This window comes from Phragmites australis, chromosome 10 (assembly GCF_958298935.1).
Source record: "Phragmites australis chromosome 10, lpPhrAust1.1, whole genome shotgun sequence".
NCBI classification, from domain to species: Eukaryota; Viridiplantae; Streptophyta; class Magnoliopsida; order Poales; family Poaceae; genus Phragmites; species Phragmites australis.
Window position 1 is genome coordinate 28,878,530 of NC_084930.1, and position 114,822 is coordinate 28,993,351.

The 114,822-nt window shown below is 43.8% G+C and overlaps 7 protein-coding genes and 1 pseudogene across 10 annotated transcripts; 6 read left to right on the forward strand and 2 right to left on the reverse strand.

The window, feature by feature from the left end:
• Positions 1-5,093: 5,093 nt before the first annotated feature.
• LOC133931232 (uncharacterized protein At3g28850-like) lies at positions 5,094-7,426 on the reverse strand. Its single transcript, XM_062378070.1, has one exon. The coding sequence runs from the start codon at positions 7,016-7,018 to the stop codon at positions 5,816-5,818; it is 1,203 nt and encodes a 400-aa protein (XP_062234054.1). The 5' UTR covers positions 7,019-7,426; the 3' UTR covers positions 5,094-5,815.
• A 13,210-nt stretch (positions 7,427-20,636) lies between these two features.
• LOC133930592 (pentatricopeptide repeat-containing protein OGR1, mitochondrial-like) lies at positions 20,637-23,134 on the forward strand (annotated as a pseudogene).
• A 2,527-nt stretch (positions 23,135-25,661) lies between these two features.
• On the forward strand, positions 25,662-40,056 carry LOC133930593 (uncharacterized). Of its 2 annotated transcripts, XM_062377265.1 has the most exons (24): positions 25,662-26,296; positions 26,395-26,519; positions 26,615-26,709; positions 26,783-26,965; positions 27,345-27,435; positions 28,079-28,130; positions 28,921-28,986; positions 29,629-29,783; positions 29,872-29,942; positions 30,132-30,332; positions 30,425-30,466; positions 31,536-31,643; positions 31,797-31,886; positions 32,022-32,097; positions 32,488-32,584; positions 32,661-32,730; positions 32,851-33,027; positions 37,769-37,891; positions 38,456-38,539; positions 38,684-38,868; positions 38,972-39,110; positions 39,226-39,285; positions 39,398-39,469; positions 39,555-40,056. In XM_062377265.1, exons 1-24 carry the CDS (start codon positions 25,830-25,832, stop codon positions 39,666-39,668), a joined length of 2,943 nt encoding a protein of 980 aa, XP_062233249.1. In that variant the 5' UTR covers positions 25,662-25,829; the 3' UTR covers positions 39,669-40,056. The 2 variants fall into 2 exon arrangements, with proteins under 2 accessions (XP_062233249.1, XP_062233250.1); XM_062377266.1 differs by lacking the exon at positions 30,425-30,466.
• Positions 40,057-41,796: 1,740 nt separating this feature from the next.
• On the forward strand, positions 41,797-49,717 carry LOC133930594 (shikimate kinase 2, chloroplastic-like). Its single transcript, XM_062377267.1, has 9 exons — positions 41,797-42,112; positions 42,956-43,002; positions 43,109-43,163; positions 43,254-43,414; positions 48,451-48,533; positions 48,618-48,747; positions 49,008-49,086; positions 49,254-49,318; positions 49,417-49,717. Exons 1-9 carry the CDS (start codon positions 41,908-41,910, stop codon positions 49,519-49,521), a joined length of 930 nt encoding a protein of 309 aa, XP_062233251.1. The 5' UTR covers positions 41,797-41,907; the 3' UTR covers positions 49,522-49,717.
• A 3,611-nt stretch (positions 49,718-53,328) lies between these two features.
• On the forward strand, positions 53,329-58,945 carry LOC133930213 (uncharacterized). The gene is made up of 4 exons (XM_062376879.1): positions 53,329-54,809; positions 56,802-56,919; positions 57,017-57,029; positions 57,428-58,945. The coding sequence occupies exons 1-4, from the start codon at positions 53,636-53,638 to the stop codon at positions 58,586-58,588; spliced, it is 2,466 nt and encodes an 821-aa protein (XP_062232863.1). The 5' UTR covers positions 53,329-53,635; the 3' UTR covers positions 58,589-58,945.
• A 4,272-nt stretch (positions 58,946-63,217) lies between these two features.
• LOC133930595 (transcription termination factor MTERF9, chloroplastic-like) lies at positions 63,218-65,038 on the forward strand. Its single transcript, XM_062377268.1, has one exon. The coding sequence runs from the start codon at positions 63,661-63,663 to the stop codon at positions 64,846-64,848; it is 1,188 nt and encodes a 395-aa protein (XP_062233252.1). The 5' UTR covers positions 63,218-63,660; the 3' UTR covers positions 64,849-65,038.
• Positions 65,039-73,527: 8,489 nt separating this feature from the next.
• Positions 73,528-78,065, reverse strand: LOC133930597 (membrane-anchored ubiquitin-fold protein 3-like). The gene is made up of 3 exons (XM_062377269.1): positions 77,666-78,065; positions 76,073-76,240; positions 73,528-74,006 (listed from the first exon to the last, which is right to left on the reverse strand). Exons 1-3 carry the CDS (start codon positions 77,796-77,798, stop codon positions 73,951-73,953), a joined length of 357 nt encoding a protein of 118 aa, XP_062233253.1. The 5' UTR covers positions 77,799-78,065; the 3' UTR covers positions 73,528-73,950.
• A 1,365-nt stretch (positions 78,066-79,430) lies between these two features.
• LOC133930598 (uncharacterized) lies at positions 79,431-81,336 on the forward strand. 3 transcript variants are annotated; one of them, XR_009911784.1, is made up of 2 exons: positions 79,431-79,711; positions 79,816-80,327. XR_009911784.1 is itself a non-coding variant. In XM_062377270.1 (2 exons), exons 1-2 carry the CDS (start codon positions 79,507-79,509, stop codon positions 81,036-81,038), a joined length of 393 nt encoding a protein of 130 aa, XP_062233254.1. In that variant the 5' UTR covers positions 79,431-79,506; the 3' UTR covers positions 81,039-81,336. The 3 variants fall into 3 exon arrangements, 2 of the variants coding, with proteins under 2 accessions (XP_062233254.1, XP_062233255.1); XM_062377270.1 differs by lacking the exon at positions 79,816-80,327 and adding an exon at positions 80,893-81,336 and having other exon boundaries at positions 79,431-79,753; XM_062377271.1 differs by lacking the exon at positions 79,816-80,327 and adding an exon at positions 80,893-81,336.
• Positions 81,337-114,822: the final 33,486 nt, after the last annotated feature.

The window sequence follows — 114,822 nt, forward strand, 5'->3', positions numbered from 1 at the left end:
TCTCAATTGAGCAATTCGGCCTATCGAGCTTTCATCTTATTTAATATAATAGGAAGCTCTCCTGGCGTTTCATTTAAAAACTTTGATTGGATCATGGCTTTGTTCACAGTTAATGCAATGAAACAAGATCCAATATTGACGTATTTTGATTTTTTAAAATAATAACAATTCAAACATACTATTTTAACTATTCATGCTCCCGAAAATTGTTGAAATAGATCTCACGGCATGTTGAATTAGGTGCCTCACAAATTGTGTAGTTTTCCAAAATGCTGAATTAAGTCTTTACAATTGTTGAATTGAGTCTTTTAAATTGGTGGGAATGTGTGAGATCCACAATTGACGACCCATCGATCCATCGTGACCAGTTCACATCTTTGAACTTTGCGATGTCGTCTTTTGAAGTCATGAACTGTTCTTTTGGAACACTTTTGGGCCCAACTTTGTGTATGTACTAGTAAGTAGTAGATTTTTTTTATTTTTTTATTTTTTTGATTAAAAATTTAAATAAATAGATTCCCTGCAGGAGAAATTGCAAAACTAGACGCCTACAGCCCTCTCAGGGGGCTGCAGCTCTCTGAGAGGGCAGTTAGGCAACCTAACCGCCCCCTGAGAGGGCAGCAGGCCTAACCGTCCCCTCAGAGGGCGGCAAGGGGGCTAACCGCCCTCTCAGGGGGCGGGTAGGCCCGGAGAGGGCGGTTAGCCCCCTTGCCGCCGTCTGAGGGGCAGTTAGGGCCTTTTTCCCCTAAAAATGTAATTTTTTGTGTAATTCAAGAAATAAAAAAGGGCTTTAAAAAAATTTGGAGTTTAAATTTGGAGTAGGTTATGTAATAGTCGGAGAATAAAAAATCAGTAATTAGCACTCGCCGTCGATCGGGCCTCGACCAGCCAGCAAAGCGGTAGGAGTCCCGCCACTGCCAACCTACAAGCATTGCAGTATATCAATAATATGGAATTACATCAGTGATATGGCAATTTTGTATGAAATTATCGAAGTACATGTGCTTCCATCGCTCGTCTATCGTGAGCAGCTCTCTAGGGCCTCGTGGTCAAAACACTCCTAGCTCCGTCTGGTGCTCGGCGGATAAGAAGTTGCGATGCTTCTTGTCCACAGCAGGGTCTAGAAGCTCAGGGGTCGCAGGGTCTGCCATATCTGCATTTGAAAGACAAGTACATTAATGCATTGTTAGATATAGACAATAACAATATACTTTGAATGCAAATTAACTATATCACTATATGCAACATTAACGAAGATTAAAATGGTACAAAACGAGCACAACACACCATAAAACTCACCTAGACAACAGGTGCATCACCAGGTGCATTTTTGGGACAATACTTGTACGTGTGACTTATTTCATTGCACTGACTGCATCGCTTGACCCTAGAGCCAGCCTCGAATTCATCCATATCGTTGCGAATCCGACGAGTTTGTCTTCGGCCAGGTGTGTTCTTCATCTTTTCCAAATCAGGCACATATATTCTTGTAGGCCCTGAATTACTTGTAAAAGTGTCAACAATGTCGTAACCATACAGCTCATGATTCCAGGTGTTGAGTATTTGATCTTTCATAAAATACTTTGAAACATATTGCCTGGGAAGCATATGATGCTCCGCACACGCAGCTATGACATGTGTACAAGGTTTGTGGAGTAATTCTGGCTTCTGGCAACTACAGATGAATGTCCCACTCCTTAGCACACACTCTTGAACATACCGCTCACGTCTGCCCCCCCCCCCTCCGACCCTTATCCCGGCACAGGACACTGAACCTGTGCTCCGCAGTCCCCTCTTGATTTGCGTGATACGTGTGGACCTTCTTATTGGCCTTCTCCATGTACTCACATAGCATCCGTCCGTAAAGCATACGATTGTCCTCCATTACAATCTTAGCAGCTGCATACCGATCAATAAAGTACTTACAAGTCCCATGCAAAATGCCTTCTACAATTCCAACTAGTGGTAGGGACCTCATTCCTCGCATGACCCAGTTATAAACCTCTGCAAGATTTGTAGTCATTAATCCATACCTTGCACCACTACTGTCGTACAACAGAGCCCATTTTTCATTTGGCTCATTACGTATCAACTGTGAGAAGCTCCGAATAGATGAGCCTGATCTCCTTACAATCTGCGGAGTATCGGTTGGAAGAGGTCCGAGAGCTATTGCTTGATCACCGTTAGGTGCAGCCTCTGCAGTTTGTTTTAGAGTCAGTTCATCAAGTCTTGGCCATAGTACATTGAACTTCTGTTGCTGGTTTTAACTGCACAACTTTTTGAAAAGCTTCATCAACTTTTTATTTTTAAACTGTCTGTAGAAGTTCGAACCTCATCTCAATAGCCTTTTGTTTCGCTCTCTATGCCTTTGCATAGTTTATTGTATACTGGAACCTTTCCTCAATAGCACGGATTATTGATCGTGGCTCATACCTTATGTTGTCCACAATCTCCCCGTACATAACATTTGCAATGAAGGCAGATGACACGTTCCGGTGGGTGAACTCTATTTCCTCAATGTGACAATTATGTTCCTTAACTATTGAGCACTGCCAGTAGTCTATCCATTTCCCTCTGAATGCGTGCACCCGCCAAGGACATTACGGCACCAAACACTTCACAGCGTACTCCCTTTTACTGGATTTAACAATCCTTGAATTGCCTCCGAAGAGACAACGACCAGAATTTCACTGCATCAATAACTGCCTCCTTTGTAGGGTACATAGCACCCTGTGACACCTCGTTCTCATGGTACTACCATGGTGTCCGGTCAGCCTCGCTAACCACCAGCTTTGAAAATTCATGATCCCTCCACTCTGCAGGAACTGGAGCATTACCCTCCTCGTTAGACGAATTCTCATCGGCAAGGTCTTCCTCCAACTCTTCATCCTCCAAATCCATATCTTCAATGATGCTAGGGATGTGCTCCCCTTCATCAGCTACACCCATCGGTTGCAGCTCTGGAATATCACTAACATTCTCCCTGGACCCGACATTAGCCGCCTATGATTCATCTTCCACTGTCTCACTTGGTCCTGCTGCTGCTTCCGCAGAGTTCACCTCAGTTTGATCTTTCAGGTACACCTCAGCTAACAAAATCAGCGGTAGGCCACGTTCACAACATATATCTATATACTGCCTCCAAGTTGATGTGGCTTCGATGGGAACAAGCTCACCAAAGTATCGATGACTAGCACAGCTGAGGACAGCTTTCAACTTCAGCTCATGTTGCTACGGATCCAGTTGGAAAAACCGCATGAGCCATTTGCACACACCCACAATGGTCTTCTTATTAACTTTACTAAGACCTTTCATGACATGACGAAATTCAGACAGATCTACATCGTTAGGACCGTACCTAATTTCACCCTCACTATAATATATCTGAAAAAATAATTTATCTGTCATCCCTGAAAACACCCGCAAACATAACCAATGTTAAGACAATAAACTATATTTCTAATTATAGGATAAAATAATTTCTAAATGCTATATCCTAAGTTCGCAAATTATCATATACTGCTACCTCCTACATCGCACATTACAACCTAATATAGTAAAAATAATATACTAAAAATAATATTCTACATTTCACTGCTATCATACAATTTTCTAAGTAAATTTGACAATTTTTTAAACCCTAGGTCATACATGTTTAAAACCTATGTCATATACTACTACTGCACTAATTAACAACAATAAAAGGAAAAAAAGACTTACCGAAAATAATCTTCAAATCCGCGGCTCAAATGCAGCAGGGCTCCGCCGGGCTCTCTTCATCCCCTCTCCTCTCCTCTCTTATCCTCCCTCTTCTCAACTTTTTCTTTTTTTCTGAATAAAATAACATTTTGGACTAATTTTAGCCCCTTTTATAGGAGAGGCCGGGTGGGAGGGCAGCCGAGTGCGGCGGGCGGGAAGGCCTGAGAGGGCGGTAAGGGAGACGGCTCGGGGGGGCAGGCCGTACATGCCCTCTGAGGGGGCGGTTAGGCCTCCCGCCCTCTCAGGGGGCGGTTAGGTGACCTAACTACCCTCTTAGAGGGCTGCAGCCCTTTGTATGCTTTTAGTTTTGCAATTTCTCCTGCGAGGAATCTATTTATTTAAATTTTTAATAAAAAAATAAAAAAATAAAATAAAAAAAAAAAACTCGTAAGTAGTACATGCATGTTTCTGTTTTGAAAAAGGACATGTCGGGTCCAATATCCAACCAACTCTTTTGGGAGTCTCTTTTGTCGGTCGGCGACGCAGGGACTGGACCGTCGACTGGCCTCCATTTGCCAAGGCCCCATTACATTGTACTGCCCAATGCGAAGTTGCCCCACTCAACGGCCCATCACCAAGAGTTACTCCGATTAGTCTGCCGGTGGAGAGGACCTGCGTAGATTTTCGACCACAATATATGTGTTTAATTGCCCAAATCTCTCTTAATCTGGTTTAGGGATACATATAATCTTAATCGGAAATATGTTTAGTTATTCGTATCTATTGTTCTAGCATGATCTGATAGATGCGAATATACAATATCATCTTAGCTTGATTCAAACTTCATTTCGCAGCCTGACAGATATAGATTTTGCATCTGTCTATACATGTGGACCCACTTATCAGTGTTATAAAGTCATCTTCGTACGAGTAACAGAAAATCAAATTAAACTGTCCAAACAAATGTAATCAAACAACCTCTTCTTTTTAATAAATATGATTTCACTCAACTTACTCATCTCAACCTTATACGATACAATCTATAAAATCTCATACGGGACCAAACATACCAAATGTATCCTCTGAATTCCTCCGGGCCGCACGAACAAATCGGCATCCACAGTATCACAGTGTGGCCTACTACATTTATTCATTTCACGATCGTCGGATAAAAAGGAGAGTACGTGATCGATCGCCTACGGTGCGTCGCAATTCATTTCGCCACGATGCATGCGTCCATGGACCGCATGACACGGTTGGTACCAAGGTTTGGCGATTGCCAGCGCCCAGCGGCAACTTGCCAACCTCTTGTCTCCGTCGGTATACCACCGTAGGTACCATCGCCATTTATTTCCCTGCGTACGGATGCATGCACAGGATCTACAGGTGCACAACGTGTGGGCAACTCGTAGGACTTTTTGGCCGTGTTCTTTGAGATGAACAGCTGCGTATCGATGGAACGAGGTTTACCATTTCTGGCGGTGCGAATGTCAGGTGGTGCTGACGGGGCTGCCATATGTCGCTTATAGGGACAGTGAGCTTTGATTCTCACACCCCTTACTGCTCGTCACCGCCGCTCACCAGCGCTCGCAGCATCTCCAGCCCTCACTCTGCAACTGCAAATCATACTGTTGAAGTATAGAATCAAATGTCCCAAACACAAGAACCAAAAATTAATCACAAGAACCAATTGTCCAAGTACAAAAAGAACTGTTCAGGGGCACACGCAACAAGTAAAATTCAATCTAAATTTAGGTCTAAGCCGTGGGCCGAAGCCCAGGCTACCATGCGCCTGGCTCCGCCCTTGATTATCAGTCACGTGTCATGAACTCATGATACCACTTATCGAACACTTGATGAGCTAGTCCTTGGACACATGGGTTCACATCGGCATGGGAGTAATTTACAAGCTGGTGGTCAGAAGGCAGAACTTTTGTTCTTTTACACTGAAATTATCAGGTTATAAAGAAATGTGTCATCGGCTCACCGCAATCCAAAGATAGCAGATTTGTGTAATTCTCTTGATCCGTACGAGTAGTCTTGGAACAATTCATGGAACACCTCGAGAAAAGGCATACAAAAATTCCACACAAACTCGAATGTTTTCACAACTCCGCTAGCAAACGGGACATCTCACTAGCCCGTTCTCATTGCACTCAGGGCACCTCCTGAACGCGCCGGCGCCGGCGCCGGCGCTCTCGTCCACAACGAACACCTTGCAGCTGCCGGAGCAAGCGTCGCACGGCACGAACCGCGCGCCGCCACAGCCGCCGCACGCCTCCCGCGCGGCGTCTCCCTTGGCGCGCGGTGCCATCTCGCAGGTCTCGAGGACACTTGCCAGTTCCCCTGTCTCGTGCATGCGGCGGATCTCCTCGGCGCCGCCCAGGAGCCGGCCGTCGGCGAACACCTGCGGGAGCGCATAGTGGGCGCCTCCGCCTAGCGCAGCGCGGAGCTCCTCCTTGTACCCGGCGTGCATGGACAGGTCGCGCTCGTCGACGTGCACGCCGTAGCCGCGCAGAATGGCGCTCGTGGACCAGCAGTCCTCGTATGTCTGGCGGATGCCGCGGAGACTTGTGAGGTACACCACGACCCGTCGCGTGCTGTCCGGCGGCGGTGGCAGCGGCCGTGGCTGTGGCGGCGCCTTCTTGGCTAGCTTGGCGTTGATCTTTTCCTGGAACACGTTGACCCGCGACCGCACGATGCCCGGGAACATCTGGATTTCGACCTTCTCAACGTCTCCTCCTTTGCGTGCGACGACGTCACGAGGAGGCGAGTCAGGCGACAGCTCATCGAGCGCCTTCCGGAACGCGTCCAGGATGACCGGATCGAACACCGGCGATCCGGGCGCCGACTTCACCTGCCGCTCAACGCTGTGGCCGTCCTCTTCCGCGTCCTCATCGCCCTCCTCGTCCTCGAGCCCCTCCATGAGCTCCCACACGTTGATCTCCTCGGGCTCACGCATCGGCGTCTTGGTCGGCGTCCGCGGCGCCACCTTCAGCACCACCCGCCTCTGCCGCTTCGCCGGCGCCATCACCGGCGGCGTCCCCGGGCGCCACCCACCGAATGAACACGACGGCCCGTACTTCCCCGAGCCGCCGCCGTCGTTTCCGGCCTTGATCATCCCCTCGTCCCCTCCGCCAAAAGAAACGCCCGCCGCCGCGGCCGCGGCCGCCGCGCGGTCGAAGCTGAGAGTCCCCAGCGTGGACGACCTCAGCGCGACGGAGTGCCGCCCCACCAGGCCGGAGCAGGTCCGCGGCTCCGGCGCCCACGCCCCACCTCCTCCTCCATGCAGCGTGTGCTTCGACCCCTTGCAGCCCATCCAATCCAACCAAGAATAACCTCCCTCGCTGCCGTTCCACCAAGGAGGGGAAAAAACGGCTAAAACCTCTGCTCCGGGCTGAGGACTCGACGCGCGGGAGTCAAACGGCTAGGCAGACCTGGTCGGGGAGTGGAGGGGCAATGGCAGGGGTGAGATGTGCGGTGGGAGGGAAGCGTTCGCATAAGAAATGGCGGGCGCGGCACTGTGCGGGATCCGTGCCACTGTGCGAGCTAATTGAATCGGAGGGATCACGTCGGGTAGGGTGGGACGTACGTACCGCGTACGTGCGCCGTGGCTGTGGAATTCTCGGCCGCGTCCGGCCAGGTGGATGCTGGAATCATTTGCCCCCGCAGGCCGCAGCGCGGTACTGTACGGCGGCGCATTCCCACCCCGAGTCAGTAGCACTAGCAGTCGGCAGTCACGGCCGGGTCGGTAGCAGTTGGCGGCGGGGCGGATGATAGCCTGGACGGACGGGACACGGGGCGGTCGATATCTTTTGGTTGATCAGCCGGTCGGGCTGGAGCGCCGTTGGCTGGCTACTGGAAGTTGCTACCGGATGGACATCGATTTCGGTGTTCGTTGAACATTGGAACAAGACATCGACTTCTTCTTTCTTTTCTTGTGAAAGAACTAAGCATTGACTTGCGCGTGTTAGAGTGGTCAGATATCCAACCAACGCTGATTATTGAGCGGCAGTGTGGTATGCATGTATATTGTGGGAACATTCGCTCTGTGATGTGTACACGCTGACGGCCGCGTATTTAAATTTGAACTATCCAACGGTTAGTATTTTTGTATTTGAGCAAACCTCGAATATCGGTTTTACTGAGCATCTTTTGCTTTGTTGCTTACCATAACCCCCCTGCAGCAGAAGTTTCCGTCACTGACGGATTCAGGCATGAGCAGGAGTACAGGACACACACAGAGTGAGCTTAGGCAGTCTGTTATTCCGGCAGTAAAAGCCACAGACGGAGAAATAATATTTTATTAACTTAGGATCGGTCATAGCAATATAAATTTTAGGGTTAATTAGATTGTTGTCATTATATTTTTGTCCGATTTGAAAAATACCATTATAATTCACAAAATTGGACCTGTGCCATTGCAATTTTACTCTCATTTGAAACATATCATTTTATACAAATTTGGACAACAATACCACTATCTTCTTCTCTAGCTCACTCATCTCCTATCTCCATCTCCTTCCTCATCTTCCATGGCTGCCACCGACCCTCGGTCGAAACAGAACCCATGGCCGGTGGGCACGGCGAGCTCTCACCGGCGGCGAACGACAGTGCGTCTTGGCCATTGAACGGCGGCAAAAGTATTAGCGTGTCACCGAGGTTCCATTTAAGGCACTAGCAGTGTTGTCAGCAGTCAGCGACGAACTCAGAGGCGACCATGGCCTGTACCTCGTCACCGATGGACGGCGGCACAGCTCGGCCAGCCGAGGGCATCTAAAGCATCTACCCGTGCGTTCGAACTCTACTGTGTGCCTCTTGGCCAATGGACCTAGCCAGAACCAGGCCGCGGCGAGCACCATGGTGCGACAAAGCCCAGCTCGCGCGAACAACCTCACCGATGACGGGCCAAAGCAAAAGCGGCATGCACAAAAGGTTCAATGGGTCGCAGGGAAGCTCACCAAGGTAAGAATTTGGGAGACGGGGCAGCGTAGAGAAGGCGCGACGGTGAGCAACGGAGAAGGTTGCCCGACGTCGAGGAAGAGAGCGTCGGCGCTCCAAATCAGTGGCCACCCTGCTTCGGTGCTTCCCCAGCCGAGGCGGCACGTGCATGAGAACCGCCTCAGTGAGGGGAGGTGATCCTCTCACTGAGGGGGCTTGGAGGGAGCCCAAGGCGGGAGGCGGCGCGCGCATGATGGCGGCCTGGGCCGGAGGGGAAGGGGAAAGGGAGGGGGGGAGAGGAGGGGGTGCGGGTGGCATAGGTGTTCACCGAGGTTGTAACAGAGGGAGAGTGAAGTGTGGTCAGGGGCGCCGCGGAGGTGGTTAGGGGGTGGTCGGCGAAGTAGAGGAGGTCGTGGGTGGAGTTGGAAAAGGAAGATAGGGACAATTATGTCCAATATGTATAAAATACATGTAAAATACGTATATCAGTGGCATATTTTAAATAAGAGCGAAATTATAATGGCACATGCCCGATTTCGTGAATTATAATGACATTTTACGAATCGGACAAAAATGTAATGGCACCAATCTAATTAACCCTAAATTTTAAGACTCCTTATAACATATAAGGCCGGATCTTAAGACGATCTTCTTAGCTTTCATCTGGGTCTTAAGACCATGGTGAGAAAAGGGAGATGTTTAATTTAGGTTAGGGATACTCTATTGCGAACTCTTCAGCATGGGGATCTGTCTCAAACTTAAGATAGGAGCCCCCGTACCGAAATATTCATAGTAGAGTATTTTATACCTAAATCTACAAATAGGAATAGATATTGTAAAGCTGTTATACCAAGAGCTCTTTTGACATTCCAAGTTAAAGAGCTCCTGATACAACAATTCTTCGTCATCCATTATACATCTTGCGCTAGTTGAGTGATAATATTAAGTCTAAATGAATGGTAAAAGCACAATATTTAACACTCAAACTTAACTTGAAGCGAATATATTTTTGCCATTCGTTTAGATCTACCTATTGCCACAATCGTCTTCACACAACATTCGCATGTGCAGTGGAGATAGGGTGAGGAGATGAGGAAATGGGGAGAGGAGATGAGGAGAGAGGGAAGACGTGCGGCCATGTGTTGGCTCGAGAGATGGCAGGCTTGACGGACGGTGGGCTTGGAGAACACGAGGTGGCTACAACTCAGAGCTCGATGAACGACGGGCTCGGCGGATGCAAGGTGGCTACAGCTCAGAGGACGGCAGACAACCATAGTGGAGACGGTGAGAGGAGATGAGGAGATTGCGGGGAGAGGATGAAATATGAGGAGGCGGGGAAGGCGTGAGGCAATGCATCAGCTCGGGAGATGATGGGCTCGGCAAACGCAAGGTGGCTATAGCTCGGAGGACGCGTTGAAGCCATGCACAAGGGGTAGAGGCAACCTTAGTGGAGACAGTGATCATCGCTCCACTTCGACTGCCACTGCCCCTCGAGAGCAGCTTCTGGAGAGCGAAATGAGATGGGGACGGCTGAAGGAGACGAGTTCTATTTATAGAAGAATTATCATTATCGGATATTAAAGGCATGTCTTTTTAAGAACCGATATTCATAATTTGACAATCATTGTTGGTTCATCTTCGTCAATTATTACTTCATCGATTTGAATTATTGAACCGACAGTGATAAATATTATCACTCTGGTTTAGAATACGAACCCGTTGAGCTAAATATTACCACTAACGGTTATTAAAGATACGTATTTTTATATATGTCTTTTTAAAAACTGCCATGATAATTTTTTTATCGTTGTCGGTTCGTAAAAAGAACCGGCATTGATGAACAGTAATGATAAATAATATCACTGTTGGATCTTACTGACTCGGTTTTTTATGTGCGTCTAGAGCTTACGAACCGCTAGTGATATATTATCACTGTTGTTTATTACTGAATCGACAACAAAAGAGAGACAAGAATGACCCTTTCTATAATAGTGAAGGGATTATTTCATGTACGTTTGATGAAGGGTATACTATCAAAATTGAGTGTTAAGACTATGACAAGTCCAGGTCAAGGAACCCAATGGAATGTAACAAGCGAATGTAGGCCATATGGCCTACGACTACTTTGTACTTCTGATTGATACATCGATCTGGCCTAAACCAGGAAGTCAGCAAGTCAACATTTTTTTGTTAGATTTAGAAGATTACTAGTAGCAAGTCAACATATTTTGTGTGCATTCATGGTCGTTGAAGAGATTTCCCTCTAAGCAAATTACACGATGAACTAAGTCCTTGTTCGATTGATATGTAACAGAGTACTTTTTTCGACACATTATGGTCCAGTATTTGAGCGTGTGTTGTTTCACAATCCTTCGTTTTCCTTTCACTATCTCCATCGATTTCGTACGTCGATCTGTTCCCATGCAACATTTTTGACGGCAAGAGACCTGCCGGCCGGCAAAAGCTACGTAAAATGTAGACCATGACTGACATATATACGCAAGACTTTACCAGGAGCGGCTAGTCTAGTTGATTTAATTTGCACCTGCAAGTAGGTACACGCGACTTCTCAGCTCTGGTCGATCGATATCATGCTTAGAACTTGAAAACAGCGTTGAAGATCGACCGGCTCGATCGACGGCAGCAAGCAACTCGTGTCAAGTATATATGCTGGTCGCACACAAAAGAGAAGGGCGGGAGGTCGCAGAGCGGCGAGGCAGCGCACACGTGGTGATCCGGGCCAGAGGGGAAGGGGAAGGAGAAAAGGGAGAAGGGAGAGGAGTGCGGGTAGTGTACGTGCTCACTGGGGGCGTAATGGAGGGAGAGGTCAGCATGGTTAGGGACTTCATGGAGGTGGTTAGTGTGTGATAGGAGGTCGTGGGTGGAGTTAGAGAAGGAAGATAAGGACAATTATGTCTAATATGTGCAAAATATGTATATCAGTGATATATTTCAAATAAGAGTAAAATTGTAATGACACATGTCCAATTTTGTGAATTATAATGATATTTTACGAATCAGACAAAAATGTAATAGCACCAATCTAATTAATGTTAAATTTTAAGACTCCTCCTTGTAACGTATTAGGCTGGATCTTAAAACGATCTTCTTACCTTACATCCGGGTCTTAAGACTATGGTGAGAAAAGGATGATGTTTAATTTAGGCCGGGGATACGGAGCACTCGTCACACCCGTGGACCGTTTCAGTGAATTAAACCTCTCTCTAATCATGCCATAACTGTCGCTGAAAAGGTTTAGCCGATGACACCACGACATGATCTCGTCCGATTTCTGAACTTGCATCGAGAGTACAGGGCTTGACTACGTGGTGGTGGTACTCGCACATGTCATGACTCTTACCCTAATCCACGGTTCAGCACCTTAAATTAAAGTGCACAAAAGTGTTTTAGGTACGTGGCTGCTCCAAAACGATCCCATCCGATCCACTTGCATCCGCGAATCATGCGTCGATCTCGGCTAGAAATGTTAATGTGTATCTAATGAGTAATTGTGGATCACTATATAGTTTATTTACACTATTATTTTGCATGGGAATAAATCCAATAGCTCAAACTTAAATCCCTAATCTCGGCTTAATGCGAGGTCGGCTATCGACCTTTTGGCAGCGGCTAGTACGGTACCAAGTCGCACGAGAATAGAAAACGAGCGGACGGACAGACGATACAGATGGGGAGTAGGGCGCCGTGGAGTGGTGCCGCATGCCGGGTTGGGTTCGGTGGCTGGCACGACGTGTTTGCCGACTCTCCACGGTCCGGCCGTCTCGGCGACCGGCGCTGGTCCGCACGTCGGTTCCTCGCTTTTCTTGCGTCGGATCCTCCGAATTTGACGCCTGATGCTCACGACGGTTGCAGTGGGCTCCGTCCGTTCCAAAATCTCTGGGAAGTGGCAGTAGGCCGCTTAACGCTTATCATTCAGACTCTGAGTCCACTTAGAAATGGAAATGGGTCGTTTATTTTATTTTTTCTGAGAGGAGGATGGGCTGCTTGCTTGTGGGAGTGGACGGTTAAGGAGGACTGTGGCAATGTTTTTTTTATTTTTATATTTTTTAATTAAAAAATTAAATAAATAAACGCCTACCACCCTCGATAAGAACCGGTAAGCATTCAGTAATTCGCGATGAACAGTACTGTGAAATTCAATTTTCCCTCCTATCTTCTCTATTCAAAACAATGATGTTCTGTTGCTCCAAAAATTCTAAATTTTTTTGTACATGTTCCATAATTCATGTGCAACTCATTTTAATTGAATTCACCAAAAAATCGTGTGTAGAATTTAAACTAAAATTCTACAAAAAAGGCTACTTTTATAACTTCTAGCAATTGTTAGAGCTCAAATAAATTTTTAAAAATCTGGTAAAATTCACTAATATTCTTATTATGTGATGAGATAATTTCTAAAATTATTTTTAGTAGTAGGTTTATATATGTTTTAATTCAAATTAAGTTAAAAGAAGAATATCACATGAAATTATAAAAATACATATAAATGGTGCATTAGAAAGGAATCCATTTTTTTACCATATAATATAGGGCTGAAAACAATTTTAGAAATTATCAAATCATCCAAGAAGAATATTAGTGAATTTTACCAGATTTTTAAAAATTTATTTGAGCTCTAACAATTGCTAGAAGTTATAAAAGTAGCATTTTTGAAGAATTTTAGTTTAAATTATATACAGTATTTTTTGGTGAATTCAATTAAAATGGGTTGCACATGAATTATGGAACATGTAAAAAAAATTAGAATTTTTGGAGCAACAGAATATTATTGTTTTGAATAGAGAAGATAGGAGGGGAAATTGAATTTCACAGCACTGTTCATCACGAATTACTGTTGACGAGCTGTAGGTTCAATCAGGAGTCTATTTATTTAATTTTTTAATAAAAAAATAAAAAAAAAACTCGCATGTTTTCGGCCTAAAAATAGTATGGACTGGCTAGTGATCCAACAAGTTTTGGCAGTTGACCTAGCCCAACCCATGCTCAGGTCAGGTCCGGAACAGCACTGGAGCCCAACAAGCTTTTGAGCAGAAACTGAAAAAAGCTTACAGAATACGTACAACCCTGAGAGCTCCCAGGAAAAAGAATATGTGCAAACTTCTAATTTCTAATTAGGCAATTGTAGGATATTATTCCTAAGATCTTTTGTGCCTCATATATCAGTCTCTGAAATAAATAACTGATATATATAGTATAATAATTATAACATCACAATCAAATTCATACATAAAGTATTAAGATTACATATTACAAAAAGTTTATAACACATACCGTATATTACAGACCTGGCCTAACGGCCATCAAAAATACATCGAAAATATCTACTTAAAGTCACATGCAACTAAGGTGCAAACGTGACTACTGATCCTACTCCTCATCCGTGCCTTCGTCTCCAGCGAAGTCGGCATCTACTTCCTTATCTGAGTGATAGCAAGAGTGAGTACGAAAAGTACTCAACAATTCATATACTACTTCAAGATATTGATATATGCATAAGGGTTAAATCAAGGACAAGTATTTACAGTTTAATTATAAGCACAAATCGGTTTTATGTCTGTATCTAGTTATATCATCTGCTGTTAACTTCAAAACAGTTTGAACAAAAGAACAAGGTAACAAGTTATATCTGGAGATTTTTCATCCTGGGAGAGGCTACAACCCGCTCCACAGTCCCTAGCATTATATCTGATGTACCTATAGTACCACATAGCTCTTGACGGATTGAGCCATCAACCTTGTCACGTGGACATACAGTCCACATACACTCACTCGTCAAAGATACTCACACCCCGAGTCTAATCATTGAGGTTACTGTTTTCGTATGTCCATGACCGCTGACACAACTATTTAAATTTATTTACACTCTGTACATGTTGTACATTGTACTCACGTAATATGCTCAACCTCCATCCGTTGCAAGTGGAGGAATGAATGCCTTGTGCTAAATGTCAATTCCATTTTTAAACTCTTACCAGTCCACAAAGATTCAAATAGATGGCCAGATAGTCACTTGACTTCTCATTGCTCTCAGCCTCATAGTACGATGCCCACCATGATCGAGAGAAGAAAAGTCAATCACTGCCTATTCAGGATGTATAGTAGCACATAGTGGCTTAGCATTACGTTACAATAATTCAGTGCTTATATGACCCGGGCAGGCATCTACCGTTGGCAATGAATACCACAAAGATGACTTAAGCCCTCAGGAGTATCATCGATCAGATGACTACTCTACTTGCCCTTGCCAAAATAATTTTCACCTATTTTACACACCACCCACCATATCTCACATGACATTAAGGATTTCACAACCATCAAGAATTTATGGTATATGAGTTAAATTGATAAACAGTGAAGCGACATCTTCAAAGACATGTATACCAAAGCGACATCTCCGAAGAAGTGTATTCCATCTTAAGCATGCTAGATATCATGGTGGCGTCCGATATTAATATAGATAACGATAAGTAATCCTAGGGTTATATGTATTATTAATGGTGACATTTAAGATATGATAATTATTGATAGGATTTAACTACTGCAAATAGTTTAAAAATAGCATAATACATAGCACATGTGATAATAAGTCATGTTTTAAGTTGATCAATTAGATTATCGAAAACATGAGTTCAAAATTATCAAGGAGATAAGATTTGCCTTCTCCGAAGTCTTCCTCTGAGTCTTGGTCGTAGTCAGCATCTTTCGGGTTCTCCACGAAGTCCTTCGGTTCTGCAATACGTGATTATGTTCAATCAATGGCCTATACTAGAGAAGAATCAATTAACATCAAATGGAAAAACAAATCATCCCTAATGGATATCAACTATGATAGAAAGATAGATATCGAATTTAGATAAATTTTAGCGAAAGAATCCTCGAAATCGGAGTAAGAACGGAGAAGTTAGGACTCTCGAAAGATTTAATCTAAACTAAATCGAGAAATTATGAAATAGCATTGTTCATGGGGCTCACAAGTGGGACCCACTGAACAATACTGTGGGTCCCACTAAATAGGAACCAGGCAGGGTCCACTGCACAACACTTGAATTGGGTCAATATAGGCTTGGATTTGGGCATGGGCTTGGGCTGCACATTAGTTGGTCCACTAGAGTCAGGCCGCCTGGTGTCACGGGCTACGAAAGCTGGGCCGACCCATTGGGGCATGACTCACGGCTGTTGGGATAGCCTTGTAGGTCGGCAGCGTGTGGGCTGAACCATGACCTATTCGTCTGGGCTATGTAGGTGAAGCCAGGGCCCAGCCACGTGCGCGCGGGCTCGCCGGTGGGGCGGAGCGGTGAAGGGGGAAGCTGCAGCAAGCAAAGGCGGTGGATCTGCACCGGAGAGCTCGTTGGCATTGCGTTAGGGCCACGACTCGGGTCAAAGGTGTTGGGGCCAGTGGTCTACGCGGTTACATGGTTCCATTTTTGGAATCAGTGATGGCAAGCAGCAATCAAAGCGGGTCCAGTCGACGGCTGAAGACGGCCATGGTGGTGACGGCTCGGTCGTTGGTGGGGGAGAGGAAAGGGAAGGGAATTCGATTGGCTGAGGGCTCCTACAGGTGCGGCGTGACACGTGGAGTCTAGCCAGGGGGTTTAGGGGCCGATGGCCTAGCCGTGGCCCGACCAGCGGCGTGCGGCAGAGGCATGGTGGAGTGCGGTCACTGCGGAGAGCTATGCTAGCATCAAGCTAAAGGAAAAAGTAAAGCACGCAAAAGAAGGAGAAGGGTGAGGTGGGTGAGGGGAAGCTCACCGCGTGTTTGTCTGGCCAGAAGGGGTGCTGCTGTAGCGGCTAGACGTGCGTCTGGTTTGGGTGGTGGCCGGAGACAAGAAAGAAGGCAGCGCGAGCTCCAACTTGGTGGGGAAGATGCGCCAATTCAGTCAGGGATGCCATGCTGACTCCTTCCTCACTCCACGTAGCTTGGGGCTCAGCCGAATCGTGTTTGTGCTCGTCGAATTTTTGGTGACGGCGGTGAGTTTTGGGGGAAAAGGAGAAAGAAAGAAAAGGGTGGCCGGGCGCTCCATGGGGAGAGAGAGCAAGAGAGATGGCAAGGGAGTTGTCGACATCTTAATGGCGTCAGAATTGTCAGCGACTAGCAGGAGTGAGCGATGGGTTGTGTTGGTGGAGAGGGGAAGGAGTTGCGAGGCGGTTGTGCTGGGGTGCGCGTGTGGGCTGGCCTGAGCGAGCTAGCTAGAACAGCTATGCATCCCGCATGCGTGAGGAGAGGGAAAAGAGCATGCTGGGCTGGCAGAAGGGCTGCACTGACAGGCTGCACCGTGAGAAAAGAAAGGAGGTAGCCTGAGAGAAAAGAAATGAATTGGGATTTGGTTGGGGTAAATTCAATTAGAGTATTTGAATTTAGATTTGACTTTGGACTTGTCATTAATTCAAATAGGTATATTTGAATTATGATTTGGATTTGGGTTTTGAGATCTAGGAGAGGATTTGAATTCAAAAGACTTGAATTCAATCTAGATTTTAGCTAAAAAAACTAAGAAAATATTTGAATTTGAGAGACATTCAAATTCAAATCTCCACTCAAGGTTCATAAAAGCACATAAACAAAAATGCATATGATCAATTTAATGCAAGGATTAATTTAGAAGTAAATTCAATGCACTTTGAAATATTGTCACATCCTAAAAATAATAAGATGTAATTAAGTATCGCTTAGCCATTATCGTATGTGTTTATGAGTATTCATCTATCAAAAATAAGTTAAACGTGCTTTAAACGTCTTAGAGGTGGTTTAGAGTACCTTGGAGAATCCCTAAACACTTTGGAGAAGGAAAGGAATGGAAGGAGGACGGTGAGGGGAGACTTAGGAAAAATTTCAACAAAAGAACCTCTCTCGCGGTCTGATCGAGATCACACACGGTCTGACTGCTAGTTGGCAGTCCTGTGGGCTCGCCATGTGTGCTTGCCACGGTCTGACCGCCAGCGCACAGAGGCTCGGGTTAAGTTGGCTGATTGCCTCTCTCACTCTCACTATCTCATTTGCTCTCTCTCCTACAGTCTCCACCCAACACTAGAAGAGAGAGGGACTCCCTTATCGTCGTGTTCGAAGGCCGAAGGTCGGAGGAGGGGACTCCCACGAGCTCCCGAAGGGCTTCCCCAAGCGTCTTCCCCCACTTCTCCCTCGCCGAAGGACCGTTCTTTAACCACAAGCTCCCACGCCACCCCAGGAGCCCATCCCCGAAGCAAACCCATCCGCTAGGAAGTTTCCGTATGACATGGTGAGACACCCTCACCATTTTTTCGTTGATTCTGAGCTCGATTCGACCCTCATGACGTTTAGACCCAAGTTTAACCTAGTCTAGATCCCATCCATGGGGTACTCCAAATTTAGCTCAGTGAATGTTGTTAAAATCACTTCAGACGCACTCCACTAGTTCCATAGAACATGTTGATACCCTCCGTGGTCAAAGGCCTCACCGGAAGCCTCGCCAGCGACCCCTCCAAGATGCTGCTGGTAAGGCCTGGCGGTCTGCACAAAATTAGAAAGGAGCTAAACAAAACTTCACATTGTCTCTCAAGAAAAGCTTGGAAATTAACTAATAGATCTTTTCTTGTTTTTAGATATAATCACATCTTTTATGATCAACAATGTCCTTACTTAGAGGCATTGTATGACGTATACTGAGTTGACTTTTACATATGTACTTTATCTTGTGTTTGAATAAAATCCGCTATTTATAAAAAAAGGATCGAGGCATGGAGAAGCTATGATGCCAACGAGACAAGCTGTTAGTTTTATGGGCGCGAGACACGGCCTTCAACTTGTGGCAGCTAGATGCAATTTAGATGGCACATTCTATGCAGATGAAACCAATGGAGCTGCTGGGATGGTTCTGCGTGATGACAACGCCACATTCCATCTGGTGTGATCATTCCCGAATGGAGGCTTTCTACGTGACGCTTTCAATGGAGGTTCTCGCATGTAGGGATGGGCTGCAGTTTGCACTTCAACAAGGAGCTTGTCAGTTGATGAATTTTTTATTTTTTATTTTTCAATATTTACAAAAGTACATTTTAAATACTGTACATCTATATTACCATATCCTGTTGGTTAGGTGACAGTAAAGTGTTGCCATCAGTTGATGAATCTTTTTTATTTTTATTTCTAATATTTGCAAAAGTACATATCTATTATAAAATATTGCACATCTATCAGGCAATATCAAGGTATGTACATACAACGAGTGACACCTTTTAAAAAATAAATAATAAATAAAAAACACTAGTTCTATTGCTCTCAAATTCAAAATACTATCAAAATAGTTATAAAAAATTCTAAAAAATATATACTGTAGAGTATACTATGATCTAGCTCTCACAAAAATAACAAAAAAAATATAATTTGTACAATGAGAAAAAAAAATACAAATTTCATTGTACACAATAAATTTGTCTTTTTTTCTTTCTCATTGTAAAAGTATCAGTTTGAGTTGAAAAGTTTTGAAGAGATAGATTATAGCATCCTCTATGACATGTTTTTTTTCAAAAAAAAAAATTCATAACTATTTCGATAGTGTTTGAATTTTGAGAGCAATGAAACACAATATTTTTTATTTTTAAAGTCATCATTTATTGTAAAGGGTGACATTTTTATTTTTGTTAAAGGTGTCACCTGTTGGAAAGGCAACACCTTCCTGTGATCCTGTCGTTTTTTCAATGAAAAATTATAGGCTAGATGTGCAATATTTTGAAATGACATGTACTTTTGCAAATGTTAAAAAACAAAAAAATCATCAATTGATCATGGAACACATATAGCCAAGTGTTTGGTGGGCCTATGAACACCGAAGGATCCGAGATTTCTCAAGTTCTCGCGGAAATAGAGGAGCTTAATTAACAGGAATTGTGTCAAGTTTAAACTTTGTTTTGTTCATCGTTCTTGTAATACGGTAGCGCATGCTTTGGCACGAGACATGTCTCTTGTACTAGGATAGAGTGACCGGCTCTCTAAAGCACCCTATCCGGTACTTAGATCCGATTTGTTTTTTTTATTCTTAGTATGATTATAACCTAAAAGTAAAATAAATCAATAGCTAAAATTTAAAATTTGATTCTCACAACCTATAATCCACGTTGTACTATAAAATTTTACAAATCATAATATAGTGGGAAAAGTATTACAACCCACAACAAAAATAAACAAGGCCTTAAACACATGAAGCTCGATTGTAACCCTGCTTCTCATTAACTAATGAAGCTCCTGGTCTAAAAAAATAAAAAGTAGACCCGGGCTCAATTGACCCAACAAGTTTTGATAGGTGGCCTAGATCAGCCCATGCTGACTTTCCAATAAAAAATAAAAAAAATCAGCCATTCTCAGGTCCCCAACAGCATTGGAGCAAAACTGAAAATCCCCTAAAAAGAGAAAATTTGAATAATGCGGGTAATGGAAATGACGCTTTCTAAAAACTTACAGAGCCTGTACAAACCTCATCAGCAAATCCCTGAGAGTGACTATTTATAACAAGACCAAATATCTACGGTATAAAATACAAATTAGTTCACATATCATTTCTTCTCGTACTCTTTATCCACTTAATAAAAACCTTTAAAATTCAAATAATTTATCTATTTTTACTATTCATCATCATCGTCTAGCCTTCCGCTATTACCGCCTATAAATATAAGACATATTTTATTAATATAAATAAATAAAGAAATTAAGACAAAAATAAGCGGATAATCTCTTACTACTTTTTGATCCTACATGAAATTTAACTACGACATCGCTCCTGATGTATCTGTTTAATTACGCTCTAATAATATATCCACGTCTCCATATATTTGTACTTCATACTATCACATTTAATATTTATATTTTTTAAATACACGGCTAGATAGCTAGTGGCGACTGAGTTTCAACTTACCCGTCCAATTACTGGCACGGGAGAAAATCTTGAAAAAATAATTCTCCGGCTTCCCCAATCAAAAGTGCAAACAAACATTGGCGCCATCCCACACCACACGTCCACACCCTGTGTGACACCCGGTCCAGGCCCGTCCAATGCCACTGCCGCCGTCCACGGCCGCGACGGCGGCGGCGCAGCAGCAGCTGGAGTCCCTCCTCCCGCGCCTGGCCACGCTCTCCCACTACAAGCAGTTCCACGCGCGCCTCCTCGCCTCGGGCCACCTCCACTCCCACGCCTCCCTCCGCGCCCGCTTCTTCGACCGCCTCGCGCTCTTGTCTCACCCCGCCGCGCTCCCGCACGCGCTCCTTCCCGTCCCCCGCCACCAACGATCTCAACGCCGCGCTGCGGGGCAGCGTCCCCGCACCCGGCGCGCTCCCTCCTCCTCCTGGCCGGCTTCCTCCTCCACGCGCTCGCCCTGCCCCCCCCCCCTCCCCGCCTCGACGCGCTCTCCCTCTCCTTCGCGCTCAAGACCACCGCCCGGTGCTCTGACGCGGTCACCACTGTCCAGATCCACGCACTCCTCATCCACCTCGGTGTTGCCGCTGACGTCCGCCTGATGACCATGCTGGTGGACTCATACGCCCGCGCGGAAGGTGTTTGATGAAATACTCGTGCGGGATGTGGTCACGTGGAACGCGCTGCTGGCCCGGCTGGTGCAGGGGACGGAACCGAACCTCGCGCTCACGCTGTTCTACAGGCTGGCGGGGAGCTTCAGGGAGTTGCCGCCAAGGGAGCAGCCAAACGAGGTGACCATGTCGCGGCGCTTTCTGCTTGTGTGCAGATTGGAGCATTACACGATGGGTTGGGTGTGCATGAGTTTTCTCGTACACTGGGCGTGGAAGACAATGTTCGTGTTTGCACTGCGCTTATTGACATGTACTCCAAGTGTGGCTCGCTGAGCCGGGCACTAGAAGTGTTCTATTCCATCAAGCTAGAAGATCGCACACTTGTGTCCTACAATGCCACAATACATGCGCTTTTGATGCACGGGCACGCTTCTGGTGCCCTGAGATTGTTTGATGAAATGCCAGCATGGATTGAGCCGGACAAAGCAACTTACCTTACTGTATTGTGTGGGTGCAACCATGCTGGGCTTGTTGATGATGGGTGCAGGGTTTCCAGTGCCATGCGGGCTCCTCCGAATGTGAAGCACTATGGCACCATTGTGGACCTCCTTGGTCGTGTAGGCTGCCTTGCTGAGGCATATGATACAGTTATGTCTATGCCATTTCCAGCAGATATTGTCCTCTGGCAGACACTTCTTGGTGCTGCCAAAATGCATGGGGATGTTGAGCTCACAGAGTTGGCTGCGACGAAGCTTGCTGAACTTGGTTCCAACATTGATGGTGACTATGTGCTCCTCCCCAATGTATATGCATCCAAGGCCCGGTGGTCAGATATTGATCGAGTTCGTGACACCATGCGAATCAATGATGTGAGGAAAGTCCCTAGCTTCAGCTACACAGAAATAGATGGTGTAATGCATAAGTATATTAATGGTGATAAATAGCACCCGAGGTTGCAGGAGGTATACAGAGCACTAGATGACATTCGGTCAAGAATTAGTGAGCTGGGATATGAGCCGGAACGAACAATGTGCTACATTACATTGGGGAGGAGGAGAAGCAGTATGCATTGTGCTACCATAGCGAGAAGCTGGCCATAGTATTTGGGTTGTTTGCTACGCCACCTGGGGAGACCATTCGAGTGATCAAGAATCTCCGGATATGTGGGCATTGTCATGTGGTGGCAAAACTTATCTCTAAAGCCTACGGCCGAGTGATCATCATTCGGGACAGGGCAAGATTCCACTGATTTGAAGATGGACAGTGTTCCTGCAGGGATTACTGGTAAAATGCTGGCACGCTGGGTCATTTGGAGGCCTATTAAATATGGCATGAGCTCCTGGATGTGAGATCAAGTGAGTTGACTGCATTTCTAGTCCAATATGTGGATGAAAATGGATAACATGCCAAGCTCTTGACCACAATGTTACTGTTCAGGCACACCCCATCAAAAGGTTTCTAGAAGAAGTAAGGCTTTCTTACTTGCACAAACTCCTGGGTTTGCATGTCAATTTGAGAAGCGTCTTGGAAGCGGAACCCAAAAATTTGTGCACCGCACAAGCTTGGAATAGAAGTTATCCAATGACTGCTACCTACAATTACCCACATGACCACATCCCTACAAGGTGTGTGATAATGGAACACTACTGGATATTGCACATTTGCAACTAGAATTACTGCATTACTCAAGTATGGAACTGGAAAGAATGTTGAGGTGTGTGCAGAGAAGGCTCTTACTATTTTTCCATCAAAGAAGTTAGCAAAATTTTTCATATTTGTCGAGCAAAGTTTTTCGTTACACTATTTTTCCCAACTGTACTGGGCTATCAACTTACCATGAAAATTTTACTCATGGATTGATCTTTTTATTAGTATCCATTGGCTTCATTTGAGCTTCAAATGTCTGAATTCTGGGTCTGCAAAAATAAGATGCACCTTTATACTCTTGATGCCTTTTTCTAGAACACTTGATCTTGTAAGCCTATGGTACTGGAAAGAATGTTGAGGATGGCGATCCAGATGCTGCACATTTATTAGATTATGTGACTAAACCGACCGGTAAGACAGACGAGGGAGAACAAGTCCCTTCTTTAATTGAACAGATAGAGTGTGATGATCTTGCGATAGACGAAGCTCATGAGCATGACATGTCGGATGATAAGAACAATGTTCATATTCCCATGAACTGGAACTATCCCAACTTTAACAACCTTGTGGTGAATGAGAGGAATCAGGTGCCCTGGGAGTCATACACAGAATGAGATGATCGAGGGTACTAAGTATTCTAGCGGTCTGGCCATGAAGGGTGTTGTGACTCAAGGAACACTAGACCTTTTTGCAACGGCTACTAACAGATGGCAGACAACACGTGAAGAAAAGTAGTCTCATCAGATTGTTCGGTGATGACAAAGACGTATGCACCGGATCATCCGGTGTTCATAAAAAATATGAGTGGTTGGGTAACGGCTAGATTTGGACATCTAGCCTATATATATCCCCTCACTTGACTTCTTACATCTCTCTTGCAACCTAGAAGTATTCATACATAGTTGGTGTCATTTAGAAGTAAGGGAGAGCACTTGAGGTGATTTAATGCCTGTCAATCCGGAGATGTAGAAGTGGCAATCACTAGTGAGCACTTGAGTCTTGGTGACTTAAGGAGGAGCGACATCCTTGTGTGGATGCTCCAACGAGGATTAGTGGAGAGTGCTAACTCTTCGATACCTCGGGAAAAACTCGGTGTCCCCTTGTTACATTCCGTATTTTGCTTCTAGCATTTCCTTCATGCACGTTTCAATCCCGCACTTTACTTATGTTCTATATGCTTGGATGTTCGTACTTACCATTCTAACTTGCTAGGTCGTCTAGTTGTTTTTATTCATTCTAGGCTAAGATTGCTCTTTGTTCTAAAATTCGGTAGTTGGTTTAAGTTTTAATTAGTGCTCTATTCACCCCCTCTAGGGCTTTTAGCTCCTTTCAATTTTGCCTCCCGCCGTTAGGTAATAACTTTCGGCCATGTTACTAAAAAAACAAGTAAGATTTATCATTTAACATTTTGGTCTTTCTTGCCACTACTGCCACCAATATATAACTTTTTACAGTGGTTGGATACTGAGTAGTTGGACTTCCTCTTTCACACTCAACACCGCGCTACTTGGAGACGTTTCTATGAGATGAAAACCGACGAGAGGAGGGATGCTACGTCTAAGTGCATTCAGGAGGAGCAGTAGAAGATGAGGGAGGAGCATAATTGTATGATGACAGAGGCCCGTGAGGCGGAGAGGGAGAGGAAGCGTGAGAGGGCATGTCAGGCGCGTGAGGCAGGATTGGAAGCGATGAGGAAGAAAAATTACCTATGTTGCACTCAGTAGACCAAATGTTGTAATCATGTTGTTTACATTCTTTAAGACATGCTAGGTTTAGACGCGGTACTTGTTTAGGTTAGAATGATCGTGTACCATATATGTTGCCATGTATGTCGCAATTCCCATTAAAATCACCGTGTTTAACTTTCTGGTTCCATCAAAACCGGGTATTCAAAATATCGTACAAACATCTAATGATACTGGACGAATCGACAACAAAAAATATGGTAGCATACGGACATCTATTCTGCTACAAAAACAATTGAATTTGGGAACAACAAGATATCTCTCGTTCTTTGAGCAACACCTTGTCGTCCAACCACTGAGCAAGACCAAGGTCACCGAGCAACACTAAGATCTCGCCTGCTGAATAAGCGACACGTGCCGCATCACCACTATTTTTTTAATTCTGATCGGAGAGACCCATAAGATATCATCCTGTTTATAGGATGGTACCTTGTTCTTGTCTGACGAACATATGATAATAGCTTATTATTGTAAAATTTGAAATGGATGTGTAATTTTGTATATATATATCCCCTCTCGGAGGCCCAGTCCCACCAACTCCGGCCCAATCTGCAAGCACTGACGCGAGAGAGAACGCGAACGCCCGAACGCAAAGCCGCAACAAGCGAAGTTGGCGAGCCGTGCATCCACCATGGTCTGGCCTCTCTAAAGACGTCCAAATGGGCCGTGCCTACTAGGCCGGCCCGAGGCACGGCACTGCACGACGCCACGGGCCGTGCCTGGGCCGAGCGCGCGGCACGGCACAGCCCGGTCAAGTCGGCACGAGCACGGCCCGGCCCGGCACTATTTTCTATTTTTTTTTTATTTATATTTTTAATTTTTTTAGCTATTTTAAATATTTTTTTTATCTATTTTAAATATTTTTTATCTATTTTTTATATTTTTATCTATTTTCTATATATTTTTTATGTATTTTTTTAATATTTTTTTTATCTATTTCGGCCCGTCGGGCCGAAATCGTACCCGGACCGGCCCGGCACGGTACGGTCACCGACGGACCGTGCCGTGGACCGAGGGGAAGGCACGCGGGTCGACACGGCACGGTCCGTTACTGTAGATGAGCCGTTTGGACCGTACCGAGTTGGCCCAGCCGGCACGAACGGTCCATTTGACCATGTTTAGGCCTCTCCATCCTCCTCCAGTGCCGTCGCAGCCAGCCGCGCGCCACCACTACCCTGACGCGCCTCCTCGCCCTTGCGGTTGCGCCGCCGGTCACGGGACAGACCAAGGCTCCCAGCCCGCCCGCTCCCGGCCGCGGATCTCTCCTCGCCCCGGCCCGCCCTGCGATGCATCGCGCGATGCGGCTGCGATGCATCGCGCGGTGCCTCCTGCGCCGGCCGCTCTGGCACGAGCCCACCACCCCCGCGGTAGCCTCCAGCGGCGGCGGCGGAGCCCTCGGCGGGAGCGCCGTGGTGCGTAGGCTCGGTGCGCCCCCGCGGCCGTGCGGCGAGAGGTGGCGGCTGTGCCGGTTCTACAGCTCGAAGGAGGGCATTGGCAGCTCGGATGCGGCTGTGGGGAGCGCCGGCGGAGGTAGCGGTAGTGGTAGCGGTAGCAGCAGCGAGCAAGAGCACGCGCGGCTCGGGGAGAGGGACCAGCAGGAGTGGCTGAGCGGCGAGCGGTTCCTCAACGGCTCCAAGCGCCGGGAGTCGCCATTCCTCACCAAACGGGAGCGTTTTCGCAACGAGTTCCTGCGCCGCGTCGTGCCATGGGACAAGACTGGCGTCTCGTGGAACAGCTTCCCGTACTACGTCGAGTAAGCATGGCAAACACCGCGCACGCACCCCAGCTGTTTGATGTTTTGTCCAACGGGATTGACTCAGTTGCATTTTGCTATCTCTTTTGGGTTGCTAGTGCGAATGCGAGGCAGCTGCTGAGCGAGTGCGTGGCATCGCACCTGCGGCACAAGGATGTTGTCTTGGAGTACGGTTCTGGGCTGCAGTCCTCCAGTGGGAGGATATTGCTCCAGAGCTTGCCAGGTGTCGTCCAGGAACGAAGCCAATCTTTCATCAATATGTGATTTTTTCTGCTTGTATTGATGGTGATAATTTTCTTTTTGGTTGCTACAATGCAGGGACTGAACTTTATCGGGAGAGATTGATGAGAGCACTTGCCAATGAGTTACATGCGTCGTTGTTGGTTCTTGACAGCAGTGTTCTAGCTCCATATGTAAGTTATCTGCCCCGTATAGGAAAAGTTTTAAGACTTCACTTTGTGCGGAAACTAATGTCTGACCTTGTAGGATTTTGGTGAAGATTGTTCGGAGAGTGAGGAAGAGGATAATCATGCAGAGTCAGAGGATGAAGGTTCAGAATCGGAGGTGGAAGACCAAGGTGAATCTGGTGAAAGCGATGATGAAAATACTATTAAATCCGTGGAAGACCTAAAGAAGCTAGTTCCATGCACTCTTGAGGAATTTGCCAAGGTGTCTGTTTCTATTAAGCTGCCAAACCATATAAAGAATGGCCTATGATAATTCTTACTGAAGCCTTGCTTCAATATATCTTGCTTTTTTCATTCTGTTTAGAAATTGAAGTGCTTTATGCCTCTACCCTACCCATTTATTTAATGTGCGAGAGTGAGAGACCTCTAGACAACCAACAAAATACTAGTAAAAGCAACTATTAATTGTAGTATAGCATCGAACTTTGATTCAAGCCAGCTTTATGCAATGGACATGTTTCCATTTTTTTCTACTACAAATGCTATTCCATATTGAACTTCTTGAAGTCCTGATTTTTTACATCTTTTGCTTCCTTCTCTTTCCGCCTTACAACTTATGCTTTCACTGCTTGTGCTTCTAGAGAGTTGTTGGGGTACAGGAAAGTTCTTCGGCAGCAGAATCCTCTGGCACTGCTGAGTTGTCTGAAGAAGAGAAAAGGCCACTCCAAAAGGGTAGCATGACCTAACTTCGTTTTTATGTATTGAGTGTTTTTCCCAAGCTGACTCTTAATGATGAACTGTTTCCCTTAATCTGAACAAGCATTTGGTGGTGCATGGAAAATTTGCTATGGTACTTGTGCTTTGTTATGTGTTAATCTTGCGATATTGATGCGTTTGATCATAGTTGGCAAGTAGTTTTTTTCCTGGTGGAGCGTACTCAGTGGACTTGGTAGGTTAAGTTCTTATGTAGTGCTGAGCTAATATGTCATGCCATGGAAATTAAGTTTGGGCTTTGCTTCCAATGCTCTGTCCTTTAGACAAAGTCTGTTCGCCCATAAGCAGTTCTATATGTACCCAGTCATATTCTACCGTTACACTTTTTTAAGGTGGACCCAAGCATCATTTTATCATCAAACACTTACATTGCAGTTATGCACCTATACCATGCAACCAACTATTCCCCGCACTTGCAGAACTTACACTTGATTTTTTTATGGTTAGATATAATGCAGCTGTCTGCTGGCTTACTTTTTCATGCATTCTACTCACTCCCGTGAAATATGAAATTCAAGCTAGACCTTTTTAGTACTTACAGAACTTACTGGATTATGAATGAAGGCGTGGCCTGCTTAAACTTTTCTGATTATTGTTTCAGGAGATAGGGTCAAGTATGTTGGAGCGTCAGTGGTTGTTGAAGCAGATCATAGGTATTTGTTGGGAGTTATACTCTCCTCATTTTGGTTTTATGGCCCACTTGTCTTTTGAAATTCCTACGCATTGCATTTCATTGGATCTGATTAGCCACATAGTTTTGTCAACTCACTTTGTTTGCTACCCCTCCTGGCAAATAAGGCTGATCCAGCAAATGACTATTAAGTACTTGAGTTTTATATGATGCGATGGGTTTCTCCTCTTAGCTTAACAGTAACTCCGTTCATGTAGCTTAGTTATCTAGTACAAAAGGCGAGTCTCTTTTTGCAAGCTGCTGTAGAAATTTCACATACATTGATTAATGGATAATGGTTTTGGCACCTGAAGTAAATATAGTAAGATGTAATAAAGCGAGCTTGTGTAAACTCAAAATTTTCCATCCGATAGGTGTTTCAATGTGTGGACTGTGTTTATGTGAGATGTGTGTGTATGCGTGTGGAGACACTGCGAGCAGCAAGTTCAGGCAGAAACATGGCTGAGCCTAGATGCGGGTATGTAGAATGAGTAGGTGCATGCACATTTGTGATCTTAATATCTTATGTGTCTACATGAACCCATGCATGCCTCTGTCCTCAGTTGTTTGTGTGTGCATGCTCAGTAATGCTGGTAAAATAGGTGAATAAGCATTTCCTGGTGTCAGGACTCAGGTGGGCATGTTGCCACATGTGTGTACTGCATATTATCCATCTGACTTTTTTCCTTAACATGGTTATGGTCTTACGAGCTGTCGTACTAATTGAGCTTCTTACACTAATCATGATGCATATCATATATTTCATATCACAGGATCATTTTGGGGAAAATACCTACTCAAGATGGCTCAAAGAGTGCCTATACCTTTATTAGTGGCAGGTGGGTGGATAAGTCTTTCTTGTATAGAATAGGGCTAGGAGGTTTGACTTTTGAGGCATGCTTTGTTCCATGTTATTGCCATGGCATTTCAACTTTATATGCCTTGAGATATGTATTTTTTAGTTACCTTCACAAGTACATTCAGTTTTGACTTTCCTCATAAAAAATAAATGGCAATATGGACGAAGAATTACTTTAAAATTGAAAGTATGTAACCTTTTTTAGCACATTGTCATGGCATTAATCACCACCAATATATTGCTGACTGTTGGGAGGTTGTTAAGGGTTTGAGCGAAGTAAAGTATGTAATTTTAACATGAGTTATTAGAGTTTTCAAGGTGAGATGGTACCTTGTAATAAGCAATGGGTGCATTGAACGTTTTGCAACTGTTATGGAAACCTTTGTTTGCTTAGAATGCTTAGTTTCATAGGTGATATGTAGCTGTGGAATCTTATTTACACATGTATAGCCTGCTTTCCAACATTATTTCTGATGAATGATTTGGTCTCATGTAGTTTCCTTATATTGCATGCTTGATCCTTTGCCAATGGGGAGGCAGTGTTATCTCCAAACATTCATAAAATACACTATTCTTATCAATATTTAACAATTGAAAATTCTTCTATCCGTTAAAATTGCAGAACTTTATCAAATGGACAGCGTGGAGAGGTATATGAGATCAATGGCGACCAAGTGGCTGTTATATTTGACCCACCTGAGGAGAAGCTGGCTGATGGTAAAAAAGATGAAGCAAACGAAGAGCAACATGCTAAACCAGCAGTTTACTGGGTTGACAGTATGCTTCTGGTCCCAACCGTCCAAAGTGTTATATTCAGTTCGGAAAACTCTGCAATTTTAACATTGCGTTTTTTTGGTACTTCTAGCTCAGGATATCGTGCATGACAATGATACTCAGGCGGAAGATTGGCATATTGCAATCGAAGCACTTTGTGAGGTATTTTGTCAGACAATATTGTTTGTACATAACTTGTATTATCCTGATAGTTCCTATCTCTGCATCTGTTTGCATAGTTTTAAGCGCTCAGTCTGTTGTTGCATTTGATGAGAAGCTCAGGTGTTTGTTTCCCATGTGATCCGCTCAATAAACTTACCTATAATGGGATGCTTTTGCTTACATAAATAGGTATTGCCATCTCTACAACCAGCCATTGTTTACTTTCCAGACAGTTCCCAGTGGCTGTCTAGGTCAGTTCCAAGATCAAATCGCAGAGAGTTTGTCGAAAAGGTAGAGGAAATGCTTGACCAGCTTACTGGACCGTTAGTTTTGATATGTGGGCAGAAAGTAGTGGAGGAAGCGGCAGCAGCGCCCAAGGATAAAGAACCGGTGAGCCATATAAACTCCCGTAGTCCTACATGCTTGCATTCAATTATGCATATTTATTGTTGGTTCTTATATTTGTTGCTGCATAAATACAGAAGACACTGTTGTTCCATAATCTCTCTCGCCTGTCTCCACTGGTAATTCTCTTACTAACCTGTTATGTTTTCTGATTCTTCCCTGTTGCAACTGGTCTGGAAAACATGTGACCCTCTTTATTCTTCCAGTCAGCTGTGTATTTGTCGCATCATCTGTTCATCAAGATTTTACTAACGGCATAACATAAGGCTCTTTTGTTTTTACCATCTATTGCTTCCACTTGTAGCTATCCCACTGGTGGAGACTAAAACATTGCCCTACTATTAGCAATGATAGTGACCCAAGATGGGAACCAAATTAGTACAATTCCATCTATGTTATTTAACCTAATCTGCGGAATAGTCCCATAAGCTCTGTTCATTGTGCTTGGAGGTCATATTATTAGCATAAAAGGGATATATACGACAGTAGACAGTTGTTGGGTAGTTTAGTGCTAATGCAGATTAGTATCTAAACTTGACATTTTTTATGCTTGGCCCGACACATGCTTGTTTTGGAAGAAAATAGAAAAGCAATGCCCATGTATGCAGTTTGCTTACATCCTGGGCGAGGCCAAGCTGAGCTTTGCAGGGCCTGGTTCTGCCTACCCTGAAAATGAATTGTCCTAGCTGCCACAGGTTGGCTGGTCTTTCTAGGTCCCTAAGGCGGTCCAGTCAGGCCTGGCAAGATTGCTCCCGCCAATTTGCTGTTCCTGTGCAGCACGGTGTGGAGGCGTGGTTAGTACAAAGAATATTTACCTATTCTAGTAAAATGTTGCTGTTACGGCTATTAAAAGTGTTATCAGTTAGTTCATATTTAAACAAGAGCAAAGTAGAGTACTTTAGAAGCCACTGCAATCCCAAATGCAGCCTTGAATGCAGCAAGTGTTTCTTGATTAGCAATTTCTGAACTGTAGTTTTGACAGAAAAGCAAAATAGGTAAAAAAATGAAAACAAAGAAGGATCCTTCGATTATGCTTTGTTTTACAACTTTCTATGGTCCGCTTGTAAAATTTAAACTGGTCTGAGTAGCTCTTTTCTTTGTAACACTATATATAGAGTTTATTTTATGCTTGGTGGACTGCAACAGCGGTGCCTAAATGACCTATTAATCTGAAATGTATATTTTCAGTCATCGTCCTTGAAGCGACTCGTTGGGAGCCTAAAAGGGCGGAAGCCTTCAAGGTCCAGTGACATATCAAAGCTTTTCAAAAATAGATTCTTTATTCCTCTTCCAAAGGTAAGCTGACCATCCTATAAGTTGTTGCGTCAATAACAGTTGGTGCTCATCTCATTGTTCAATAACTTACTTACCGCAAGCTCTCCTTTGCTAGGGTAATGCCTTAGTCTCTTTAGCTGTGTGTATATTTATATTTATCTCATCAATGTTTAGGACGATGAGCAATTGAGAGTTTTCAATAGCCAGATTGAGGATGACAGAAAAATAATCATTTCAAGGCATAACCTCGTAGAGTTGCACAAGGTATTGGAATTGGTTCTTGAGTTTAAATCACTAATTTTAGTCCTTGTGGTTAAGTTTCATTGCTTGGCCTACTTATATGATATGATTGAATATTGCTTTTCAAGTACTTGCTTTCGTCATGATTGATAAATGCAGGTGCTTGAAGAACATGAGCTATCATGCGAAGATCTTTTGCATGTGAAGTCAGAGGGGATTGTTTTGACAAAACAAAGTAAGTCTGGTATCTGGATCCATATTATGATGCTTATGCTATATTTTACCCTGAAGACTTGTAGTTTTTGTTTACCATTCTGGTGGCATGCATTGTATTTGACAGATCCAATCAATCTTTTGACTCATAGCAATGCGCTTGCTGAGGTAATGACCGTAATGTTATTCCCTCTGCGCGTGCTGGACAAACTGCGCGTGCGTGTTCAGTCAGTGGGCATGGGGCCAATTATTTTTAAGTTGCAGCCCATTATGATTGGCCTACATGCTAAATCAAAGATTTATTTTCCTCTTCCTAGTGAATGCAACTCCTCTCACCAATCCTAAGGTGTAACCAGAAGCAGGACCAGTGCTTACTCCTGCTTACTGCATGTATTTGTATTGCCAATTGCAGGAGCAGAGAAAGTTGTTGGATGGGCTAGGAGTCACTATTTGTCGTCAGCAGTTCGCCCTTCCATAAAGGGTGACAGGCTGATCCTTCCCCGTGAAAGGTAGTGTCTGGGTCATGGCATTCAGCCATCTCTTTTAGCTGGGCATTAACTAATCTTATCATATATTTTTTTCAAGTTTGGACATAGCCATTGGGAGGCTGAAGGAGCAGGATGCATCCAATAAGAAGCCCTCTGAAAACATGAAGGTACTTTTAATTTTAGCTGTTTCATAGAGTTAGCTTTTCTATTAATGGGAAGACTTTGTTCGTCCTGGCAAGTCTTGTACTGTGTTACTGTCCAAACCTTAAAAGGTATCTTTACTGCAGATTTTGGCAAAAGATGAGTATGAGCGCAATTTCATTTCAGCAGTTGTACCTCCCAATGAAATTGGAGTTAAATTTGATGACATTGGTGCTCTCGAGGATGTCAAAAAGACACTGGACGAACTTGTTACTCTGCCAATGAGGAGGCCAGAGCTTTTTTCGCATGGGAATTTGTTAAGGGTATGCTTTTCTATTTGCTTTACTATGCTTACCGATATCATTTTGGGCTTCTAAATTCTGTCATACAACAACAACAAAGCCTTTAGTCCCATAGACGCTAATGCGAATACATTATATGCTGTATGACTGAATTGAACTGTATGAACCGAGTTGCTACGTCCATTAGTAAACAAGTCTTAGCCTCTTAGGATACTTATGCTTTTTATTAAAAAAATCAGATCTCTGAAACAAAATCTAAATCTTTAATTTTTCTTTGTTAGATGATCTGAATCTTTAATTTCCCTTGTACCATTATTACTTTTATTTTTTACTACTACTAGCACCTTTATTATCATTCATGGTTGTTACGGCGGCGTGGCAAGGCGCGGCAACCCGCCACCTTCACAACTTTACAGCGATATGGCGCGTGGCATGGCGAATACACATGTGGTGAATACACATTATAGTCTAGGATATTAGTAAATCGCAATGTAAATGTAGCTCAACAATTATAGTCTAGGATATTAGGAAATGTAAATGTAGCACAAAAGACAAATAACAATGTAAATATAGCACAAAAGACATATAACTCTCTCATGTTTCAAAGTTTCAAATCTCTCATCTCTCGAAAGCAATGTTCACCTAGACGCTAGACAGAAGGTCACCCCGTGACTAGTGTCTAATCGTTGTCTAGACGCTAGACAGACAGTCCTCGATTAGCGTTTAGTCGTTGTCTAGACGCGCTAGACAACCGTCTACGCGAACATTGCTCAAAAGTCATCCAATGCAAAATCATCGAGATCGTTAGAAGCATCCACGTTCTCCGCACCATCTCCAGTAGCATCTATTGGTTTGTCACCAAAATCATCAACATCAACATCATCCACAATGATGTCTTCTTCCTCTCCCTCCTCATCGTCTTCAACCACTCTTGCTTCTTCAACCACTCTTGATATGTCTTGCGCGACGAGCGTAGGTCCTAGGAAGGTTATGACTTCGAAGCTCATGTGATGCACCAATTGCTTCATCAACTTGGCCCCATGTGAGGTCCGAATCACTAGAACCTTGAGATTGGGTTGTTGGGCCAACCCATTTATTTTCCCAATCAAAATCTTCCATAACCAAAGTGTCATAATTTCTACCCGTTTTCTCTCGGTGCTTTCGGAACCTACTAGTCATTTTCCAATTGTAGGTAACATAAACCAAATCATTGAATCTTTTATGCTCTAGCCGGTTTCTCTTCTTAGTATGAATCTACAAGCAACCTTAAAAGCAAGCAAAGTTAATAAAAATATATAATTAATTTTGCTAATTGAAATATGGAACTTGAGTACTTCACTTACAAATTCGAAAGTGCTCCAATTACGCTCACAACCGGATGGTGAAGCACAAAGACTAAAAATATGCTTTGCAAATCTTTGTAAGTCAATGGATCGACCACCATACACACGCCACCAATCAACTAAATTATCAACAAACATGCATATATTAACATGCATATATTACGAGTTAAGCCTTAAATAACATGCTGCAATTAAAATTTTAAATCACTTACAAGGGTTATTTGACTTCATAGTTTGGAGGGCCATGCAATTCTTGAAGATGTCTCCATGTTGATCTTCGTAGAGCATGGATTGTTCTTCAATTTTGTTTCGAAGGATCTCATCTTCCACCATTTGTGCAAGCACATCATTAAAACAAGGGTGCCCAACATATTCATCACTCTTTTTGGATGGCATAGAATTTTCCTGGGTTCAAAAAGTGGGCAACACCATCATAGAGTGGGGTGTCCTTTTGCCTATCCCAACGGTCCTCAATAATTAGTAAGATCTTATTAAGCAAGCTTCTCTTTTTTTCAGTATAGAAGGCAACCTTTATCCTATCTTTTGCATGATTTATGAGAGAAGCAACCTCTGGCATGGCAGAGCTCTCATCACCATCAACCACCCTCAACACAATGATAAGTGGTAGAGAAGCTCTAAGGCAATCCTCAAAGGAGTTCCAGAACTGCTTGGAAATCATACACCTTTTTCTCGGTCGTTGTCTTTGCTAGTTTGCAACTAGTCCAATCATCAGAGGTAAATAGATATCTTAGTGCATCTCCGTGCTTGTGTAAACTCTGCAAGGTGAGAAATGTGGTAGCAAACCGAGTTGCTGCTGGGTTCATAAGATCCCTATCACCTGTTTTCTCCTTCATTGCACTAAGAAGTTTTCTATGCCTATATATGAAAGTAGTGACATGCTGGGCACGTGAGATACGCCTCTTGAATGCCTTCAACTTCCCTACATCTTCCAACATAAGATCCAAGCAATGTGTAGCCGGTGTTCAATAAAGTGTAGGAAACCTCTCCATGAGAAGCTTCCACGCTTTCTTATAGTTAGCCTCATTGTCAGTGACAACTTGCACAACTTTATCTACTCCAATGTCCTTTATTCTCTTCTCTAACAAATCAGCTAGCATCACTTGATCATGAGCTTCACTTCATGCATCAACTAACTCCAAGAAAGTCTCCTCTAGACTATTGACTAGGAAGTTGATCAAATGGTGCCCTCTCCTATCCGTCCATCCATCTGACATCAATGTGTAGCCATATTGCTTGCATACATCCTCATGCTTCTTCCTCAAATCATCCGTCTCCTTAACAACCTTCTCGAGCAATGGCCCTCTAAGCTCATGGTAGGTAGGAGGCTTGTACCTAGAACCATATTGTGCAGTGTCCTCTATAGCAATCTCAAACTACCTAGAATTTGTGGCATTGAATGGTATGCCATACTCATAAAAGAATCTGACCCACTTCGAGTTGACAGCATCTCTTTCTTCCTTTGTCCTCATGCTAGCTTGGATACTGATTTGAAAAAGGACCATTCGAATGTCTTTCTTCCACAACCTCTTGGAGTTCTCCTAAGCATTGGACCAACTGACTTTGTGTTGGGCTCTTTTGGTGCACTGAACTTTAAGGTAGATTGTTTCCTTTTGGCAGCTGTCCATGAACTAGGATGCACAATGCTTCTAGTAACATCTTGGGACTTCTATATCACATCAATCACATCATCATCTTCTCCTTGAAGCCCTCCTCATCATCAAGCGAAAATGGTCTCTTCGTACCCTTCAAAGCAGCTTGCATCTCTTAAGCGTTAGCTGGTGTGGTTTCGCCACACTTTAGAATATCTCCATAACCACTCACCAGATGCAACTTGAGCCTTGTAATTCCTCTAATTACAGGTCTATCACACAAACAACACTGTAAGAGATATGTATTACCAATGGTCGGCCAAAATGCATATTTCCACCCAGGATCAGTTGACCTTCCCGGCTTCCACTTCGGATCAGTCTTTGGATCATACTTTGATGTGGCGTCCGAGGCCTCCGCACTTTCAGTCCCTTGTGTGGACTGGAAGTGGCAACAACTTAGAATATTGCTAAATGCTAAATAGTAAATGCACAACACGCTTCAAGTAACAGAATATGTGCTATCATGTTGTGCTAATAGCCTAACACTAACAAGATGTGTGTTATACTGGACATGTGCTAAGTTCTAACACTAACAGGATTGGGTTTGTGCAACAAAGACGCTCTCAGACAACTCTTAAAAGTCTAGCTGAAAAGTTAAGGCATCCCACACATGTACTAGAGCAAGATGCAAAGCCATTGTGCTATACTGGATATGTGCCACTGCTAAGTGCTAACACTAATCATGCTTCAAGTATCATTGTGAACATTAGCTTCCCATGGAGCAAGATGCAAAGCCAACACTAGAGCAAGCCATCCCACACATGTACTAGAGCAGCAAGCCAACACTAGAGCAGCAGCTAGATCCCAGTCATCCCACACATGTACCAGAGCAGCAAGAATACTACAGCTAGAGCAAATCAAGTTCACACAATGACACAAGAAAGAAGAAACTAAGAGAGGCAGAGAGGGTGGTGGACAGGGACACACCTCAGTAGCTGGGTTGAGCAACCGTGTAGGGGCAGACAAGGGCGGAGTGGTAGAGGCGGACGCGTCTTTGAACAGTGGCGGCGTGGCACACGACGAAATCTCAGGCACGGGCAGCGGACGTGTCTCGAGCAAGCAGCCGGAGACGTCAAGGCAGAGCGGTGGAGGTGGCGGACGGCTCCGAGCACTGGCGGTGGAGGACGGACGCCTCAGAGCATTGGCGGCGTGCCATGGCGGATGGATCTGTGTAAGGGTGGTGGACAGCGAGGACCACGGGCGGTGGATGGCTCGGAGTCTTGGCGGCGACCCGCGACTCGCCAACTCGGGTTCTACGCTTAGGTCAGGTCTCGGTCTCGACTAAACCCACTCGAGTTCGCTTCCCCCTTGGCCCCTTTTGACCCCCTCGACTAAACCCGTATGGTGGCCGCTACACAAAAAAGCATGCCACATGACACCTTATCGACACGCGCTTTTGTGTAGCGGCCACCATACGGGTTTAGTTGAGGGGGGCCGATATGGCGGATGCCATACACTCCGGTGCCATGGTGAGGAGGCAAAGACCACAACGCCGCCATATCGTCGACGCCATGATAACTATGTTATCATTATTGTTTTCTTATCATCTTTTTAGTTGGATCTTGTGAGTTTCATCTTTAGCTTACCCCCAACTTGCTTCGGACGGAAGCTTTGTTGTTGTTGCTGTTGCTGCTGCTTTGTTAGATGAACTCCCTTATTGTTATGTTATGTGAAATTTTCTTCACAGTTATTTCCATCTTTGTATGTTTACCGATCAAACATGGCATTTTCTTCTTGACCTTTGTTCAGCCCTGCAAAGGTATATTGCTTTTTGGGCCTCCAGGAACAGGAAAAACACTTTTGGCTAAGGCACTTGCAACAGAAGCTGGAGCAAATTTTATAAGCATTACTGGTTCTACTCTCACATCAAAGGTATTTTTATTTGGCTCTCCCTTTTTTGTACTGGAGTCATGTTATTGACAGTTGAACTGAATCATTTCTATATTTTCTAAAGTGTCCTTTATTTCACCATAGAGTTCTATAGTTTTGTGCAATTTCATGTTTTTTTGGTAATTTATGGACACTTGCATGGTTAGCTTCCCCCCCCCCCCCCCATCGAACACGTAACCATAATGAGTTATTCATAGCTGAGTTAGTCTATGATAACACTGGGCATTCTATTTGCAAACTCAGGCATTAACCATAATGATCAGATGGTATATATTACTATATTAGTCTTCCATGAAATATGCTTGCTGGTGCTATAAGGGTAATCTCCTCTGGCTCCTATACCAATTCAGCTGCGGGCAGTACTGCCATCCACTATTTCTACCCCACTGTTTTTCTTTTTTTTTTTTGCTAGTGTACCTGTTTCTTTACAAGAAATATGAAGCCATATAGAAATTTGTCATGTTCATGAAACGTCTTATCATAGAACTTGAGTTTACTAAGATGTTGCTCACTTCTATTCACTTGCCCATCTATGTCTGTTAACAGTGGTTTGGAGACGCTGAGAAGCTCACCAAGGCACTTTTCTCTTTTGCTAGTCGACTAGCCCCTGTTATAATATTTGTGGACGAGGTAGGTTTTGCTTAAATTGAACACAATTAAATTGTTATAGATATTATGGAAGACACCCTTGGTGTTCCCATGGTACTTAGTAACCATTTTTTAGGTCATCTATAATCTCCTGATTCTAATTCAACTTCAATTTGATAATGACAGGTTGACAGCTTACTTGGTGCAAGAGGTGGTTCATTTGAGCACGAAGCAACGAGAAGGATGCGGAATGAATTTATGGCAGCTTGGGATGGTCTAAGGTCCAAAGAGAACCAGAGGATCCTTATTCTTGGCGCAACAAACCGTCCATTCGATCTAGATGATGCAGTAATACGGCGTTTACCTAGGAGGTTAGATCTGCATTTTTTTTTGCTTGTTCATTCCAAAAAAAATATTTAAGCTTGGACTGCTTGGTGGACTTAATAGGATGACAATTTTTCATTTGATCTATAGGATATATGTTGACCTTCCAGATGCACAGAATCGAATGAAAATTCTAAAGATTTTACTAGCGAAAGAAAACCTAGAATCTGACTTTAGATTTGATGAACTTGCTAATGCAACGGAAGGTTACTCTGGGAGTGACTTGAAGGTATTATGCTTTAAGCCCTCCATAACTGTTCTGTTCTTTCACCTTGCATCCTGAAAGACTCACTGGCCATTATTTTCATGTACGTGTATGGACTCATTTGGTGCCTTATCTGCAGAACCTATGCATAGCTGCAGCATATAGGCCAGTTCATGAACTTCTAGAAGAAGAAAATAAGGTTGTTTGTTCTTCCTTTCAGATATTAATACTTGCATTCTTAAGCTTGTTCGTCACCATGAGTGTGGTTTGTGCGCTGCATATGTGCTCATATTATTGCCATTTTTTCTTAGGGAGATACAAGTAGCACGAAAACTTCTTTAAGGGCACTGAAGCTGGATGACTTTGTCCAAGCAAAAGCCAAGGTATCATAAACCTATTGTATCTTCACTTGCGCTGTTCTTTCCCAGGGATATATATATTTCATATTTGGTTGTTTTCCCTTCACAGGTAAGCCCATCAGTTGCTTTTGACGCTACAAGCATGAACGAGCTAAGAAAATGGAACGAACAGTATGGGGAAGGTGGCAGCAGGAGCAAATCACCATTCGGGTTTGGCAGCTAACATACTCCGGTAGTAGGTTTCTCCACATTGTATCATGCACACAGCTCAAATGAGCGTCTGTTTAGTCATCGGAAATCAGCAATAGCGGCTCGGTATTCTGGCAGAAATCTCTGCTCTGCCCACCCCTTACCTTTAGCTGTTAAGTCAGCTCTTTGCCCCCCCCCCCCCCCTTTTTTTTACCTAGAGCCTATTTAAACAGTGCTGTTGTCATATATCAATAGCAACATGGCTGGTCAAATGCCAATTTTCCTGATCTTGCCTCCTGTTGTAATGTTACTGGCTCCCAGCCGAGCCCTAGTCGGGCTGTAAATAGCCCCAGAAATTGACCCAGAGCTAGCCCTAATCTCCAATAAATTTCATATCACTTTGATTTATTACTAGTCTTTTACATGATCGGATAATGAACTCTACATGATTTCACAAGTTTCTCTCGAGTAAGTCAGGCAATTCGCTGTTACAGTGTCATTTCGCCATTGCACTCCATTGCTATTTTCCAGCATCTGGAATCATCCAACAAACCATCAGAGAATGACATCAGCCGTGCAGCCAATTCTCCCCGGATGCCTGGCTGTTTCGTCTCGGCTCCCTCGCGTCCAGGTCGATCGTGCTCCGACGGGTAGCTTGTCCATGTTGCCTTTGTGCTGTGGTGCGGTGCGCGGTGCTGCTGTCTGTCTACGCAGCTATGCGGTTGGGCCCCGGCGCCGGCAAGAAGTGGGACTTGGAAACCTTGTGCCTTGTGATTCCGTCCTGTGACCGGCATAGCTCACGACTTGGACAAATCTGTGCGGTAATTTGACACGTTTCACCGGCACGATCGAAGGCGACGACGTGATAATCGAGTTGGTGTCGTCAGTGCTTGTCTGTCATGTGTGATTGCGGTCCTATACCACTGTCACACGTGAGGTATTGACATGAGCCATGCTGAGCAAAGTGCCACAGGATCGAAACCTTTCTGTTGTTTGGTCACGAATAGAAGACTACATAGCTGTGACATCCAAGAAATCCAACTTGGCCCAGTAAAAGAAAAAAGTGGCGTCTTCGCAAAACAATACTAGTACATACAAGTAGTATGTGTGTGCATGTCTATAAACTCGTACTTCCCATGTCCCAACTCTCAAGTTTCCAGCCCAAACCGATCGTGCAAACTACACAGTCAAAGCACCACAGCCTGTTTGCCGCCACCTACCCTTCTCCTCCGTCCTCCTACCAACCCCAACGGGCACGCGTCATCTCCTTCCAGAGACCGCAAGTTCAAGCAGGCTGCGCACCCCACGGATCATCGTATTTTCTCTGACCGAAGTACCCCACGGATGGCCGCACGAGGAGATCCAAGAGCCCTGCTTCGTCAACTAATCAGACTGAAAAAAATTCAGTCGACTGAAGATTATCTTCCACAAACCATCTATAGGCGCAATTGACCACCACAAGATCTATTTAATACAGGTTTAATTCTGAGATCAATATTGATCCAAAGTTGTATGATAAAACAAAATGTTTTAAACTTTTATTTTTAATTTAAAATAAAAATCAGATAACTTAACTAAATACACTCAATCCAGCTATAACTCAAAATCTAAAATTTCTTAAAATATGTTTGACCTTGAGTTGTGCCAAACAAAATCCAAATTTCCATCAATAAAACACATCCATGTTGCGTGTTTCGATTAAAACACGCACCCACACTTCTGAGCACTAACAAATTAAAATCCAACACAAACGTGAAAGCAAGCGCGGATGTACCGGAGGTTGAAGGGGAGAGGGGCACAGCCTTCCTATTAGGTAGAACTTTATTAAAAACTAAAATTAGAAGAGTCAGATAAAAAAGAACAAAGAGAGGAGAGAGCAAGAAAAACAGAGAATGCTTATCTGCGTCCGCTATGCGTGAAGTGTGTGTGTCAGTCAGGTCATGAGGCGTTGGACAGATGCAAATCGCAGGAGTCAACAGCATCACCAGTTCTGCCCCACGATCATGTTTTGCACGTGAAAGCGTAAAGAAAACACTATAATCGCGGTATCCAAGCTGGGGGCCAAGAATGTAATTGAACATCACGCCGAGTCCGGGCGAACGAGCTAGTCGTCAGCGTCCTGGCTCGCGGACCCTTGCGCTATATAAACCCGCGTCTCCGCCTTCGCCGCCACCCGCTTCGCCCGCGCCTTCTCTTCTGATCACGAGTCAGCCCCTCCCAACGTCTCGAACAGCTTATCCTGCGTCTCCGTACAGCCCAGGGCGCGGCGAGCAATGGAGGTGGGCGCGGGCATGGCGACGCAACCGCGGACGGCGGTGCTCGGGCCCGGTGGGCGCCGGAGCGCGCTGCTCAGCGAGGAGAGGCGGGCGCGGGCGGGGAGCTTGCGGATCGTAGGCCCGGCCGGAGCGGCCGCCTTGGCCGTGCGGGCCCGCCAGGCCAAGCCCGTTGCCCCGCTCTGCTGCGTCAAGGCATCGAGAGGTGACTTTCCGTGGTCCTTTCGGTCGAATTGATTAGAATTCGGGGATTGGGTGGATCGATGCTAGTACGATCTTTTCGGGGTTAAATCTAGTAAGATTTAGGAGGCTGATGCGTTGGCATGTGATTTTTTTTAATGGAATTTGGTGTATTCCATTAAACCGATGAGCTAGCCAAATTGCTAGGCACCAACGCCAACACATCAGTCAGAACCGATTCGTGCCTAGCCGGGCAAGTTCATGAGCTACCTTATGATTTGGTTTGAACAAATATCACCATGCTTTTCTTTTTTGTGGGTTAAATGTCACGATGCTTTACGTGGATTGGTTGATTGTGGTGGCAGAATTTGATAGGTTTGGTTGGAGAAATGGTTGCTTTGTTTTTGATTTGGAGTAAAGTTATGTTTTGGCAATGGAGCTTGGTTCAGAGTAGGTGATGGGTTGTTGGGTCAAATGTCAATAATAGGTGGTCTTGCATTTGAACTGATAGAATTTTTTTCAGAAAAATAATAATATGCGATATAGATTGTTGAATTGATTAACATTTTGGATTAACTGTGAAAAGGAATAAACGACGTTATTGAAGTCAGTGCCGTTAAGCTGTATTAGAAAAGTTTTTTTTTCTGTTTCTGTAGGAAATATATAATTGCTATGTTGGATTTGCTAAGCTGTTTGTTGTTGTCAATTATTTGGACCATGTATATTTTAACACTTTCCAGCCTACATGAAATTGAATTTTGCGTTCTTCTTAATTTTATACTCATTCTGATCTCTTCCACGTACTTGCGAGTTGATGTTATGTGTAGTTCAGTAAGTTGACTTTTCTTTGTATTCTTGTCTTATATAGGTGATGAGAGCTCGCATAGTTCAGCTGACGAAGCCCTCTTGTTGAAGGTAAATATGAGCTTACTAAATTCGTAATATGAATTAAATTAATTTTTTATGCTATAATTCTCTTGCCTTCTGGCATCTTTGTGACATATTCCCATTGTAACTACAGCATAAATCAGAAGAAGTTCTGTTCTACTTGAATGGGCGGTGCATTTACCTTGTTGGTTAGTTCTGAACTCCCGATACCTCTTTGTTTACTGTTACAATTTGTCCTCTTTTCCTCAGAAATTAATAATTGTTGGTTCCTGTTGTAGGAATGATGGGCTCTGGTAAGAGTACCGTGGGGAAGATCTTAGCCGAAGTTTTGGGTTATTCATTCTTTGACAGCGATAAGTTGGTGGAACAAGCAGTTGGCATGCCGTCCGTTGCTCAGATATTCAACGTTCATAGTGAAGCATTTTTCAGAGATAATGAGGTAATGTTTGTTGGAATTGCCTTCTCTATCGCACTAGCAACATCAAATCTAGCACACACAACACAGAAATTGAGCGAGAGCACAAGATATTTTGGTGCCGCACATCTATTTTCAGCTTTTGTGATTTTCTCCTTTATTTATAAGCCGAACAACAAGTCTCTAACAGCCAAGCAGAAATGGCTGAGCTGAAGAAATGGCTAATTAAAAACTCTAAAAACTCCTACATGCAAAAACGAAAACACTAACTACATGCAAATAGAAAATGACATGCATGACCACTAACCACATGCAAACATAAACTGAAATAACACTAACCGCTAAGATTAATGATCACAAAAAAAACTGCTAAGATTAATAATCATGGAACAAACTCCCCTAAATCCTGATGCAGTTTTTGGTTGTTGGCGATGCCAAACTCGCCGCTGACAGACTCGATGTTGATTTTGCCTCCCTTGATGCATTCCCAAATGAAATGATATCGGGTATCAGTATGTTAGCTTCTGTCGCGGAACACTAGGTTCTTGCATAGAAAGATGGTTGCTTTATTGTCCATATTCAGCATTGCTGCTTCGGGCTTGCCATCGCCAATGTCACTTAGCAAACAGGCAAGCCAAACAGTGTGGTACACGCACAGTGGAGGTAGTGATGTACCCGGCATCGCAGGAAGAGAGCCACCACTCTCTACTTCTGTGACTGCCAGCTGACTTGGGCTGTGGCCAAGGAAGAAGAGCACATCTATGGTACTCTTGCGGTCATCGACATCACCGACCAAGTCATTGTCATTGTATCCTGACAGTCGTTGACACTCGTTGAGCTTCCTTGCGTAGTGACAACCCATGTTCAAAGTATCGGCGATGTAGCGCAGTACACGTTTCACCGCAGTGAGGTGGTATTCTCATGGTGCCTCCATAAAATGACTCATGTACCCCACGACATAGGCGATGTCGGGCTGGGTATGAACCAAATAGCGGAGAATATCAATGATGCTACAGTACTTGGTCGTGTCCATGAGCTGATTTGTGCTCTGTTTGCTTAGCTTCAGTCGTGTCTCCATGGGTGCTTGACATGGATTACAGTTGGCCATGCCACTGCTCTCTAAGATCTTGTACGCGTAGGTTGTCTGGCTGATGGTGATGCCACCCATGCGTTGTAGGACCTCGATGTCGAGGTAGTAGCTTAGAAATCCGAGGTCGCTTATCTTGAACAACCTATGTATCTCCTCCTTGAATCTGCAAATCACAAGCTCACCGGTCCTGGTGATGATCAAGTCATCGATGTACACGCCGGCGAAGAGACGAGATGAGCTGTCGCCACATCCATACACGTTCGAGGCCCTCCGCGGAAGCCAAGCTTGATTAGGCTGTTGTCAAGCTTGAAGTTCCATGCTATCGGTGCTTGGCACAAACCGTACAAGGCCTTCTTCAGCTTGAGCACCTTGCGTTCGGTGCCCTCGTGGACGAAGTATGGTGGTTGGACCACGTACACCTCCTTCGTGAGCACGCCGTTGAGGAACACGCTTTTCACGTCCATGTGGTGATCTTGTCATCCTTCATGTGTCGCCATGGCCAGAAGAACCCGCATGAACTTCATGCGTGCCACAGGATGAACACTTCCTTAAAGTTGATCCCGAGGCATTGCACATACCCCTTCATCACCATGAATGCTCAGTGACCGGCAGGAAGGTCGACAAGCTCCCATGTGTCACTGTAGTTGATTGGCTTCATCTTGTCCAACATCACACGATGCCAGCATTCATGCTGCTCTGCCTCGCTCAATGAGGTTGGCTCATCAGCTGTGGTGAAGAGCAGCTCGGAGTCTAGAACACGCAGCGTGAGCCTGCGTGGTGATGCTGGCCTAAGGATGTTGCCGATGGTGCAGAACCGGAGTGGAGCGTCATCATGGTCGACGTCGAGGTCCTCCTCTGGGTTTGCCGGTGGGGATGCAAACTCCACAACGTTCGGCGCTATCGATGTTGTTGTGTCCACCGCGCTTGGCATTGATGCATGTGCATTGCCGAGTGTCTGTGGCGACTCCTGATGGCTGGTTGTGTTGCCCCTCTCCACAGCCCAAGGTGTGTACACCATAGTGTACTCCACGGTAAACTTCTCCCCCTTGATCACCACGTCGGCCTCACCATGGCCGCTCTAGTCTCACTACGCCTCCTCGTCGATGAAGATGCCGCGCGTCACATGCACGCACTCGCTTACAGGGTCATACAACTAGTAAGCCTTGGAGCCGTTCTCGTAGCCAACAAAGACCATCGAGCTATTGCGGTCGTCCAGTTTCTTTAGGTGGGTCTTTGTGTTCCTAGCGTGCGTGATGTAGCCGAAGGTGTGAAGAAAGTGCACTGCCAACCACACACCATGCCAGGCCTCGTGCAGAGTCTTGCCGTCGATGCTCCAAGTAAGCGCACAGATGAGGATGAAAACAGCGGTGGAAATAGCCTCATCTTAGAATGTTCCAAGGAGGCCATTTGCCTTCAACATGCTTTGGGTCATGGTGACCATTGTCTGATTGTTGCGCTCAACAACCCCATTATGTTGTGGAGAATAGGGGGATGTGAGTTGCCGCTGAACACTACGCTCGACGCAGTAGTCCCTAAACTCCACCGATGTGAACTCACCACCACGATTGGTGCTGAGTACCTTGAGCTTCCTTCCCGACTCCACCTCCATCATGGTCTGGAACTGCCTGATCGCCGCCGGAGCTTGGTCCTTGTTCGCGAGGAGGCTGAGTCACATGTAGTGGCTTATGTCATCCACCAACAGCAGAAAGTAGCGGTTGCCGCTCGATGTCGTTGGCGGGATCGGCCCGCAATGGTCGCCATGGATGAGGTCGAGAACGTGAGTCGCGTGGTGTCGTGCTTGCTCTGGGAACAAGCTATGCCGCTGCTTGCCGGCAAGGTAGCTGTCGCACACTTTATCCAACTGATCAATGCGTAGCAGCCCTCATACCATCTTGTGTTGGGTGAGCTTACGAAAAGCCTAAAAGCTGATATGACCGTACCTGGCATGCCAACGTTAGGACTTGTCGGAGCTCCTCACCAACAGGCATATCGGGTGCACGATGTCGAGGTTGAGCATGTACACCTGACTGGGGGAGTGCCTCACCCTCGCCAGTAACCATCAATTCGAGTCCCGAATCTATAGGGCACCACCGTCAACCAGCACTTGATAACCATTCTCGTTAAGTTGTGCGATGCTAATGATGTTGGTGGTGAGCTAGGGAATCAAGTACACACCCATGAGTGCGTGGTGCTCATCGGTCTTGCAGGCAAACAAAATCCCGCATCACCCTTCGATGTCGACGATGGAGCCATCGTTGAACTTGATAGTGCCCTACATTCCGAAGTTGATCTCCGAGAAGGCGGCGCACAACCCGATCATGTGGTTCGTGGTGCTAGTGTCGAGGTACCATAGTCGATCATCGTTGTCCTCCTCTCGATCTAGCTATGCGAGTACCTTCACCTTGACCAGCTAGAGAGGGCTACATCGCAGCGGAGGGGATGCCGGCACAACGGGTTGCAGCGAAGTGGATGTGGCCATCAAAAGTGTGGGCTCGTTATTGTCTCCCTACGTCAGGTGGGCCTCGGCCTAATTTGGCTTGGTGCGGCAATCCTTGGCCCAATCCTTGGTGAGGCTCGTGATCCTCATGGTGAAGTTGTCGATAAACTCGCCATCTTTGAATTCGATCTCGTCGAGCTCACATCGTAGCTTCTGTGCGTTCATTTCTCTGACACGCTCGACACCGACACGCATTGTCTTGATCGCGTCCCAGGCGTCCTTGGTGGTTAGCATCTCTGACGGCACGTTGCGAAGAATGATAGACAACGCCAGCCTATTGTCGTGGTAGTCACCACCGTGTGGCTCGATTGCCTCCCAATAACCTTGTGCCTGCAAGCTCACACGTATCACGAGTGCTCACTCGGTGTAGTTGGTTCGGGTGAGAGAGGGGTAGACCACTGATCCCGACGTCTCCTTGACGACACGCTGCATGATCATCTCATGACCACTGTTGCCACGGAGGAGGTGTCGATAAGATACGGCGGCCTCGGCATGGAGAAGCCCTTGATTGCGCGCCCGTAGGAGCCCATGACGACATTGCAGTGTCTGGATCAACAACACAAGGTCTGACACCAAATGTTGGAATCGCCTGCTCTATCGCATGAAAAACAACAAGTCTAGAACACACATCACAGAAACTGGGTGAGAGCACAAGATATTTTGGTGCCACACAACTACTTGCAGCTTTTGGTTTTTTTCCTTTATTTATAAGCCAAACAACAAGTCTCGAACAACCATGCAAAAATTGATGTGCTGAAGAAACAGCTTTGTACCTGCGCAAAGCATCGAGTGCATGGAGCTCCAAACTCGACAATAGCCTGATCAAGCTTGGCTTCCGGCGAAGAGCCTCGAAGCATACCATGTATGGACACGGCCAAGGCGCATCTCGTCTCCTCGTCGGCTTGTACGTCGACAACTTGATCATCACCGGGACCAGTGAGCTTGCGATCCGCAGATTCATGGAGGAGATGCATAGGTTATTCAAGATGAGCGACCTTGACATCAAGATCCAGTAGCACGCGGGCGGCATCACCATCAGCCAGACAACCTATGTGCACAAGATCTTGGAGAGCAGTGACATGACCGACTGCAATCCATGCTAAGCGCCCATGGAGGCGCCGCGATTGAAGCTAAACAAGCAGAGCACAAGTCTGCTTGTGGACGTGACCAAGTACCACAGCATCGTTGGCAACCTCCGCTACTTGGTTCATACTTGGCCCAACATTGCCTATGCTGTGGAGTACGTGAGTTATTCCATAGAGGCACCATGGGAAGATCACCTCGCCGCGGTGAAACATCGCCGATTCTGAACTTGGGCTGCCATACGCAAGGAAGGCTAAATTTTGCTTGCCCTGCTGACAAGTTGTTTTATATTATACTTTCTGATGTACTTGATTGATGATATGATGCCTTCATAGTGATGAGAACAGAAAGGCTTATGGACTAACATGTTCATGTTTCTGTATCTTACAGAGTAGTGCCTTGAGGGATTTGTCCTCAATGCGGCGATTAGTTGTTGCAACTGGAGGTGGTGCTGTTATTAGGCCAGTTAACTGGTACTGGGATAACTTTGGCTTACCATTTTGAGCTTTCTGTTTTCCTCTTCAGATGAAATAATTCTGATATCTTCTTTTTTCCAGGAAATATATGAAGAAAGGCCTATCTGTTTGGTTGGATGTGCCTTTGGACGCTCTTGCGAAGCGTATTGCTCAAGTGGGGACCGCTTCTCGTCCTCTTCTAGACCAGCCATCCGGCGATCCATACACAGCGGTAGACACTTTCATCCTTCAAACTGTGTTGTTTGGATATCGTAAGACAGATCCCGTCTCTCACACCTATTTCACAACTGTAAGACTAATAGTTCAATTGCACAAACGCTAAATGAGTTGTAGCAATGAATTGCAATGAAAATCCATTAGATTTGCATTTTTCTTGTTTCTTGGCCTACTGTATCATTGCTATGGTTAAAATGCATGAATCACTGAAACTATTTTTTTTGCGAACTAATCACTGAACTAATTTTGCTTTAGGCTTTCTCAAAACTGAGCATGCTTGCGGAGCAGAGAGGCGATGCATATGCAAATGCTGATGCAAGAGTTTCTCTTGGAGGTACGTATCCGTAGGACGAACGGCATCTTCCTACCGTGCCTCCATCTTGAGAATACTCCCCTATCTTCATGATCCGAGATTCGCGGTGTTTCTCAATCAAAGTTTTGCCCTTTTTATGCCTAAAACATAGAATAGCGTTATAACGCGCTGCATTTATATCCGTGCAGAGATTGCAGCTAAGCAGGGTCATGGTGATGTTTCTAAGCTGACACCAACTGATATCGCTATTGAGGTATTATATCATCATTCAATTGTTCAACTGACACTCCATGCTTTCCCCAGTGTGTTACAGATACAGTTTTCCTGAAGTAAAATCTTGCTACGTTTCAGGCGCTACACAAGATTGGGAATTTTGTCACTGAGCATTCTACAACCTATGGATCAGGTGGCGACTTACATGTTGATTCCCAGAGTCGCAGGATGCAAGAATCTTGAGCTTTTTCTTGTACCATGTACCTGTAGAGTACGGGTTAGCATTATTTATTTGTTCTTTAGTTACTGAATGAAATCTGAAAATGAATCATAGGGTGAAAAGCATGCACTCCTTGTGAGGCTGTAAGGCTGAAGAATATGTCCTCCTTGTAAACAACATAGAATAATCGGTGGTGGAGCTGGCTCGAGAAGTTCCATAGTTGAAACGGGTTATTACGGGCCTGCTTAGCGAAGTTTCAGCTTAAAAAGTTTTGGAGCTAAAGCCGTGAGTACATCGAGTAATTTTATTCCTATTTTAAACTTAAAACAAAGACTTAACCACTTTATTTTAAGTTATAAACTCTGTATCTAATATGGAGCTGAAAAGACATAACTCTATCAACAGGATCTACTATTACATATCCGCTCCTTGTAATGAGTGATTGGCATTGGTATTTATTTGGCTTAACTTCGTCTGGCCTCCTTGATTGTCTGGCACCAAACACTTCATTTGGTCTCGATCATCCCACCATTGACCGTCAAATTACATCTATCATCTACACACCATGAGACAAGCAAATACATATCTTCAACTTCAATTCCAGTTAGTCTATAATCAATATGCTCAAATGAAATCCTAAATCAATTCAAATCACATCAAAGTTCATGCAAAATCGAATATTATTAAACCAAATAAATATCAATATCAATCACTCATCACAAGTAAATCAAATCATATTTTAACTTGGCTTCTCAATCTTTAATGATATTTTAAGCTTCATGGCACTTTAAATGTTAATTTTGAGAGTATGCCAACATTTTAGGATTTTGCTCGAACAATATGTAGATTTGCAATTTGCCGCATTTTACACAACTTTTGGTCAGAAATCAGAGTTTTTTTTCCAAAATAAATGGGTGGGAATATTGGCAAATTACTAGGATGAACCGGGCCCACCCAACAATGGGTTAAAAGTTAAAACGAGGCTTCGGGAGAAAACCAAGAGAGGGAGAGAGAAAACCCTACAGACTTGTTTGGGTGCCCTATTTCCTACCGGGATCTTGACCTGTTCCACGTGGGCCGAAGCCCCAGGGCAGCTTCCCCGGGCTATGTGAGAGGTGCATTTGTGAGCCTATTTGAAGGGGGCGTCTTGGCCCGATTTTGCACTGTTTTCAGAGTTTTGATTTAAAATATGTTTCTTTTTATTAATTTAACAAAAATATGTGGTTGTTTAAAAAATGATGAAACGAGAGGCATGTCGCCCATGCATAGGGCGACAACGAAAAATCACCTGCTCATGGGGCGGATTCTATAAAAATTGCCCAATAAAAGGGCGACAAGGTAGTGCCCAACGTTAGCAACTTTTTATAAAAACCGATATCCATTAGGCGACAGGGTTACCAGACTGCGCAACACATCTTTAAAAATATCATAACTTTTCCATATAAACTTAGATGGAGATGTTTTTTATATGAAAATTGCATCCCCCAATGAGAGCTACAACTTTGTAATTGGTCATTTTTCCATTGGAGGCCATTTGAATACCAAAAAAGTTCTAGAATGTTGAGATCTATAATTTTGAGATCTAAGCATTCCCCCTTCGGCGATTTACAACGATACATATGCTTCATCAAAAACTCCTCAAAAATTAAGTGGGACAAATATAGAGAAAAGAGTGCATATTACCGTTATCATATTGCACATATTTCCTCATTAAAAACCTTGCATGAGACACCTTCATGTAAAAACTCATAAGGAAAAAAGTACAATGTTTATGTAAGTTGCATTGAACTTGTTGCCTCGTTAAAAACATCAGGTGAGAAACCTTCATGTAAAAACTCACGGAGGGGAAAAGAGTACAACACTCAACCTTCTCGATCTTATATTCTTCAAGTGATTTATTCTTCATGAATAATAATTAATCTTCATGATATTTCTATAATGATCTACTTGATCTTGTTAAGTAGCTAGTTGGGAGTATCATGATATTTGATGATGTGGGCCTTCATTCATCTTTGAGGGGGTACATGAAGGTTTTTCTGGTGGTGGTTCTTGTCAGATAAAACACCTTTTAGCTTTTGACATCAAGAACAATAATATGTACCTGACTTGCACTCACTGAATTCTTTTCTTGTTCAGAATTGTACATGGTTCAATTTAAGTGGCTCGCTTTCTTTTCTGAAATCCTTTCCTGTACGTTGTCTAAATTATTTTCGTGTATCATAGTTCAGAATTGATTATTTTTTTAATTTAAAAGTGTATCATGGACTCATGGTTCAGCTTATGGTGATATAAAGTATAATTACATGCACCTTGTTTGCAACCCTTTTTTTTTTCCTGTCATGAGTGTATTGAAATTAAGAAATGGAATAAGTAACAGACTGAGTTTCTATCAGAGTACATGCAGAAGCTATTGTTATGCTTCACTTTATTTTCTTGCTCATTGAATATCCTTTTCTTTTTCCATTCGGAAGATCGTTTGGACCGAGAAGGCCTTCACAACAAAAATAAGACTTGTAGCCATATACAAACTGATGCAATCTGTAGGTGTTGAAGACAGCAAGCATTTAAGCAACGTTAGAAAGAGCGCAGAAGCCGGAAGGGCTTCTTCTTAGCATCAGTACTTCCATATTGTGTATAACCGCTGGTGTTATCACCTTTTAGTCCAATGGTGGGAGATGTTTGAAGTTTGAAACGCCACTGTAAATCCTTTGTTGTCTGTCAATTCTCATGTATGCCTATGTATATTATGTCCAGCCTTAAGGGGTGTTTAGGAGAATGAAATAACAGTAGCTACAATGTTCATCAAATCAAATTTATTTTGCGGAGGGCATGATAGCCCAATGGCAAATCCTCATGGGAGAGGTGAGCCAAGGGTTCGATCCCCCTCCTGTACGTCTCCTTCAAAAATATGCTCCAAAAAGCCTTCAGGTAAAGTGGGGCCGGTAATAAAAAAATCAAATTTATTAAGCATATATCTCTTGGTTCCTGGTATTGCATACACTTGGGATTTTGAAATAGATCTTTATTATTCTTGTATGCAATTATATTTTCCCAGTGGTTTTGCGATATTTCCCTTTTATTACGCCCTGTTATGCAGTTTGCCCATTTTTTTCCCTATTTTGTTCGAATTTTCTGAGCCTTGCTATTTTTTTTTGTGATTTTACCTAAATCTCTGTGTATTTGTTTTTTCTCCTGAATTTTTTGTGAACGTTCCTTGAAATTTCTTTTTGAATTTTACATTATTTTTTTCTAAAGATACTGTGTTTTTTGGATTTTCACTGATGTCCCTAATTCTCTGTGTTGGTATCACTTTTGCTTTCAAACTATTGCAGGGAAGGCGGATCCTTTTCCACAAGGGAAAATTCTACTGGCTTTTGTGGATATATGAGCTACGTGTTAAGATTTAGGTTAGAGAGATAGATAAAAAAATTATAAAATAAATAAAAGAATTAATAGTGGATAAATATTAAATGAAAAGAACCCAATAATTCATGTATTCACACCATATGCAAAATTGTCTTTCTCATCTTTTTCGTAGTGGAGAGGATCATGTCTACATATGGCTAAATGAGTCTATCAGATCGGCTTAACTACGGCATGGCTTGACATGCCCATTAAGATTAACGCGCCACGTCAAAGTCACGGCTCACGACACGACTCGTCAGTTATTGTGTCGAGTCAGTCTGGGTATGGTTATGGTCTGACTGGCCCGGTAGGCATAATGAGGTGAGGTGACACGGTAGTGAGACGACACAGAGACGGAACGTGGCGGCCGAGCGGCAGGAGGAGGTTGGGGGTGAATGGCCGTACGGCGAGGTAGGGTAACGATGGGATAGAGAGGCTAGAGGTGTCAGGTATGGCATCATGGCGGTTGGGCGCGGCTAGGTAGGTCATGCCTATGCCAATTCGTTTAAGTCAGATCGGTCAAACATTGTTTCAGATACGGTCCAGTCCATCCATCGGTCATCCACCTTGGTCCAGGCCAGTAGACACGGCGGCCGAAATGGCCATCTTCCGATTATCCATCCTTCCTCAAAAATTCCTCCTACGCGGGCACCGGCGCCGATTTTTCATCCCCACCCACCGCACTACCGCAGCCCCGCCCGCCGCCGGCGCCACCTGCCGCCGGTCAGCACTATGCTCTGCCTCCGAAAATGCATCCTTCCGCATCTCCTCTCCCTGCGCCATCCCTCTCCCACATCCCTCCACCCCCTCATGTCACTCCACCGCCTCCTCTCCGCCACTGGGAACCCCTTCGCCGCCGAGGATTACCTCGTCGCCAACTGCGGCCTCTCCAAGGCGCAGGCCGTCAAGGCCTCCAAGATGATCTCCCACCTCAAGTCCCCCTCGAAGCCCGACGCCGTCCTTGCCTTCCTAACCGGCCTCGGCCTCTCCCACGCCGACATCGCCACCGTCGTCTCCAATGACCCGCTCTTGCTCTGCGCCGACGTCGAGAAGAGCCTGGCACCCCGCATCGTCGAGCTCAGCGACCTCAGGCTATCGCGTCCTGAGATCGCGCGCCTCGTCTTGACCGCCCGAAACCACCTCCGCAGCAGCTCGCTCCGCCGCAATGTTGACTTCTGGCTCCAGGTTTTTGGCTCCCTTGATGAGCTCTTGCATGTCCTCAAGGTCAGCAACGGTCTCCTCGGCATGGACCACGAGAAGGTGGTCTCCAACCTGGCACTCCTTCAGGGATGTGGGATACGTGTTCCTGAAATTCCCAAAGCATTCATGTGTCGGATGGTCACCGTGAGCACTAAGCACCTGCAGGAAGCTTTGGCACGTGTTGATGAGTTTGGAATAGAGCAGAACTCGTCGGTTTTCCCTCATGCGCTTTCAACATTTGCAATCCTCAGCCGCGAGAAGCTCACTAAGAATATGCAACTGTTTGAGAAGCTTGGATGGTCAAGGGAGGATATATCATTAGCAGTGAGAAAGTTCCCTAATATCCTGGGTTCTACTGAGAAAAGAGTTCGAAGAAGTTTGGAGTTCCTGATGGGGGACGTCGGGTTGGAGATACCATACATTGCACGAAGGCCAGCTTTGATGTTGTATAGCATTGAACGTCGTTTGTTGCCACGGCATTGCTTGATGAATTTTCTCAAGGCAAAGGGGCTGCTGAATGCTGAGTTTAGCTTCTATTTTGTTTCCACCATGGGCAATGAAAAATTTCTGCATAGATTTGTGCATCCTTACGAGGATAGTGTTCCAGGTCTTGCTGCTGCTTTTGCTTCTTGCTGTGCTGGAAAACACCAATGGGAGCAGCTCTGTGAGACAGACAGAGGAAAAGAGAAGGTGCTGACACCAAAGAGCTATTAGGAATATTTTCGAAGGTTTGTCATCCGCTTGATTCATTCTTACCTAAAAAGGAGAAGAAAAAAGTTTTTTTTTTTTTTTGCCATAGGTGATCATCTTTGGCATGACTACTTGATGAAGAGCAGTGCTATATAATGTGACATTCCATCCAGCTGGTTGATTTTTCTATAGGTGATCAATATGAATGGTGGAAGGGAAGTTTAAAAACTGAGAATATTGATTTGTTTCCTTAGGTTCTTCACAATCAAATGGTTGTGTGCTCTTGCTCGAAGTAATGTATCTAGATTGACTCCATTCCTCTGCATTGTCATTTCCATGTTCGAAATTATTTTTGAGAGTAGCAAGTGTCTCTGTTTGGAATTGCCCGAGTGATACAAAAAAGCTTTGTTGTTTTCTTCTGGAGCCAAATTATTTGCAAGAAATTTTACCTTGGCTTTGTCTAAAACAATTTAAGATATTCCTGTGCCTTCGCCATAGAATTGTAGTTATTAAATTAGAGATTCAAGATTGTTAGACAAGCTAGATGATTTAGGGTAAGAAAAACAGTTTTGTCTTCCTTCTCTGAAACAAAATAATCAATTCATCCTGACTTCCTTGCTGTGCCCATTGAATTTTTGTGGGACAAGAATAGATGTGGGCTGTTCATTTTGTGGGTCATATGAAGAAAAAGAATGCAAAAAAATTAGGCACTGCAAGTACAATTTTGTATATTGTTTGTTCGAACCTCTGCCTTCAGTTTTCACACATCAGAGATGGCACGGTCTATTATTAGTAATATCACCATCCCCCAACCCCTCTTTTTTTTGAAAAAGGTTGATGACAATGTACAAAGAATATCCCTGATATTTCTTAGAGAAGTATATAAAACATTGAATTTATTTGGTAATATTAAGTTGAATGGGTTTGTGGAAGAAAAAATTTACCTCTCATGGAAGTTAGAGTTAACAGTTTAGGGAGAATGGCTATGCACATGTGTCTGCAATTGATGCACTTTACATTCACTTGTCCTACCATCCACTACTACAAACGGCAGTCAGGAAATTTTTTTTTGTGCGGGAGGAAGCTATCCCCACTCCCCAGTTTCCAGTTCCCTTTGAAATAGAAAATAGTACTCTGGCAAATAATTAATTGACTCATCAACAGGGTGGCATTTTATCAAATAACCCCTGTTTGAACCCATCTGTTTGAGTTGTTGTGCCTCCCAAACTTCTTACATGACTTTGCCATGCAAAATTGGGAGGTGGTACTGAGCTCCTGGTTGCATTTCCATTTTGATGTGAAAAACACTCACATCAACTTGACCATTAAGGGCTGCCGGGCTTGAGAGGAGGCTCGTTATAAGTTTGCATCTTTACAAGTTGGAAGGACATTCCAGGTTTCTTTTTATGATACTGAGGACTTTATCACTGTAATCCTCAGTGAGAAGTTCGTTGCGGAGCTGTAGTTCCTAAAGAAGAAACATCCCAATGGTCCAATGCTGAGGTGGGCATTGCAGTCTCGGAGCTGCCGGTCGCGCTGAGGAACTCCATGCCCTGGAGTTCTTGATCTTCCAGGTTGGGTTGCGGCCAGAGTACATAGCTCACAGGCCTGCATTGCTTACATATAGCTTGGTGGACCACCTCATGCCTCGGTACAATGTTGTGTTAAGTTTCTTAAAAACAAATGGATCGCTGGAGTTCGACCTGAGCTACTATACCGCCGCCCAGGTGTACGAGAAGGTCGTCGTGGAGAAGTTCGTAGCTCACAGACCTGAAGATTTATGCTGCTTCTTTAAGCGGGGAATTGCCCGCTAGATTCAGATTGCAAGAACCAAGAGCCAGCTTGGCTAGTTTTTGACATGGTGATGCATGCTGCTGAGAGCTCTCGTGCTGCTCAACCGGATCTCCCAGCACCTGATGAAAATGGATCAGCTGATGAAGAGACCTGAAGATTTTGGCTTACTCTTGTTTCTATATGTCGTCTGCTTTGTCATGTTGGTCTGTAATAGTATGTGGTGATGCCTCCGTCGTTTACTTCCTGAGTTTGTTGGTTACAGATGACAGTCGGCTTCTGGAAGTTTTTGCTGCTCTTTCTCCTTTATTCCTGTACTCTGAACTGTATCTTTTGTAAGTAATGGAAAAGAGTAATACCCAGGTTAAAATAAAAATATAAATTAATTATTTGGCAAGTTTGTAACATGGAAATTTTTTCTCATCCTCGCAGAAAATCAGACACTGTATGCTAAGAAAGTGCATCATTTTAGCATCTCACCGTGGAACAAATAATATTGCATTGTGTTAAACATAAATACCTAGAACATTGTGCTTGTGCAGCGTCACGTCTGGTAATATATTGAGTATGCTCTTGTGCCACGTCTGATAATATTTATCTTCACCAAAAAACATATGATAATATTTAAGATTATTTGAAACATGTTTTAGCATACATTCAAATTTTATTAAATTTGCAAACTTGATCTTGGTGAAATTTTCACAAATTTACACTTTGACTGGATGCGCTGCCGAGGGAAACATTCCAAATCTAGAGCACTGGCTGCTTGAATGCGAAAGTTGTGAAATTCCGTTGCGGCCGCGGCTCCAAGCCGGGTTGAGCAACCGGAAGCTAAAACCCTAGCCATCCCTGCGGCGCCGCTCTGGCCGCCACCGGCGCAACGCGATGCTCCAACTCCGGAACCTCCTTTCCCTTATCCACCCCGCTTCCCCTCTCCCTGTCGCCTGCCTCCCTCCGCTCCTCGCCCTCCACCGCCTCCTCTCCACCGCCGCCGCCGCCCCCTTCGCCGTCGACGACTACCTCGTATCCACCTGCGGCCTCACCCGGGCGCAAGCGCTCAAGGCGTCCAAGAAGCTCTCCCACCTCAGGTCCCCCTCCAGGCCCGACGCGGTCCTCGCGTTCCTCTCCGCGCAGGGCCTCTCGCGCGCCAACATAGCCGCCGTCGTCGCCGCTGACCCGAGGCTCCTCTGCGCGGACGTGGAGAACAACCTGGACAAACGCGTCGCCACGCTTCGCGACTTCGGCCTCTCGCGCTCCCAGATCGCGCGCCTTATCATGGTCAGCCGTTTCCGCTCTGGCACCCTACGCCGCAACCTCACCTTCTGGCTCCCGGTCTTGGGCTCCATCGACAAGCTCCTCCAGGTCGTGAAGCTGAACGTTACCATCCTCTCGGTCGACCCCGAGAAGGCGTCCAAGCCTAACCTCGCCCTCCTCCAGCAATGTGGGATAAATGTTAGTGATTTCCCAACATTCATGTCCAGAGTGCTCACCAGGCCGCACAAGGTTGTGCAGGAAGCCGTGACGCAGATCGACAAGATTGGTGTGCCACGGAGCTCGCGTATGTTCTACTATGCGCTCATGGCATTTGCGATCCCAAACGAGAAGAAGCTTGCCAATAAGTTTGGTATTCTTGAGATGTATGGTTGGTCACAGGAGGATGTGTTGATAGCTGTGAGGAAGATGCCGGGTATTGTGACCATGTCGGACGACAGGCTGAGGAGAAATGTGGAATTCTTAACACGGAATGTTGGGCTGGAGACACATTACATCGCTCAAAGACCAGTGCTGATCAAGTACAGCCTTGAGCGCCGCTTGTTACCCCGGCACTGCTTGCTCAAGGTTCTCAAGGCGAAGGGATTACTGGATGCTGAGTTGGACTTCTATTTTGTGGCCAGTCTGACTGAGAAGAAGTTTCATAACAAGTTCATTGGTCCTTACGAAGAGAGAGTTCCAGGCCTTGCTCACATTTACGCTTCTAGCTGTGATGGGAAGGTACCAAATTGAGTTTTTATCTGGCCAACAAAAGAGGTCCTCACAGGGTGCTTATGCTTGCACTGACAGTACCAATAGGGCAATAGAGCTGCTGTGTTGGAACGAAGACTTAAGGTTTGTCAATGCCTCCCCACCTAGCTCTATCATTCTAATGTTTTAAAATTTTGCTGTAGGCTGTTCATTGTCCTCTATAGCATCAACACATTTCCTGGAGGGAACTTGCTTGATTTGAGAATTGAGATGCAACATGTATAAGTATAACTTAGGTTTTCACTAGTAAATATTGTGTGTACGGAACATTTATTGTTAGATGTGAACCTGCTCAAGAACACTTGTTTGTGAACTATATGTATTTTTTGCTTGTCATTATTTCAGTTGTTGAAGACACTCTTCAGAAAATTGAAACTTCTTGATTAGTGTGCTTACAAGCCAATCTTAACTATAAGAACCCACATCACAAGTTGAACTGTACAAATCGCAGAATAGATGAACCTTTTATTGGATGATTAGATGGTTTTAGGAGAAAATGTGGCCTGAAATTTCTTTAGATATTTTTTAAGGTGGGAAGAATAGTAAAGAAGAATTTTGCAATGATTTTGCTAATCTGATGGTGGCAAGAATAGAATGATGTTCTGCTACCATGTTATGGAGAGAAAAATTACAAAACTAAATGCCACTATTTCCTTCCACGGCAATCATAGTGGGAGTTCATTGTCCGGCACTGGAATTGTTTATACTTTTTAGAACATGGTAGGTTTGATCGGTGCCACAGTTTTAGTAAAACTTTGGACCTGGGGAGATGGTGATCACCATTATTATTTACATTTACTTTTTTTTCTTACAAAAACTGTCATAACCGCCTCTACTCTAGCATGTTGTTGTATAGATGAATAGTCCATCCAGAAGTGTTAGGCTTTTTTTTTAGGGTGAAAGCAAAGGCAGGAGTGCTGCCTGAAACTATTAAGTAAGAAAACGGATAGTTTTAAAGACACAAAAGTTTCACTGAAGTCGATTAAATGTAATCTGACATCAGAGCTGGGCCCTAAATGTAGGCCATCTGGGAAAAAGTGTTGGAGATTTGATGCAATTAGATTTTTCATAAAAAGAACGTAGAAATGGGTCTTGAAGCTATTCAATATAAATGGGTGGTCAAATCATGCATGTGACATAAGGCATTGCACTCAATGTCATTCGATGTGCAATTCCAGGTGGAAGTCATGATTGTAAGCATTGCCCTGCCTCTGGGGCTCTGGGCTCTGTATTTGTATGCGGCACTTTAGAGGTGAAGTGTTTAGGTTCCTTGCCTAAGAATAATAGTCTTGTTGTTGCATAATATGATACAACCTTTTATTAAATACTGTGCATGTAAGTTATAACCTTAAACACGTGATTCTCTTGTATTTGGACATTTTGGGTTTCCTTGAGAAAACGAGATTTTACTTCATTGTTGAATATGTTACTAGCTCCATATGAATTTTCCAGTTTCCTCGTTCATGCTTTAAAACTGGAGTATACAAAAAGTATTTGCAGTCTTGTGGAACAATCTTTTGATAAGTTTTGATTCCTATTTGTTAAAGGATACCAGCTCTCGAAGGGCTTAGGTTTCATTAATAACAGGTTATCATACTTGCAACGACCGGGTACGGTCTTGCTTGATTGTCATTGAGACAACAAAAGTTTTGTTCCGAACCTTGAAAGTGAGAAGCTTCTTTTGTATAGCTGACGGTGGAGTATAGCCAAAAGTGGATTACTGCCCAAATATAAGTCAATTTAGGATTGTCCTAAGTCAAGCATTTTTTAGCTTGGACCATCAATTTCTAAAAAAATATAGATCAACGGTGTCACTAGATTTATCAAGAAAATACTTTTATAATATATAACTATAGATACTACTAATCAAAGTGCAATGTAGGAGACCGTATCAATATCTTGACGAACTGATATTTGGGATAAGTGGATGTAAAATTTTTGCATTTTTCTACGAAGAAAATATGCATAACACTCAGAGCCGTCAAAACTCTCCATGGGCGCAACACCGCCATATGTGGCCCCACGCTATCAAAATTGCAAAGCACCACCTAGGAGTGGCAACGGGTCGGGTCGGAGCCAAGTAGAGCAAGAAGACACCTGACCTGAAACGTGAAACCCGACCTGAAACGTGAAACCCGACCCAGTCCTAAAAATCAAATCGGGTGCAAATATAACCTTGGCCCTGGTAGGGACCCGAAATCGATGCGATCGGGAAGGAGAGCAGGGAAGGGAGGTTGCGGAGGACGGTCGCTACGAGTGGAGCGCGTGGCGGAGAGGGGTCGATGTGGAGCTGCTCGTGATGCGGGAGCGGGTGCAGCAGGGGGTCATGGTCATGGTTTGAGTCTGAGTCTGGGTGGTGGCTGCGACAGTGGAGCGAGAACTGGTGGTGGCGGAGGTGGAGCGGGTGGACGAGCCTATCGCGGCACCACGCTGGGCAAGTGCGGAGGAGGTTGTCCACGTCGCGCCACAACAACGTCTCGGAGGGATCGATGGTGGCCAGGCGAAGTAGCGTGGCGTTAAGGCGCACTAGGTCGAGTACCAGCGAGGGTTCCCGAGCGGGAGTAGGCACCACGGCCTGTCAGAGCACGGTGGGGAATGAAGCCGCACCGACGGGCACGACGAAGAGGAGCGTCGTGAACGAGCACTGCAGCGGTTGCTTCATCGCCGCTGGCGCTGCAGCCCTCGTCTGGGTCTAAGTGGGTCGGAGCCATGGCATGAGGGCACACGTATCAAGGAGAGGAGGAAGTCTGTGCGAGCCGAGCTGCCAAGGAGATAAGGACTAAGTCATTGAGACAATTGGGTCAAGACGCAAAGTAGGTGAGTGGGTTGTGGGCTGAGTTGGACTATATTCAAGGCTCGTAGGGCATCCACGGGTGCAAAATAGGATCGAACCCGACTTGGGTTGGCCCCCTGATCCAATGAACTCTTGGGGCGGTTTCTACACCCGAATTTATCCCCGTCGGGTCTAAAACCCGTGGGGCCCCGACCCGACCCGATCCGGTCCACTACCACTCTTAGCACCACTGATATATTAAAAGTTAAGGGTCAAGCGGTCGAGGGGTTTAAGCAGACAAACAAAATACTTTAGGATGGTAGATAACACTGTTACCCTACAGATATCCAAGATGCGACCAAATAAAAGGCAACAAATCATAGTAGCCACCTTATGATACAAAAGCACTGGACAATAGCTTGCATTGCGTTCCATAACTTTGGATGCAAGAACATGTTGCAGTTCAAAAGAACAATACAATGCAAACTAATTTCGTTTTTACAGGACACAAATCAGGAATGGAATGCTAACTCCATAAGCAACAAACAAAACCGATACATATGCTACAGCTGACATCCAACGTCCAGATTAGAGAAAAAAAACTAAAAGAATACCACCATTAAGAATACCATTGGATCCGCCTTTGCCGCCCACTGCCTGATAGGGCTGTCAATGAACTGAACTCGAGCGAGTCTATACACATAGGCTCGAGCTTGATACAAAGTCGAGCCAATCTCGAGTGAGCCATAGATGACTTTCGAGCTTGCAGTTAGGTTCAAGCGAAGCTCAATTAGGCTCGAGCTAGGCTAAGCTCGACAAGCGCAGATTGCTGAAGAAAACCATCAGAGAACCAAAAAAAAAAAAAAAGCACATAGCAAAGATCCAAATATATGGTCACATGCTACGTAATCTACACAACAAAAAAGAGCACTAACAACAACCAAAAAGTGGTCACCGTTTGGAACTAGTTGTGGAGATTAGAGAGGCTGCGGAGCTGCTTGGTCACGAGGAGCAACAACGGTGGAGGCCTCGGTGGATATGCTCCGTTGTGTCGTAGATCCATCCGGTCAAGTCGGGGTGAGAAAGGCTGGTGGCCCTGCCCAAGTAGCGCACCGCGGAACTGTTGATTTGTAGACCTGTGGGATGGGCAGTTGGGGGATTAACGATTGAGGGAGCTTAGACGGTGGGGTTGGGAGGAAATGCGATGGCGGTCGGTGTGGTCATAGGGCGGAGGCTCGGAGCAGACGACTACAAGCAGCAGCGGGAGAGAGGCAAGGAGGGAGTGGCTGCGGCAAAGGAAAGAATTAGGACATGTTTGGTTTAGTTTTTTTTTCCGTAGAAGTCAGAAGTTAAATCAAATAGTTTAGCTGTAAGTTGATTGTTTTTGATGAAACGAACTAAAAACTGTAAAGTTAATTGAGATGAGTTTTTCTAGTTTTTAGTACTGAGAAACTAAAAATTTATTACCAAAGCTAATAATAAAAAGTTATCAGTCAGAAAAGCTAAAAGTCAAAAGTCTTCACCTAACTAAACAGCCCCTTAGCTTTGTACACCGGATGCTAGACGAGCTCTCGCACCGTTGTTTTGATTTTAGCTCCCCTCCCGCTCCGCGAATTTGATTTTGGGGCTGTGGATTCTAAGTACTGGTGCTACGAAAATCACAAGCCTAAATGAGTAGCTCAATATCAGCTCGTTGAAGTTTGCGAGCTTGAGAGCAGGCTTGAGATTGGTTTGATTTCTAGTCAAGCCGATCATGAATTGAGCCTCTAGCGAGCCGAGTTCGAGTAACTCGCTAGTCTCGAGCTTTTTTGACAGACATAATATCCATCTATAGCCTACCACACTAATATCTAGCCACATAGCCAAACCAACCTATTATTGATCCGATTGTCACCCAGGACCTCCCTTTTAAACCCAGCAAAGCTCCAGCACCGAAAATCCTAACTCTAACCTTTACAACTGGTGTTCAATTACTGTAGCAAGGCACTAAATCCCCTGGCTCTAACGAGTCGAGCTCGTGTAGCTGGCGAACCTCGAACTTCGACGTCTTGCCGTATAGCCAAACCGCAGCCCATTACCGGTTCGGCTGTCACCCAAGACCTGTCTTTTAAACCCGACGAAGCTCCAGCACCAAAAAACCTCTAACTCTGACCCTTATCGGTGGCGTTCAATTCCTCATTTTTCAGATTCATCTTCCATCAGCTCCTCCGGTCCTCCCGCGGACCCTCCTGCTCCTCTCAGCTGGCGAGGATCGCCCAGGCGCCGCCCCTCCGCCGCCGCAATGCTGCGCCTCCGAAATCACCTTCTCCCTCTCCTCCGCGCCGCCTCCCTGCTCCCCTCCCCTCTCCACCACCGCGGCACACTCCTCTCGACCTCCGCGTCCGCCGCCCCCTTCTCCCTCGAGGACTACCTCGTGGCCACCTGCGGCCTCGCCCCAGCCCAAGCTCGCAAGGCGTACCAGAAGGCGCTCGATGGGGCAACCAAAGCGAAGCCATCCGGGGAGCTCTGTTACTCCCGCCTCAACTCCGCCTCCAACCCCGACGCCGTTCTCGCTCTGCTCTCCGGCGTCGGTCTCGCACGCGCCGACATCGCCGCCGTCGTCGCCGCCGACCCGCTGATCCTCCGCTCCTCGGTGAAGAACATCGGCCCCCGCCTCCTCGCCCTCCGCGACCGCTTCGGCCTGTCCGCTCCCCAGATCGCTCGCTTCCTCTTGGTCGGCTCCCGCGCACTCCGTGGCTGCGACGTCGGTCTCCATCTCGAATTCTTGTTATCCTTCTACGGCTCGTTTGAACAGCTTCTCGTGGTCATGAAGAGGAACAACAGCATACTATGGACTGACCTTGAGAGAGTGGTCAAGCCTAACATCGCGCTGTTTCGTCAGTGCGGCTTAAGTGTTCGAGATATTGTCCAGATGTGTTCAAGATGCCCGTGGTTGCTTGTGTTCAACCCAGAGCGCGTGAAGGAGTTTGTGGTGCGCGCGGAAGAGCTTGGGGTTCCCCGTAGCTCCCGGATGTTCAGGCACGCAGTAGTGTCAGTCGCCTCCATCAGCAAAGAGAAAGTTGCTGCCAAGCTTGAGTTCTTGAAGAGGGCTCTTGGTTGCGCAGAGACTGAGGTTGCCATTGCAGTGTCTAAGATGCCAAGCATTCTAGGACTCTCTAAGGAGTGCCATCTCCGCAGGATTCAATTCTTGATCAACGAGGTTGGAATGGAGCCACAGTACATTGTGGAAAGGCCTGTCCTGTTTTCATTAAGCCTGGAGAAGCGGCTGATCCCCCGGCATTGTGTCATGAAGGTCCTGCAGGCAAATGGATTGCTGAATAGCAATATGAGCTTCTTCTCATTAGCTAAAATTAGAGAGGAGACTTTTAAACTGAAGTTCATCGACTGTCACAAGGACTCTGTTACTGGGCTTGCAGATGCTTATGCTGCAGCTCGTGCTGGTGGTGTGCCCCCGAAGTCCAACCTTTGACATCTTGAAATATTTAAGATTCATTTTATGCTGCATGAAGATGGTAGATTTGCGACTCACGCTTATTAGCAACTGTCCATGGTACACGCTTCCTCAATTCTTGGTTTCAGCAATAGAACCACTAGTGATCTTTGACTACTCAAGTCCAAGTTTAAGTTATGGTTATCTATGAAGGAGCTGGTTTGACTTATTCTGGAGCCTGATTGCACGTGTATGCTAGTCACTTCTTCTTCCTAGCACACGACTGAAGGTTATCCTTAAGTTACGTTGTTCTTCTGCAGATAAGTCCTTGTTATCTCGACTGATCTTTATGCACCTCACGCTAGTCGCTGATACTTCTTTGAGTCTTGCTATTTCGTGTTTTGCTGAATGGATTATGTTTGTTTATACTGATGTTTACGTTGTACATTACTTCATTGAGTGGCCAAAATCGCTACAGAGATGAAACTCTCTATGAAACACTTGTGTAAAATCAGTGTTGTGTTGTAAGGAGCAACTAAATATTCACACTTTCTAGGAACTGTTTTGGTGCCATGGACCTCAGCCATGCACCGAAGATTGTTGTCTGTTTTTCCTAAAGGGGAGGAGGTAGAAATAGGTAGAAATAGACCACAGGTAAGGGAGGGGACTTTATATGAGAGAAAGACTTTGTTTGTCGTGCACTTCGACATAATATATTTAGAATATATCCCTTTTGTAATGGAATCTTGGCTTGGCCCCCATAAGATTAAGGTAATTTATCTCTCATATATAGAGAATATGTCTCTTCTGGAAACAAACCCATTCAATAAAGAAACTTATTTTTCTTATATCTAAGTCTTTAACTTATTTATCAGCATTTCGATCAGTTCTGTGATTTTTAGGGGTAGGAACTTCTCTCAAAATATTTGTACTTCTGTAGCATGTGTTGTATGATGCATAACAAGCACGGCGCCATTTAAGTTTTTTATTGTATGTGTCAAACTATGCATTTTTTGTTTGCAGCAGTTCACATGATGTATGCAAGAACTTGCTGAAGTGTTTCTCTAATCAGGATCACAAAAGCGACTGTAACCACTGGTGCCCTCTGTTTTGAGTTGCCTCTGGAAGTCCAGATCTCGAGAGATTTCCTTATTTGCTGTCTGATTGAAGTGCAGTTGCTGTCCACGTTTTGATCTATTATTGTTTCTTATTTTCTATAACTCATGTGCAGAAGCAGCAATAGCAGATAGGCCAAGTGCATGCGGAAACTTTGTATGGCATGTGTGTAATAAGAAGAATTATGTTCATAGAATATTTGCTCATTGTATGTTAAGGCTGTAAGCTTGTGTGGAGACTGCAGACGATATTCATGCCTGGCTTCCAAGTTCCGCTGTCTATTTTCAAACAAAACACGAACTTCCAGTGTTTTTCAGTCAGCTTTAATTTTCCTTTTGGAGTTTTCTGTCAGTTCTGGTTTCTGTTTTGTATGGATGGTTTTATACATTCAGTACTAGACCAAGTCTTAGCAGTTCGATGCTTTTGGTTCAGGTTTCAGTTTTGTATGCAGTTTCAGGATCCCGGTTGGTAGCAGTTCATAGTAAATTTCATACATGGCACTGCAAGAATATAAAGGTCCAAAGAGTTCTCCAAACTTGTAAAAGATTTCACTGGATCGATTGACGGAGTAAAAATGCCTAGAGAAGTTTTTATATGCTACTATACCTGTGCCATACATCGGAGTATGTTTTTCATCCATTTCACTGAATGGCCTTACGATATCCATCATTTCTAGTGCTGCTGGCTTCCTCTAGATTTGCGTCTGGGCTCTGTTACGGAATGCAAGCACAACCAGATAAAATCTTTTCGTGAACTTTGGGAATTTAGCTTAAGGAAACGTCCAAAGCAATTTTTTTTTGAAAAGTTTGCTACAAGAAATTGAACTTTTGCTGCTTTTGTTATTTCACACTAACCACGTAATTTGCAGATGGATACATATTTGTGGATAGTTGCCGTGAGACGTTGATGGCACTAAGAACATGTTTGGTTTGTGTCTAACCTTATCACGTTTAAACTTAGTCACGCAATAGATTTTTAGGTAACTATTTGATTGACTGTCACAGCTGTGTTAAGCCACACTTTGCAGATGCTTATACCGTGCTTGTGCTGGTGGTGTGCCCCCTGAAGTTGAACTCTAACACCTTGAAATATTTAAGATTCATTTTATGCTTCAGGCAGATGGTAGCATTGCAACTCACGCTCTTTAGCAACTGTCCATGGTTCAGGTTTTCTTAATTCTTGGTTCCAGCAATATAACTACTGCTGATCTCTGACTGCTCACAGTCCAAATGTAAGTTGTGGTTATCTATGAAGGAACTGGTTTGACTTATTCTGGAGCCCTACTGCATGAGTATACTAGTCGCTTCTTCTGTTGGAAATAAACACGCCATGGTGTGTTCCTGGCGTGTGTGAGTCAGTGCGTGTGTGTGTCGCCGAGTCGTGCATGAGCTGCAGAGAAGCTGCGGCCATGACGGAGTCCGAGTCGAGCTCGCGAGCACAGGGGTGCTGCAGTGCACTCGGTTGGAGTCAGTTAGAGGAGTGGTGTGCGTGGCGCCGACTCGCATGGAGGAAGCCGCGTCGTCCGGACGAGCGAGTGGCTCATGGTGACGCCGAGCGGGTCCTGCAGATCATGGCGCGAAGGCCGGACGTGGAGGTTAGCTTCGTGGCGTCCTCGGCCTATATGTAGCCATGTACTCCTCTGTGTTTGTAAGTCAAGTCCAGTGAATAAGATAGCCAAGATACATGCGAGTTCGTCGCCGGAAAACCACTGTTCATCTTCTTCCTCGTGTTGCCGTCGTGAGAGAGAGAGAGAGAGAGCAAGCTATCCTAGCGTTCTTGGACGCCAACATTTGGTATCAGAGCGAGGTTGATGGCGACACCACCGCGGATCGGGGAAAGCTCAGAGAGCTCGAGGGCTGGTGCCACCGTGGAGCGCGTCGTCGCCAACTCCGGCGCCGTGGAGCTCCCGCTGCTAACTCAGACCAACTACCATGAGTGGTCCTTGGTTATACAGGTGAGCTTGGAGGCGATGGAGCTGTGGGACGCGGTGGAGGCAGTCACCAAGGAGCGCGCCAAGGATCGGTGGGCACTGGCCGCCATCTTGCGCGCGGTGCCGCCGGAGATGAAGGTTGGGCTCGCCGTGAAGAAGTCGGCGAAGGAGGCGTGGGACGCGGTGAAGAAGATGCGGGTCGGTGATGACCGCATGAAGTCCGCAAGCGTGCAATGTCTCATGAAGGAGTTCGAGAACGTGGCGTTCCGCGACGGGGAGACCGTCGGCGACTTCGCGATGCGCATCAACGGGCTTGTCTCCAGCCTGCGCGAGCTTGGCGAGGCGATGGAGGACAGCCGCGTGGTGAAGAAGATCCTGCGCGTGGTCCCGAAGAAGATGAAGCAAGTCGCGGTGGCGATCGAGATGCTCGCGGATATCAACGCCATGTCCGTTGAGGAGCTCGTCGGGCAGCTACAAGTGGCGGAGGAGGCCGACGCTGAAGAACCCGCGGCGGACCACACCGGGTGGCTGTTCCTCACTGAGGAGCAGTGGGAGGCGCGGCGGCGTCAGCGTGGCGGCAAGGAGCAGGCGTGCAGCGGTGATGCGCGCTGTGGCAGTGGCGAGAAGGGCGGCGGCCATGGTGGGGACCGTGGCGACGACGACGGCGGCGGCAACAGCACAAGCTCGGGGCGCGGTAGGAGCCGCTACCGAGGAAAGTGCTTCAACTGCGGGGAGCGCGGACACATGGCGAGGAACTGTCCGCGGAAGAAGAAGGAACAGGCGTTGCTCTGCGACGTCGACGAGGAGTTGGCGCTGCTGTGATGACGAAGTGCGCCATGTCGTGGTTAGGGGGGAGATTGTTGGAAATAAACACGCCATGGTGTGTTCCTGGCGTGTGTGAGTCAGTGCGTGTGTGTGTCGCCGAGTCGTGCATGAGCTGCAGAGAAGCTGCGGCCATGACGGAGTCCGAGTCGAGCTCGCGAGCGCAGGGGTGCTGCAGTGCGCTTGGTCGGAGTCAGTTAGAGGAGTGGTGTGCGTGGCGCCGACTCGCATGGAGGAAGCCGCGTCGTCCGGACGAGCGAGTGGCTCATGGTGACGCCGAGCGGGTCCTGCGGATCATGGCGCGAAGGCCGGGCGTGGAGGTTAGCTTCGTGGTGTCCCCGGCCTATATGTAGCCCTGTACTCCTCTGTGTTTGTAAGTCAAGTCCAGTGAATAAGATAGCCAAGATACAGGCGAGTTCGTCGCCGGAAAATCACTGTTCATCTTCTTCCTCGCGTTGCTGTCGTGAGAGAGAGAGAGAGAGCAAGCTATCCTAACGTTCCTGGGCGCCAACATCTTCTTCCTCGCACATGGATGAAGATTATCCTTAAGTCACGTTGTTCTTCTGCAGATAGGTCCTTGTTATAACACTCAAGCTAATAGGAATTTGACAGTGTTAGTTTGCCCTTTTGTCTGACCTTGTTTGGTCAGTATGTTTTTATGTCAACTGATGTTTACTTAGCTCATGCTAGTCACTTATATTTCTTTGAGGCTTGCCTACTTTGTTTTTAGCTGAATGGATTACTTCCATTTTGAACTGTGGTTTACTTTGTCCATTACGTCATTGAGGCTTGACTAGTTTGCTTTCAGGTAGTGGCCAAAATTGCTACAGAGAAGGAACTCTCCATGATAAACTTCCATAAAATTAGCGTTGTAAGGACCTACTAAATGTTCATGCTTTTAAATAACTATTTTGGCGTCCATGGACCTTAGTCCACATACCAAAGATGGTCCTCTGCTCGGCCTGAATGGTATGAGAGTACTAATAGGTAGAAATAGTCAAATAGACCACAGGTAAGGCAGAAGACTTAACATGATAAAAAGACTAATTTGTTGTTCTTACATTGTTCCCAGACGACAATCCCACGCTTCCCTTTTGTAAGGGCATCTTGACTTGACCGCTAAGAAACAATATTTATGATTAAGGATTATATATCATACATGGAATATAACTCTTCAGAAAGCAAACCCGTTGAATAAGGAAACTAATTATTCTTAAATTTAAGTTTGTAATTTTCTGATTAACATTTCAATTAGTTAACGTTTTTGAGACGTCGGAATTTCTCTCAAAATATTTTACTTCTGTAGCGCGTGCATGATGCATAGCAAGTACACTACCATTTTAAGGTTTTGTCATGTTAAAAGAGGAAAAAGAAGAGGTTGGAGATGAGAAGATAATACCAAAGTAACAGGCAAGCAGGATTGCAAAAGCCGCTGTAACCGCTGGTGCCCGTTTTGAGTTGCTTCTGAAAGTTCAGACCTTGAGTCAGCTCCTTATTTGTTGTCTGGATGAGTTGCAGTTGGTGTCCACGTTTGTATTACTCTTTTGTTTCTTATTTCCATATCTCGTGCACAAGCAGCAAAAAAGATGGACCAAGTGCATGTGTAAACTTTGCATGGCATGTGTGTAATAAGAGTATATGTGTTCGTTGTATGTAAGGCTGTAAGCTGTTCCAAGTTCCAAACAGTCATGTTATGGAAGATGCGAGTGCCAAGTTCCGGAAGTATTTTTTTTCTGTGTGGAGACTGCAGCCAATTCATACCCTGGCTTCCAAGTTCCACTATATATTTTCAAGCATAACTCGGAACTTACAGTGTTTTTCAGTCGGCTTCTATTTCCCTCTTGGAGTTTTCTGTCAGTTCTGGTCCTGTTTCTGTGTATGACAATTTCAGTTTTACACATCGAGTACTAGACCAAGTCTCCGCAGTTCATTGCGTTTGTTCCAGTTGTCAGTTTTGTATGAAGTTTCATGATCCAGGTCGTTAGCAATTCGTAGTAAATTACATACATGAACCTGTATGGTCATCTTCAGCAGATACTTAAATATTCATCCTCTATAATATTATTATAGCATCTTCTAACACTATTACAGTATCTTTATTTTTTTCATCTCCAACAACTACCTTATTTCTTACCTTCCATTACACCTCTTCTCCTCTCAGACCGACACGAATACTCAGTGCACAGTGATACGGGCACCTTCTTCGGCCGCAATTTTGCCAATCTTCATTTGCAGCCTGTTTCCCTGTAGTAGCGAAAAAGTAACTTTGGAGTAGTTATTGGAGCATGATACAGGCGAGGGCGATCGGCAAAACGCGCTGAACAGGGAAACGGCCGGCCGATACGGTCTTTATTGGAGATGACCTAAGAACATACATGTCCAGAGAGAGCTCCAAACTCAGCAGATGATTTCACGGAATTGATTGATGGAATAGAAGCCTTTGAAAGTTCTCATGGTGGTCTCCCTCACTATACCTGTGCAATACATTGGGGAAAGTACCGTGTTTTTTAGCCTTTTTGTATGAATGGCTTCATGATATCCATCACTTGCCCCGTGCTGCTGGTTTCCTCTAGATTTGCGTCTGAGCTATGGTACCGAATGTAAGTACAACCAGACGAACTCTTCTCGTGAAGGAAAAACTGTCAAGGACTCAGGATGAGGATCCTGAGGCGTATCCTCATTCATTTAGGTGCTATAAGAAGATCAAAAACACTTGCCGCGCATTCATAGTGAGAGGCTAAACTTGTCATGCCATGATGGTGGACTGACTCTCAGGACAAACGTGACAGCTCAATGCGTCAGGGAGTTTCTGACCCTTGGGGTTGCGACCTCCGGGGAAAACCTTAAGTACGATATAGCTCGTGTTTGGTTGAGTTGAGGTTTTTGGTTTTTAGGTTGAAAAGTTGTTTTCTGTTTAATGGTTGATGATTTTTTGCTATTAGTTTTTATAATAAATTTTTAGCTTCTCAGTACGTTAAAACAGAAAAGCTCATTTGAACTAGCCTCTTAGTTTATTTTCTAAGAAACCAATTTTTTAGCTTTTCAAAAATTAGCTTTTAACCACCTGTTTGATTAGACTTCTGGTTTCTGAAAAGCAGAAATAAAAAAAAAAGCTTAACCAAACATAACCATAATATGAAAGTTCACAGAGTGGAGATACACAGTGTCATCCACCTACATAGCACAGTTTATTGGTGGAATCCCTTCGGATTTCGGGGTTTTCATTTGGAAGCCATGGGCCATCCCAAAATGCAAGTTATTTGCATGGCTAGTAATTCAGAGTAGGCTTTGGACGGCCGAAAGACTGGCGCGTAGGGGTTGGCTCCATAACTCGCCTTGCAGTCTCTGTTCCAAAGAGACGGAAACTAGTATTCATTTGTTGGCGAACTGTCGTTTCATGAAGCGGGTTTGGCATGGCATCACGCCTTGAATCGGTCGGCCGACTTTGCTTCACTTTTGTTTGTAACCTTTGTTACCTCACTCTTATTCACTATATAATCTATGACTGAAAATAATTTTAAAAAGTAGTCTATCAAATTAGAAGAATACCAGTGAATTTTTTTAGATTTTTAAAAATTTATTTGAGACCCTAACAATTATTAGAATTTATAAAAGTAGTTTTTTTTTAGAGAATTTTAGTTTAAATTCTACACAAATTTTTTGAATGAATACAATTAAAATAGGTTGCACATGTATTATGAAATACACATAAAAAGTTATAGTACCAAAGCAACAGAAGATTACCACTTTGAATAGAGCATATGTGAGACTAAATAATAGTTATGAACAGTAATTTTAACAACTACTGTTCATCCGACGGGCTAACAGCTGAGAGGCGGCAAGGGTCTAATTGCATTTTCAGAGTACGATAAGGATCTATACTGTTACGGTAGTAGACTTGGACTGTTTGTCATCCTTTAAAGGACGATAAGAGCCTAATCTTTCTATAAGAAAACAGCAGACGTCTATTTTTTAAATACTTATATCAAGAATTTATTTATTTAATATTTTAAGTTAAAAATATAAAAAAAAAACTCGATCTAGAGGGCCCGACCAACTGGGCCGTACGGGAGGCGGTGGCATGGTGGGCGACAAGGCCACAAGGATCTCCGTGTGGACGGGATCACAGGGAGCCGCCGGTGGATGCGACAGCGGATCGCACCAACTGACGGTCGGGCAGCCGTGACTTCATGCTCTGCGGCATGCGGCCATAGATCGACCAGCTCAAGAAGGGATCCGATTTGGCGACGAGTCATGCGGGAGCCTCGTGGATCTGTCCGCGCACCACCTCGACAGCGTCGGCTACCCACTTGAGCTGGCGGCGCCGATGCTCCACAAATACGGCAGCCGATAGTCTCAGTCAGGCCCAGGCCTCAGGAGACGAGAACGCGAGCCTCTAATAGCCGCATAGCCCAGCACACCTAACGAAAATAGATCAGTTCGGTAGATACCCTCTGTCACAACGCTGTCGAGCTCGCCGGGCGCCAGAAACAGGGACCTCTGCTCACCGGAAATAGAGACGAAGGGTCAGCCCAGGTCGGAAAAAGGTTCGAAACCAAAGCATTCCTTTCCATTTCTCGAAGGAATTGCTAAGATATCTCCAACTATATTTTTTTTAATTTCATTCTTTTCCTGATTTCCTTTTCCTTTCCTATTTTCTTTATTTTCTCTTATCTCCAACAATTTTATTTCCAAAAAAATCGTGAAAGAAAAAAAAAATTCTATTTTGAAAAAAATAATTGTAAAAATCTCTTCATGATGAAAATCATTAGAGCATTGAAAAGAAAAAAAAAACCCTTTATGACGGAAATTTAGACCATGAAGGAAAACCGCCATAGTCTTAGACTCACTTTTCAGTTCCATGCCTGACCCCAGCATTCCTTTCCACTTTTCGACAAGAATTACTAGTCACTTTTCTTTAACAAAACACATATACGTGACCACGCTTGACACAAAGGAGAAAAGAATGTCTCGTACTATGCATCAACTCACTTTTGGTATCCCTACGTCTACATATTACACAACAGCAAACATCCAACTCTCGACTCCTGCACACTCGTTTTAAGGTTTTTTCTTTTTTACCAGGAACCCCCGTGCACTCCATCCTACACACTCCTTTTACACGATAGCAAGCATCAAATTCTCAAGCAGATGTGGCCGGCATTGGATACCATTTCTAGGCTTTGAAGAATAGATGCAAGAATCAATTGTTAAAGTGAACTTGCAATCGCTGTGAAAATGGCACCGATATACACATTGCAACTGCGTCAACGTCACAAAATTGTGCATCCACAGCTGTTCTGCTTGGGAGAGCTTGACTGCTGCTTCTCTGAAAAAGGGAGACAACACATTTAAGAATCCTTTTGTGGTGAATTATTTAAAAAAAAACATGGCATGAAAGTAAGGCGAAACAATGCATTCAGCAAATGTATGCGCAGTCATCAAATGTATGCACACAGAGTTATGGACTGAATGTATTTGACTGATTAATTAACTTAAATGTAGAGAGCAGCGAACAATGTCAGAGACAATATATTTGACTGATTCACAACAATGAGCAGCATAGATGAAAGTGTAGACCTAAAATGAACACTGTATACTCTTGCTGTTTTAGGGGTGACATTGAAAAACAATAGGTGCTAGGGAAGGCAATGGGTACCCGTTACCCGCTACCTGGAGGGTAATTACTCCATTAGAGGCTAGGTATGGACTATTTTTCATACCCACGAGTATATTAGCAGGTAAAAATCTCACCCATCGGGTGAAGCGGGTTCGGGCACATTCTAATAGTACCTGAACCCGTTTACCCATGGGTCCGAGTCCCCCACCAGGCCACCTCCTACATTGCTTGGTCCAATCGGCCCACCGCCCATGCAAATACGCAATGAAACCCTATTGGCTAACCCTGTGTCCACGTGACTCGTCATCCCAGCTGCCCCCAATCCACATGTCTGTTGTTCCACAATCTCTAGTCTCCCTCCCCTCGCGACCATGCTTGGCCGCTACACGTTGCCACACGCCCACTCCCGCACCGGTACACCACAACGTAGGAGACCGTAGAGCAACAAACTCTCTCGAGAGGTCGGCATGTCGCCCTCGGCCTCCGTAATCCGGCTCGGGCGCTTGGCACTCGACAGCTCAACGCGTCGCCTAGTGCAGCAGCCTCCGTCAACCGCCTCTGTCAGTCCGTCAACCGTCGCGACGTTGGCGTCTCCTAGTGCCGCAGCCTCCGTCGACTGCCTTGGCCCACCGCATGGTCAAATCCAACCACCTGCGGCGGCGGCGCGGCCCACTGATCCCTACGTCGTCGCTCGCGGTCGGCAAGCCGCTGCCATTCGGCGCGGTGTCGCGACACTCGTACGTGTTCGATGGTGAGGGCGGGTGCTTGGAGGCGTCGTGGGGCCTCATGGCGTCTTCGGGGACGGCTCGGCCCAAGGAGTTCATGTGGCACGATGTTGAGCTCCCGCGCGCATTGCCGGACGCGGGCGCGATTGCCGCCAAGCCGCTCCACCACACGCAGGCACTGGTCGAGCTCATGTGCCCACCGCCCACACTGCAGGAGATCCTCGCGTTTTGTCGCCACGAACCCGCTCTGTGCTACCATTGCCGTGGAAGGAGACAGTGGTGGTGACGCGCTCCTACTTCGCATCAGCTCGCCGGGGCCGGTAGGGAGCGCCTATGTGCTCCGCCTCGCTACGCGGGTCACCGAGAGCTCCGTCATCACCGTGTCCGTCGATGGTATCCCACGACTAGCGTTTGGGACCACACAGGCGTCGCTCCTCTCTGAGGTGCCACTCGACATCGTCACGTCACGCTCCGACGAGGGTCGTAGCGGTGGGCACACCGTCGACGGTGGCGGCATGATCGAGGAGCGGCTGCTTGAGTCCCTACTCGCGATGAACCATGCCAACAATGCGCACACCGACAACCCGGTGCCGCGGACCGTGTCCAACCTCCTCGTGCACATCTTCGGTACGCATGTAGACCATGCCCACCACATTGTGTATGTGGTTTGAATCCTGTTATTCCTACATTCCTGTTGTAGTTCTGTTATTGTGTAGCTTCCTGCTGAAGCGGGTGTGGGTAACCCATCGGGTACCCATTACCCGCTCAGGTATGGGTATGGGTAAAAATTATACCCGTGTGCAGGTATGGGTATTGTAGCGGTTCCGTTTGTTTGAGACGGGTACGGGTATGGAGTGCTGTTACCCGCCAGGTCTAGACCCATTGCCATCCCTAGCAGGTGCATTTGACTAATTATTTCTGGAGGACAACGGTCAACATTTCAATTCCATTGGCACAATAGGGTTTCAAGCCTCTACAACTTACACTAGTGAGATCATCAAACACATTAGGAAAATAACTTGAACAAATAAGAGGAAAACTAAGCATTACCACTTTTGCTAGACTGGGGAGGCCGCACAACAACATGCATTGTAATCACACTTCCAGGAATTTCTCCTACTGGGACTCGAGACTCAGCAAGAGTTTTGCTATTCTCCAGTATCCTTCCAGCATTGATGAGCTTCACATCATTGACGGTTTTTGGAACTATTTCTTTATCTGACATACATGAAAAAGAGTACTATGAACACAGACACAAGACATACTTCACAAAGGTTCTGGAGGACTGAAGTAAGCCAATAGCTATGTAAAACGATAGTATTCCGAGAAACTAATGCAAAAACTAAGTGTTTGAAAAATAATAATAACAGACAATAAGGTGATAAAAAGAAGGGTAACTGCGACTTCCGAGCAGCTTATCAGTCATCACAACTCCTCCTTGAAGTATGGTCACTTGTGTTAGCCGTGTTAGTTTAACTTGCCTCATCCACAAAGCATGCTCTGATGCCTGTTATAAACAGATGTTTTTTTTCCTTATATACTGTGAACCTTTCATCGGTCATTAATCCATCTAAGCTAATAAGATCTGAAGCTTCTTGCCACCTCCAAATTTCTTTCCCAGTTCCAACCCATTAGAATGTGCCAATTTCAGAAAACGTAAACAGTGGTCCAGTTGCACAAAATCAATATAGTGTACACTTGTTGAACTACCATACAGATATGAGATATGGCAGAAAATGCTCACACTACATGTAATATGTCTTTTGTACAGTTAATACTTTCATGCGACCACATGTTGAATGCGATCCTGTCCCATGCAGATGCTCAAATGCACTCCACATTTACAGCTACAGGCTTAATCCAATCATATCTGCTTCAATAACCAACAAATTCATTCTGACGGTTAGCTACAACAAAGTACTGGGAGGAGAGGGACCCCTGATTGTTCAGAATTCAGACAGAACTGCCAAACCATTGATGATCATCTATGGACACAACAAGATAAGGCAGGCAGTCGCATTGAGCCACACAATCTCAGGAAATGGTCCAGCCATCACATGTTTGAAGAGGACCTCAGCATGCATCTTAAGATACAGAAATCCAATTTCCAAATATACTCGCACTCTCAGATACCACCAAAAACAAAAATTCTTCTGCCCATCTCTTTAGACAATGCAATGAATAGGGAAACCCCAGACAGGCATATCCATCCATCTCAAGTACAAGGAAAGAGCTTGTACATTTAAACTCTGACATGGAAGGTAGTATTTGCCACTACAGGTAAGGAGACTTCAGAAGACCATCACTTGGGCAAGCGTCTGAATAACCAGCTACTGCAGGAACAGAGCAAACAGCGCCCTGACCGAATCCAGCCCACAACAATCACGCAATCGACAGAGCAGCCTGATCGCAGCACGAAAAGTAACGGTAATAACTCCCAAAGCACAACGCAACCGTCCGCGCCAAGAGCCCAAGAACCATGGCCCGACATCCGTTTCTTCTTACCGGATCAGGACACAGGTAAAGGCAGGACAGGCGAACAAGCAACCTCCCGAAACAGGAGGCGTAAAAAAAAGCAGAGCTGTATATATACGCAAGAACAGAGGCAGACAGAGAGAGAGATGGAGGAATCGATGGTCTCACCCTGCGGCCACCGGGCGAGGACGAACTCCTTGAGCGCGGCGACGGTGGTGGCGGGGTCGTACTTGCTGGGCCCGATGTCGGAGCCGTCGAACAGCCGGAACTTCACCTCGATCGGCTCCTTCCCGCCGGCCATCTCCCGCGGCCGGATCCCCACCAACCCTTCCTCCCAAGATCCCAACTACCGCAGCGGCGGAAGGGGTTCAGGGGGAGAAGAAAAGGCTGCCAGAAATCCGCGCAGGAAGGGCAAGAACCGATGCGGATCCCGCGAAGGATCCGATCGATCTTTTGTGCGAGAATTTAGAATCGCTTCGCGGGGGGAGAGACAGGCGTCCCGATGTCGACGAGAAGAGGAGAGAGGGGAGAGAATGGAGGGGAGGGGAGAGAAGAGGGTGTTTTGACGGATATACCCTCCGTGAGCTCGGTTTTTATTTATTCTACTGGGTGATTAGGCGTGTAGAGGAGGTGCAGTCGCTGAACTGCTGACTGGTTGACCATTTGACCCAGGAGCCGCCTCTTTGCTTCGGAGAAGAGAAACTCGAGTTGATATTTCGCATTGATCTTTCAACAGCTCTTCAAAACCTGTTGAAAAAACAATTAATGGCCTTTTGAAGTTGTAAGGCCATTGTCAATACTAATTTTAATATTAATTAGATATCCACATAAGTAAAAAGATGATATGATAAGTAATTTAAAGGTAAGAGAGAAAAAGATTGTTTCTTATGAAAGAAATTAGCTTTTTAGCAATCTTAAATAATTTTAAGATAATAAATTGCTTTGAAATATTAAAAAGCTAGTAAGTTATACGTATGCATTGAAAGCTTATTTTTTAATATTAATTTCTTACTTCACTTATCTTAGACATCACCTAAAAACAAAGCATTGGAAGTGATCTAGACACATCATACAAGAACTAAGGCGGCAGCGTGATGTATATTGTTTCGCTGGAATGGGGATGGGTGTAGAGCACCAATTAATATCCGTAAATTCACACTAGTACAATTTAATTAACTAATTAGTCATTTTAATATAATTAAAATAACTAATTAGTTAATTGAGTTGAATTAAAATGGATATATGGATCGCTCTATACACATCCCTAATCTAAGAAGGAGCGCAACAAGAGAATCTTTAGGTCACTTGTAGCAACTCATTCATGTGTGGCAGCTTCTAGTGTGGCGAGCGGCGATGGCCAATCTAGGAAACAAGGGAGGGCAAGAGGCTAGAGGCTGTGGACACCAGGAAGATTAGGCAGCGGTAGCCGAGTGTAGTGGAGTGGCTAGGTGGGGTTTTAGGAATAGGGGAGGGTAAGGGTGCTGGATCTAGAATTTTGATGTCAGTTTTGGTTTTTTGGTTTGTGCTAGTTGAATCAAATAATAGTTATTAGGCTAATAGATCGCTACTAGTGTTGGGAGGTTCGTTATATAGGTACTCTGATCTTGTGGGTAAATGGGTATAGATACTAGAGAATAAACCTGTACCTACTTCACCTGATGGTGATGATTTTATCCGCTAAGGGATTTAGGGGCAAAATTTGGCCTACACCCGGCCTCTAATGGAGGAATTACTCATCAGGTACCAGGTAACGGGGCCCTATTGCCATCTCTACTGATGTGGCTTAGCCGGAGAGGATTCAGGATTTGCCACCCTAGCCCATGTATCAGTTACTAAGGCAACTCTACGTATCAGTGACTCAAGAGAAGGGACTTTAGGTGACAAAAAATTAAATAGCTCAGCCGGGAGGCTTGAAACCACTGTTTGGGAGAAATATGCATGTGGTAGACCACGTGAAGTAAAAGTCCACGACGCCCAACTCCACTCTCCAGTCTCCACCACTCATCTCGATGGCTCGACCTAGTCAAGACTCAAGATGGCCGCGGGCGAGTGCGAGATGGGGCACGGTAGCTGCGGCGCATCGGGCATGGCTGTCGGCGCATACGAGGCAAGGCACGGCGGCAGCGGCGACGCAGCGCGTGCGAAGCCGAGGCGGGGCGTGGTGCTGGCAGCGTGTTGGGCGGGGCTCGGCAGCTAGGCACGAGGGCCTCAGTGGTGAGTCGTCTCAAGGCGCCTCCCATGACCCTTCCACCATATGTATGTTGAAATGTTTCTTGGGCTACTTTGTGCATTCTTAGTGCTGATTCTATGGAATGTAGGATGATTTGTGCTACCGGTGAAATACATCGTGCTTGCGTAGAGTTAAATTGAAATGTGTCTTTTGACGCTGCTGCGGTAATCTCCGCACCCGAACGCTGGTGGCTGGGGCGATTGCCGTAAGTTCTCGCTTTCGCTCGCACTCTGCCAGGGAAATTCCGGCCTGATCTGCTAGGGTGTTGCTGGCTGCAGAGGCTAAGCATTTTATTTGGGAGATTATGTTCAGGATTTGGCTGCTTATTTAAGAATTTTTATTTCAATCTTGTAAGATGTGAATTAGCGGCAACGGTGGGACTAGGATCTATATTTTAACGTAGTTTGGTTTAGCTTGGATCTCTTTCCAACTTTGACTGTAATTTGGCAAAGACGTTTGGGTCTTCTCGATTCTGGGATTCGATACTGTAATTTGTAAGTGTATGGCTGTATTGAAAATTTTGATGAGCTTCGATGTCTCTCAGGTTGTAGAGTGAAGGTGGAAAGTGTGAATAGTTTCTCTTTATTTCAGCCGAAAACACATCTACAGGGTGAGAGCACATATGGTTGCATGATGCCTTCTGTTCCCATCTCCTGAACATCCCAAAACTCTAATTGAAAATTCTGTTAGAACACTCTAATTTAGAAGAAGAATTTATAGTAGTTTGTTGTTACTAGAATATAGCTGTTAAGTTTATTTGTGCTAGTTTATTTAAGAATGTGCATAAAGTTGGTACTAAATGCTATACAAATTATTACTAAAGATACCCTTAAAAGAAGAAATTGGAAAGGAGACACCAATTGTGTTTTCTGTTGTGAGGCTGAGACTATTGAACATCTGTTCTTCACTTGCTCGATGGCTAAATATGTGTGGAGCCTGATTGGGCTGGTTATTGGTGCCGATTGTAGGCCTGAAAACATGGAACAATATTTTGTTTGGGTGCAACATTTCCTCCCTACTGGGGGCGCTTGCTATATGGCGGGTTTAGCTGCTGTTATATGGGCTATTTGGACAATGAGAAATAGGGTAGTTTTTGACAAAAAGCAGGTTAGATCTCCTACTGAGATTGTGTGTTCTACTTGCTCTTTTCTTCGGTATTGGGCAGGTCTCCTCCACGGTCAGCACAGAGACTCCCTGGAAGCTGGAGCTCAGACGCTGCAAGAAACAGCTCTCCTCTTCCATCCCAAGAAACAAGCTGAAGGCACGATGATGCTCGCCAAAGGCCAAGGAGCTGATGGTGTTCCAAGCTGAAGCAATCATCGATGGAGTGCGGTTGCAGTTTTCAGTGCTGTTGGCACTCGGTCCGGAGATGGTTTTTGTATCTGAAACTTGGCGTGGTAGATACCGGTCTAATAGGTTAGAAGTCGTTATGCTTGGATTGTGGTTTCTGGTCTTGGACATGCGGTCTATTTTGGCTAATCGGCAGCCCTCGGTGCTGCTCCTCAGGCGTCAGATGTATAGATTCTGCTGTTTGCGCACGCTTTTGTTGTAAATATTGCGAACTGATTGATGGGGATGGTTGTAATTTCGTTGCATTTGTGTAATGAAATCAGGGGTAAGCCTGTTCTGGAAAAAATGCTATACAAATTATGATTTGTATAGAGAGAGAAAATGAACTATATATGATATAATATGTATACTAAGTTCAAGATCCCAGGCCCCGCCAATGACTCTCAGGATGCCGTGCTCCATGTCAGCGCTATGCCGAAAGTACATCTAAGTCTATAAGTGTGATTTTAGTAATTAATAATAATATCTATAGACTAATAAATGTGTTAAGAATGGTTAGTAGGGTGTTTCATAAGTGATGCATGGAGGAGAAATATGCATTAAGATGAATGAGCTTTAGGTGATGCTCGGGTAAATTAATGATAATATCTATGCACTAACAATTATGTTGAGAGTTATTATTAGGGTATTTCATAGGAGATGTATAAGAATTATCGGTGATCTGTTCAAGTGAAGATTGTGAGGAGACCCGGAAGTGATTGTGGAACTCACCATATCTGAAGTGGAGGAAGAGTTTACCATAGTAAAGGCGAGGAGTGCATGTGTGCAACATCGTGAGAAAAAGGGCCGAAAAAGATCCGGCTCAAGTGTGACCCAGTTTCCTCAACAGAGACGTAGAATATCGGTGGATATCTGAACTTCGGTAACAAATCATTTGTCTCCGTGTTTCCTTACTCTTATGCATAACATTATATTCACGCTTAGGTGCTTGTATGTACATGCTTTGAGTTATATGAGGAACCGTCTAAATAGTATTCCAATTAATCATTAGAACAATCGTTTGCTTAATCACGACCACGATGATTAAACTAGAATACCATCTCGGGGGTCCCAACACGTATTTTGTGCCCAAGATAGAAACACATGTATTTCTAATATATAACATCACAACAAAATTTAAGAAAGAGTGATTAATTAAATTATATTACAAGTTATTAAGCATTTAAGCATTTACACAATTTACAACAAAAATAAGCTAGGAGGATAAAGAATAATTCACCTCCTAACTAAAACTAGAAACTACACAGCACAAGGTTAACATGTATGAACCAACAAGAGCTAGGTGAACCAACACGAGTAGCTTATACTACTCATTCCCGTCACCTACATCGGTGGGCGTGAAGTAGCTAAACACGAGCTCCTCCTCACCTGTGGAACATGAAAGAGCAGCGTGAGTACGAAGGTACTCGCAAGAATTAATCCATAACGGATACATATAATAACCCGACTGAAAGGATTATGCATTTAAGTCATTAGCAAGGAGTAGGCTACATGGTTAAGTAAATTCATATGTGTAAGCAACCTAACATCTATGTGTAAGCATCTATACTTAACTCAAGGCATATCTACCCTACAACATCAACTTGCACAGAAATATAAAACGAACCATCTCATGTAATCAATAATCCTCAACAACTAAACCCGACATACGATGCCATACCCCCTAATTTAGAAACTCTACGACCGATGTGGATGGACAGAAGCATGCTCATAACTGATAATGTGGCAATTTAAATTGTTCTTATACCCTGTAGGGGGTACAACTTTACCCACATAACCCGGATCCATCATCTTGGCTTTTGAGACAACCTTTCTCATACCAAGGACTACCCACTTGCACATGACCCTATGGCACCAGGATTACCGCGAGCGTGTCTCGGACACCTTCGGCTCTCCACCACCTTGCTTCTCTTTTTTTTTCTTATGCGTCATAAGGTCGCAAGGCAAGCATCAACACAACGTATGATACTCTGCTCATTCGTCCATTATCCGAATATGTAGTTAAATAAAAAGTGCTAAAACCAACAACACCGACGAACAATGCTTAAACGATGCAAGCAGTCTATAGCATCCGGGTTCCACTCCCAACCTACCCTTAGCACCGCCCACATCTCATCTCATTCTCACATCTCATAAATCCCACATCATTATCATTGTAATTGTGAACAATAAGTAAGCCCTTAATTCGCGAACAATGGTTGAACCATCGCTCGACTTCTACCGAGGACCTATGCATAGCTAAGCATTTCGAACAATTCTTAAGTTATACATCAACAATGTTACCAAGGCTACGAGGATATGGATGATTAACAACTCAAGTATAGGTAATGCAATCAACATAAGTTCTACCCATATAAGCTCAACAACAACTCGCTAATATGCAAATATACCTAAGTAATGACTTATCAATTTAGACTCCATTCATTTCAACCAAAAAGGTGCAATATGCTTAGATGCTTGCTTTGCTGCTCTGGCTATTGCTTGATACTGTCTGCACAACACTCACAAAACTCAGGTTGCTCGACGCCGCCTTCACTCGCTTGGACCGTCGGTGCAGCGTTCTCTAAAAGAATCAAGAATGCATTGCATAAGCAAAAGAACGATGAAAAAAATGTGTAAATGATGTCTGCTTGGATAATAATAGAGCATTGTGTTTCAAAAATATTTACAAAAGATCACCAAAAGTTTGAAACCCCGGACAAGTTAACCTAAGTACATACAACCTTAAATGGCTAGTGATCAGACCGTCGTGGAAGTGACGGTCAGACCGCCGGTGTGCAAAAGGTTTTGGCCTCTGGTGGTCAGATCGACGGTATGTCGGTGGTTAGATCGCTGTTTGGTGGTTGGACTGACCCTAACGGCGGTCAGACCACTAGAACTTGCTAGCAGCACCCTTACGGGGTCGCCGGACATGTACAGTCCGAACACGTAAAACCCCAAAAATGAAATCTAGACTTAGCTTTTCTTGGGCTTTCCGGCGAAAATCAAAATAGCGATCGTCTAGGGCTAGGAAATGATGGTAAAATGGTAGGGGATGTTTACCTTGGTGTAGAGGAACTTTGTATTGGATCGGAATCTTCTGAAGAAGTTTCGATCTACCGATTGGATTGTCGGAGGGTGAATGAGCTCGCAAAGGAAGAAATGGTGAGGAAACCCCTCCGGTGAGGATGAAAGGGGGAGGAAGATTGGTGAAGTCCTTAAGGGAGCTCGTGAGAGTTCCCACCATCGATCTCCGATCGTCGAACGCATTGAGCGGATCACTCCCTCTCTCTCTAGGGTTTGGGGAGGGAGAGAGTGAGAGAGTGAAATGAGAGAGGGAGGGAGAGAGAGACCGGTCGACCACTTAAGGGTGCCTCTACTGCGCTCTGGCAGTCAGACCGCGAGGGGCGTCGGTCAGACAGTGGGATACCCATGTGCCAAGCCCATGTGGCTGCTCCCTGATGGTCAGACCGTGAGAAAGGTTCGTTTGCTGAAATTTTCTAACTTTCCTCTCTTTTCATTCTTCTTTCTTTTCTCCTTCCCTCTAAAGTATTTAGGGTCTTCCTAAAGAGCTCTAGACCAAATTCAAGTATTTTGAACACGTTCAAAACTCAAATTATCAAACGAACACCTATAAACATAATGTTATGATGATTATGAATGCTTAATTACGTAACTAACATTTAGGGACGTGACAAGTTAATTTCATGATTTACATTTAGCTGTTCTGAACTGATCGGGATATCCGATCACTAGGATCGGAACATCTGATTTGTTTCAATCAGAATATTCGATGAATAGGATTGGAACTTCCGATTGGGGTTTCTTGTATACCTTGCTAGATTTGAATAATCTTTGTCACCCTAGGATTGTAACCTTAACACTTGTTTATGGTGATTGTACACTAGTTGAGCCTAGTATATTTATGTTTTTCACTTGTGAAAAATATGTTAGTTTTATTTTCGTTGTAGGTTTATGCTAACTATAAAAAGGGATGGATTTTTGCAAACATGCTTATTCACCCCTCTAGGTGATATCATTGTCCTTTTAGTTCGGCACTCAAAGGTTTGTACACGTCGAAGCATTTTCAGAGGAAAGAGTTGAAGATGCTACATGCCAGAAGGTCTGGTATTCGAAGTTGCACACACTAGATGGTTGCGTCGGAGTATTCTTTGCAGAGAAGGTCTCAACGGCTACTTGGTGTGGTTGTATATGCCGGATGGTCCGACGCTCTGAAGATGGTGCACGTCAGAGCATTTCCAGTGGAAAGAGAAAAATGTATAACACATCAGATGGTCCGACGATGAAGATTGGCTACGCCAGAGTATTTTGCAAAGAGAGAAGTGATGTGGTTTGGCTCGAGGGCATACGCTAAATGGTCCGACGATGGAGTTGAAGGCAACATCAGAATATCCGGCATTCAAGATGAATGTGAGTGGGGTTCCGACGGCTAATTCGTGGAGGATGTACACGTCGGATGGTCCGGTGAGTACAATCTATTTACACCGGATCATCCGACGTATATAGAAAAGTTGAGCTGTTGGGGCAACGGCTAGTCCGCGAGATTGAAGCTATAAATGCCTCTCCATTCGGTCATTTGAAGATGCTGGAGTCTAGATAACCTCATATACACTAGTGAAGACATCCAACTCATCAAAGTGTTTAAAGTAATCATCCAAGATAATTAAGCACAAGATTAGAGAGTGATTAATGCTAATAGGCCTAAAGAGAGTTATTTCTAGGTATTGCTACCTAGAGAGTGGATCAAGAAGCGATCCTACATTGTACTAAGTGGTACGCCAGTATCTTGAGTTTTGATGACTCACCGGCATCTTAAGTCTTGGTGGCTCAAACTTGTTGACCTCTCGACTTGATATGGAGCTATGGCAAGACTATTGTACGATGACGCGGAGACTCTTACTTTAGTGGCTCAAGCTCTAAAGTGAAGACGACGGCAAATGGTCAGAAGAGAGACTTGGTGTGAGCTTTGCCTTTGTGGCTTGGTGGCTCAAGAGCCGTGACCGGAAGAGTCTTGATGCTCAATCTTTGGTAGAGCTCTAACGAGGACTAGGGATGACGTTTATGCTATCAATACCACGTGATAAAAATCTCTTATACCGAGTTTGCTCTCTCTTCTATCTTTACGTTTTCATATTTACATACTTGCAATCTATTTTTGTGTATTTACATTCTTAAAGTAGTTTGCTAGGATTGACACACTATATAAATCTAGAGCACGTTTACATAAAAAATCATATAGGTTAATCTTTAAAAAAATTTAAGAACCGAATAGTTTTAATTGTCTTAATTCGCTCTCTCTATGAGGACATCACTAATTCTTTCAGAGGCAATGGTGTTTTGGACCTATGTGGTACATTTAGAAAGTTTAGATGCCCAGTCTGTATTTTGAGAGTTCAGAGGGCTAGATGACACCCAAATAAGTTAGAGACTGCTAGTGTGTTTTACTTTTTTAAGAAATTATTGAAGCAGATTCATAAATTACTTGCATGTTTCCAAAGAATTGTTGCTGGTGCTAGAAGTTGTTGAACTAGCTTCAGAAATTGCTGGCACGATTCGGCTCTTTATGCTTGGTTAAAGGCTTGGCTCGCAGTCGGAGATTGCTAACTAGTGAACATTCGAGTACTTGCCGAAATAAGTGTTAGGAATTGTTGACTAGTTTTGGAAAATGTCGACCTAAGTTTGGAACTTGTTGCCATATTTTCAAAAAATGTTGAATTATATTTCATGAATTGTCAATGGGTTCAAAAATGATTCAACTAGGATTAAAAAAATCTCTTGATTTTCAGAAATATTTAGGGGGAATTACATTCACCGGGCAGAGCCACCCATCATCCAGCCGAGTGGAGCTTCACTTCCATGTCTCAACTCAAGAACAAGAAGACCATCCTAGAAACAGGATATTTTTCTAGATCCTACTATCCCTTGTGGATTTTTTTTATACAAATTTCCAATCAAATCACCTGTTTCAAACATGTTTATGATGTTATGGGTGGCCTAGACACCAGCAGGGATAAACCCAGTGGCCTGCCCCTATATAGCTATATATATACTACTTATGATACAACAAAATATTGTAGCTCAACTTCAATCGATTGGCGACCGTAGTTTACAATGGTGTAAGGACCTTTCATCAGTCTAAAAGAAACAACTTTTCTACTTTAGTTCCTTCACAGCAGGTTAACAATATCTCAAATTAGCAATCTTTTAATGCTTGAGAAGTTGATGAGATGCTTCCTTTCGTATAGCCATGCCTACTTTATTCGACGGCGATAGGATTTAGCGATGGATCCAATGACATCAGCGACTCAGCGTAAACCGTAAGAGTACTAATCGAAAATAATTTTTTAACACAACGGATATGCTAATTTTTTTTTATGTTTTTCAATTCAATGGCGCCGTTTTTAGTTTCGTTTTGGACCACTAAAATCCAAGCACCGGCCCTGGACACCCGCAGCAGCAAAAGCAAAGGAAAACACCTAAACATGCTTGGGCGGAAAGAGTATACACTTTCGATTAATCGAAGGAGTCAATCCCATGAAAAAAAAAACTGAAGGAGTCAATTGCTCATCACCGCAACAGGTGTGCAGTGACAACGCAACGTTGGAATGAAAACGAACGCGTTACCATAGCACACTCTACAGCTGTGAAATCTGCAAAATGGGGAAATTTAAAACATGGCCAAAAAAATGATTCATGCCTATCTGCAGTGTGAACATGGCCAAAAAAAATGATTCATGCCTATCGACCGCTGATTAGTCTGGTCACCGTTTGATCCACCCCGGTACTATATATAACATGGCCATTTTTTTCGATTTTTATTGCACATAGTATAATAAAATAAGACTAAAAAAATTAGGTATATTAATTTTGAGCATCTCAATATTTAGTTATGAATTTATCAATATTTAACATATTTATTTAATTATAGAAAAAATAGCGTTACTTTCATGTATGCACATAATTTCAACATGCAGACGACAATAAAACTAATTAAATTTGTTTATTTTTTTTGAGTTTTAGATATTTTTCTGTATATTTTAGATTATTTCAACCCATTTATCAATATAACTATTATTCCTTTTGTTATTTTCTAGATTTTTCTAAAAAATTATATGTACATATATATACCTATACATATAAATATACATATATACGTGAGACTCGTATCACCAGTAGCTATAGTAAGATTTTGGAATCGCTCCGAACCTAATAGATACGCGTCATCCTCGTCCCCGGATCAGCTCGTTCCAAGAGATCGTGACAACCAAAGGCGCCACACCGACTCCACGTCGGGACCTCGGTCGGCTGGGGACCCAGGCGGGCGTCGACCGGTCTCAGGTCTCCCACTCCTTTCTCGTGATCTATCCCCTTGCCCGTACGCGACGAATCTGCGATGCTCCTCCCCTCCGCCGCCGTAGACTCTGCTGACACCGGCCTCTAAACCCTGGTCGTCGCGGACTTCCCCACTGTCGCGCAGGGCAACGTGGCCACGCGCATGATGGTCGCCTCGCCCCGCGCGGTGCATCGCCTCGCCGGCGGCGGCGCGAGAGATGGCGGTGGAGAGGAGGGGGAGGGGTGCTAGGTGTCATACGAGTGGCGGCGCCTCCCCCGCCGACTGCCACCCCTGATCTCGTCGCTCCGGGTGTTGGTGCAGGCGAGCACCTCCGACGGGTGCCTCGTGATCTCGTGGGATGAGACCGCCCACCGTGTCTACACTAGGAAGGTTGAGGACCACCTCGTCTTGGAGCTCATCGAGGACGGCACCATCGCAGTTCCGCCACCGCCACCGCAGCGGCAGCGATGGTCACACCCATTGACCGCGCATGAAACCAGCTGCACGCTTGCTGAAGAGGCACAAGGGGAGGCGGGCCTCCATCCGGCCGTGCAGGCGCCAATCATGTCTCCAGCGGCTATGCCGCTGCCACTACATGCGCAGGGGTCGATCCGCTCGGCGCCACTGCGCAGGATATCCATGAGCTTGCACAGGATGGTGCACCGTGAGTAACCTGACGTCTTGTGCACGCAGCATGTGCACGACGACATTTTTGCCGTCGTAGGAACAATTTTGATAGTCATCATCAGAGAGGAAATTTTTGCAGTCATCATCATCGGAATTACTAGGTATGATCAATACCCGGATTACAGCGAAGAATCAAACCAGTGTTCAATCAGCTGATGAATGCAAGGAGAGTGTGCCTGCAGGATACTGGATAAAATAGCTGTTTTATCAATTTCGGAGAAGAAATGGATAATTCTGGTAATGGATACGGTACAACCGTACAAGTTAGGGTTCTAGTGTTGGCCGCGATAATCAGTCATGTGGCAAGGACAAATCTGGATCTGAACCGAACGGTTCAAATGTGCAACTAAAACATCTGAATCTGTTTTTTTTTTAATTATATTGCACTTATTAAAAACGGAGAGTATAGTGATAGTTATCCGCTGGAAGTTGTTAAATAGTATAATTGATGATGATGAATAATTCGCTAGAAATCGTCAGTTTTAACCTGAAGTTCTTAATAAAAATCTGCAATGTTAATCTCCTAGGTCCTAACTGAATTCTGCCATTAAAAAAATGGCTTGCAGCATCCGTCAGGGAATGCATGTTCTTAGCTCATAAGGAAAAATCTATATGGATAACAAAGTCTCCGTTGATACTATTTTCGTTCTCTTTTATTTGTCGTTTAGGATATCGATATAGTTTTTAATAAGTATGTTTGATCATTACTTTTAACAACTACTTTTCGATAAAAACTGATAAAAATTAGATGATGTCAAAGTATTTTTCATAACAAAGTAACTATTATTATTTTCATATGCTAAATCTTAATAGTTTTACGCATATTAATGATTAAAGCTTTTTAAAATGTAACTATATATATTCTGGAACATTATCTATTTGAGAATGAATGTAAGTATAACCTAATCATATCGTGAAGCCTAGACGAAGCTGTACGGTCATACGGTGGAGTGTAGTAGAGAGAGAGAGAGAGAGCAGGGCAAAGAAAGTGATGATTTGCACAGCTGGTTTCTTGATCCAAGGTGGATAATAGCGGTATGGGCCGGTATTGTGCCCATGCCTAGGCCCCCAGCTTCTTCTGGGCCGGAGCCCAGAGGTTTGTAATATAGCCCGGGGTGCTATTTTCCGGCGACCGGACCTGATTTAGTGGCACCATGTAAACGGGGCCACTTGGAGAATTTTTTTATTTTTTAATATTTATAAAAATACACGTTTATTTTAAAATATTGTACATCTAGACTACCCTGCCTATTAGAATAATGACAACAATATATGAGAAACAAGTTATGGGATCCATGACACAACTCAGAAATTAAATATCCTGACCGGTATGAAATTCACGTCAATGTATTGTCCAACCAATAAGTGATAGGAGTACTCATTAGAAGGATGATATGGCTCTGTTGGGTCTATAAAAAAAAGTGTCTGTTTAATAGGTTACACCTTTTTTATTGGAAGGATTGGGGTTGCATGCATGCATGTGACTGGATTAGATTTGCACATGGATGTATGTGCAAAGATCAGGCCTAGGCTGCTGGGCATACATGCAGCAGCCCTGCAAGCTATAGCGACACTTTTAAACAGGCGATATGTTGATATTGATGCTACATCAGTTAAGATATTTAATTTTTGACTGTTACGCCGTGAGGTTAATAAGGTGTCGCTCTTTCAATAGACAATGATAGTTTAGATGTGTAATATTTTAAAATAAATATATATTTTTATAAATATTAAAAAATAAAAATATATAAATAAAAAGTAAGCCGCTTGGGTATGAAGATGGGTTCCGGATTTTGACTAGAACCCACAACTGTACAAAACTTGAGGATACAGAAAAAATACCGTAGGCATAGTGAACTCGCCTCCATATATTTTACCCCCTACTATAAGCATAATGAAAGCTGAAAATTACTTGAGCAACATAAATTCTTAAATACTTCGTACTACTTGTAGCAAGTGACGGCTCAAGAGCAGAACCAATAGTGGTATTTATTTTCTTTTTTCTCTTACATACCGAAATTAAGAGCTCGAGCCCCTCCGCCCCCGGATCCGCCCCTGCTTGCAACCGATCAGAGTATCTAGTTGGTGGTAATACTGTACTGTACGTACTAGCAGGAGCAAACACGTGAAATCATATTCGCACGGAGAGAGAACTCGCACGGCTCTCCTCAAGTCCTACGGAGAGAGAACTCGCACGGAACCAATAGCTCCCTTGCCGCATCGACCGGACAATCAATAGCAAAAGCTTTCCGGACAGTGCAGCGGCACGCGGCGGAAGATTCTGTTCGGCGTAGCTCCTGTCAGCGACAACTGTGCTCGATCGCACGTTCCACGAGGGCGGTGGCCACCAGCACCGAGAGCAGCGGAGGCCCCACGCCACATGCAGGAAAACGTACAGGCGCGGAGAGGGAGAGCGGCAGCGTCAGCCACTCACCGAGCGCTGCGCTACCAACCTGTGACGACCGCCAGTGACCAATCAGTCGGCGGTGGCGAAGGGCGGACAAAAGCGAGCAGTTCCTCCACGTCTCGGAGGCACCCAACATGATCTGGACTCCCGCCGGATCTGCCGAGCGAGCCGTGGGACGCTGCCGAGCACGGTGAACTCCACCTCGTCTTTTGTGAGCCGCCGGCATGGTTGCGACGTTCGGGAACGAGCGAACGAACGAACTCAAGCGTGCCGTGCGGTGCAAGGAATCTCAAAAATGTGCGGTGCAAGGAATCATAAAAAATGGACGACGGGACTAGGCACGCACCGGCAAGGCGAACATACATCTTGTCATTCTAGAACAGGGGTTAGTTGGAGCTGAAGCCAAGTCGTCCAACGCTTGGGGTTCAGTCGGTGTCTGGTGAACGGGCGAGTCGACTCGCCGAGCGAAGGTTGCGTCACTCGTCTAAGATCATCTTTAACTATATTTTTTTCATTTCGTTCTCTTTCTGATTCTATTTCTCGTTTTTATTCTCTTTATTTTATCTCATTTTCAACAGCTTCCCTTCGAGAGGAATCGCGAAGAGAAAGGAAAGAGAATCCCATCCTGAAGGGAATGACTCTGAGAATCCTGTCGTGAAGGGAACCGTGAAGGAAAACCGTTGAAACGCTGAAGCAAAGAAAAATCCCTTCACGATGAGATTTTCGTCCCCGAAAGAAAACCGTTGGGCGTAGCCTAAGATTGGAGCCGTTGATGCACTTGTGTGGTTCGTGAGCACCATGGGAGTGATGGGACCGAGAGGAGGAGGGGGAGCCGTGTGCGAGATATAGAGCGAGCGAGTCCATGGCGAGAAGAGGACCGGCCAAGAGGAAAGGAGGAGAAAATAAATCAGAAGTGCTAAGATCCAGCCGAGAGCATCAGTGCCACTAGCTGTGGTGTGTTGAATGTAAAAAATGATATGATTTAACTTTTTAACACATCGGATAGTTCAATAATTAAGGCTGTATCATCACCGAACTATCTGGTGAGTAAAAGGAGATTTCGTGCAGAAAATATGTTCTCGGTACAAATTGGTCCAGCGAGTGCTCCGATGCAAACGCCAGACTATCTGGTGCTCATAGCTTAATCCTTACTGAAAATGTGCTCTCTGTAAGAATTAGTCTAGTGAGACATGTAGTGAAAATTGGATTATCTTGTGAGCATATAGATGATTTCTCACAGAGAATTGCTCTCTGGGAAAATTAGTCTGGTGCTTGTTCCAGTGAATACGTCAGAATATCTGGTGTGAACAAAGGAGATTTCATGCAAAAAGACATGCTCTCTGGAAAAAAACAGTTTGGTGAGGTATTTTATGGACATCGGATTATCCGATATGTGCAAATGGGATTTTTTTTTTATCGAAGATTGACTCTCTAAAAAACCATCCGGTGAAGCCTCCGGTGAGTTCATTTCGGCCATCGAAACATCTGGTGTACGTTAAGAGGTAGTTTAGGGTTCTAAAGCCGAATTAAACTCACCGGAAGGTGTGGTGTTCAGAAATTTATTCTCGCTGAACATCCGGTGTTTAGACCAAATCCGAGTCGGCTTAGATTCGAAGATCTGTTCGGATTTCTTTCGCATTTTTGGCCAAACAAGGCATGTTTAGGGTTGTAATAGAGTCCTAATTTGATTCTCTAGACCAAGACCATGTACCACTTATAAATAGTTGAGGGTGGCGGACAATTGCAAGCAATAACTCAGTTAATCGTAACTATTGCATCTACTTTTTGTTTTACTTTAATTTTCTGCACTTTAGGGTAGTTTTAGAGTAGTTCTTCACTGCTACTTCGAATCTTCGCGATTTAGGTGGTAGTTCTTTGTCGATTTGCTCGTAAATCGTCTAGACGACAATCTCCAAGGTTGTCGATCGAAATCTTTTGCTTGTTTGCTTGTAAACAAGTCACGTGTCACTACGAAAAACGATAGTTATCCGAGACGGATCCATGTGTTGCGTGGGATTGCCAAATTCCTCACCCACCACAAATTGGTGACTCTGCTGGGGACTCGACGGTTCTCCATCAACATCCATACTAGGGTTTCAGCGCCAGCTCCCTTTGCACTGTTGTTCGGCCATGGACAGCAGGGAGGCCAAAATTTACCTCGACAACATTATCTCACCGACGCTTGAAGAGCTTCCCGAGGAGGATCGCCAAGCTATTAAAGCTCAAAAGAGGGAGGTGGAGAAGATGATGATTGCATGCTGTCAGAAAACACGTTAAGGCGTCATCAAGAAGGGCGTTCCGATGTCAATCATCTATGCCAAGCATGAGGTAAAGACCAATGTAAGTGATTCCACTCATGATTTACAAGAGCACATTGCACATATGGTTGATCGATCTGTTGCTGCTGCTATGTTTAATAATTCTGAAACATTGGTTAAAAGTCTAGATCATATGCTATCTAGTCGTGTTAGGAATTTGTTTATTAAATTGCAAGATGAAAAAGCTAAAAAACAACCTCAATTACATGATGCTAGCACCTCTAATTCCAACAATGATATCAAATTTCAACAAGTCCCTACAGGTTCATCGACACAATTTATGTCACATTTGCCTATACAAGAAGGTATACCGATGCAACGAACTTATAGCCGAACTAATGTGGGTTTGGCCAATGTGGATACACCTTTGTTTAATACATTGAATACTAATAAACCGGAGGTTTAATCATTCGTTTTTCCAGTACCAAGTACTACATCTAGCATAATTACTTCGGTTCCATACGTAGCTATTAGCCGAGCTAATGAAATTTTAGCAATCATATCATTAGTTTTTTACAACACTATGGCATATAACATACCTCCTATACCCCTGTAAGATACCAGCATAACTTATGGTCCATTGCTGGATACTTATTTTAATGAGCCTTCGCAAAATGCTCCGCATATGCAGCCTATAGTTTCGCATTCTCATGATACATCACAAGCACAACCTTTTAGGCCGCAACCATATGCTAATGTGTCATCCAATTGGCCATAGTTGAAACGCTTTTTGGGCCTAAAAGCATCAAAGAGCAAACTAATATTTTGAGGTAACATTTTGGGGTAACACTTAAAGGTAAATCACGTGTTTATCAAAAATCATACCCTGATTACTATAACACAATTTCGTATCCCTGTGGATTTAAAATTCCTAATTTTGTTAAATTCAATGGGGAGGATGATAGAACCACAATAGACTACATAGGGCAATTTCTTGGGCAATGTGGTGAAACCAGTGGTAGTGATGCTTTAAGATTACACTTATTTCTTTTATCACTTTCCGGCAATGCATTTACTTGGTTTACTTTGCTTGCGCCTAACTCTATTCATACATGGGCACATGAGCAAAATTTTCATGAATATTTCTATACCGGAGACACAGAATTGAGGTTAATTCACTTGACATCGGTTACACAAAAGTATAATGAGTCTGTTTCTGAATATATTAGGAGATTTGGAGATACTAAGAACCGATGTTTTAATGTAACTCTCTCTGATAGGATCTAGCTGAATTAGCTTTTGCCGGTTTATATGTACACATCAAAGAGATGTTAAAAGGGCAAGAATTTTCAGATGTGAACCAAATATTGCAGTGGGATCTGTCTCAAAGAAAGACGTGCCAAAGAGCATAGAAAAGTTCAAAATTTTAGTGAAAATCACAAAGTGGGTCATTCGAGTGTTGATGTAGTTAAAAATGAGAACGATTCATTAGATGATGATAGAGTAGACATATGTGTAGTCGGGTCGGCATCGAAGTCTAAGTCTAAGCTATTTGTATGCTCCACTTTAAAGCCGACTCCAAAAAACATCGGCAAGAAGAGATGAAGTTTACATTTAATATCACTAAGTGTGATACAATATTTGATCTCTTGCTACAAGAAAAATAAATTAGTTTGTCTCCTAATCATTGTCATTCCACCACTTGAGGAGATTAAGAAGCGTACGTATTGTAAATGACATAATTGAATACGCTATTGATGATTGCAATATCTTTCGTCGACAAGTTCAATCGGCCATTAATGACAGACGATTGAAGTTTGCTGAAAATTCTAAGATGTTGCTTGATAGTGATCTATTCCCTATCAACATGATGAACTTTGAGGGAAATAAAGTCTTGATTCGGCCATCTCAAACCGAATCAGTTAAAGACAAGAATGTAATCATTAGTGAGGATAATGTGGGGCCAAAGATGGTCCAGCCTAAAAGTCTAGAGGTTGGTAGTTGGAAGGTCAATGAAAGCAAGAGCAAAGCCACTAAGAAGCTTAAAAAGCCAGAAACCTACATTCAGTGCACTTTTGGTTAAATTTGAGAGTGGTAAGGCCGGACAAAAAGGGGCCAACTGGCCAAATACTCTTAAACATTCAAGATCACCTTTAAAATGTGAGTTTAAAGTGAGGAAGAGGCAATGAGAGAATAATATTGCAGCAGCTCTATTTCCTTCTTCAGCTCACCAATGCCTATGATGTGGGGGCTTCCTCTTACAGTAGCACCACAGTTTGTGGCGCAAAGGGTTGAAGAAGCCATTTCTAGTGCTAAGCCGATTGATTGTTTGGGCAATCAGAACATTAAAAAAAAATGTCCTTGCTGCCTGAAACTAAACCACAACCTCGATGATGTCCTAAAGGTCTCTCACACTCCCAAAAGAGAATGCTACAAAGATTACGCAAGCGAGAGATGGGAGAAGCGCAAGCCGAAAATGTGAGGGATCAAATGTTTAAGAAAATCAAGCCAATGTTTCTTATTCGGCAAGAATGGAGAGTGAAGCAAGTTATGGAGCCTATTATGACGCCTAGTGATGATGAGGGTGATATGCTAGATGACTCTCTAGTAATTAGAGATGATACTCCTCCACATGATAGCATGGATGTCATATGGTTTTTGTTTTGCCTTTGGAGTTTTGAGCCATTGATGAAGAGGTTGCTCAACTAAATCTTGATCCGCAGGAAGCCATATTTGAGTAGCCTAAAGAATCGAGCCAACATTTGATACCATTATATGTTAAAGGATATATTGATGGAATGCCGATTTTCTAGGATACTAGTGGATGGTGGAGCTACCATAAACTTGATGTCATATTCGGTTTTCAAGAAACTAGGGAAGCGTGACAATGAACTCGTGAAGATGAACTTGGTGCTTAATGGCTTCACCGGCGATCCTACAGAGGCTAAGGGCGTAATTTCTATGGAGCTCACCATTGGATTAAGACGGTGCCTACAGCTTTCTTCGTCACCGATGTGCAAGGTAGTTACAACATGTTATTAGGATATGATTGGATTCATGTAAATCGTTGTGTACCTTCTAGTTTGCACCAATTCTTGATTCAATGGGTAGATGATGAAGTAGAGGTTGTCCATGTGGATACATCGACTTTTGTTGCTTTAGCCGATGCTTGGTAGATTGGCAACACGTGAATGTTCAATGTTTATCCGGTCAAGATCTCTCGGGTTATGATTTTTTTAGTGTTACTAGAGATGGTTTTGTACTCGTGTCTGTACAGTCGATTTCTTCATCTCGAATTAGTAATGTAATGTTATAAATGGATAAACAAAGTAATTTAGATTGGTTACAACAGCGTGTGGAACGATATCGGACCAAAAAGAACGATATTTGTGAAACTATTGCTGATTTTGATGAAGTAGAAAAGCTAGGACAAGTTTTTTCGTTGGTCGACCCATTAGAAGAGGTAGATATAGAAGATGGTAGTTCCTAGGTTGATATTTGTGAATAAAAACATTCATGATGTTTAAAAAGACGAAATGATTGCTAGTTCCGAATGTGATCTCCGATCCAGCCGAGGGTGATTCAAAAGCGATCGCTGGCAAGTCGAAGCGGTCGTAGAAGTCGATGTTGGAGAATCCGTTGCGAATGTGCACTCAAGACATAGTTGATCCTGAAAAGCAGAGGACCCCTACATGGCGCGCCAACTGTCAAGGGTTTTTCCGTGACAATATATCCATAAGAATAACAAGGTTGTATTCATGATTCAAGAATTGAATAGGAGACGAGACACACACGATGTATACAGGTACGGGCTCCCAATTGGAGTAATACTTTACGTCTTGTGTGGTCGATGATGTATCTGTATTTACTTAGTACAAGTAGTGTGTCTAGATCTATTACGAGAAATAGATAAGATCTAAACTATATGTGGTCGATGATGTATCTGTATTTACTTGAGTACAAGTAGTGTGTCTAGATCTGTTACGAGAAATAGATGAGATCTAAACTAAACTAATGAGAAAGTCACCGAGTATCTCTTGTAGCCTTTGTGCTTGCGTCAAGTTGTAGATGAGTCATGTTCCTCCAGAAAGAGAGCCTCTCCTTGGGGGTCTGGGTTCACATCTTATATAGGGGACTTGTACCGTCTCCTATCTCACCGTAGTCAATGGGGAGTCCTTCATCTTATTGACCAAGAAAGATCAGATAAATCCGACTGGGATGCTAGTTGTTCTCTAGTTGGATAACCAATCGAGACCTTTCTAGTATGTGCCTACTAGATCTCCAATAGTATCAGGTACCGCAGATTCGGTTTCGTAATATCTAGTGTTGTTAAGCATGCACACAGCATACCTTATCAGTATATGGTTTATGTGTATATACCTCACAGTTAGATATTCGACACTAAACATAGTGCTACCAAAGTTACTTCTTATGATTTAGTGTATGGGCAAGAGATCATTTTGCTCGTTGAGGTAAATCGTGGCACAACAAAATGACTTGTCAGTTATGGATTATTATAATGCTATGATAGATAGGATAGATGATCTCAATGATGAAAAGCTTAGAGCTTTGAGAGAAATTGAGAAGGATAAATTGAGAGTAGTACAATAAGAAAGTGAAGACAAAATCGTTTCAAGTAGGAGATTTAGTTTGTAGGATAATTTTACCTATTGAGTCCAAAGATAATAAATTCGGGAAGTGGTCTCCTACTTGGCAAAGTCCTTTTAAGATTGCATGAATTGTATCCGAAAACTTGTATATGTTGCAATATTTACAATGAGACAAGTTGCCTAGAGCTCTCAATGAAAAGTACTTGAAGAAATATTATCCGAGTGTTTGACAAAATGCTTAAGGAGGTAAGTATACATGGCCGATGTAATTTACTATCGTCCTAAGAAATATAGTTGTGCATTACATAGTCATCATCGCCCTAAGAACATATGCATATGGCCGATATATTGTTTGTATCACCCTAAGTCATACCTAAAGTAGATAATAAGTTATTCATGATTATACCGTATAAAAGTGTTTTTCGGTGTGCAAGCTTCACCAAAAAATAGGGGGGAGGGTGTTGATAGTAAAAAATAGCACAACCAAACTTTTTTGACACACCGTATAGTCCAGTGATTAAGGTCGTGCCATCACTAGACTATTCGGTGAGTAAAAAGAGACTTCATGCAGAAAATATGTTCTCTGTATAAATTGGTCCAATGAGTGCTCCAGTACAAACACCGGACTATCCGATGTTCATAGCTTAATCCTAACTGAAAATGTGTTCTTTGCGAGAATTAATCTGGTGAGGCATGTTGTGAATGCCGGATTATCCGGTGAGCGTATGGATGATTTCTCAGAGAGAATTGCTCTCTGGAAAATCAGTCTGGTGCATGTTCTGGTGAATACACTAGAATATCAGGTGTGAAACAAAGGAGACCTTATGTAAAAATATATGCTCTCTGGAAAAAACTATTCGGTGAGGTATTTGATAGATGCCGGATTATCCAGTGCGTGCAAATAGGATTTTTTTGTTGAAAATTGAATCTCTGGAAAACCATCCAGTGAGTTTATTTCGGCCTCAGAATATCTGGTGCAAGTTGAGACGTATTTTAGGGTTCCAACCGAATTAAACTTGCTGGATGGTCTGATGTTTAGAAATTTGTTCTCGCTGGAGCATCCGGTGTTCAGATCAAATCCGAGTCAGATTAGATTCAAAGATCTGTCCGGATTTCTTTCACGTTTTTGATCGAACAAGGTGTATTTAGGGTTGAAATACAGTCCTACTTTGATTCCCTAGTATCAAGACCACGTTCCCTTATAAATAGTTGAGGGTGGCGGCTGATTGCGTCTATTTTTCATTCTACTTTATTTTTCTATACTTTAGGGTAGTTTTTTAGTTTTTCACTGCTATTTTGAATCGTTAGGATTTTAGTAGTAATTCTTTGTCGATTTTCTCGTAAATCATTCGGGCAGCGATACTCAAGGTTGTCGATCAAAATCTTTTGCTTAAAATTGCGTCTCTGTAAAAACCGATAGTTATCTGAAACAGACCCTTGTATTACGTGGGATTACCAAATTACTCACCCAACACGGTGAAAGAAATCACGATTAGTGGATGTTTGTCTGCTTCGCTAGTCCATACAATATAGGGACGAATTACCTTTTTTTTTTTGCCAGGAAAGAGAGAACGACTTTACTGATCACTCAGTACAGAGTTACAATTATGAGCGACCAATTGCTCAATGCAGGTATGAATTACGACGTCGAAGGATTATGGATCGTACTGAAGACTGCAGGTTTGAAAACCTGAAAATTTAGTGGGATGGATGTCACAGACCCTTGATCTCGAATCGACTTTATCGCGCGAACATTCGAACTGGCAAGTGCACGGTCTCAATCAGCCGTCGTCTAGCTCGGGTGGAACACACGCTACAAACACATGCACTAAATACAATCTTCTTTTAATATTGTATTAAAATATGTGCAGTCAAATTTTAAAATTTTGACTACTAATATATACAAAATTATTAGAATTTAGATAAAGTTAGTGGATACTATCATAAAATCGATCATATTGAAAAATATCATCGGCTGTGAGGATGACACATGAGTCTAGGGTTTACATGTCATCCTTACGCCGATGATAATTTTACAACTTTTGTGATTTTTATGATGTTACCTAGCAAATTGTCTTTAGGATTTAGTATATAAAAATAATAATAGTGAATTTGTCATGAAAAATATTTTAATATTATCTAATTTTTATCAATTTTTATAAAGAAGTAGTTGTGTCAAAAGTAATGATTTAAACGTGTTCGTTGAGCCCATATTGATATCCAAATGATAACTAAGAGAGAACAGTGTTAGTACGTCCTGTTCATTAATCCTCTAAGAATCGATCGGTTGGTTAGGCCGTTACGTATAGCTCAGCAATCAGCATGCACTGGCCGTGATGCGGTTGCGCCGTCCCATTCACCCAAAGAACGTCGCCGGCGGCGGTTGCGCCGTCCACATCGTCATCGAAGAGAGAGAACGAAAACCGCGCGCAAAAGCTTCACCGCGAATTCTCTCTCTACATGTTTTTTCTCATTTCTTTTGACTCGAAATTCTCATGGTAGGAGCGAAAAAAAAAAGCTGGGCGAGATTGGCATCCAATAATTGCTGTGCGTTCAGATGTTACTGTTTCTTCCTTGAAGCTAGCTATCCTATATAAATACAACTTGATCCCTAATGAATTATTTATTAATCAGAGGCCTTCGCTACTCAGTAATGGAGTCATCATCGTGCACATGGCGAGGCCGAGAGCGGCAAGCAGGCAGAGGCTGCATCGTCTTTTCGCCCACATGGTCCAGTACGCTAACGGCTAACCTACTGATTAAGGGATTCGGCAATCCCAAGCATACAAGGATTATTCTACCATGCCTTTTAAGTAACAATCGATCGTTGCACAAGAGCCTCGAAACTAGTAAATATTTTGTAAATTATGGTAAAGCAATGTTTCTACTGGAAGAGAATTTCATGACAAATTATTTTTTGATAGAACCGACGGATCTTCATCGTTCATCTGAGTTGATTAAATAGTCATCATACAAAGATTCTTCCGATTTCTCTTTCAAAAATACATTTAATCTTACATTAATTACCTTCTATATCTAGATGTTTAATATTTGTCTTTCTTGTATTCTAAAAATATATTACTACATGTGTGAAACATGTGTGCAATTACTTAGTTATTTGAAATAATTCTACGTGTGTGCGCCATTGCTAATGGTTTGGAATGAAGATTTTATTAGCAGTTATTAGTAATTTTATTGTACAAATTTCTATTTTCCATATAGGCCGTTAAGATAGTGATATTGAAGTGTTGAGCGACAAGTTATTATTTTTTATTTATCTAGAACTTATAGCCAGCAACCTATATTTTTCTAATTTGGAAATTTTGGCTTGTGTCCTTGAATTGCGCAGCAGAAATAAATTAATTGGTTTGTGCCGTAGAAATACGCAACAGAAATAAAATTAATTGGCTTGTACAGTTTTTTTTTTTTTTTTACTGGAAGTTAGCAGATACCTCTCGCACCTGCTGTCTGGATATGCCCAATCATTTCTGGGCATTGCACAATCATTTCCCCCACATCTTTTATAAGGATATGCCCAACTGTCTGGTGTTGAATCTCCTCATGGGGCACTGATTTTACAGCTATTTGGAAGTTAGCAGATACCTCTCGCACCTGCTGATTTTTTTTTTTGTCTTGTGAAAGAGAATTAAAAAAAAACCCTCTCATCCAGCCAGTCCATGTAGATTGGCCCTAATCAACCACCATCTCTTCCAGCGTATCGTGCTCCCAAATTAACAAATCCACTCCCCGTTTAATCTAATAATCACGAAAGCTCAACAACAAAAAAGCTACAATTTTACACATACACCCTCTCTGACCTGAATATAGCATCTAGAACCTCAGTTGTTGAATTGCAACAAAAAATATAATCAATAAAAAACTCAAGCCAAACAAATACGTCAGGAATAATACCAAAGTTGATTTTAGACGAGAACAAAAAAGTTGGATGAGATTATCTGCTAATCTCTTCATTTATTTTTAGGACTCGACTAAAAAATACAATAGTATTTTAGCATGCACACCCCATATTTAATATAAGTTGGTCTAAACACTACCTCTCCTTTCTATGTTTAGGATATTTAACATTCATTTTTCCAACATTCATTTTTTTTATCAGACCAGTGCTAAAAATACAGAAAAAAAATCAAAATAAATTTAGTCTCAATACTCCAATTTGCATCAAAAAATAATAGGCAAATCATCGAAATATCATGAGCAATTTTAAATAAAATTCAAATGCAAGTTACAACACATATAAAAACAAATCATCTGTGAATGCTTTCAACATATCACGTGCTAACTCACATCTCACCATAACGATCACGACCAACAATGATTAACCAGAATCCAATTCTGGTAATCCTAACATGTGTTTTATATCCAAGATCAGAACACACGCATTTACAACAAGCTTCATCACATTAAGTCATAACAAAAAGCGAGTAATATAATATGTAATATAATATATTACAAGTCTTTAAGTTATTACAAGTTCAACAATTTATAGAACAACGAACACTAGAAGAATAAAATACAACAGTTTCATCTGCTAGCTGGTAAGAGTTACCACGCAGTGGAATTTAAGTTTATAAACAACAAAAGAGATGTTGCGCTATTTGCCCTGAGGCATCACCGAAACAACACGAGTAGCTCATACTGCTCTTTCCCATCACCGACATCGGTGGGAATTAAGTAAGCATGCCCTACTTCTTATTCACCTGTAAAAACTCAATAAAATTAAGGTAATTATGAGGGTACTCGTAAGACTTATTCCATATTAGGTACATATAATAGACTCTAATGATCATACATTTTGGGATGCGTAGTAAGAAATTGGTCATAAGGTTAAATGAATTTATTCGCAAAAGCCATTTGTCGACTCAAGAGTGTGAGACCTACACATCTTAACGTCTCGTACCATCCTGTCACGAAGTCACAACCATAAACATAACTATTACTCAATCATATTGTTCTCAACAGAACTCACCACTAGCCACTTCCCAACATACCACATGTATTCCAATAACGGAACTCTATAATTGATGCGGATAGATATAAGCATGCTCACAACCAAGAGTGTGGTTATCGTGGGTTAATCCTAGACAATGATTCCGGGGTGTATCAGTCGATGGACGCGTGAATGACGCTTACGGCGTGATGAACTTAAGAACACCATAGGTTATCCAAGTTCAAACCTCCTCAAGGATAACAATTCTATGTCATATATATTTTGTTATGAGTATTTGTAAATTGATTACAGATGAGTTTCTATTCCCTTAGATATGTTCCTCTCTCCTTTATATATAAGAGAAGAAGAACTTACAAGTGAGCCCCTTTCAATAGACCCATACCTACCTATATATTCTTTTATTAGGCCATCACCACGCGAAGCGTGCGCACTGCACCTTACACCGGTGGTATTACGGGGCCCATCCCGACTGGCCTTCTTCTAAATTTGCCTAAGGATGAGGTCACCTATGACCAGTCTCCACTCCCACACCTTGCGACTGTGATAGCGTCTGAGGCTTTGCTGATATCAGGCATCTCGAATTACAGCACACTCGCAGAACTCTTCGATCAGGTTTACATCATCCTCTCGTCGCGCCACCTGGTCGTTGTCTGAGTATCTGCCACTCGAGGCGATTGAAAGGTGATCTCAGAGGGAAGTATTGCCTCTGCGCCAAAAATAAGGAAGAAAATGATTTCAGACGTAGCTCTACTGGGAGTCGTTCGCAGCGACTAGAGTACTATGGGTAGTTCATCCACCCAGCGTCTTGAATAGCTTTTAAGTCCATCAAAGACCTGGGTTTTGATCCCTTGCAGTATCATCCTATTTGCCCTTCTGACCTGTCTGTTGCTCAGTGGATGTGCCACCGACGCATAGCAAACTTTGATCCCTATCTATTTGCAGTAGTCCTAGAAAGCACTACTGGCAAATTGAGTCCCATTATCCGTAATTATGCGATTTGAACTGCCAAACCATAGTACAACCTCCGTATGAACTTAATCGCTGCTGCGGTAGTGATCTTCCTAAAGAGCTCGACCTCTATCCACTTGGTGAATTTGTCGAATGCCACAAACATAAATTAAAAACCGCCTGAGGCTTTAGGGAACGATTCTACGATATCGAGCCACCAACCAACAAAAGGCCTAGAGAGTGGTACAGTTTATAGTGCTTGGACTAGTAAGTTGGTTTGTCGGCATGGTATTGACATGATTCGCACCATTTCACCAGCTCACAAGCATCCTGAAGGGCAGTAGGCTAATAAAATCCTTGCCAGAATGCTTTTCCGACCAGAGTGCGGTACGGAGCGTGGCTACCACATATGCTTCCGTAGATATCAGAGAGCACTATGATCCCCTATTCATGAATGATGCATTTTAGTAAAAAGGTCGTTACTCCTCTAGCGGTAAAAGCGTCCCTCTACCAGGGAGTATCTGCGGGCTTGCCGTGTGACCTTTTTTGCCGACACATCATTGTCAGGGATTACTCAATTCCGAAGGTAGTCCGAGATCTGATCCATCCAGGTCATACCTGAATCGAGCAGGGCGACCACATGATGGAACCTGAGGTTGACGACACCGAAGGGGACGTTGCCTCTAAAGGTGTTGCCTCTGGTTCCGTTTCCAAGAGAAGCATCCCCTTCACCACATATCGGCTAGTTATTTTTCGGTTCTCACATGACAAATATCAATATCCTCTTTGGTTGAGCGATCTCTCAAGAAATGATGTCAAATGTCTATATGTTTGGTTATTGAGTGTTGCACGGGATTATTGGCTATTTTTATTGAACTCTCATTGTCACACAAAAGTGAGACTTTGGTCATGTTGTAACCATAGTCTCTCAAGGTTTGCTTCATCAAAAGTAGTTGAGCACAACAAGTGCCTGCGGTAACATACTCGGCTTCTGTAGTGGATAGGGCTACAGAATTTTGCCTCTTTGATGACGAAGACACCAAAGACCTATCCAAGAATTGGCAAGTCCTGGATGTACTCTTATTATCCACTTCGCAACCGGCATAATCAGAATCCAAATAGCCGGTAAGGTTAAAGGTTGAACTTTTAGAATACCATAAGCTAAGGTAAGAGATATGAACCAAATATCTAAGAATTCTCTTAACGGCCACTAAATAACACTCTTTTGGAGCGACTTGAAATCTTACATGCACACACTAAGTATAATATTGCCTAGATGCACGAAGGTAAAGTAAAGAACCAATCGTCGAGCGATATATCTTTTGATCCACGGTCTTTCCATCTTCATTAAGATCAAGATGTTCATTTACTTGCATAGGAGTCTTGATGGTTTTGGTATTCTCCATATCAAACTTCTTAAGCATATCATTGATGTACTTTGTTTGACATATGAATGTGCCTTCCTTGAGTTGTTTGATTGAAATCCTAGGAAGAACTTTAACTCCCGCATCATTGACATCTCAAACCTCTTAGTCATAATCCTACTAAATTCTTCACAAAATAGTTGATTAATAGAATCAAATATAATATCATCACATATATTTGACAAACAAATAAATTATTATCAACTTTCTTAGTGAAAAGAGTAGTATCGGCTTTGCCGGTCTCAAATCCCTTTTTAACAAGAAAATCTCTAAGGCATTAATACTTTGCTCTAGATGCTTGCTTAAGCCCATAGAGTATCTTATAGAGTTTATACAGATGATAAGGATACTTGGGATCTTCAAATCCGGGTGGTTGCTCCACAAATACCAATTCGGAGATTGGTCCATTAAAAAAAGCACTCTTCACATCAATTTAATATAACTTGAAATCATGATGAGTAGCATATGCAAGTAATATGCGAATTGACTCAAGCCTAGCTACGGGAGCATAAGTCTCACCAAAATTAAAACCTTCTATTTATGTGAAGCCTTGATCAACTAACCTCACCTTGTTTCTTGTCACGAGCCTATTCTCATTTTGCTTGCTCCGGAAGACCCATTTTATGTCAATAATATTTTGATTGAGTCTTTCCACCAATGACTAAACTACATTTCTCTTGATATTTTTGAGCTCTTCTTGCATGGTCATTACCTAATCCGGATCTTCAAGTGCATCTTGTATATTCAAAGGTTCCAAAGAGGAAACAAAAGAGTAATATTCATAAAAATTTACAATTCTAGAATAAGTTATTACCCTATTTTGTATATCACTAAGGATATTATCAACCGGATGATCTCTTTAGATGATTTGATGAAGTCTTAGTCGTGGCACTTGGGGTTGGGGTTGAATGTCTTCCACTTCGTCATCATCAAGAAATTTGTTAGGGTCATTTTGAGCTTGACTTTGATCTTGATCTTGAGTTGATATTGATGGCTTCACTTGGGTTGATGAGGATAGATGAACTTGATCATTATTGGTCACTTGTTGCACTTGGGGTTCTTGAGGCTTGATTTCACCTATTGTCATCTTATTAATTTTCTCGCTTGAAATTCCTTCATCACCTAAAACATTAGGATTAACTTGCTCCACTTGAGAGCTGCTAGATTCATCAAATATCACGTCACACGTGATTTTAAAACAACCGATGGTTTTGTTAAAAATATGGTAGGCATAGGCATTTGATCCATAACCAAGCAAAAAACATTCATCTACTTTAGCAGCAAATTTAGAACTCTTTACCTTCTTATCTAGAATGAAGAAATTACTATCAAAAACTCTAAAGTAAGATATATTAGGCTTGCTACCGATTAGAGGCTTATAAGCGGTCTTCTTCAAGATCTTGTGGAGATATAACTGATTCATGGTATGGCATGCGGTGTTGACGGCCTTCGCCCAAAATTGATCCGAATCTTGTACTCATCAAGCATGGTCCTTACCGACTCTATGAGAGTCCTATTATTTATCTCGATAACCCCATTTTATTGAGGGAGTAGGATGTCTAGAACTCATGCTTGATCCCTTCTTCATCAAGAAACTCTTCAATTTGAGTGTTCTTGAATTCACTTTTATTGTCACTTCTCACCCTTTTATCTTCTTATCAAATTTATTTTGAGCCCTTCTAACAAATTTCTTAAATATGACTTGTGTTTCACTTTTATCATGCAAAAAGAATACTCAAGTAAAACGAGAATAGTCATCAACAATAATCAAATCATATTTGTTACCGTCAATACTTATATAAGCGATTGTTCCAAATAAATCCATGTGGAGGAGTTCAATAGCCTTGTGGTCATCATCACATCCTTGGCGGGATAAGGAGCTCCAATTTACTTACCCACTTGACATGCACTACAAATTTTATCTTTTTCAAAAGAAACATTTGTTAGTCTTAGGATGTGCTCCTCTTTAGAAGTTAAGACAAATTTTTTATACCAACATAGGTTAGTCGACGATGCCATAGGTAACATATGCTAGACTTAGCAATCAAATAAGTCTTAAGCCTCACTTCATCCGTTGAAAAGTCAACAAAATAAAGTTTACCCTTAAACCGACCGATGAAAGCTATTGAGATGTCTTCCTTTATAGAGACAGTCACACCCTTATTAGTAAAGATAATTATAACCTATCTTACAAAGTTATGATACGGACAATAAATTGTAACTAAGAGATTTTACTAACAAGATATTTGAGATAGAATGATCATTAGAGATAGCAATTTTATCTAAGCCAATTACATCCTTTTCCATCATCACCAAAGATGATATTCTCATGAGATCCTTCATTTTCCTCAAATGATGAGAACATCTCCTTCTCTCCGGTCTTAAGATTTGTGCATCCACTATCAAGCACCCAACTTGATTCACCGGAGGATTATGCCTACAAGATAAATTTATGCTTTTATTTTAGGTACCTAAATCTGTTTGTGTCCTTTAACGTTAGTCACAAGCACTTTTGACACCCACACAATCCTTTTAATAACTCGATCTTTTGTGCGGGCACCAACATATATAGCAACCACTTTACCACGATGGTTCCTCTTCAAAACATAAGATGCATAAAAGGTAGATTAATGTGCATGACCCTTTGGTTGCTTGGTTTGTGTGGTGCGATCATTTTGCTTGTCTCCCTTGATAAACTTAAGGCACTTCATGCTTATGTGTATATCAAATTCAGGCCCTCTCTTTTGCTTGTTGTCTTTAGCCTCAATGATCTTATATAGTGCATCATTGGATTTGTATGTTTTGATGCACTCATACTTAACCAAGCTATTTGGCTTCTCATTCTCTTTTTGCAATGCTTGCAAGGATTGAGTATTAGTAGAACAATCATTTATATCAATATAATAACAACAAGAGCAACTATTACTGAAGAAAGCATTAGAGAGTGAGGTTGCATCATTAGAAGAGGATGAACTATTCCTAAGAGCATCAAATTGCACTTCAAGAGTTTTGTGTGTTTCATCCAAACATAAAATTTTTTCTTAAAATGTAGCATTTCTACCCTCTAGACTAGCAATTAAGACATTGGAAAATCAAGATCTTTGATTAATTTCTCAACTTTCTCCTTCTCTTTAGCAAGGAGCTCCTCAAGTTCAAGGTTTCTCTCCTTTTCAAGAATGAGCAAGTCATCTTACTTCTCGAGAATCTCCTCTTGACTCTCTATTGTTTAAATTAGCTCTTTTAATTTAGGCATAACATTTTTACTAAGACCTTTAAGCATGCTTTCACAACCACTATCACTATCTAGGAGCTTAGGTTATAATTTTACCTTCCGTATTTTTACCATGAGACTTAGGAGTGTCGTCATCGCGCATGTCACCAAAAAGTGACTTTATCGGTGTAGATGAGCGAATGGTGATGGTGACGACTCCTTCATCATCGGAGTCAGAATCAGAGTTGGAGTCCAACTCCTTGCTAATGTGAACTTAACTCGAATATTTCTTCTTGTGGGTCTTGAACTTGTCCTTTTTAAAAGGCTTGTTCTTCTTTTCTTCCTTGTCCTTACTCTTCTTCTTGTTAGGACAATCGGTGATAAAGTGGTCAACTTCACCACACTCATATCAAGCTCTCTTGTATGTTCTTGTCTTGGGCATATCTTTTTTTTACTTGCTATAGCCACCCTTATTCATGAATTTCTTGAACTTTCTTACAAAGAAGGATATTTCTTCATCATCAGAGCTCCCATCTTCACTTGAGCTTGATTTTTCAACTTACTTGCTCTTGCTTGCCTTGAATGTTACTTCTTTGTTCTTAGAGGTGGAACTTTGCTTGATATGATTCTTGACTTCGTTTGCTTCCTTCTCCATGAGCTCATGAACAAGAATTCTCCCAAATACATCATTTGGTGTGAGCCTCTTGTAATCTCTTCTCTCTTGGATGAGTATGACCAAGGTGCGATTTCCTGGTGCAAAAGCTCTAAATTATCTTCTCACCATCTTGCGATCATCAAGTTCTTCACTTTCAAGCCCTCTAATCTTGTTCAGAAACACCATCATGCGATCATAATTGCTTGAGGGGTTTCATTATCTTTCATCACAAATCTTCCCAATTTACCTTCAAGCAGCTCTATCTTAGATTCTCTCACGCTTGTGGTGCCTTCATGAGCAACTTGAAGTGTGTCCTATATTGTCTTGTCCTCTTTAAGTCCATCCACTTTGTTGAACTCCTCGGGACTCAAGGCACCGAGTAACACACTTGCAGCTTGTGCATTGCGGTAGAGATTTTGCTCTTGCTCGGGAGTGAGTTCTTTTTCTTCATCCGATAACTCAAAACTTGTACACACAATCTTTCAAATACTTAGATGAAGAGAGATTAATTACAATTTCATTTTGTGCCTCCAAGTGGCATATTGTGTACCATTAAAATAAGGTGCATGCTCAGATGAGATGGATATATAAGAATTAGAGGCATTTAATTTATTATAATTGAGTTCAATTGTGACTCCCTTACCTTTACTGTTACCAGATGTCGAAAGATCATCCTTTGAACTTTTCAGGCTTGCCGGACCATTCTCCCAAAACGCCGACATCTTCAAATCCTCCAAGCAGTGAAACCTTGTAAGAGGTTAGGCTCTGATACCAATTGAATATACGTGATATCGCCTAAAGAGGGGTGAATAGACGATTCCTGAAAATTAAAACTTTGCATCAGATTAATAGAATCCGAACACTCTGGTTCAATCTAGATAATCCAAAGTCCGGAGACTCCAAGCTAACCCGGATAGCCCAGCCTATACAAGAAATTGAAAACTGAGGAACACTAAGCAAGTCTAGTTGGATATATAGGTTATCACAGGTTCTAATTGATGTAAGAGCTTCTTTTAACCAACCACCTGCAATTACAACCTCACGAATAAGTAGATCGAGGCAAACCCCCCAAAACAACTAGGACAAGGAAAACATACAAGAATATAAAGGAGACAAGAATGTAAAGGAGACAAGAATTTGTTTCCCCGGGCACGCACCATCGTCTCTCTCCACGACCCTACGTCTCTGTTGAGGTGCTCACAAAGAGCTGAGTCTCTTTTAACCCTTATACTCACCAAGCAACCACGAAGATCGATCTTGGTCTTACTCAAGAGTTCCTCTTCCCTTATGGAGGCGAGAAGAACCTTCACAAACTTCCTGGAGTGCTCCAAAGGCTTGGGTGCTCTCCGGGCGACATCTAACTGTTTAGGAGCTCCAAGCTACAAGAGTAAAGAACATAAATCGATGTCTTGACGATGAACTTAAGTGCTCAATGAATGGATTAAGCTCACTAGCACTCAATCTCACTCTCCTAACTCAACTCTCAAAATCTAGCAAGGTTTAAAGCACTAGAGGAGTTGGAGCGGCTATTGAATGGCTATGAATGAGTTTGTCTCAAGTTAGCTCAGCAGCTCAGCAACAAATGAAGGAGGGGTTGAGAGGGGCATTTAAACCTAGCCCCCAAAACTAGTTGTTATGATACTTTTTGTACTAACCCGGAGTATCCGGATTCACTCGGAGACTCCGGGTTATTGTTCACAGTCTGGAGTATCCGTGTCAACCCGGAGACTTTGAGTTAGGCACTCTAAGCCCAAACCAAGAGTCTGGCTCGGAGTCTAACTTGGAGACTCCAGGCTACTATCCACAATCCAGAGTATCCGGGTTCACTAGGAGATTCTGGGTTGGGCACTCTAAGCCCAAACCGAGAGCCTGGCTCAGAGTTTAACTCGGAGACTCCAGACCGCTGTCCAGAATCCAGAGTATCTGGACTAACTCGGAGACTCTGGGTTCATACAACTTTGCAACTATCCCGGTGTTCGTGGGTGATTGTGTCTTTCAACTTTTAGATCTAAAATGATACTTTGAGCACTAAGACACCTTCAAACTATCAACACACATCCCTCTTGACAGTACGACATTCTTAAACTCAAATTCAAAAATAAAATGAATTTAAACTTATAAGTAACTACATTCCGCTTCTCTTTTCTCTTTGAGGGATGCCAATGCCTTTTAACTGTATCGATGGGAGTACAACCTGTTCATAACCTCAATAAACTCATTAATCCCTTAATCATTTGTTATCAATTATTCAAAATCCACATAGGGGGCATATATGCACTTTCAGTTACATCCCGTTCCGTGAAGAGAGACGATGGCGCATGCCCAGGGAGAGAGATGATAGTCACGTGGTCCCGGGGATGGGATGAAGGAATCTGATGCCTCCCTACATGGGGGAGGCGAGTGGTAGGTCTTCTTACCCTTTTGCTGCTTTTGCCGGGCGCGGTCCTCCTGCTTTTTCCGGGTGCGGTCCTCCTGCTCTCGGGCGACTACATAGCTCTGGATCACATCGTGGAGGTTACGTTGGCATAGAGAGTCGTGTAGGTCAGAGGGTTGGCTGTCTTGACGCGGTGGGGGCCTCCGAGCGCTCCCTGTTACTGAGGGAGGATGAGATCTTTCTTGCCATGAGGTCTATTGCGATTCTTGGCAATCGTGACCTTTACCACTCCTAGCGACGAACGCAGTGTTTGGTGTCGCCGTTGGTTCTTGGTCTCAATCAGGAGGGCGAGGTCACGCAACCATGACGCTATTGGCGAACCCTCCGGTATTGCTGCCGGTGAGTGGCTAAGAAGTATTTGTACGGTCTGCAGATTCTACGCAGGCGTCATGGCCCCATAGTCGAGCTACCGAGCGCGGCGTGGTGACATATTGGGAGGGGGAGCCCCAGTATTTGTGCGGCATGATGGCCTTGGTGACGATGCTGCCAAAGATTGCGTCCTCTGCGAAAACTCCTTCCGATGATGCTGTGGTGATTGGGGCTGTGTCAGAGCATCCTCGTGCCCAGCGCTAATCTGGTTCCCCTCTAGGTGCGTGGCCTGGGGATCATCGTCGGCACCCGGAACACGGGAGCCTTTGCTGCCTCCCGTTGCATGAACTGTTATGCAAACTTCCCGTTGAGTCTCAGAGCCTTCAGACGCCGATTCAGTGTCCCATACCTGGAGTACACCGGGCTCATCTGAGTCGTATCACATGATGAATACCTTGTAGTGATCAGGGTCCTCGGAACAAGACTCAGCGGTTACCGTGGATCGGGCTATGGGTAGCCTAATATAATATTCGACACTTATCGAAACACAAAAATGCGTCCTTACCTGGCACGCCTACTGTTGTGGGTTAATCCCAGACAATGATTCTGAGGTGTACCGATTGATGGGCGCATGAACAACGCTTACGGTGTGATGAACTCAAGAACACCATGGGTTATTCAGGTTTAGGCCTCTGAAGGATAACAGTCCTACGTTATGTGCATTTTGTTATGAGTGTTTGTGAACTGGTTACAGATGAGTTGCTTCCCCTAGACTCATTCCTCTCTCTTTTATATACAAGAGAAAGAGAACTTACAAGTGGACCATTTCAGTAGACTCATACCTAGCTAGATATTTTTCTCTCAAGCCGTCACCACGTGGAGCATGCGCGTTACACCTTGCACTGGTGGTATTGCAGGGCCCATCACACCCTCTTGGATGCCTCCACTTTTACTTTACCTCGGTAGCCTTGCTCGTCTCCTCGTTGAGCCGCAAGCTTATCTGCCAAGCCGTTTTGTCCTAACCTTCCGTGAGTCCGTTTGCGAACTCATCCACTTGCCTGGAACTAGGGTTACCATGAGCATGTCCAGGACACCTCTGTCTCCCCGCCACCTTGTTTCTCCTCATTCTTTTTCTCTTACGCGTCATAGGGTCTCACGTCAAATGTTAGCATAACGTATGATAACCGGCTCATTCATGCATTTATTGAATATGTGGAAGTATGGAAAGTGCTTAAATCAATGACAAATAATGGTTGATGATTAATTGACGCAAGCGGTTTATGGCATTCAGGTTCCTCTCCTGACCTACCCCTAGCACCACCCATATCTTGTCTTATCCTCATCAACTCTTCATCCTAACATCATTTTCATTGTGAAACACTAATTTAGCCTTATAGCTCGTGAACGATGGTCCAACCACCGCTCGACTTCTACCGATGACATGCATTACTAAGCATCTCGAATAACTTTTAAGTTAAACATTGACATTGTTATACCCATGTTATAAGGATGGGGATCATCAATAATTCAAGGTAGAAACAATACATCAACATAGGTTCTACCCATAAATCCTGACATTGAATTGCTAACATGCACAACATACATAACATGATAACATATCAAATTAGACACCACAAGATTCAAAGTAAAAAATGTAAAATATGATTATATGCTTGCCTGGTTGTTCTAGCGCTTTGCTCACGTACACTTCTGGTTTGATGTCGGCCTTGACTACTTGAACCGTCGACGCATCACTCTCTAAACAATGGAAGAACATATTGAATGAACAATGAATGATGAAAATATATGCTTATGATGCATGATCTTGACTGAGATGCAATGCACCATGTTATAAAAACATTTGTAAAAGAATGCCTAAGCGATTAGGTTAAAAGAGGTTTGAACCCCGCATAAGATAACCTAAGGTCACATGGCACTGAGTAGCTGGCAGTCAGACTGACCCAGGCGATGGTCAGACCATGGGGGTGAAATAGAGAAAAATCGGTATTGAGTAGACCTTGTGGTCAGATCGGACCCATTGCGGGCAGACCGCTGGGTCTAGCGGTCAAACCGCCTCTAATAGCAGTCTGACTCCTGATTATGGAGTTTGATCGGCCAAGTCACAACATGGTGATTAGATCGGCCCTAGCAGCGGTTAGTATGCTATGTCTGGCCAACGACACCTCATCGAGGTCATCGGCAAAGGCTCCAGCGATACCTTCGATCATGAAAGGTATCAAAATACTCTACAAGAGTAGGGAAGTATTTCTTAGGTGGTTTGGCCAATATGCACGATGTTAAACTTGAGGACCCAATGGATGAAGTCCATGGTTAGGGTAGAGCTTGGGTCTAAACAAAATGGGGACCAGTTGGAGCTCAGAAACGACAGGGAAATGGTAGGGGAAATCTCATCTTAGTGTGGGAAAGCTATCTATGCGGTTGGCCATCTCTCGGGAAGCTTCGATTCAAATATCAGGCTCCGGGCTGGTGTTTGACCTTG

Bases quoted from the DNA above. Each gene is read 5' to 3' on its own strand.
- LOC133930597 (XM_062377269.1), bottom strand. From the start codon at position 77,798: ATGGCCGGCGGGAAGGAGCCGATCGAGGTGAAGTTCCGGCTGTTCGAC. The intron at 76,241-77,665 runs GTGAGACCATCG...CATGTATGTCAG, and splicing joins CCTCGCCCGGTGGCCGCAGG to ATAAAGAAATAGTTCCAAAA. The intron at 74,007-76,072 runs GTAATGCTTAGT...TCCCTTTTTCAG, and splicing joins TCCCCAGTCTAGCAAAAGTG to AGAAGCAGCAGTCAAGCTCT.
- LOC133930594 (XM_062377267.1), top strand. From the start codon at position 41,908: ATGGAGGTGGGCGCGGGCATGGCGACGCAACCGCGGACGGCGGTGCTC. The intron at 43,164-43,253 runs GTTAGTTCTGAA...TTCCTGTTGTAG, and splicing joins GCGGTGCATTTACCTTGTTG to GAATGATGGGCTCTGGTAAG. The intron at 48,534-48,617 runs GTACTGGGATAA...TCTTTTTTCCAG, and splicing joins GTTATTAGGCCAGTTAACTG to GAAATATATGAAGAAAGGCC.
- LOC133930595 (XM_062377268.1), top strand. From the start codon at position 63,661: ATGCTGCGCCTCCGAAATCACCTTCTCCCTCTCCTCCGCGCCGCCTCC.
- LOC133930598 (XM_062377270.1), top strand. From the start codon at position 79,507: ATGGCTCGACCTAGTCAAGACTCAAGATGGCCGCGGGCGAGTGCGAGA. The intron at 79,754-80,892 runs GTATGTTGAAAT...GGTATTGGGCAG, and splicing joins CCATGACCCTTCCACCATAT to GTCTCCTCCACGGTCAGCAC.
- LOC133930213 (XM_062376879.1), top strand. From the start codon at position 53,636: ATGCTCTGCCTCCGAAAATGCATCCTTCCGCATCTCCTCTCCCTGCGC. The intron at 54,810-56,801 runs GCTATTAGGAAT...GGTCTGTAATAG, and splicing joins GAAGGTGCTGACACCAAAGA to TATGTGGTGATGCCTCCGTC.
- LOC133930593 (XM_062377265.1), top strand. From the start codon at position 25,830: ATGCATCGCGCGATGCGGCTGCGATGCATCGCGCGGTGCCTCCTGCGC. The intron at 26,966-27,344 runs GTGTCTGTTTCT...TTGTGCTTCTAG, and splicing joins CTCTTGAGGAATTTGCCAAG to AGAGTTGTTGGGGTACAGGA. The intron at 38,540-38,683 runs GTAGGTTTTGCT...TGATAATGACAG, and splicing joins TTATAATATTTGTGGACGAG to GTTGACAGCTTACTTGGTGC.
- LOC133931232 (XM_062378070.1), bottom strand. From the start codon at position 7,018: ATGGGCTGCAAGGGGTCGAAGCACACGCTGCATGGAGGAGGAGGTGGG.